This window comes from Symphalangus syndactylus, chromosome 7 (genome assembly GCF_028878055.3).
Source record: "Symphalangus syndactylus isolate Jambi chromosome 7, NHGRI_mSymSyn1-v2.1_pri, whole genome shotgun sequence".
Lineage (NCBI taxonomy): Eukaryota > Metazoa > Chordata > Mammalia > Primates > Hylobatidae > Symphalangus > Symphalangus syndactylus.
The window spans coordinates 35,036,201-35,153,674 of record NC_072429.2 but is presented as its reverse complement, the minus strand read 5'-3'; the positions used below and the strand labels follow the sequence as shown (position 1 = coordinate 35,153,674).

At 43.4% G+C, this 117,474-nt stretch overlaps 2 protein-coding genes and 2 pseudogenes across 12 annotated transcripts; 1 reads left to right on the top strand and 3 right to left on the bottom strand.

The window, feature by feature from the left end:
* Window positions 1-8,381: 8,381 nt before the first annotated feature.
* On the bottom strand, window positions 8,382-8,453 carry LOC129487136 (uncharacterized; annotated as a pseudogene).
* Window positions 8,454-11,338: 2,885 nt separating this feature from the next.
* Window positions 11,339-69,504, bottom strand: ATOX1 (antioxidant 1 copper chaperone). Of its 4 annotated transcripts, none has more exons than XM_063643161.1 (4): window positions 69,409-69,493; window positions 62,892-62,967; window positions 56,835-57,005; window positions 11,339-11,575 (listed from the first exon to the last, which is right to left on the bottom strand). In XM_063643161.1, exons 1-3 carry the CDS (start codon window positions 69,412-69,414, stop codon window positions 56,881-56,883), a joined length of 207 nt encoding a protein of 68 aa, XP_063499231.1. In that variant the 5' UTR covers window positions 69,415-69,493; the 3' UTR covers window positions 11,339-11,575; window positions 56,835-56,880. The 4 variants fall into 4 exon arrangements, with proteins under 4 accessions (XP_063499231.1, XP_063499232.1, XP_063499230.1 ...); XM_063643162.1 differs by lacking the exon at window positions 11,339-11,575 and adding an exon at window positions 39,438-40,408 and having other exon boundaries at window positions 69,409-69,504; XM_063643160.1 differs by lacking the exon at window positions 11,339-11,575 and adding an exon at window positions 39,438-40,508.
* Window positions 69,505-76,436: 6,932 nt separating this feature from the next.
* Window positions 76,437-79,857, bottom strand: LOC129486134 (large ribosomal subunit protein P1-like; annotated as a pseudogene).
* A 2,014-nt stretch (window positions 79,858-81,871) lies between these two features.
* Window positions 81,872-116,551, top strand: G3BP1 (G3BP stress granule assembly factor 1). 8 transcript variants are annotated; one of them, XM_055285556.2, is made up of 12 exons: window positions 81,872-82,074; window positions 96,604-96,716; window positions 100,917-100,998; window positions 101,471-101,644; window positions 104,768-104,858; window positions 106,077-106,173; window positions 107,806-108,007; window positions 109,788-109,889; window positions 110,468-110,579; window positions 110,796-110,924; window positions 111,342-111,451; window positions 115,087-116,551. In XM_055285556.2, exons 2-12 carry the CDS (start codon window positions 96,622-96,624, stop codon window positions 115,291-115,293), a joined length of 1,401 nt encoding a protein of 466 aa, XP_055141531.1. In that variant the 5' UTR covers window positions 81,872-82,074; window positions 96,604-96,621; the 3' UTR covers window positions 115,294-116,551. The 8 variants fall into 8 exon arrangements, 7 of the variants coding, with proteins under 7 accessions (XP_055141531.1, XP_055141530.1, XP_055141533.1 ...); XM_055285555.2 differs by having other exon boundaries at window positions 81,908-82,074; window positions 96,573-96,716; XM_055285558.2 differs by having other exon boundaries at window positions 81,948-82,070; window positions 96,573-96,716.
* Window positions 116,552-117,474: the final 923 nt, after the last annotated feature.

The window sequence follows — 117,474 nt, the reverse complement described above, 5'->3', positions numbered from 1 at the left end:
GTCTCGAACTCCTGACCACAAGTGATCCGCCCGCCTTGGCCTCTCAAAGTGTTGGGATTACAAGTGTGAGCCACCATGCCCAGAATCTTTGCACTTGCTCTTATCTCTGCCAGAGACACCCTTCCACCTGATTTTCCTGTGCCTATTCTAATGTCACCTCCTTAGAGAGGCCCTCTCTGGCCACTCAATCTACTAGCCTCTCTCACAGGCACAGTTCATCGCCTTACACTGTTTTATTTCCTCCCCATCACCTGTCATTCTCAGAAACCATTTGTTTCCCCCACTAGACAGAAGCTTGGTGAGAGCAGGGACTTCACATGTCCGTTTACTGCTTTGTGCCCAGCATGTTGACCAGTGCCCCACACAAAGCTGGCTCGCAAAATTTTATTCAATAAATAAATGAACTTCCGCTTGCCCATCTGAAAAAAGAGAGGGTTGTCTTTTACTAGAGTTGCAGCCTGGAACAGTGCCCCACACCCAAGAGACCCTCAAACCACTAAAGTGGAATATAAAAGTTACGGTGTTTGGTCCTTTTGAGAACCTGAAGGAAGCCATGAACTTTCTCTGCAGAAAAATCCACAAACAACAAAGAAGGCATCTGCTCCAGATGACCCCCAAGGGCCGGGTGCAGTAGTATATTCCTGGAGTCCCAGCTACTCTGAGGCTGAAGCAGGAGGATTGCTTAAGGCCAGAAGCCTGAGACTAGCCTCGGTGACAGTGCAAGATGCTGTCTGTAATAATAAAAATAATAATAATAATAATAATAAGGCCAGGCATGGTGGCTCACGCCTGTAATTCCAGCACTTTGGGAGGCTGAGGCAGGTAGATCACCTGAGGTCAGGAGTTCGACACCAGCCTGGCCAACATTGCAAAACCCCGTCTCTACTAGAAATACAAAACAAATTAGTTGGGCATCATGGCATGTGCCTGTAATCCCAGCTACATGGAAGGCTGAGGCAGGAGAATCGCTTGAACCCAAGAGGCGGAGGTTGCAGTGAGCCAAGATGGCACCACTGCACTCTAGCCTTGGAGACAGAGAAAGACTCCATCTCTAAATAAATAAATAAAGACCCCCAAGGCCTCTCACCCTGGTTCAAAAGCCAAGAGCTTTTGGCTGCTGAATACATGGTGCTGGTGGGCTCTCCAGGTACCTGTTTTGCCATCTGGACAGATGTATATTTTATAGGATTGGTTGCTATAGCTCCCAGGCATTATGGGGACTAAAATTAGCAGAAGCTTTGTATTTTTATTCATAAACTAAAATGATGATTCTGATGAGGATGAACCAGTGGAACTCTTCCCAGTTTTTGGCTGGTGTCCCCATGTGGCTTTCAGTTCAGTAGGTGGAAGTCTGGTTGGGGCTGGGCTGAAGCTCTGGAACAGAGATCCCTCCTGAGGGCCACTTCCAGGTCTCTGTGGGGACACCCTGAGCCAGAATCACTCCCAGAAGGAAAACTTGGTAGGTTTTATACCTAAGGATAAGAGCATATGGCTGGGTGCGGTGGCTCACACCTGTAATCCCAACATTTGGGAGGCGGAGGTGGGTGGATCACCTGAGGTCAGGAGTTCAGCGACCAGCCTGACCAACATAGTGAAACCCCGTCTCTACTAAAAATACAAAATTAGCCAGGCGTGGTGGTTCATGCCTGTAATCCCAGCTACTTGGGAAGCTGAGGCAGAACTGCTTGAACTCAGGAGGTGGAGGTTGCAGTGAGCTGAGATCACACCATTGCACTCCAGCCTGGGCAACAAGAGTGAAACTCCGCCTCAAAAAGCAAAAAAAAAAAGCATCCTGGGGCAGCAGGAGCCTCTGAAGCAAGGATGACTCTGACTTAGAAAGGAAGACCACTAAGACTAAGGCTGATCTTCCTGCCACCTGCCAAGGGCTTTATAGGAAGGGAGAGAAGCACAATCCAGCCAGATATGATAGACCTGGGTGTGAGTCCTGCTCTGCTATGGAGTCACTGAGAGACTTTGGGCTCATCCCTGCCCCTCTCTGAACTACACCTTTTCTTTCTTTCTTTTTAATTGTGTTAATAGAGGCAAGGTCTTGCTAGGTTGCCCAGGCTGGTCTTGAACTCCTGGCCTCAAGCAATCCTCCTGCCTTGGCCTCCCAACGTGCTAGTATTACAAGCATGAGCCACTGTACCTGACCCTACACCTTTTCATTTATAAAATAGGTTGGACAGCAGAATAGTAGTAATAAGAGCCAGCATTTATTAAACACCTACTATGTGCCAAGCACCAGCTAAGCTCTTTGCATATATTGTCTGATTTAACTCTTATAAATCTGGAACTGCTATTGTTCCCATTTTATAAACGTGGAAAATGAAGTTCATATCAATAATTTGCTCAAGCTTATGCACCAAGTATATGGTAAATCAGAGATTCAAATCCAGGTTTAAGGGACACCAGAGCCCAAGTGCTTGACTACTGCACACTACTTCCCCCTCAATTCCTCTCCAGCTCTGACATATGTGGACTTCAGGCCATACAGCCCTCTCCTGAGTCAAGAATGTTGCTGATCCAACATTAGGCTGAGTCAGCTTTTCATCTTGTAAAGCAATCAGTCAGTATATTGGGGTCCCTGCTGCCTGCCCACTGCCCTCTCCAACCACTCTCCAGCTGTGCTCTTCTAGGCACTTCTCACTTCACCCTGATCCTGCCCTCCTGACCTAGCACCCCAGCCACAGCCTTAGAACTCAAGGGACTGCCTGGGAAATGTCCACATGTGCCTGCCATCCAGGCTCCCTACACCCCCAGTACATCAGCTACCTCGTTTATTCATTCAATCTTTATTGTGCTTTGCATCAGGCACTGGGGATATAGCAATAAATAGGATAGACAAGGCTCTGCCCCCTTGCACTTTACATTCCAATAGGTGAAGGCAGGCCGTAAGCTCATTTCAGGTGTGATCAGTTCTATGGAAGAAATAAGGAAGATGAAATGAAAAAGCAATGGAGGATGACTTTAGATAGGGTCATTAGCATAGGCATCTTGGAGGAGGCAAGATGAGAAAGATGTTGAAGGATGAGTCAATGAGAAGGGCTGAGAGAAGAGTACTCCAGGAGAGGGGAAAACAAGCACCAAAACCCTGATGTGAGGAGAGCTTGGCTTTTTCAAGTAACTGAAAGTGTGGCTAGAATTACCACTGGGGGAGATTTCCCTTCTCCTCCTGTTCTTCCTCATCCTTTTCTCCTCCATTTTCCTGTTGTTCATTCCTACCCTTTTTACACCCTTTTAGCCATTTCAACATACTTTCTTGTCCACTATCTCAGTGAATGCCACAGCAGTCCTGTGAAAGAGTTAGGGTAGGGATTAGAACCTACAGTGTAGATATGGAGAAACTGAGGTCTCTATCACTCAGGGAAACTGGAGCTCAAAACCAGGTCTCCTGACCCCTAGCTAAAAACTAGATTCTTAACCACATCAAGAACCTGTTTGTCTTTCTGCTCACTGACTCCAGAGACTCTGTCACTAGCTCTGAGACCAGCCTATGGACCACCTGATGAACCATCTCTGGGAGCTGGACTGGGGCCAGGTAAACTATTCCTACACAGGGACAGAAATACTTGTACAGGGAGCAAGAAGAGGTCTGAACTCTGGAAAAGATCAGTAAGGCTCTGTGGATTTGGCTTCTGGCAAGGAGGAAAGCAACCAAGCATAAAGTTAAACAAATAAAAGCAGGACAAAGAAACATCTCCTAAGGCCATGCATTAAAAACAGCATCAGGATCTCAGCAGTTCAGATCTCCAGGTCATAACTCCTGAGTGAGCCTTTCAGGTTAAAAAAACTCAACAAAACTTACATAGGAGAACTTGAGGGCCCATGAGGGACGAGGTTTCATTGGAGCAATTGTTACTAAACTGAGAAGACAGACAATCATATTCAATATTAGAAAGCAGACGGTGGGCTAAACACTTTATGTCCGTTATCTCATTTAACACAACAACACTTACACAGAATATTTGTTTTCTATCATTACTATAGTAAATTACCACAAATTTGATGACTTAAAAACCACACACATTTATTATCTTATAGTTTTGGAGGTCAGAAGTCCTAAAATCAAGGTGTCATTGGGTTCCTTCCGGAGGAAGGATGAATCCGTTGAGGAAAGAATCTGTTTTCTTACCTTTTTGTTGTTGTTGTTTTGTTTTGTTTTTTGAGACAGTTTCACTCTTGTTGCCCAGGCTGGAGTGCAACGTTGCAATCTCGCCTCACCGCCACCTCCATCTCCCGGGTTCAAGCGATTCTCCTGCCTCAGCCTCGCGAGCAGCTGGGATTACAGGCATGTGCCACCATATCTGGCTAATTTTGTATTTTTAGTAGAGACGGAGTTTCTCCATGTTGGTCAGGCTGGCCTCGAACTCCTGACCTCAGGTGATCCGCCTGCCTGGGCTTCCCAAAGTGCTGGGATTACAGGCGTGAGCCACTGTGCCCTGCCTATTTTCTTACCTTTTTCAGCTTCTAGAGGCCACCCTCATTCCTTGGCTTGTGAACCCTCACTCTGTCTTCTAAACACATCACTCCAACTCTGCTTCTGCCTTAACATCTTTTCCTGACTTTGACCCTCTGGCCTTCAACTTTTAAGAACACTTGTCATTACATTGGGCCCACCTAAATAATCTAAGATAATCTTCCCACCTTTAAATCCTTAAATTAATCTGCAAAGCCCCCTTTGCCATGTAAGACAGCCTATTTATAGGTTCTGAAGATTAGGGCACGTCCATCTTTAGAGGGGCCATTATTTTGTCTACCATAGGTGGGTACAATTACCATTCCCATTTTAAAGATGAGTAAAGAAAAGTTCTGAGAACTAAATCACTTGGTCAAGGTCCCACAGTGGAGAAGCCAGGAATACACACAGGTAACTCCACTCCAGAGCCCTCTCTCCATGACTTCCCCATGCACTCAACTGCCCATTCTGCCCTTCTGGCCATGGCTGCCTCCCTTCCTCCACTGGCCCCAAACCCAAACCCATTCATCCTTCAAGCTCAGATTGGATCTCTCCTATTTTTTCAAAGCTTAGAATAGGGCCCTTTAGCCCTATTCAATCCTAGATTTTCCGTGTGTGGCTGGGAATATTGAGGTTTAAAGAGCCCAAGGTTACAGTGTGGACAGCTAGGCCTGGGGCCTCTGTCTCCCAGGCTGAAGCCAGCTCTGGCCTGATCCAAATCTCTGGAGGGAGGGACTGGGCAGGCTGACCTCTTTGGGATGGGGATTATGTATCAGAACTCTCAAATATACCCTTTGTGTGGCTGGCTGAATGTCAAGGCTGCCAAGCTAAGAAGTTTCAAGCACACTGGAGGCTGACTCAGCCTGTTGCCTTGTTACTGTATCTTTCCCCAGGCAGGCCTTCCCATTGTCTGAAGGGCACAAAGAACCCATTGTCATCTGGTCCTGGGTCCCCGAAGCAGAGCATCCACCAACCAGGCCAAGGCCAAACAGAGGAAGATGAAATTTAACCTCAGCACCCTCCCTACTTGCAATACACCCACTGAGCAGTTGAAGGTTTCTCCTTTAGCTCTTTGTAGCTCACAAAGGACTTTTTTTTTCTGAGACAGAGTCTCGTTCTGTCATCCAGGCTGGAGTATAGTTGCACAATCTTGGCTCACTGCATCCTCCGCCTTTTGGGTTCAAGCAATTCTCCTGCCTCAGCCTCCTGAGTAGCTAGGATTACAGGCGTGTGCCACCACACCTGGCTAATTTTTTGTATTTTTTAGTAGAGGCAGGGTTTTAACCAAGTTAGCCAGGCTGGTCTTGAACTCCTGACCTAGTGATCTGCCCACCTCAGCCTCCCAAAGTGCTGGAATTACAGGCATGAGCTACCGCGTCTGGCCCACAACGGACTTTTGTCACCCTAATCTTATTGAGTGGCACATTTAGTCTACAAAGTAGAAAGGTCAGGATTCACTAAGCCCATTTTGGGCTTGGGCAGACAGACTTGCCCAAAGTCACACAGTTGGCCCATGGTGGGGTTAAATTGAAAGCTCTCAAACTCTTAACAGTCAAGACTCTTTCCACTGCACCCACTGCCTCCACCCAGGGTCCCGGTAAGAGTTTGCCAAGGCACCTCCTTCTCACAGAGGCTCCCTCTCCACTGAGGTGACAAATGTTAACAATGCGTTGGCTGCACCTTTTCATGTTGACATGTTGACACAAACCCACTGGTCTTAGTCTGTTTTTGTGTTGTTATAACAGAATACCTGGAACTGGGTGATTTATAATAAACAGAAATTTAATGGCTCATGATTCTGGAGCTGGGAAGCCCAAGATTGAGGACTAGCATCTGGCAAAGGTCTTCATGCTGTGTCATGCCATGGTGGAAGGGCAAAGAGAGGGCAAGAAAGAGAGCAAGAGATAGAACTTGCAACCTCAAACCCTAATTGATGTTAATCAACTTGTAAGGGCAGAGCCCTCATGACCTAAGCATCTCCCAATAGGCCCCACCTCCCAACACTGCTGCATTGAGGATTAAGTTTTCAACACATGCTTTTAGGGGTACATGTTCCAACCATAGCATCACCCAAGGAGAAAGAAGCACTCATTTGAGTTCTGATTTGGGTTCTTCCCTTAGTAGGACCTGTGCCCTGAGGCCCTGCTTATACTCTGACCTTAAGCAGCTCACTTTTCCTTTCCAAACCTGAGTGTTCTTATCTGTAAAATGAGCATGATTAAAATATTTCACTCTCCTGGGTACAAAGTCAGTGTAAGATTCAAGTGAACATAGATTTTAGGGAGTCAGTAAATATAAGAGGATGCTAGGAGGCCTAGTTTTTGAGTCAGATCTCTGGGCTTGGGTCCTGGGTCAAAGTTATTTAACTCTAGAAGACTTGAGGCATGTTATCAACCTCCAGCCTCAGCTTCCTCAAGTGTAAAGTTCTTGTGAGGTGCTTGTGATGATTAAATGAGATCATATATGTGACGCATTTGGCCCACTGCTGCATGAACGAAGCACTTCATAAATGTCAGCTATCTTATAAGTAGATTATCTAATTCAACATTTTCCAAAGTGTGTTTCACAAAATATTAGTCCTATAACATATTCCAGAAAGATAGGGGGACCCTGGGTTCAAGTACGTTTGCGAAATGCAGCACTCACTACCTTCCTTGTGGATATTCCTGGGGCACCTTTAAACCTTAAAAGCTCTGAAAATGTCTGCTGAAAAGAAACCTGTTGAACTCGGTTAAAGCTATCACAGAGTACTCTTTTTCATGAATTTTTAATGCATTCCACAGAACTTCGTTTCCTAACAAACTCTTTGGGGGAATGTGTATTATTTCCAACACCCTCGTTTGAAGAAGAAACTGAGGTTCAGAAAGGTAAAGTGAGCTGGCCTGGGTCTCCCGGCCAATAAATAGCAGAGCTGGGGCTTGACTCAAGCTAACTAACTCTTCGACCTATTGTTCTTCTTATTAAACCACACTGAGAAAACATCTTCGGCTGTTGATGTGGCCAATCACTCTCCAAAGGTTAAAGATTTGTATTATTGGTTTCACAGCCCTTCAGCCTTTTTCCTGGGCTCTGTATCCATGACTTTGACGGTGCAGGGCTCCCTGCTGCTCTGGGGAGGGTCGGAGGAGCTCGGCAGCAGATTGGCTCAGTCTGCCCCAACCCCCGGGTCTGTAATATTGCCGCTGCTGGTCCAGGTCCAGGGAACACTCACACACAGGCATCAGTTTTCTTCTGAAAGCCCACATGCCTGGAAATCTTCTCTGAAGGAGGGGAAAAGCCCAATAACCCAGCCCTGACAACGTGGCAGCTCTTAAACGTTCCTTGACGTGGCCCACAAACCAAACCTTTCTTCAGTTTAGCTGCAGTGAGGCCAGGAATAATGACGGCCCCGCCAGCCCAGAGACGTGGCAGCCTATGCTGCATGACTCAGCCAGCCTGAGAGGCAGCCTGAACACTGCGTCCTCTGGGGTCTCTGGGCTGGGGCAGATGGCTGACGAGGAAGGGCGATCTAGACTAAGCAGCTCAGCCCCATCCCCTTCCCCCACCCCTGTCTCTTCTCCACTGCCTGAGACAAGGCGACCCTCACTGTCATCTGAGGCTGATCCAGCACTGCGGCTTCATGTCATCTCACCCCACTCCTGGCTCTTGTACCTTTCCTCAGACAGGAGCTTCTTGTCATGATTCTTCGAGATTTCCCATGTCAGTTTCCGACTGCATTCTGTGGAGCTCTGGGAGTTCCATGCAGCAGTCTTAAGAGGACAGAAAGAAGGCCAAGGAGGCGGATCTTCAGACCCCTTGTCCGTCCTTGCCTCAACCACAGCAGAACTGCTTTTGTCTGTTTGAAGTATTGGGCTTTTGTCTAAAATTTCATTTCTTTTTTATTTTTATTTGTACTTTGTTTTTATTTTTTAATTTTTAATAAAATTTTAATTTACGTTTCAGAGAAACTTCTCTAGTAACAAACTATAGAAATAATCCCTGAAAGTAGAGTCTTGTAAGATTTAATTTCCAAAAGTGGTTTCAGTAATTAAAAAAAAAACTTTGGAATGCACCGATTTATTTTTCAGCCCACTGGCTCTCCGGGTGAAGAAAAATGAATGCTGGACAGAGGGGGTGATATATCCAAAGACCCAGAGCATGGCAAGCTCTCCAGGGCTCTGTGGGAAGGGGGGGAGTTCCAAGATCCAAGCAGAAGCCACCGAAGACTCAAGCCTGCTGCTGGAAGCTTTTGGTTTGGTCACTCTGGGCAGGCAGGCAGCTGGTAGTCCCTATGTCCACCCCGAAGCTAGAGGAAGAGACTCCATCTATTAGCCCGGCATCTTCCCGAAAGGAAAAACCAGAGGCCAGGTGCAGTGGCTCATGCCTGTAATCTGAGCACTTTGCGAGGCCAAGGCAGGCAGATCACTTGAGCCCAGGAGTTCAAGACCAGCCTGGGCAACACAGGGAGGCTTGGCTCTACAAAAAAATACAAAAATTAGCCTGGTGTGGCGTGGGCCTGAGATCCCAGCTAGTCAGGAGGGTGAGGTGGCAGGATCACTTGAGCCCAAGGAGGTCAAGGCTGCAGTGAGGTGTGATCCTGCCACTGCACTCTAGCCTGGGCAACAAAGTGAAACCCTATTTGAAAGAAAAAAAAATGCCAGGCGCGGTGGCTCATGCCTGTAATCCCAGCACTTTGGGAGGCCAAGGCAGAGGGATCACCTGAGGTCAGGAGTTCAAGACCAGCCTGGCCAACATGGTGAAACCCCTTCTCTACTAAAAATACAAAATTAGCCAGATATGGTGGTGCATGCCTGTAATCCCAGCTACTTGAGAGGCTGAGGAATGAGAATCACTTGAACCCGGGAGGTGGAGGTTGCAGTGAGATGAGATCATGCCACTGCACTCCAGCCTGGGCAACAGAGCGAGACCCTGTCTCAAAAATAAATAAATAAATAAATAGATAAATAAATAAACAAAATGACGCCGGACAAGGATTCGAGAGACCTGGGCTCCTCACCCAATCATTAAGTGATATGGGCAAATCCTTTTCTCGTTCTGGGCCTTACTTTGCTCGTTTTTTTTTTTTTTTTTTGAGATGGACTGTCACTCAGTTGCCCAGGCTGAAGTGCAATGGTATGATCTCGGCTCACTGCAACCTCTGCCTCCCGGGTTCAAGCAATTCTCCTGTCTCAGCTTCCCGGGTAGCTGGGATTACAGGCACCCGCCACCATGCCCAGTTAATTTTTGTATTTGTAGTAGAGACGGGGTTTCACCATGTTGGCCAGACTGGTCTCGAACTCCTGACCTCAAGTGATCCACCTGCCCCAGCCTCCCAAAGTGCTGGGATTACAGACGTGAGCCACTGTGCCCAGCCATTTTGCTCATTTGTAAAATGAGGCTATTGGGTTAAGTCATAGTTTCCCGGCAGTGGGTGATGAGAACCAAGATGATGGGGTTCAGATCCTCCTGAGAACCCCTTAGAGGCAGCTGTTGTTTTGCTATGTTAATTGTAAACAAGGATTCTGCAGCTAATAAAATGCTTGAAACTCACTAGGCCATGTAACTTAAAGACCTTTTGACCATTAAATTCAGTGTTTTCCTCCTCTTTCTGTCTCCTGCTTCTCTTCCTCCCCTGAATTCCTTACTCAAATCCCTGAGTTTGCTGGCAAAGACTTCATGATTCTTCAGGGTTGCAGCCCTAAGCCTATCTTGCTATCTCTCTAGAGGCTGGACTCTGCCCTTTCACTTGCAGCATGGAAGAAGAATTGTTTCTTTCCTAAGATCGCAGAACAATGAGGGAGACCCAAGGGTCAGGACAAATCATAGCCAGCCACCCCATCTGGCCCAACGCTGAGCTCTCCAGCTCCCCCATCTCCCACTGAAAGGCTCGCTTCCCAGCCCCATCCCAAGTTAGGTTATTCTCCTGATTCAGACATTTTTGTGGTGTGAAATCATCTCCGCCCAGCCAGCCGAAGCTGGGAGCTCACTCCAGCCCACTGCAGCTTGCTGGCCCTCCCTTTCCCTGCCACGTCCCCACACCCTCAGCTCCTCTCCTCCCAGCACTCAGAACTTCTATTTGATTTCCTTTCAATTCTGCAAAGAAACAAAGAGTGTCAAGGGCATGTTGAATTCAGCTCTGTCCTCTCCCTGTAGCTCCTGATGCATGTCCTGGCTCATGATCAACCCCTAAGGGAAAGTGATTAAAATAAGTTTGTTAAATCAAGACAGAGAAAGGAGACAAAGGAAGACAGACAGAGTCAGACAGTGGAAGGGAGAGTCAGACACGGGGAGTCTGCCATGATTAAGAGAGGGACAGAGGCCAGGCATGGTGGTTCATGCCTGTAATCCTAGCACTTGGGGAGGCCAAGGAGGGTGGATCACCTGAGGTCAGGAGTTTCAGACAAGCCAGGCCAACATGTCGAAACCCCATCTCTACTAAAAATATAAAAATTAGCTGGGTGTGGTGGCACGTGCCTGTAATCCCAGCAACTCGAGAGGCTAAGGCATGAGAATCACTTTAACCTGAGGGCCGGAGGTTTCAGTGAGCCGAGACCACGCCACTGTACTCCAGCCTGGGTGAAAGAGCCAGACTCCATCTCAAAAAAAAAAAAAAGAATGGCCGGGCGCAGTGGCTCACGCACTTTGGGAGGCTGAGGTGGGCAGATCACGAGGTCAAGAGACCGAGACTATCCTGGCCAACATGGTGAAATCCCATCTCTACTAAAAATACAAAAAAAAAAAAATCTAGCTGGGCGTGGTGGTGCATGCCTGTAGCCCCAGCTACTCGGGAGGCTGAGGCAGGAGAATCACTTGAACCCAGGAGGTGGAGGTCGCAGTGAGTGGAGATCCCGCCACTGCACTCCAGTCTGGCAACAGAGTGAGACTCCGTCTCAAAAAAAAAGAGAGAGACAGAGGTGAGAGACAGAGAGACAGAGAGATGAGACAGACACAGAAACAAATGCAAAGAAAACTTACCTGAAACTTAGCAACAAAGCAAAAGGGTGACTGCATGTCCTCTCAGTGTTAGACTGGAACATGGTCTGACAAGTCCATCCAGGAATCATCTTCTCTAGGGGATATGCTACTTACTATTGATGAGGGCTCTGACTTTGAAGTTACATGTTAACTTGCAAGTTTCTGCCCATTAGAAAAAAAAAAATAATAAGAACCCCAGAGGTGATAGTGCAATTGCCTTGCAGGGCATTAACCAGTTTTGTATATTACCCAGCAGTCTTTTTCCAGCATTCTTTCAATGCAGTAGCTGTATAATCTCTTTTTGAATTCTCTCTGAACCAACTTTACCATGCTGCTTATTCCCTCATTAATGGGTTAAAAAAAATCATTAACATGTGCTCATTTTTTATTCATTTTTATTCATTTTTTATGAGTCATGTTTTTAACTATTAAAAACTGTATTCTGATAAGAGAGGCAGAAATAGAATGAGACAGAGATGAAAAACGAGAGAGAGTGAGAGGTAGAGGCAGAGATAGAAAGGGAAGGAGACATAGGGACACTGAGAGAGGCCAGAGAAAGAGACACACAGAGAAACAGAAGAAACAAAGGTTAGAGGGACTGAGACCCAGTGAACCCATGCACAGAGTCAGAGAGAGAGAGAGAGACAGAAAGGATAGCAGCAGAGATCAAGAGCAGCCATGCATGCACAAAACACCAGAAGTAATGTTAGCCTCTGGGGAAGGGATACATTGGAGTGAAAATGGAGGTGAAGGGGAGGGACTTTTATATTTATTTATTTATTTATACTTCTATCTTGAATTTCTTTCTTTTCTTTTCATTTTTATTTAGAGACAGAGTTTCTCTATGTTGCCCAGGTTGGTCTTGAACTCCTGGGCTGAAGTGATGCTCTTGAACTCCTGGGCTGAAGTGATGCTCTTGCTGCGACCTCCCACAGTGCTGGGATTATAGGCGTGAGCCACTGTGCAGGCACTTTAGTTTCTTATGAGAATATAATCATGTGTTATTTTATACTTTTATTTTTTATTTTAATTTTTATCTTTTTGAGACAGTCTCACTCTGTCGCCCAGGCTAGAGAGCAGTGGTGCGATCATGGCTCACTGCAGCCTTGACTTCACAGGCTCAAAAGATCCTCCTTCCTCAGCCTCCAGAATAGCTGGGACTACAGATGCACGCCACTAGGCCCAGCTATTTTTTTACTTTTATAGAGATGCGGGGGAGGGGGTCTCACTATGTTGTGTAGGCTGCTCTTTAACTCCTGGGCTCAAGCAATCCTCCCATCTCCGTCCCCCAAAGTGCTGGGATTACAGGTGTGAGCCACCATGCCCAGCCCATTTTACATTTTTAAAATAGGCATAGAGGGAAAGGCAAAGAGAGACTGTGAAAGAAGCAAAACCACTAGACAGAGAAAACGTCAAGAAAGCACGGACAGGTACACTGGCTGGTACCTGTAATCCAAGAGCTGTGGGAGTCAGTAAAATTCTTAAAAATTAACTGTAACATTATTTCTTAAACTTTCTAATTTTTGTAACTATTAAGGCTGATTTTTAAAATTATGGTAAAACAAATATAAAATTCATATGGTGAGTTATTGATAATGGAAACATCATCACTGTGAAACAAATGCAGGCATTGTGTGAGGCACAAGGGCTACAGTGGTGACAAAGACAGACTAGGTCCCTGCTTTCATGGCACTTACATTCTGGGGAGAAGGCAATAGAGAACAGGCCCATAAATACACACACAAGACAATTTTATTTTTTCTCAGATGGAGTCTCGCTCTGTCGCCCAGGCTGGAGTCCAGTGGCACGATCTTGGCTCACCGCAACCTCCACCTCCCGGGTTCAAGCTATTCTCCTGCCTCAGCCTCCCGAGTAGCCAGGATTACAGGGGAGTGCCACCATGCTCAGCTAATTTTTTTTTGTATTTTTAGTAGAGACAGGGTTTCACCATGTTGGCCAGGCTGGGCTCGAACTCCTTACCTCGTGATCTGCCTGCCTGAGCCTCCCAAAGTGCTGGGATTACAGGCGTGAGCCACTGCACTTGAATCTCTGAGATCATTCTTAGCCCCTCAGGCTATGACTGGCTTGTGAGGGCCAAGTGCAGCTTGGACTGAATCCAGGCCTGGGATTTTTTACCCCTTAAGGTCCTTTTCAGTTTCCAGCCCAGAGTTTTGGCCCCAAAGGCAGGCAGCATCTAGCTTCCCTCAGCTGCTCAGCTGGCCAAAAAATAAGAAAGCCACCTTGTGCTCATGGGAGGGCAGCCACGGGAGTGGGTCTGGGTGGGGCCCAGTGCCGTGGGATGCCCAGGAGTATATAGATCCATTTCAGAGGCTCGCCAACCCCTTCACCCAAGGACTCTTCTGGGCCTCTCCTGTACTTTCCAATTAAAAATATCATTTCTGTAATGTTTCTCAGAGGCTCTCAAAGGGCCACGAGAAAGGCAGCCAGGGAGGGGGTCGGAGGGAGGGGAGGCCAACATCTAAAATAGAAGGAGTAGTGGTCCAGAGCAGGACTTCTGAGACTTCAGTCATCTGGTACCATCTTCACCTTTGTTGCCATATCCTCATAACACCTACAGAATTATTTACTTTATTTCAACTTATTTTTTTAATCTAAATAAATTTAACTTAAAGAAAACCTTATATCATAACACTGAAAAAAGAGTATAATTTGCCAGGTGTGTCCACCTATCCCCTCAGATCCACTCTCTGCCCCTCTCCATCTGCCCTCTAGGCCAGAGGGGCTGACCTTATGGCCCACACCCATGAGCTCCCGTGGCCTCTGTTTCCATCTGGGATTGGCCAGTGGGGAGCATCCGTAGGCGACTGGGAAGAGGGAGAAACAAGAGTGAGGTTAGAATCTTTCTTTCCCCATCCCCTTCCCTAGGGGATCACAGCAGACTGGCTGTGTTCTTCAACCCAAGGGCTGAGCTCCTGTTCCTTGGCCCTCTCTCTGGTTCTAGTACCCATTCTCCCTTATCCCTCAGGCACCTTGCTGCAGCTGTCCCTAGAGGACTGCACTGTCCTTGTGATTTACATACACAGGGCCCACATCTTTATAAATAGTACCTTGATGAAATTCTCAGATTACCCATTTTGAAAGTGCCATCTGTTTTCTGCCAGTAACTTGGCTGATACACTTGTCATAAAGAGAAAGTAATTGACAGTGATAATACAATTATGCTATTACATTCTAACCAAATGTAAAAAGAGATGAATAATTTTTATAGAATGCTATAGAATGAGCTTCAGGGAATATTAGTAAAAAGTGAACAAACCATAAAAAACAAAGTGCAGAGCAATGTTTAGACTGCAAGGGAGAGAAAGATAAAAACATGTACATGTGCATTTGCTCACATACCCAAAAAGAAGCAACTGAAAGGTAAAACTAAAAATTAATAGAGATGGTTACCTTAGGGAGAGAGAAACTATTGTTGATAAAAAGCTAGAGTTCTCTGATTACTTTGTTATATAGTTTTAACTTTGGAACTATTAAGTGTTTTATATAATTAAATTTACATTAAAATAACATAAGCTATTGATTGGCTATACAACATTCTTTTGCACCACAAATTCCAGGAACAGAAAGATAATGGGTAAAGGTCACATAGTGCAACTTATGGTAACAGTTTAGGTTATTTATCAACTAGTCTGGAAAGCTTTGGTGAAGGAAAGAAAGAAAAAAAATGCCTTTAAACAATTGTCCCTGGAAAATGGGAGTGGAAGGGGTGGGTGTCAAGACTGTCTCATACTCATGTCTGTTGGGGCCTGATAAATTTTGCATACTTCACATTCTTTGGAGAGCTCTGAGCTACTTTTCTTTCTCAAGGGGAAGTTCTTCCTGAAAACATTGAGGAAGCATTGTTAGAAATTGAAGATCAACATTTTGCAGCCCCTAATAGTAATGGGTCAAAGTAACGATTAAGGAATGAGAGGTCAATAAGGAACCATGTAATGGATGGGCCAGGACAACAGTACTTGAACCAATTCAATAATCTTGATAGCTTGTTTGGAGGTTCTAGCAGGGGAGTGCAGCTGTTTGTACACCCTTGATTGAAGACCAGTCCTGCTCTGGGATGGTCATCCTCTCAGACCTAGCACTCAGCTTCAGAGGGACGTGCATGGAGCGGTGAGGAAGGACAAGGACACCTGCCTAGCCAGCCAGAGCAGCCAAATCAACCCTGGTAGTCAATGAGGTGACACATATCGTAGCCAGATCATCCTCACATCCGAATTCAATAATCTTAACATCACTAAGAGTGGGACAAAGAGACATCTTGTTCTTCACGGTGTGATGTAATAAAATGTGCACACCATGACATAGGAAGTACTTATGGCAAAAGAAATTAACCTGAGTGTAACTACCAGTTTATGGGAAATACAAAGGAATAGAGAAATGTGTCTAAAAACACAAGAATTAAACCAGCCAAACCAGAATATGGTGAATTTTGCAAGGCAAATAATATGATTTCTTCAATGAACGAATGGCATGACAAAAGGTGGGGAGTGGAGGGAGGAACTCTAATAGATTAAATGAGCCATAAGAATAAAGTGTAGGCCGGGCGCAGTGGCTCAAGCCTGTAATCCCAGCACTTTGGGAGCACTTCAGCTGGATCACCTGAGGTCAGGAGTTCAAGACCAGCCATACCAACATGGTGAAACCCCGTCTCTACTAAAAAATACAAAAATTAGCTGTGTGTGGTGGCTGGCACCTATAATCCCAGCTACTAGGGAGGCTGAGGCAGGAGAATCCCTTGAACCCAGGAGGCAGAGGTTGCAGTGAGCCGAGATTGCGCCATTGCACTCCAGCCCTGGCAACAAGAGTGAAACTCTGTCTCAAAAAAAAAAAAAAAAAAAAAAATGAATAAAGTGTAAAGCACAAGCTTCTTTGTAGCCTGATTCAAAGCAATTAAATTTAAATAGGCATTTTTCAGAAAACCGAAAATTTGAACACAGACTGAGTATTGAATGATATTAGGGGATTACTTTTTTCCTCTATTTTTTTTAGAGACCTTGCGTGCAATGTCGCCCAGGCTGACCTCAAACTCTTGGGCTCAAGCAATCCTCCGATCTCAGCCTTCCATAGCTAGGACTACAGGTGCGCAGCACCACAGATGGCTAATTAAGGAATTACTTTAATTTTGTTAGATGAGATGAGGGCGATGTGGCTATGTTGAAAAGGAAGACCTTATCTGTTAGCTATAGATACTGAAATATTTATGGGTATCATGATATAATATATGAGATTTGTTTTGAATTACTCCTGGGAAAAAGTATGTGATGGGGGTGGGTATGTAAAATAGACTGATAGAAGGTTGATAGTAATTCAAGCTAGGTGATGGTACATGGAAGCTTAATTATGTTATTCTCTTTGGGGTGTGCTTGAAAATATTCATAAAACAATATAACAATATCAAATTAAATTAATGCTATTAGGGCCAGTCATGGTGGCTTATGCCTGTAATCCTAGCACTTTGGGAGGCTGAGGCGGGCAGATCACTTGAGGTCAGGAGTTCGAGACTAGCCTGGCCAACATAGCAAAACCCCATCTCTACTAAAAATACAAAAAATTAGCTGGGCGTGGTGATGGGTGACTGTAATCCCAGCTACTCGGGAGGCTGAGACAGGAGAATTCCTGGAATCTGGGAGATGGAGGTTGCGGTGAGCTGAGATCACACCCACTGCACTCCAGCCTGGGCAAAAGAACAAGATTCCATCTAAAATAAATAAATAAATAAATAAAATAAAATTAATTAATGCTGTTATTTGTGACGGCTCTAGGAAAGATTAGCAAGTGCTAGAAAGGTGTTAGCAACTTATTAGCTCCAAACTAAGACTTCCTCCTCGTTACGATCAGAGGCTTTGGAAAAGACTATTCTTTATTCTTTTTTTTTTTTTTAAGACTAGTCAAGTGCAAGTGTAGGCCAGGCATGGTGGCTCACCCGTCTAATCCTAGCACTTTGGGAGGCCAAGGCAGGAGGATTGCTTGATCTCAGGAGTTCAAGACCAGCCTGAGCAACACAGTGAGACCCTGTCTCTGCAAAAAAATAAGAAAATTAGCGAAGTCTGGTGGTGCGCACCTGTAGTCCCAGCTACTGTAGAGGATTTGGTAGGAGAATCCCTTAAGCTCAGGAGTTGGAGGCTGCAATGAGCCATTCAATGCACTCCAGCCTGGGTGACAGAGCAAGACCTTGTCTAAAAAAAAAAAAAAGACTTGGGCAGGCGCAGTGGCTCATGCCTGTAATCCTAACACTTTGGGAGGCTGAGAGACATGGATCACAAGGTCAGGAGTTCAAGACCAGCCTGGCCAACATGGTGAAACCCCGTCTCTACTAAAAATACAAAAATTAGCTGGGCATGGTGGTGGGCATCTGTAATCCCAGCTACTTGGGAGGCTGTGGCAGAGAATTGCTTCAACCTGGGAGGCGGAGGTTGCAGTGAGCCGAGATCGTGCCACTGCACTCCAGCCTGGGTGACAGAGTGAGACTCTGTCTCAAAAAAAAACAAAAAAAAAAAAGAAAGAAAAAGACTTTGAAAGGAAACAATTTGCTCACTATGTGGATTCAGTGTTATTTAATGCTGAAATAATCTTCACAACAAAAATATGCCAGGCATTCTACCTTGGGAAGCCTAGTATTGTAAAGTAAACCCAGGGATTGAGGAGGGGAGACATGGAATTTAATTCTCACTCAGTTATGATCTCACTAGGAGTCACCTTGCCCTGGTTCCTTCTTCTGTAAAGTGGGAGAAGTTAGACTAAAAGACCTCTAGGTCCCCCTCTCTGAAGCTGTGATTCAGTAAATAATGAATAAGTGTCCGATTCATTCAATTATCCAACAATCATTTTTGAAACACCTACCATTTACTGTACTGGGTGCTGGGATGCAGCTGGACAACCTCCCTGCCTACACAGAGCTTATGGTCTAGCTATAAATGTACCATTTCTTTTTCTTTTTTTTTTTTTTTGAGATGGAGTCTCACTCTGTTGCCTGGCTAGAGTGCAGTGGCACGATCTCGGCTCACTGCAACCTTCGCCTCCCAGGTTCAAGCAATTCTCCTGCCTCAGCCTCCCAAGTAGCTGGGACTACAGTCATGCGCCACCACACCCAGCTAATTTTTGTATTTTTAGTAGAAACAGGGTTTCACCATGTTGGCCAGGATGGTCTTGAACCCCTGACCTCAAGTGATCCACTCACCTCAGCTTCCCAAAGTGCTGGGATTACAATAAATGTACCATTTCTAAGAGAATGTTAGCTATTCAGAAAAATAGATACTGGCCTAGTAGCACATTTTGGAAAAAATATGGAGCTGTTTTCTCCCAGATCTCCTGCCTATTTAGTTGTCCTGACTCTTCCTCCACAGGCCATCTGTGTTTTAGAATAGCTGGGAGGAACAGCTGTTGCCTCCCTGGGACAGAGAATGCAATGCACGAACTGTCCAGGCTGCAGGACATTCTTATCCCTGAAGCTGGGGGTAGAGTCATTTGAGACAAACACAGGCCCTGAGCGTGGGAGGAGTTGTCCCGCAGAGGGAAACCCAGGTGCTGTTACTGGAGGAAGGATCAATGGATGCCAAGGGACAAAAGGCACCAGCCCACTACCTTTCTTATCTCACTATCTCACTGCAAGTGTGTACTAGAATAAAGATACCAAACTTTCTCATTTCCTCTGAGGAGAGAGAACATTAAAAATCCAAGTATACTTTTCAATTCATCCCATCAACAGGAATCAGTTCAAAGAACAGATGGTTTTAACTTCTCTATCCCAGTTTTCTCCTTCTTAGAATGGGCACAATGGTGCCTATACTTATACAGTAGTGAGAAGATTCAGGAAGAGAAATTCCTATAAAAGGTTTAGCACATGCCTGGCACATAAAAAAGCCTCAATAAATACCAGTGATTTTATTACCTCTTGTTCACTCAACCCAATTAAGCAACTTCCTGGCTTGCCCAGGCATCCTGGCGTGTGACCTTCCTGTTGATTCTCTGTGGCTCCTGCTTTTATCCTCCCCATAGAACCCAGCAAACCCAACCTTGTCCCTGGTCATTTAGCTTATGGCCTATGAGTCATTCTCTGGGTTGAATGGCCCATGCTTGGGGCTTGCTTGGGGCTCCCAAGAAACCAATTAAATTCTTGTTTATGAATGTTCTTTGGAATACTAATGACCACTAAAAAAACAAACAACAACAAAAAAACACAGCCAACGTGCTAGAATGGATCTAACCCATAGTTTTTCTTGAAGACTTTCCCAAATTCCCTTGGCAGACACACCCACTACTTCTCTCCATTAATACTAACCATAGGGCATACTTACCTGCCTTGTTTTAACCTGCCCTAGTTCTCCTAATCTCATCTAGAACAAATTATTTTACCTTTGGTTTTAAAGAGGCACTTCCTAGAACCTCCCTAACAATTCTAAATCCTTTACAATTCAACATTCAGTGGTTTCCCATTCCCCATGGTGTCAAAGACAGAATTCTCAGCTCACTTCCAAGACCCTCTAACATCTGACCTCAACTTCCGCCATGATCAGCCTGTACTTGATTCTCACTTCAGAGATTATTCCCTACAAGAGCACGTAGCCACCTTGGTTTTTTTCAAGTTAACAAATACTTGTTGGGCTTTAGACAAGTTTTCTTCCTCTCCGTATAATTTGATAGAAATTTCAGCAATCTCCAGGGATCAGGCAGATGTTAATGACATAGGAGTTAAGAATAAATTATTTTAAGCAGATAGCGAGAGTATGGAAGTCCTCCTCATCCTTTTAATGAAAAGCAGCCCCCAAATCATTTTCTTTTCTAACAAACAGCAGCCTATAAAATCGAGCTGCAGACGTTCAAAGGCAAGCTAGTAGCTTGCATGAATGAATGCCAGCAGTTGTGCCAGCAGGAAAGGGCTACCTGGGGACTAGGCATGTTCAAAATGACAGCTCCATCTTTCCTTTTACTTGCCAACCACGTGTGCGGTAAGGAGCAGGCAACATGGCGCCACCAAGTGGCAAGCTCATTTGCATAATAAGCAAGATTAGGGTCGGGTGGACAGCTTCCTGGAGCTATGTAAACGTCACACTGAATCCAACCAATCTGTGGGCAATATGTAAATCAGGCATTGCCTCCTGAAGCCAGTCTATAAAATCTGGTGCACCCCGCGCAGCTAAAGTCCCACTGGGGCACCTCTCTCCTTCACAGGATAGAGAGCTATTCTCCTTTCTCTTACTTTTGCCCATTACATCTCAGCTCCTAAACCTACTTCTTGTGTGTCCATGTACTCAATTTCCTTGGTGTGAGACGATGAACCTCAGGTGTTTACCCCAGACAAACAATGCCACTTCATTAAGATTTGGTAATGTAACCCAGTTTAACACAAGAGGATGGGGAAGACAGACACCAGAGACTAGGAAGAGTTGGGGTGGTGGGTGGTGGGTGGTGGGGGGTGGGGAATAAATCGAGATTGGTTCTGGGTGCAAACTGAGTTAGATGGAAGAGACAAGTTATAATGTTTGACAGCAGAGTAGGGTGACTATACTTCTATACTTGGCAACAATATTATGTATATTTCAAAGGAACTAGAAGAAAGGACTTGAAATAATACCAACACATAAAAATGATAAACACACAAGGTGATGAGACCCCAATTACCCTGAGTTGATCATTACACATTCTTTGCATGTAAGAAACACTCACATGTACCTCACAAATATGGAAATTATTATGTATCAACAAATGGGAAAGAACAAAAAGGGTAAAGTAGAGCCTGTGGTAAACTGAAGAGTAGCAGCCCTGTCTACAGACATTCAAATTCAGAATGTTTAACAATAAAGTGATATCCAAACAAAACACATCTATTAGTCTGGGACCTGAAGAAGATCACAGCTATCAAACTCTTTAATAATAGTTCCCCAATTCCAAATGAAATTATACACAGAATCCCATTTTTAAAACTAGTCCTATTTTATCAATTTAAATTTATTTTGTTATGTTTATATGCTTTCTAAAATATTATTTTTTGTGTTTTAAAATTTACTTAAAATGTATGTAAGTGTATATATGTTTATATTGCCATCCGAAAGACCACCAGGACAGCAAAATAGTAGAAAGGAGAGGTTTTTTTAATTGTCAATTTTTTTGGTACATAGTAGGTGTATATACTTATGGGTTACATGAAATATTTTGATACAGGTACACAATACATAATAATCACATCAGGGTACCTGGGGTATCTGTCACCTTAAACATTTATCCTTTGTGTTACAACAATCCAATTATACTCTTTTAGCCATTTTCAAATGTATGATTACATTATTTTTTACTGTAGTCACCCTGTTGTGCTAGCAGATATGCCTTACTCATTCATTCTTTTTTTTTTTAAACCTATTAACCATCTCCACTTCCCCCTAATTCCCTCACTACCCTTCCCAGCTTCTGGTAACCATCCTTCTCTATCTCAGTGAGTTCAGTTGTTTTAATTTTTAGCTCCCACAAATAAGTAACAACATGCAAAGTTTGTCTTTCTGTGCTTTGCTTATTTCACATAACATAATGACCTTCAGTTCCATCTGTGTTGCTGCAAATGACAGGATCTCATTCTTTGTTATAGATGAATAGTACTCCATTGTGTATATGTACCACACTTTTAAATATCCACATGTCTGTTGATGGGCACTTAGATTGCTTCCAAATCTTGACTATTGTGAATAGTGTTGCAGTAAACATGGGAGTGCAGATATCTCCTCCATATACTAATGTCCTTTCTTTTGGGTATATACCTAGGAGTAGGATTGCCGAATCTTATGGTAGTTCTAGTTTTAATTTTTTGAGGAGCTTCCAAACTGTTCTCCATAGTGGTTGTATTAATTTACATTTCCTTCAACACTATATGAGGGCTCCCTTTTCTCCGTATCCTCACCAGCATTTATTATCGTCTGTCTTTTGGATGAAAGTCATTTTAACTGGGGTGAGATGATATCTCGTTGTGGTTTTGATTTGCATTTCTCTGATGCGCAGTGATGCTGAGCCCCTTTTCATGTACCTGTTTGCCATTTGTATGTCATCTTTTGAGAAATGTCTATTCAGATCTTTTATTTTTTTATTTTTTATTTTTTGTCTTTTTGAGACGGAGTCTCGCCCTGTCGCCCAGGCTGGAGTGTAGTGGAACGATCTTGGCTCACCACAACCTCCGCCTCCCATGTTCAAGCGATTCTCCTGCCTCAGCCTCCCGAGTAGCTGTGATTACAGGCACCTGCCACCACGCCCAGCTAATTTTTTTGTATTTTTAGTAGAGATGGGGTTTCACCATGTTGGTCAGGCTGATCTCAAACTCCTGACCTCATGATCCGCCCACCTTGGCCTCTCAATATTTTCTTGTAGTAGTTTCATAGTTTGAGGTCTTAAATTTAAGTGTTTAATCTATTTAGATTTGACTTTTGTATAATGTGTGAGATAGGGGTCTAGTTTCACTTTTCTGCATATGGATATCCAGTTTTCCCAGCACCATTTATTGAAGAGACTGTCTTTTCTCAATGTATGTTTTTGGTACCTTTGTTGAAAATGAATTTGCTGTAGATGTATGGATTTATTTCTGGATTCTTCGTTTTATTCCATTGGTCTGTATGTCTATTTTGATGCCATTACTATGCCATTTTGGTAACTATAGCTCTATAGTATAATTTAAAGTCAGTTTGAAGTATACTATAGAGTTATAGTTATACTATAATTATACTGTAGAGCTCCATTTTGTTCTTTTTCTTAGGATAGCTTTGGCTATCCTGGGTCTTTTGTAGTTGCATATAAATTTTAGGACTTTTTTTTTCTATTTCTGTGAAGAATATCATTGGTATTTTGATAGGAATTGCATTAAATCTCTAGATTGCTTTGCATAGTATGGACATCTTAACAATATTGATTCTCCTAATCCATGAACATGGAATATCTTTCAGTTTTTTTGGTGTCCTCTTCAATTTCTTGGATCAGTGTTTTATAGTTTTCATTGTAGAGATTTTTCACTTTATTGGTTAATTCCTAGGTATTTTATTTTATTTGTAGCTACTGTAACTGTCATTACTTTATTGATTTCTTTTCAGATTGTTCACTGCTGGCATATAGAAATGCTGCTGACTTTTGTATGTTGATTTTGTGTCCTGCATCTTTATTGAATTTGTTTATCAGCTTTAATAGTTTTTTTGTGGAGTCTTTATGTTTTTCCAAATACAAGATCATATCATCTGCAAACAAGGATAATTTGACTTCTTCCTTTCCAATTTGGATACCCCTTCTTTCTTTTGTCTGATTGCTCTAGCTAGGACTTCCAGTACTATGTTGAATAACAGTAGTGACAGTGGGCATCCTTGTCGCGTCCCAAATCTTACAGAAAAAGCTTTCAGTTTTTCCCCATTCAGTATATTAGTTGTGGGTCTGTCATATATGGCTTTTGTTATTTTTAGGTTTGTTCCTTCTATACCCAGTTTTTTGAGGGTGTTTATCACGAAGAAATGTTGAAACTTATAAAATGATTATATTGTTTTTGTCCTTCATTTTGTTGATATAATGTATCACATTGATTGATTTGCATATACTGAACCATCCTTGCATCCCTGGGATAAATCTCACTGGGTCATAATGAATGATCGTTTTAATGTGTTGTTGAATTTAGTTCGCTAGTATTTTGTTGAGGATTTTTGCATTAATATTCATCAGGAATATTGGGCCCTACTTTTCTTTTTTGCTATGTCTTTGTCTGGTTTTGCTATTAGGATCACACTGTCCTCAGAATGAGTTTGGAAGTATTCCCTCCTCTCCGATTTTTTGGAATAGTTTGAGTAGGATTGTTGTTAGTTCTTTAAAGGTCGGTAGAATTCAGCAGTGAAGTCTTCAGATCTTGGGCTTTTCTTTATGGGGAGACATTTTATTATGGCATTGATCTCGTTACTTGTTATTGGTCTATTCAGGTTTTGGATTTCTTCATGGTTCAATATTGGTAAGTTGTATGTGTCTATGAATTTATCCATTTCTTCTAGATTTTCCAATTTATTGGTGAATTGTTGCTCATAGAAACCACTAATGATCCCTTGAATTTCTGTAGTAATAATTGTAATGTAACCTTTTTCATCTTTGATTTTATTTATTTGAGTCTTCTCTTTTCTTTTCTTAGTCTGGCTAAAGGTTTATCAATTTTGTTTATCTTTTCAAAAAGCCAGCTTTTTGTTTTGTTGATCGTTTGTATTGTTTTCTTCATTTCAATTTTATTTACTTATGTTCTGATCTTTATTATTTCTCTTCTTCTACTAATTTTGGATTTGGTTTGCCCTTGCTTTTCTAGTTTTTTGTTTTTGTTTTTGAGGGAGAGTCTCACTCTGTCACCCAGACTGGAGTGCAGTGGTGTGATCTCTGCTCACTGCAAACTCTGCCTCCCAGGTTCAAGTGATTCTCCTGCCTCAGCCTCTCAAATAGCTGGGATTACAGGGGTGCGCTACCATACCGGGCTAATTTTTGTATATTTTAGTAGAGACGGGGTTTCACCATGTTGGCCAGCCTGGTTTCAAACTCCTCCCCTCAAGTGATCCTCCCACCTTGGGGTCCCAACATCCTTAGATTACAGGCGTGAGCCACTGCACCTGGCCAAAAACATGTGATTTTATATATTTTTTAAAACCAGTCAATAAGAAGAATGATCACAAAAACTTGAATTGAAACCAGAGTTTGGATGACAATTATAGCTTGAATCAGCCTCAGCAGCCAATTTATCGCACAACAATTATTTTATTAGATGATACTGAGAAAATACCAACTTATAGATATGCAGTTGTAGATGGCCACTGTTTATAAATAGCTCACCTTGCAACACAGCATGTTGCGTTTAAACAGAGAATAAAAGAGAAGCTTTATTCCAAGATCTGCACAAACATGTGTTAACCTGATAGCACAAAGATGACAGAGTAGTTGACCCCTAACCTCTCACATTTTATACACCTTTCTTTCCCAGCAATAGAAATCCTGATTTTTAATTGGGTACATGAAAAACATAATTTTAAAATAGCATTCCTCAATCTGCTTTGCAGTTAGGTATGGTCATTTAACTAAGTCTGGCCAAAAGAATATAAGCAGTAGTGTTATATGCAATTTCCGGGAAATGTCCTGCTGACAGAATGCAACTGAGATGGTTGGAATTTGAATAGCCATTTGGAACATGAGGTTTAAACCCCATGTTGAATGTGGCAGAGCCACAAAATATAATCAGTCTAGGTCTCTCGTGAACCCAGAACCACAATCTCAGCCCTTGATTATTTGCATCCAAATTTTATATGTGTGACGCCAAAACAAATTTCTGTATTGTTGAAGACATTGCTGTTTTGTTGTCTGTCACTTACAGCTGAACCTGACTGACAGAAAAGCTAAACCGATGAAGCCTTCAGATACGTTTTTTTTTAAAGAGTCTCACTCTGTTGCCCACGCTGGAGTGCAGTGGTGATCACAGCTCACTGCAGCCTCGAACTCCTGAGCTCAAGTGATCCTCTTGCTTCACCCTCTTGAGTAGCTGGGACTACAGGCTTGTGTCACCACACCTACTATTTTTTATTTTTTATGGAGACAGGCTCTCACTATTTTGATCAGACTTGTCTTGAACTTCTGGCACGAAGCAATTCTCCCGCCTTGGCCTCCCAAAGTGCTGGGATTACAAGCATGAGCCACCTCGTCTAACCAAGTATGTTAAAATTTGATATGTAACATTTATAAGTGTGTCTGTTGCTCCTTATTTAAGATTTCCAAGCAAACCTCATATCTAAAACAGTAGTTCTTAAACTTTTGGTCTCAGGGTCCCTTTATTTCCTTAAAAGTTATTATTAATTCCAATAAACTTTCATTTAGTAGTTTTTAATCCGTCAATATTTAATACATTGGCAATTAAACAGAGAATAAGTCTAGGAGCAGTGGCTCACATCTGTATTCTCAGCACTTTGGGAGGCCGAGGTGGGAGGATCACGAGGTCAGGAGATCGAGACCATCCTGGCCAACACAGTAAAACCCCATCTCTACTAAAAATACAAAAATTAGCCAGGCATGGTGGCGCACGCCTGTAGTCCCAGCCACTTGGAAAGCTGAGGCAGGAGAGTCGCTTGAACCCGGGAGGTGGAGGTTGCAGTGAGCCGAGATTGCACCACTGCATTCCAGCCTGGGCAACAGAGTGAGACCCCATCTCAAAACAAAAACAAGGCTGGGCACAATGGCTCACGCTTGTAATCCCAGCACTTCCGGAGGCCGAGGCGGGTGGATCACCTGAGGTTGGGTGTTCAAGACCAGCCTGGCCAACCTGGTGAAACCCTGTCTCTACTAAAAATACAAAAACATTAGCTGGGCATGGTGGCAGGCACCTGTAATCCCAGCTACTTGGGAGGCTGAGACAGGAGAATCGCTGGAACCGGGGAGGTGGAGGTTGCAGTGGGCCGAGATCGTGCCATTGCATTCCAGCCTGGGCAACAAGAATGAAACTATATCACAAAAAACAACAACAACAACAAAAAACATTATTTTAACCAAATGTTTAGGGAAGCTCTGACACACTTTCAGTTATTTAAACATCTCTTAATAGGATGATGTCTAAGATTCTGCAGTAGATGTTTGTTTATGATTTATTGGGTTTGATTTGGGGCCACCAGCATCCATTTCCCCTTCTCAGGAACTGTGCCTTGATTTTCCTCTTGGGCAATACCCTCTTCTACACTCTTAGCCCCACTTAGAAAAAGGGCATGTGACTAGGCTACGCCATGCCATTCCCCAGGGCCACAGTAACTCTTTCAGGGATGGACATGAGATGGGATATAGGACTGCAACAGAGAATCTGGCCTTCTCCTGGGCTTGACTAGGAATGCATGTGAGATCCTGAGTGGCAGGAGCCTCCCTGAGACCACAGGGGGAGGCTGCATAAACATGAAGCCACCAGGAAAGAGACTAGGGCGGAGAGACAGACAGACAGACAGACAGAGAGAAACAGAGACAGCAGAGAAACAGAAAAAGAGAGAGAGAAAGAGACAGAGAAACAGAGACAGCAGAGAAACAGAAAAAGAGAGAGAGAAAGAGACAGAGAAACAGAGAGAGAAACAGGGCCAGACAGAAAAGGGCAGACAGACAAAGAGAGACAGAGAAAGAGAGACTAAGAGAGAGAGAGAGAAAGAAAGACAAAGACAGAGACAGAGACACAGAAAGATACTCATGGGACACTGGTCCAAGCCCCTATGGGGCTCAGTGGACACTGGTCCATTCTCCTCTTCTGCCTAATCAACAGACCCTCAATTCGGCTTAGGGAGCTCTGTGTCCATCTCAAAATACTAATCTTTCTAGACTCCTTTGCAGTGCAGAGAGGCCATGGGACATGATTCTCACCAATGAACTTGTAAGCAGAAATCAGTGCATGGAGCTTCTGGGGAAGCTTGTGAAAGAGGGAGACTTTGCTTTTTGTCCCTCTTCTTCCCTCTTGGATGGCATATGTAAGACAAAGTGGAGCCACAGGAGAATGGAATCCACAAGGAAAGGCTGACAGAAGGAACTGCAGCCTGATGATGGCATGGACCCAGCGTCATTCTCAGATGGCCAGATTGCTTGCAAAGTGGGATAAAAGCTGGGGCAATCAGGTTTGTGTGACGCACAGCAGAGTGCAATCCTGTGTAATATACAGCCCTGCTCCTGGACTTTTCCTTTCCATGAGCCAATACATCCCCTTTTTGCTGATACTGGTTTGGGTTGGGTTTTCTATCACTGTCAACAGAAGAAATCCATTTCTGACTCGGAGGAGACATCCTGTTTACTCAACAGGTAAATGTTTCACATCTATGAGACAAGGTGAACAATAATTGTCCCTTTAAGAGAAAGAAGATGATATTCCTTACGTGTGGCCATGGGGGAATATCAAAGCAGGAGGTGGAGAGAGGAAAGGAATGTAATGGGGTGAAGAGGAGCCTTACGGGGAGCAGAAAGTTTCTTCTGGCTTCAGAACGGAGCTGATGCAGTGTCTGGGGCTGCTGTCTGGGTCACAAAAATAATTTTGATGACTCTATGGCCAAACTATGTAGGGGAAGCTCCTCCAACTTTTAGCAAACTGTAGTTGGCCCTTACTCTTTTGAGGCATGTGAAGAACTACATTCTTCTGGGGGCTGGGCCTCTTCAAGACTTTCTCTTTCCTGGAGAGGGCCAGGGAGGCGAGTGGGGGAAAGATTAAGGATCAATGTGAGCATGAGCAAATTCTGGAGTCAGTAAGATCTCAGTTTTTTTTGTTTTTTCAGACAATCTTGCTCTATCACCTAGGCTGGAATGCAGTGGCACAATCATAGCTCACTATAACTTTGAACTCCTGGGCTTAAGTAATCGTCCCACCTCAGCCTCCCAAGTAGGTGGGACTACAGGCACATGTCACCATGCTCAGCTAGTTTTTAAATTTTTTGTAGAGACAGGGTCTCACTATCTTGCCAGGGCTGGTTTTTTTTTTTTTTTGAGAAGGAGTCTCACTCTTTCACCCAGGCTGGAGTGCAGTGGCGCGATCTCGGCTCACTGCAGGCTCCGCCCCCTGGGGTTCACGCCATTCTCCTGCCTCAGCCTCCCGCGTAGCTGGGACTATAGGAGCCGGCCACCTCGCCCGGCTAATTTTTTGTATTTTTAGTAGAGACGGGGTTTCACTGTATTGGCCAGGATGGTCTTGATCTCCTGACCTCGTGATCCGCCCGCCTCGGCCTCCCAAAGTGCTGGGATTACAGGCGTGAGCCACCGCACCCGGCCCAGGCCTGGTTTTGAACTCTTGGTCACAAGCCATCCTCCTGCCTTGGCCTCCCAAAGTGCTGAGATTACGGACATGAACCAGTGTCTGGTCAAAATGGAGTTTTTTGTTTTGTTTTTGAGACAGGGGTCTCGTTCTGTTGCCCAGGCTGAAGTGCAGTGGCAGGAACATGGCTCACTGCAGCCTCAACCTCCCAGGGTCAAGTGATTCTTCCACCTCAGCTTCCCCTAGTAGCTGGGACTATAGGTGTGCACCACCATGCCAGCTAATTTTTAAATTTTTTTAATAGAGCCTGTTGCCCAGGCTGGTCTCTAACTCCTGGGCTCAAGCAATCCTCCTGCCTTTGCCTCCCAAACTGCTAGGATTATAGGCGTGAACCACTACGCCCAGCCTGAAATGGAGTTTTCTATGAATTATTAATTAGATCCCTTTTAATACTCTTAGAGATATAAAAATGAAGATTGTAGCATTTTTAAATGATTTGTAGCTGTAACACTTTGTTTTCTTCAATGTGGCTCTTCACAGACTGGGCCATGTGAAGCTTTGGGATTTCCCAGGGTCATGTTCTTTACAGAGGCAGGAGGTCAGCTCTACTGGTTCCCTCACACTGTTTCAACTTCCCTGCCCTCTAAACAGGCTGCACAGCATCCTCCAGCCCCAACTGTCCTCTCAGAAGAGTTGTCGGAATAAGGACAAAAACAACACCCTCTGTCTCTAGGTCCTTCTGGAATGTCTTCTAAGATACCAAGTCTTCTCTCAGGCCCATTAGCTCATCCCACCCTCCCTCCACCTCTGGCTGGATTAAAAGCCTTCTGTGCTGGAAGACAAGGAGAATCTTGAAGAGTCAACTAGCTGAACTGCTAGAGTTGCTCCAGTGATTCTCCAAAGTGCCTCTCATCCTCAGACTTTCCTGTTGTCCATGAGGCCCAGTGGATGTTTCCCCAGCCCCTTCGCCTAGGGAAAAGTAAGTGATAGCAGGCAGGAAGGCCTTGCTGCTGTAATGCCACTGTGCACAACCTAGAAAGCTGCAGCAAAGAGAGACTTGTTGTAGGTTGCTAGGGCAGCTCCCAGAGATGGCACTGCTTTTCAGGGAAGTTGTGTCTCAGGTAGTGACTATCTGGGGCCGGTGCTATGAGGGTAGTAAAAAGAATTTACCAAGACAGTTGTAGGTCAGCAAAGCAGATTTGTTAGAGGAAGTATGAAAGTATGTTGCAAGGGTGCAATGGGCAAGTCAGCAAGAGAGGAGCTGACTGCAAGGAGACAAAGGCTTGCTGGGGATTTTTTAGGATGGTGCTTGTGCTGTGTGCTGAAGAGGGCTTTGTACAGTACAGATGACGCCAAGGTTGCAGTGAGCTAATGTACATTATTCTATCAGCCGAGATGTCTGGTGATAGTTGGGCACAGGAAGATTGTGAGTTATTTGCACAGGAGGGTTATGTGTCCTGGACCATGAAGAAAGGCAGATGTAGAGCTTATCTGCTTTTTCTTTTTTCTTTCCCCTGCTCCCACCAGCCTGACTCCTTTTCCCTAATTAGGACTCCACAGGTTGTGGTCCCCACTACCTAGGGTCATAATCTTTGCAGATTTTGAAGCTCCGTCTGATCAGTTTGCCGTGTTGGGGGACTGCTGCACAAAGAAAGATGCTCCTGGAAAATACCAACATGTCCCATCCCCCTCATCTGGAGGATGAGCTTTTGCACTAGCAGAAAGTTTGTTTCTACACCTAGAGGTATATTATTCCCTATGCCAAGGTGTTGAATTAGACATCAAGAGGTTGATGAAGCAGTACAGAATTGGAGCAAAGGGTGATCTGAAGGGATATGACATCTAAGTGGTGTGATGAAGTGTTCCTGCTCCCATAGTAAAGTCTGTCCTCACACAATGGGAGGCAGTAGTTCTTAGTATAGAGGCTAAAGTGTAGTCTCTGCTGTGCATTGTATGCATTCAAACTCTGATCCATTCTGAGTAACAATGTGGCTCTGGGCAAGCTACCTTTCTAGGTTGCAGTTTCATCTGTAAAATGACAAAAAAGAAAGTATCGGAACAAGTTAGTACTAGGCCCCGTCCTACTATAAGTTGCTGGTCACATCAAGTAAATCTCTCAGCCACTCTGGATCCATGCTTCCTCCTCTGAAAAATGAAAAGAGTTGAATCAAGGGTAGACTCTTCTACTACAACAATCTCTGAAACTGTGGAGGGAAAGTCTGAGCCACTCCCCACTAAGAAGCTGTTACTGCTTGGATGCCTGAGTTTTCAATGCCTCAGTAAACTATACCACCTCTGGGGAACTCCCAGCCCAAGGGGGAAGACTGCTGAATGACAGAGCGCTTTTCATGATACTTGGCTAGGGCTATGCTAACTTAAACAATGAGCACAGTTCTCGGTCCTGAAGGTAACAAGAACACCCCTGCCAATCTCCAGAGAGAAAACCCTCTGTAAGCTTATATATGTGGGCAGGACTTCCACAGAATTCTGGAATGTCAAAGCTGGAAAAGCTCTCAGGGAGTTTCTAGTTCAGGGGTTTTTAAGTCACATTCTGTACTTCTGCAGTTCCACAAACTATTAATATTCACCTTATTTTGTATACCAGAAACTGCATTTAAAATTGTGGCTGAAAAACAACAAAGACACCTAAATCAGTCATCTGCCAAATGTGAACACATCAGAGACCAAAATTCATTTATACATTTTGGCAGATTCTGCTAGTGGTCCCTTTTTCGTTTGTTGTAGAAACTACACTTGAGTGGGGCCATAGTGCCCTGATTAAACTACATCTCCCAGCCTTCCTTGCAGATAGGTAAGGCAGTGCATTTAAGCCTTAGTCAATGGGATGTACGCAAAGGTTGTGAGTGTGACTTCTGGGAGTTTTCTTCAAGTGAATGGGAATGCTCTTCTCATCCCTCTTCTAGCTAGCTCTAATATGGACATGATGGTGGAACTCAATCAGTCATCTTGGACTTTGAATTGACAGAGAGAAGGAGGCTTGGTCCTGATGATCACTGAGTTACCTTGCTGACTCACTTTCTTATAGTGAGTGCCCTGGACTGCTCACCTCCAGATTTCATTTACATAAAAGAGACATACAATTCTGTCTTATTGAGGCCACTTCTGTTTGGGGTTTTCTGCCTTTTGCAGCTAAATCTAATGGACACATTTGTGTTCTCAGTAATTGACTTTATAATGCATTCGTAATATAAATATAAAAATAGCTTACTGAATAACCCTAAGGAAAACCACTCAGGTCAAGGAAACCACTCAGGTCAAAAAATAACATTTTGCAGCCACCCCAGAAGCTCTCTGTGTGCCCTGTCCCAATCACAACTACCTCCTTGTTTCTAAAAGCAACCTCTGTCCCAATTTGTAGAGTAAACATATCCTGTTATACAGTAATGACATAACATTTCCTTAAAAACATTTTGGTCAGAGACTACTTTTGTCTGTTTTATTTGAGATGCTCTTTCAGACTTTGCTTGACAGAAGGCTTCTTCTAATAAAAATGTTGGCCAATAACTGAAATAGTCTGACCCCTTCATTTTACAGAGGAAGAACATGAAATCAGAGAGGGGAAAGAACTTTCTTGTTTTAAAACTGACAAATAAAAATTGTATATACGTATGGTGTACAACATGATGTTTTGATGTATGTATATATGCAAAAGGACTTTCTAATGTCAACCAGCAAATTAGAGGTAGAGTGGACTAGAACTCATGTTCTCTCTGACTTTTTAACATTTTATTTTCCAATCCATTTCAGGGGACGCAATCCTAGATACAAGGTACCAGCCTTGTGCAATGGCTCAAGGATGGGAAAGACTTGCAAATACAGTCTCTAGTACAGGACATTTTATCTTCAACAAACACAAAACCTGCCTCTTTCCACCCAAATCTCAGGGGAAGGATGCTACCAAGGATTCTGACAATGGTTCTTCCCAAATGGCTTTGCTTTGCATTTTAACACAAACACATCAGCAAAGATGGGGTCAGACACAGAGTGACACAGTGGGGATGCCGATTGGATGAAGTGTTCTTTGCAGGCCTCCTCAGAACCCTGCACCAGGGCATCTCCCCCATAGGTACTGTGTGCACTGAGCCTGACACACAGAGGCCCTTGGAGATCAGTGTGGCCAAGGGTGATGCTGAGTCTCGAGATCAGAGGTATGAAATGCAGAGATGCAGGTGAGCCCCAGCTCTCTTTGCCATCTTTGCTAGACTGTTCTGACCGGCATGCAGCTGCGCCTAACTCAATTTCTGGAGAATCCTTCATGCTCATGAAAGTCAATTATTTATTTATTTTTAAGACAGAGTCTCGCTCTACTGCCCAGGCTGGAGTGCAGTGGCACAATCTCGGCTCACTGTAACCTCCACCTCCCAGGTTCAAGCGATTCTTCCACTTCAGCCTCTGAGTAGCTGAGACTATAAGCACCTGCCACCATGCCTGGCTAATTTTTTTGTATTTTTAGTGGAGATAGGGTTTGGCCATATTGGCTAGGCTGGTCTCAAACTCCTGACCTCAAGTGATCCACCCCCTTAGGCCTCCTAAAGTTCTGGGATTACAGGCATGAGCCACCGCACCCGGCCAAAAGTCAATTATTTTATATTTTATATTATGACAGATGCTCGTCATGCTTTTGTGTAGGACATGGCAGTGTCCAAGATAGCTCACTGGCCAGATTCCATAGCCTTCTTTGTCTGAGATTCTTGGAAGATTTTGGGTCAGGCCTATTGGCTTCTTCCTTTTCCTATAGGTTAGGATTAGCAGACAACATTAGCAAAGATGTGACTGTGTGTTCTGTGGGGGAGAAAAAGGAGTTCCAGGGACTAAAAGTTTGGGAAACAGGTTCATACTTTATCTCCTTTTTGAAAAGTCTCAATTACAGTATTAGTACGTTGAAGGATCTGCAAATTTCTACAGTAAATTATTTTGCTTGATTTTGATGGGCCTGGCATTTTTCAAACTTTTTTGGCTTTGAGACCTCATGTTTCACTAATAGCATTCTGCACGAAACAGTTTGGCAAATGATACTAGCCGCCTCTTTGATGGATAAAGGATGTATTAATACACATAGGATAGACAACACGGCTGGAAAATCACCTTTCTGGCCCAGGTAGCCATCCCTCTGGAAAAGTACTGCATTGTTTCCAACTCTGTAAAAATCCATTTCTAATAGCCCCAAGAAGCCACTGCAGAAATGATCTAAACCAGTCTGGGGTGGGTTCCCCAGGGAGAGCTGGCTGGGCCCCGCAGCCTGGCACCAGACTTATTGTACCAAGAGCCCTGGCCAGCCGGCAGCCACCCAGTGTGTGTCTTGACTTGTTTTTCCTTCCTTTCTCTCCTCCTTTTAGAACACAGCTGAATGGTTCCAGTCTCTCAGTCCTGCTCCTGGCCAACACTGGACCTCTCAAAGTCTGCCCAACTCCTCTTCCAGCGCCTTGACAAACAACCCCCTCATGCTGGGAACCACAGCAGTGGGCTGTTTTTCTCCTTCATGCACCCCAGAAAGCCTCTCCTCTTTGCCTGGGCTTTCTTCCCAGGGCCTTGGCTGCCAACCCATTTTACACCCATGCGAAGCCCAGTCAGTCACCTGAAGAAAAGGAGACTCACAGAAGGCCCAAGATGAAAGACTCTTTAATCCTGTGGCTTTTTGAGTTTTGTTTTTAGCAGGAAGACCTTATTTTCAAAACAAATTGTTACACAGAATTTGCCAGTTTACAGAACAGATGAATAAAGATATTTATGGCAGACTTGTTTATTGTAGCACAACACTGGAAAGACACGAAAAGTCCATCAGTAAGGAACAGGTTTAATAAGATGATGGTGAAGTCATACAATGGAATACTATTCTGCTGTCTAAAAGCATGAGGCATCTCCCAACAATAATAATAGCACAAGTTCTGAGAAAATCTTTATATGGACAGTATTGGGTTAACAGTTCCATTTTAGGGCGAAGACCAAGATTACTACTCGTTTTGTTAAAATGTGCCACCTCCTATTCAAACTTGTCTGATGTTTATTTGGAACTTAATATGGTGACCAAATATCCCAGTTTGCTTAGAACTGAAGGGTTTCCTGGGATATAGGACTGTAAGTGCTAAAACAGAAAATTCCAGGCAAAGGAATGAGTTGGTCACCCTACACTTAACAGAAGTCAACACGTTATTTTAGAAAGAATGGGTAGATTATTATTACTAATTTTAGCCCATGTTAATAAGCCAATATATTCACAAATAAAACAACCAGTATTTGTACTTTATTTATTTATTTTTATTTAATTTTTTTGAAACAGAGTCACACTCTGTTGCCCAGGCTGGAGTGCAATGGTGGGATCTCGGCTTACTGCAACCTCCGCCTCCCGGGTTCAGGCGATTCTTCTGCCTCAGCCTCCCGAGTAGCTGGGATTACAGGCGTGTGCCACCAGGCCCAGCTAATTTTTATATTTTTAGTAGAGATGGGGTTTCACCATGTTGGTCAGGCTGGTCTCCAGCTCCTGACCTCATGATCTGCCTGCCTCAGCCTCCCAAAGTGCTGGGATTACAGGCATGAGCTACCACACCTGGCCAGTATTTGTACTGTAAATATGAGGGCAAAACCATATGAACTGATACAAAACATGAAACTATCTCAAGGTGCAGTAAAAAGCAGGGGAAAAAGGCAAGTACAGAACAGTGAACTGAGTGTGCTCTCATTTTTTAAGTTCTTTTCTCTCTCTTTCCCCCACCCCCAAAGGTCAGAGCAGGGGGTGATTTGTCCACATAATAAAATGAAGTTTGTGATTTGTCTATTTGTGTACTCCATCATAAGAAAATAGCTGGGCTGGTTTTCACCAAACTTTGAGGATATACTTGGGGCGGTCTGACTTAAATACAGATTGTTTGGCATATGAAAATTGATCCTACTAACCCTTCCTCCTGGAGAGGAAACTTGAAGAGATAAGCAGCCACTCCCCAAAGCTGACACTAGTTTAACAGACGAGGCCTATGAGATCACCAGTCAGAAAAGACTAACCAGGCCGGACGTGGTGGCTCATGCCTGTAATGCTAGTACTTTGGGAGGCCGAGGCGGGCAGATCACCTGAGGTCAGGAGTTCGAGACCAGTCTGGCTAACATGGTGAAACCCCGTCACTACAAAAAAAAAAAATTAGCCAAGCATGGTGGCAGGCACCTGAAATCCCAGCTATTTGGGAGGCTTGAACCCAGGAGGTAGAGGTTGCAGTGAGCCGAGATCGCACCACTGCACTCAAGCCTGAGTGACAGAGCGAGACTCCATCTCAAACAAGAAAAGAAAAGAAAAGAAAAGAAAAGAAAAGAAAAGAAAAGAAAAGAAAAGAAAAGACTAACCAGATAGCTTCAGGTCCATTGACAGGGAAAACAAAGACTGGTTTCCAGTGAGTCTCCAAAATAAAAGCTCACAAAGTGGACTCTCCAAATGGAAGGCCTCAGTCTACAGGCTGCCTCCCACATGGGTGGGTGCAGTCAGATGTCCATGTGTCTAAAGATGGCTCATGGTTTTTCTGAATTAGCTGGGCATGGTATGTACCTGTAGTCCCAAATACGCAGGAGGCTGAGGTGGGAGGATTGCTTGAGCCCAGGAGTTTGAGGCTGCAGTGAGCTATGATTGTATCACTGCACCTAGGCAATGGAGCAAGTCCCGAAAAATGAAAAATGTTTTAAAGTGGTTATTCTGAGAGGAGCAGCTCTTTTGGGTATTAAGTCTTTCATTTGCATAGACAATTCATGAAAGATGCATATGAAATGGGTAATAATCAGTGTCTCTGAGGAGGAGAACCACGGGTCTGAAATGAACAGAATGTATTTTTTATTATGCATCCTCTTGAGTTGGCAATATTTTCCGTGTTTATATATCAAGTCCTTTTTTAAAAATTATAAAATATGTTAAACATACAAAGAAACTGTAGAGATAACAAAGTTAACACCTCCTGGCTTTGACAAATCTTAACATTTTGCAATAAATAGTTCATACAGACCTCTGTTAATAAACAAAATGTGTGTGTGTGTATGTATGTATGTGTATATATATATATATATATATATAATTGAATCATATGTATAATTGAAACCCAGTCCTATTCCTCATTCTCCTATACAAAAAGAAGTAAACAATACCTTACATTTGAAGTTTATCATTCCTATACATATTTTTGTACTTTTAACACATATGTATGCCTCCCCTGAATGATAGATTTAGATTTTAATTTCTGACTGCTATATTGCCTGATGTATAAATATAGTGTGATATAATTACCGCTTTTATCTTTTCAGTCTCCTTTGGATGGATATTTGGGTTTGTTTTTTTTTTTTTACAATTTTATATATATGACTTTTTCTCTTTTTTTTTTTTTTTTTGAGACAGAGGCTTACTGTGTCACCCAGGCTGGAGTGCAATGGTACAGTCTTGGCTCACTGCAGCCTCTGCCTGCCAGGTTCAAGAGATTCTTGTGCCTCAGCCTCTCGAGTAGCTGGGATTACAGGTGTGTGCCACCACACCCAGCTAATTTTTGTAGTTTTAGTAGAGATGGGGTTTCACCATGTTGACCAGGCTGGTCTCAAACTTCTGGCCTCAAGTGATTCACCCGTCTCAGCCTCCCAAAGTGCTGGGATTACAGGCGTGAGTCACCATGCTCAGCCTACATATATGACTTTTGTGATTAAAAAAATAGTGGGTGCAACAATAATCATCAATGTCTGCTAAAATCATGAGTTGAAGAGCTGATGGGGAGTTTATAATGGATGAGCTAGGCTGACAACATCTGAATCCATCCATCCATCTTGATATTACACACAGAAAGACAAGCAGATATTATGTGCTGCCTGATATGATATAAGAGGATTTCACAGCACCATCTATGAAAGATTGTCAGCAAAAAATCAAAGGTGGTTCTGATGAAGTATAAACCTAACCACCATTTTACAGGAACTTGTGGGGACTAAGGAACACATTGCACTATGGGGTGCACTCAGTAAAATCTGGAATTACAGAAGACCCTCCTGCACAGAAGACCCAACTTCCTCAACAGATAATTTGCAAGGAGAAAAACAAAAAAGGGCAGGAGTAGGGTTGCTGCAGACTAAAAGACTTAAGAAACATCAACCAAATACAATGTATGGACTTTGTTTGCATCCTGATTTGAACAAACCAAAGGCTTAAGAAAAGAATAAATAAATAACAATAGAGGAAATTTGAACACTGGATATTTTATGATATTAAGAAATTTGTATTAACTTTTAGGTGTCACGACGGATAGGTTTTTTTTTTTTAATCCTATCTCTTAGAAGAAATACAATAATACAAAAATTAGCCGGGTGTGGTGGTGCGCGCTGGTAGCCTCAGCTACTCAGGAGGTTGAGGCAGGAGAATTGCTTGAACCCAGCAGGCAGAGGTTGCAGTCAGCCAAGATTGCACCACTGCACTCCAGCCTGAGCAACAGAGCAAGACTCCATCTCAAAAAAAAAAAAAAAAAAAAAGAAAAGAAACAAGAAATACAATAATAAAATGAAATGATGCTGGTGTTTGTTTCAGAATAACCCTGTGCGGGGTGGGGGCAGGCAGTGGAAGATGCACCAAAACCGGCTATGACTTGGTAATTCTTGAAGCTGGGAGATGAGTGTATGGGGTTCATGATATTATTCGCTTTACTTTCAGATATTTTTGGAAACTTCCATAACAAAATGTTTAAATAAAATCCAGCTAGTTAATTTCTTTTTTTTTTTTTTTTTTTTGAGACAGAGTTTCACTCTTTGTTGCCCAGGCTGGAGTGCAGTGGTGTGATCTTGGCTCACTGCATCCTCTGCCTCCCGAGTTCAAGCTATTCTCCTGTCTCAGCCTCTGGAGTAGCTGGGATTATAGGCACACACCACCACGCCCAGCTAATTTTTGTATTTTTAGTAGAGATGGGGTTTCACCATGTTGGCCAGGCTGGTCTCGAATTCTTGACCTCAGGTGATCCGCCGCCTCGGCCTCCCAAAATGCTGGGATTATAGGCATGAGCCACTGTGCCTGGCCTCAGCTAGTTAATTTCAACAAACAAGAGGTGTAGTCTTGGTAGGAAGATGCCAGGGGTTGGAGCCCCACTCTCAGTTCCTCCCTTTTCCCTGAGGTAACTTCACAGAGCCTTAGGTCTCTGGAGAACAGTTTGAAATCACTGATCAAGACCATGGATTATTGGGGGAACCAGCCCCCAATATTTCAATGTATGTTCTTTATATTTTCCCTAAGTGTCAGCCAGTCTGAGAAATAAAGAGAAAGAGTACAAAGAAATTTTACAGCTGGGCCTCCGGGGGGGTGTCATCACATATTGGTAGGACTGTGATGGCGACCCTGAGCTGCAAAACCAGCAAGTTTTTATTAGGGATTTTAGAAAGGGAGGGGATGTACGAACAGGGAGTAGGTCACAAGGATCACATGCTTCAAAGGGCAATAAAAGATCACAAGGCAAGGGCAAAATTAGAATTAATTACTGATGAGAGTCCATGTTCCACTGTGCACGCACTGTCTTGATAAACATCTTAACAGGAAACAGGGTTCGAGAGTAGACAACTAGTCTGACTAGAATTCACCAGGCTGGAATTTCCCAATCCTAGCAAGCCTGAGGGCACTGCAGGAGACCAGGGCATAATTCAGTCCTTATCTCAACCACATAAGATAGACATTCCCAGAGCGGCCGTTCATAGACCTACCCCCAGGAATGCATTCCCTCCCCAGGGCTATCAATTATTAACATTCCTTGCTGGGAAAGGAATTCAGCGATATTTCTCCTACTTGCACATCCATCTATAGGCTTTCTGCAAGAAGAAAAATATGGCTCTATTCTGCCCGACCCCGCAGGCAGTCAAACCTTATGGTTATCTCCCTTGTTCCCTGAAAATCGCTGTTATTCTGTTCTTTTTCAGGGTGCACTGATTTCATATTGTTCAAACACATTTTACAAACAATTTATACAGTTAACGCAATCATCACAGGGTCCGGAGCTGACATACATCCTCAGCTTACAGAGATGATGGGATTAAGAGATTAAAGACAGGCATAAGAAATTATAAGAGTATTGATTGGGGAAGTGATAAATGTCCATGAAATCTTCACAATTTATGTTCAGAGCCTGCAGTAAAGACAGGCATAAGAAATTATAAAAGTATTAATTTGGGAACTGATAAATGTCCATTAAATCTTCACAATTTATGTTCTGCTGCAGCTTCAGCTGGTCTCTCCGTTCGGGGTCCATGACTTCCTGCAACAATGGATAGACAATTTTCTTCTGAAAAGGGCAAAATAGTAAACATTCCAGGCTATGTGGGCCATATGGTCTTCATTGCCATTCTCCAACTCAGCTGTTATAGTGTGGAAGCAGCCATAGATAATACATAAATGAATATGACTATGTTTCAATAAAACTTTATTTACAAAAACAGATGGTGGCTTGATTTGGCCTGCAGGTTGTCGTGTGCCAATCTTTGATCTAGACCAACCCCTTCCTTTTATTTGTTTTATTATTATTATTATTATTGAGACAAGGTCTCACTCTGTCACCCAGGCTGAGTGCAGTGGTGTGATCATAGTTTCCTGCAGCCTCAGTCTCCTGGGTTCAAGCAATCCTCTCACCTCAGCCTCCTGAGTAGCTAGGACTACAGGCAAGTGCCACCACCTGGCTAACTTTTAAAATTTTTTTAGAGTTGGGGTCTCACTATGCTGCCCAGGCTGGTCTTGAACTCCTGGCCTCAAGCAATCCTTCTGCCTTGGCCTCCCGAAGTGTTGGGATTACAGGCATCAGCCATCATGTCCAGCCTAGCCCCTTCCTTTTAAAGTTGTGGAAACTGAGACCCAGGGGGTTAAAGTGGCTCAAGATCACACACACAAACACACACACATACATACACACACACACACACTCACACACACACACCCCCAAAAAACAGGACCTTGTGAAAACAACTGCTGCAGATCCCAGTCTTGACTTCAGGCCTGCGTATCTTGGTATTATGGGCAAATGAAAGCAAGCATATGGCAGGTGGGTGGAAGAAATCAGGGAAGCACAAGCTTATGTATCAGTTAGTGTTAGGTTCAGCTGTATGTATATACCAGTAAGCTCAAAATAACAGTAGCTGTAACAAAAATGAAGATTATTTCATTCTCACATAGAAACAAAATCTGGAAATAGTTTGAGGCTCATGTATAGAATCCATCATCTTCTAGCTAAGCGCCATGGTGCATACCTGTAGTCTCAGCTACTCTAAAGGCTGAGGCAAGAGGATCGCTTGAGCCCAAGAGTTTGAGGTTGCAGTGAGCTATGCCCTCAGCACTGCACTTTGGCCTGGGCAGCAGAGTGAGACCCCCATCTCTAAAAAATAATAAATTAATAATAATAATAATAATCTTTGGAGACCCAGGTACTATCCTTAGCCCATGGCTGCAAGTGCTAAGGAAGGTGACATCATGGTCCGATATGGCTACTAGATTACATCCTTCTTTCAGGCAGGAGGAAGAATAAAGAATGGTGAGGGCCTTCTAATTGCATCAGCTCATTTTCAGGAGTCTTTCTGGAATCTCTTTGCATCTTTTAGCCAGAACTTAGTTATATGTCACACTTAGGAGCAAAGGAACCTAGGGAATGTCATCTTTATTTTAGGTTGCAATGTGCCCAGCCATAAATTACTAAGGAAAAGGGGATGAAAGGCTTTCTTTTTCTTTCTTTCTTTCTTTCTTTCTTTCTTTCTTTCTTTCTTTCTTTCTTTCTTTCTCTTTCTCTTTCTTTTTCTTTCTTTCTCTCTTTCTTTCTTTCTCTTTCTTTCTTTCTCTTTCTTTCTTTCTTTCTTTCTTTCTTTCTTTCTCTTTCTTTCTCTCTCTCTCTTCCTTCCTTCCTTTCTTTCTTTCTCTTTCTTTCTTTCCTTCCTTCTTCTTCCTTTCTCTTTCTTTTTTTCTTTCTTTCTTTCTTTCTTTCTTTCTTTCTTTCTTTCTTTCTTTCTTCTTTCTTTCTTTCCTTCCTTCCTTCTTTTTTCTTTCTTTCTTTCTTCTTTTTTGAGATGGAGTCTCGCTCTTGTTGCCCAGGCTGGAGTGCAATGGCGCGATCTTGGCTCACTACAACCTCCACCTCCCAGGTTCAAGCGATTCTCCTGCCTTACCTCCCAAGTAGCAGGGATTATAGGCATGCACCACCACACCCAGCTAATTTTGTATTTTTAGTAGAGACAGGGTTTCTCCATGTTGGTCAGGCTGGTCTTGAACTCCCGACCTCAGGTGATCCGCCCACCTCGGCCTCCCGAAGTGCTGGGATTACAGGCATAAGCCACCGTGCCCGGCCAAAAGACTTTTGAATAGAAAATTAGCAGTCTCTGTCACAAGTTATTTGAATAAATGTGAGTTGGTCCTTTTCACCTGAAAAACTCCAGACCTGTGGTGTTTAATGACCATGACAAAGCAGCATCAATTAATGGAAAGAGCACCCCAAGCTGCTCCCATTTCCCTGTGTGAACTCAGACAAGTACCTGCACTTCTCTGTTGCTTCACTTTAGCCATATGCACAGTGAAAGGGCTCTAACAGTTCCACTTGTAGGATTTTATTCCTAGGAAATACTGAGTTACCGATACCAGACCATATACACTTTAATAAGTTCTGGAAACAACCTATTAATAGATCATTCTATCCATCTATTAATAGATCATTCTATACAGAGTGAGAATCCATCTCAAACAAAACAAAAAACAATGTGCCAAGGAGCTTTGGTACCAATGTACCAATTAGACCTTAGTTTTGACAAATATGGCATAGTTATATAACACATTAACATCAGAGGAAGCTGAGTTCAGTTGTGGGGCACAGGCACCACCTGAGCTCAGAAAGGGACTTCCTCAGGTGCTTACAAAATGACTGGAAGGGCTGGAGGAAGGGGCTGAGGCTGAGCTTCCAGCATTATGATTCTCAGAGCAGTGCAGGTGAACTGGCTACCAGAGGGGCAGCCACACTGCCCCATCAGGAGGGCAGGGAAGCAGAGGGTGGCTGCTGGACTATGAAGTTCAAGTAGGCACTGCCATGGCTGTGATCCAAGGGGTCAGGAAGCCACAGCCACCAGCACCTCTCAACACCTACGAAACTAGTGACTAGACACGGGAACACTGCTGCCAAATAACCAATGTCTCCATGCTGGGCTGGAACAGCCAAAATCTGTGGGACAATGGCTCTTCCTGATTTCCACTTCCAAATCTAGCAGGAGTGAACCTAATCAATGAAACCTAATTTTTTTTTTTTTTTGAGATGGAGTTCCACTCTGTCACCCAGGCTGGAATGCAGTGGTGCGATCTCGGCTCACTGCAATCTCTGTCTCCTGGGTTCAAGCGATTCTCCTGTCTCAGCTTCCCGAGTAGCTGGGATTACAGGCTTATGCCCACATGCCCAGCTGATTTTTTGTATTTTAGTAAAGACAGGATTTCACCGTGTTGCCCGGGCTAGTCTCAAACTCCTGAACTCAGGCAATCCACCTGCCTCGGCCTCCCAAAGTGCTAGGATTACAGGCGTGAACCACTGCGCCCGGCCAGTGAAACCTAATTCTCAATGAGAAACTTAACTACCAGGAAATTAGGTTCACGTGGGGTTTGGCCTTCCAGCCTCACATGTGGGAAAGCACACAGGAAAGAGGTTGGAATTGACGTGTAGTGCCGGTGAACTATATGCATGCACCACTCTGTATAAATTAGCTAAACAAATTAAGGTGCATTTGCACAGTGGAATGCTTTCCAGCCACTAAAATCAGTACTTTTTTAGCTAATAAATACTTTCCAGTCACTTAAATGGACAAGAAGGGACAAATCTTCTTAGAATTCCAGACAACATATTTCTCCCTCCAGGGAGTGGTGTTTATTTCCATACACACCCTTGAATATGGCTGGACTTAGTGACTTGCTTCCTGAGAATAGAGAGTGAAAAGGGAAAAATGGTAAGTTTCTGGACACAGATCCAATCCAGTGTACCACATCGGGTTTAGTCATCAGGTCTTCTTAATCTTCTCTGATCTTTGAGAGTTTTCCAGGAACCTCATGGCCAGGAGTTTGCCAGGAACCCTAACATCATCAGTAATAGATCATGTCAGTATCTATGCGCCCCCCGAGACAATGAAATAAGATGGGGAGTTTACCTCTGTGTATATTCCTCCCCCAACTCCAGTTTAATCATAAACAACACGCCAGACAAACCAAATTAGAGGGACAGGCTATATAATACTTGGCCAATAGTCTTCATAACTATTAAAGTCATGAAAAACAAGAAATGATTGCTAAACTCTCAAAGATCAGAGGAGATGAAGGAGACCTGACGACTAAAGGCAATGTGGTACCCTGGATTGGATCTGTGTCCAGAAAGAGAGCATTTATGAGAAAGCTGGTAAAATCCAAATAACATCTGGAGTCCAGTTAACACTGTACCGGCCAAGCAGTGGCTCACGCCTGTCATCCCAGCACTTTAGGAGGCCGAGATGGGCGGATCACCTGAGGTCAGGAGTTCGATTCCAGCCTGGCCAACATGGCAAAGCCTCATCTCTACTAAAAATACAAAAATTAGGTTGGGTGCGGTGGCTCATGCCTGTAATCCTAGCACTTTGGGAGGCCGAGGTGGGCGGATCACAAGGTCAGGAGATCAAGACCATCCTGGCCAACATGGTGAAACCCTGTCCCTACTAAAAATACAAAAATTAGCTGAGCGTGGTGGTGTGTGCCTATAATCTCATCTACTCGGGAGGCTAAGGCAGGAGAATAGCCTGAACCAGGGAGGCGGAAGTTGCAGTGAGCCGAGATAGTGCCACTGCACTGCAGCCTGGTGACAGAGCAAGACTCCGTCTTAAAAAAAAAAAAAAAAAAAAATTAGCCAGGCAGGCTGAGGCAGGAGAATTGCTTGTACCTGGGAGGCAGAGGTTGCAGTTGAGCCAAGATCACTCTACTGCATTCCAGCCTGGGCAACAGAGTGAGACTCCATCTCAAACACAACAAAAAATAATGTGCCAAGGAGCTTTGGTACCAATGTACCAATTAGATCTTAGGTTTGACAAATATGGCATAGTTATATAACACACTAACATCAGAGGAAGCTAAGTGAAGGATCTATGGAAACTCTGTACTATCTTTCCAAGTTTTCTGTAAATCTAATATTATTCCAAAATAAAATTTGCTGAGTGCAGGGGCTCACACCTATAATCCCAGCACTTTGGGAGGACATGGTGGGAGAATTGCCTGAGCCCAGGAGTTCAAGACTGGCCTGGGTAACATGGTGAGACCCCTCATCTCTACAAAAAAAAAAAAAAATTATTAAAAGTTATTTTTTTAAAAAGAGGGGATCAATGTTGCTCTGAAATGAAACAAAATTTAATATGCAAATGTGTCCATTAACTATTCAGTTAGTGAAAGAAGTAGGTAATAAAACATCAATACTAATAAAATGGTTAGTTAGCACTTATTGAGTGCTTACAGTATGCTACCCTCCGTGCAAAATGATTTCCCTGGATTAGCTCATTTAATTCTGAGAAATACCCTATGATGTAAATGCTATTATCCTCAATTTACTGTTAAGAAAACAATGGGCTACACGGGTTACATAACTTGTTAATAAAATATGGAGCTAGTCTAACTCTGGAAACTGAGTTATATGAAACACTACCACATATCACCATTTAGCTTTACTTATATTGTATATATTTACAGAAGCCTACAAAGGATATACTCCAAACTGTAAGAGAGAATTTTCTTTGTCATATGGAGACGATGGGGGAGGGTGTCACACAAGTAAAATTATTTTAATTTTTTACAGTTATCCTGTAATATCGTAGTAAATTAGGTATTTGCATTAATAACAACAAAAAAATGAGGCAGTAGGACTTTTGATTTCAAAAGGACTGTCCAGTTCTAACACTCTGGAATTCCCAAGGCCCCTGACATCTCTGGAGGTTTGGTCTGAGGCAGAGGCAGAGGCTCGAGGTGGCAGTAGGAGGGTTTCTCAGCTGTCAGGGTAGTGGGTGGTAGGGCGTGGTGAATTTGAGCTTTTGGAGACTCTGGGCTGTTCTTCTAGCCTTAACCTTCCACCTCCAGCCCTCCTTGCCATCTCAATGGCTTTAGTGGCCTCTCTAATTAGTAGGAACATAGGGAGAGGCACAGCTTCTGTTTTGGTAAAAGAGAAGTCATATACCCACAAACCAGTGCTTCAGTGAGGGTTGTCACCAAATTGGACTCCGGAAGGGGCAGTGACTGAGGAAAGCGTAGGGGCCAGGCTTGATGTTGGAAGTAGCCTGTCCTAGCAGGCTCAGTCCTTTTACAAAGTTGTAAGATCCAGGGACACATTCTCAAAGGTGTAAAATGGAGAAGCCAGGCCAGGTGCGGTGACTGACGCCTGTAATCCTAGCACTTTGAGAAGCTGAGGTGGGAGGATTGCTTGAGCCCAGGAGTTTGAGACCAGCCCGGATAACATAAGTAAGACCCCATCTCCATAAAAAAAATTTAAAATTAGCCAGGTGTGATGGCATGCACCTATGGTCCCAGCTATTTGGGAGGTTGAGATAGGAAGATCACTTGAGCCCAGGAGGTAAAGGATGTAATGAGTGAGCCATGATCACACCACTGCACTGCAGCCTGGGTGACGGGGTGGGACCCTGTCTCAAAACAAAAACACAACAGAGAAGACAGGCTTTGTTGAGCTCCTACCATGCTGGGTGCTTTATTTGCATTACTTCCAATGTAGGTACCATCCAGAGCCACATTCTCCAGATAAGAACAGAGGGAGTAGCCCACCTAGGTTCCCTCTGTGTGATTCCAGGCTGTGCTCCCAGCCTTAACCTTTCACCTCCAGCCATCCTTCAGTAACTTCCAGCAGTAAGCTCTCTCCTTACTGAGTCAGGAACCCTGTGAGCTGGCATAGGATCAGCGGAGGCCCAGAATGGTTTGGCTTTTCCATGTTTTCTCAGCTTCCACTCTCAAAAAGGCACCAACAAAGGGACTGGTGACCAGATGGTCATGCTCATTCAAAAGTCTGTCTCCAAGGAATGGCTGAGGGAGGGGATTTGGGATCTGCCTTGGGAGGTAGAGCAGAAAGGGAGTAGTAGGGAGGACAAAGGGAAAGACCTGCCTCTGAGGAACCACCATAGGGAAGGGCTAGGCTGATGCCCCACATATCAAGACAAACCCAGCCCCAGTCCAGAGAACTGCCAGGGAGATAAATAAGGGTGGGTTCAACATCAGAACTTCCCCTGGCAGAGCTGTAGAGCCAGCAGCTCGCAGTGCTCCCTTTCAGGGGCAGGGCTGCTGTGCAGGTGAAGGAAGGCTCACGGACCACCCATCAGAAGGAGGGCATTGGGACATCTGTTCCTGAGATCCTACAATGATAATAATGATAATAACAATAGCGAAACTGAGCACCTTCTATGTGCACGTGTCATCTCACTTCACCCTAAGAAGGTTACTCTCACCTTACAGGTGTGAAAACCGAGGTCCTGGACAGTTCTATTTATTTATTTTTCAGAGATGGTGTCTTGCTTTGTCACACAGGCTGGAGTGCAGTGGTGTGATCATACTTCACTGCAGCCGTGACCTCCTGTGCTCAAGTGATCCTCCTGCCTCGGCCTCCCTAGCAGCTGAGACTATAGGCACCTACCACCATGCCCAGCTAATTTGTCCTGTACAGTTAAGCTATTTGTTCAAGCTCACACATCTGGTAAACAGTCTGTTTATCTGCAGAGCCAGCATTCTTATCCAACATACAGCCTGCTTCTAGGCATCCGGGGATTTATGATTCTAAAAGGATTAAGATCCTTGGAGCCCACGATAAACAGACAAATGGGAGGTGACATCCTTATTTTTAGAGGCTTTGATTTTATTGCAAGGCCCTAGTCAGTAGTCATGAGATTTACCTAGGGACATGAAGACTTTCGAAATTCTCCGAAGAAGCAGATTAGAAAACTTGTCTTCTTAAACTAAGTGGCCACAGCCCTTAAAGACATAGAAATCTAAAAGAAGCTCTGATGGGCACTCCCAAGAAATTACAGACTTGGGTCTTTTAGAGACTGGCACTAATTAAAGGCGAATGTCATGGAGAGGGCGGTGACCTGAACAACCATTCACCTCCCACACGGCACAATCTTGAGGTTCCATTTTACTTTTCTTAATCTGCCAGAGTTGAAAGAATCTAGATCTGAAATTTTTCAGACTTCAGTTTCCAAACTTCAAGTCATGTAATTGTGAAAATTTTTGGCCAAACAGAAAGTTTTATTTGTGGAATGTCATTATCAAGAATGAGGCACATGAAGATCTTTAATTCTCACAATGGTTAGAGTATTGTTATGACCTCCATTTTCCAGATAAGGAAACTGGGTTGCACAAAAGAATCAGGAACTTTCCCAAGGTCACACAGTTTTTAAGTGGTGAAGGAATTTAAATCTGGATCTGCTGAAGTCCAGAATGTGGCTTAGTACCACTGGGGCTATAGGAGGAAGCCCAGTAGATAAAATTGTGAGTTGGGCCAGGCACAGTGGTCACGTCTGTAATCCCAGCTCTTTGGGAGGCCAAGGCGGGATGATCACTTGAACCCAGGAGTTCAAGGCTGCAGTGAGCTGTAATTGCACCACTGCATTCCAGCCTGGGCCACAGAGCAAGGCCCCATCTCTGAAAAATAAAAATAAATTAAAAGATACAAATAAGGGCCGGGCGCGGTGGCTCATGCCTGTAATCCCAGCACTTCAGGAGGCCGGGGCAGGCGGATCACGAGGTCAGGAGATCGAGATCATCCTGGCTATCACGGAGAAACCCCGTGTCTACTAAAAATACAAAAAATTAGCCGGGCGTGGTGGCGGGCGCCTGTAGTTCCAGCTACTCCGGAGGCTGAGGCAGGAGAATGGCGCCACTGCACACCAGCCTGGGCGACAGAGCGAGACTCCGTCTCAAAATAAATAAATAAATAAAAATAAATAAATAAATAAAAGATGCAAATAAAATTGAGTTAAGCGGCCTTGGTTTGGGTTTGGGTGTGTTGGTTTGGAAGAGGCCAGCTCACTGAGACTTCCCCTTGTGCCCTGTAGGGCCCTTGGAAAGCTTGATAGCACCAGAGCAGTTTAAAAAACTGGAAACAAATGTCCTTCAACAGAGGAATGAATCACACCTTCTAGTATATTCATTCAACGGAATACTTACTACTCAGTGATAAAAAGATAACATTTCAAAATAATTGTGCTGAATGAAAAAGCTAGACAAAAATGAGAGCACACTGTGTGATTGCATTTATATAAAACTCCAGAAAATGCAAACTAATCAATAGTGACAGTAAACAGATCAGTGGTTACTTGGGGGCAAGGAGAGGGTGGGAGGGATTACCAAGAGGTGCCAGGAAACTTTTTAGGTAATTAATACCGTCACTATCTTGATTGTGGTGATGGTTTCATGAGTGTGTGTGTGTGTGTTAGATATATATGTATCTTAATTATACACTTTATTCTTTAGGTAGGAGATAGCAAAAAAAAAAAGTTTACACTTTAAATATGTGCAGTTTATTGAATGAAATTATACCTCAAAAAAGCAGTTAAAAACAAACTTCGGCTGGGTGTGGTGGCTCATGCCTGTAATCCCAACACTTTGGGAGGCTGAGGTGGGCAGATCGCTTGAGCCCAGGAGTTCGAGACCAGCCTGGGCAACATGGTGAAACCTCGTCTCTAAAAAATATATATATATAAATTAGTTGGGCATGGTGGTGTGTGCCTGTGGTCCCAGCTACTTGGGAGGCTAAGGTGGGAGGATTGCTTGAGCCCGAGAGGTGGAGGTTGCAGTGAATGGAGATTGTGCCACTGCACTCCAGCCTGAGTAACAGAGATCCTGTCTCAGAAAAAGAAAAACAACAACAACAACAACATACACACACACACACAACTTCAACATTCAAAAGATTTGCTTAAGCTCAGTCAGCACGCTGATGGGGAGCCAGGCCAGGCCAGAGCTCCCCCTGTGGCTCACACCACTGTGAGGAAGGGAGCCTCCCCCAAATACAGCCCCCAGGCTTCACCCTGCACAGAGGGCCAGGGTGGTTTCTCTCCAGTCATGGTAATGTGGGTGCTGGACAAGCCCAGGCTCTGGCCACCAGGCAAATGGCTAGGTCCCTAAGGCAAAGTTGGTGGGAGCTTCACCCCATCAAGCCCAGAAACAAGGGCTGGTTACTGGGAACACCCTAGGGGAGGTTGTACTCACAGCCAGGAATCTTTGACAAAAATATAAACCTGCTAGAAAGATTAGAAGAGACAATCTCTTCCTTTGTCAAATTATCTGGGCCAACACCTACGGAGCATCTACCATGTGTGAGGGTCTGTCCTAGCTCACTATCTTATGGAATCTAGGTAAGGATGGAATGAGATAAATGCAAGGGCATGACACACTAAATAGGCATCCCCCAAATGGTAGCCATTACTCATCTATCAAATATCCCCTGAGTGCTTGCTCTGTGTGCAGAGGGAACAGATACTTGGGCTGATCCTCGAGGCCAGGAAAGATACGTGGACAGAAAGCTTTGCCACAACACTGAAGTTTGCGAGATAAATGCTTTGAGGGCCAAGAGGAGAAATAAATACTTCCAGCTGTGGAGAGGTTTCATGGAGGCTGTGGTATGTAAGGGAGGGAAAGGAATTCATATATGGAGACAAGGGAGGCTGGTGGAGGAGATCATTCCACTTACAGGGGGCAGCATGAACAAAAGCAAGGCACCTGAGGAGTGGGCTGGCTGGCTGCAGCGAGGAGTGAGAAAGCCTGCAAGGGTGGTCTGGGGCCAAGTGCACGGGGAAGCCCCAGAGAAATATGTGGTCACATCTGCTCCCCACCCCAACTCCTGCAGAAGCCTGAGCTCCGCTGTGTGATTCATTCATTCCGTGGACAGCCAGCTGGGCTGATGGCAGGCGTGGGAGCTTCCCTAATGCCTCTGTGGCCTTGGAAGAACAGAGGCAAGTGCCTCAGCTGGAAACTTGGATTTCAGCTAGGGGTGGTAGTGTAGAGAGAACTCAAAGGAAATGAACCCCTCTGAGAAGCACTCTAAGAGACACCAGTGTCTCAACTCTTGGGCGTTCCCAGTGGGCCAGCCAGACCTCCTAGGGCAATTGAAAATGGAAAAAATCCTCAAGTTTGTTCTCTCAGAGCCCAGAGAAACTTTTTTTAAAAAGAAACTGTCTTAAACATCTCTGTGGATGGTCAAGTCCAGGAGACACTGCCATCTGGTGGTCACGAAACACATTTACCTGGTGGGCTGGGAAGGAGTCCCTGTACCCGCGAGGGGCCATGAAGGCAGAAACGGCCCTGAGATTTGTTTAGTACTTTCATAATGGGATGGAAAGGGATGGAAATTATGCTTGCAACCAGTTTAGAGTTGAAATAAAGTGTTATTTCTGGCTACACAGTTCCCGAGGTGCAGGCATCATGCATTGCGCAGATGAGGAAATTGCCCATGAGATAGATGAGGCGGCTGCTTCCATGTCTGAGTTGATCAAGTGCACAGCCAGGTCTTATTCCAGTCTCCCGCAGCCCTGGGTCCCCAGTAAGTGCCCAACAAATGGCTAAAGTGATGATTCTCAACATGTGACCCCCAAGAGCCTTTCAGAAGGCACATGAAGTTAAATTTAAAACCTTCTGTAAGATGCCTTTTCCTCCTTAACAATTGTACGGTAAAGTTTTCTAGAGTCTAAATGAATGCAGTTACTTCATCTAGTCCTAATGACTAATGGGATGTGTGCCTGGGTATTTTTGTTTTAAAAATTCCTGTTTTAATTTCTAATGTAGTATAACCCACATAACCAAAACTGTTTGATAATAATTTTTTAATTTTTTTTGAGACGGAGTTTCACTCTTTCGCCCAGGCTGCGGTGAAGTGGTGCAATCTTGGCTCACTGCAACCTCCACTCCCTGGGTTCAAACGATTCTCCTGCCTCGGCCTCCTGAGTACATGGGATTACAGGCATGTGCCACATGCCCGACTAATTTTTGTATTTTTAGTAGAGACGGGGTTCACCATGTTGGCCAGGCTGGTCCCAAACTCTTGACTTCAGGTAATCTACCCGCCTCAGCCTCCCAAAGTGCTAGGATTACAGTGAGCCACTGCATCCGGCCGAGATCCTCAATAATTTTTAAGAGTATATAAGATCTACTCAGGAGGCTGAAGCAGGAGGATTACTTGATCCCGGAAGTTAGAGGTTACAGTGAGCTATGATCATGCCATTGCACTCCAACCTGACTAGTCTCAGCCTGTCTCAGCCTGACTGGAATTCAAATGGCCATTTTGACAGATTTTTGACTAATGAAATATTTTAAAAAGGAGTGGCAGCCAGGTGCAGTGGCTCATGCCTGTAATCCCAGCACTTTGGGAGGCTGAGGCGGGTGGATCACCTGAGGGCAGGAGTTCAAGGCCACTTTGGGAGGCTGAGGCAGGAGGATTGCTTGAGCTCAGGAGTTCAAGACCAACCTGGGCAACATAGCAAAACCCCATTTCTAGAAAAAAACTGAAAAAAAAAAAAAAAGTTAACTGGGCATGATGACATGTGCCTGTAGTGCCAGCTACTTGGGAGGCTAAGGTGGGAGTATCGCTTGAGCCCGGGAGGTCAAAGCTGCAGTGAGCCCTGATTGCGCCACTGCACTCCAGCCTGGGTGACAAGAGTGAAACCCCATCTCAAAACAAACAAACGAAAAGCCAAAAATGAATCACTAATATTTTCTGAGTGATTTTTAACCAGCAATCACTGCTCTAATTAATTTACATGTTTCATTTCATTTAATCCCCACAACCACCATTTGCAGTAGATGCTATCATCGCATTTTGTCTGTGGACACTGAGAGGTTAAGTGGCCCAGCTGGGAGGTACTGGAGCTTGAACTCTATCCCAGGCAGTTTGTCTCCACAGCCTCTTCCCACTATTCCACTTGCCTTAACATTTGATAATCTTTTGTGCAATTCACTTGATAGACAAAAGTTTTTCAAAATATGGAGTCTACGAAACTGGTGAAAAGAAAGGGGATCACTGTTCTGAGTCAATGCCTCCACTTTATAGGTGAGGAAAAAATGAGGCCCAGAGAGGGGAAGTGATTTGCTAAAGATCACACAGCAAAGAATCAGAATCTACAGGGTGTCTGACTCCCAGGTGGGAACTCTCAAAACTCCAACCCAAGTAAGCATAACCACATACATGTGAGCAAGCAACACCAAGACCAGGCAAGACAACGTCTCCAACAAAAGCAGCTTGATTTTATTGCAGGGAAGCTAGGAAGGAATAGGACAACTGAGGGTCTCCGCAGGAACACCATCGCCTAGCATGACTGCCAAGTCCCAGGTCTGTCTGGAAGCCAGGGGGAGGATCAGCAGCCTAGGAAAGATGGAAAGTTAGGTGGAACGAAGGCGCCCTCTGGTGTGGACATAGAGATATTGCAAAGGCAATAAATGCACTAAGAGACAGGGGTGACGCAGGGGTGCACTAAGAGTCTTGCACTAGAAGGCAAGGGTGAGGTGGAAAACGCAGGGTGCAGATGGAGGAGCAGGACTAGAGCCCCAGTGTCCAGCCCTGCACACTGCTCCCATGAAGTCTGTTATACTCAGGTTGGCTGGAACGCATTAACCTTGCTAAGCCAATCACTGCCAAAGCCCTCTTCTTGGGAATTTCCAGGGCTGCCAGGACACCCAGTCAACAGCACTCTCTATCCTGTTACAGTTTATGTTGGAAAGGCAATGAACAAAATCATGGCACATAAATCTGCCAAGAGTCAGATGATCAAGGTGACTTCAAAACCAATAAACACTCTATCTTTGAGGCTCCCAAGCCTGGCTTCAAATCGGTCACTGAGGAGCCTCTTAAAACAGACTTCAAAGACATGCTACCTGAGCATGTGGACTAAAGCTGGCTTATTGGGTGATTCTTACTGAGTACTGTGCATCTGAATTTCCAGAAGCCTTTCCAAACAATACATGGTTACTGAAATATGTACAGATAGGATTGCATGATGTCTAGAATTTGCTTCAAAATAATCTGGGCAGGAGGGAGTGGGCATGATGTCTAGAATTTGCTTCAAAATAATCTGGGTGTTTCATCACCCAGATGAAACAATGAGGACAGTGGAGTTTCTAATCCAAGATGTGTGCATTAGGGCTCCCCTACATGGATACAGATAGCTCCGGAAGAGTTTTTTTCCTTCTCTTCCTTCATTCCTTCTTGTCACAGAGCACTTTTATCAAAAAACAACAGGCCTTGGTGAAATAAATACTAATTGTTGGATCTGAGTGACGGGTACTTGGTGATTCATTCTATTACTCTACTTACATATGTTTGAAACTTCCTATCATAAAAAATCTAAAACAGATTAAAAGTACCATGAAAATTATTAAGCCATAGGAAGGAATGATTTGCAACACATGCTATGACTTGAATGAATCTTGAAAACATTATGCTGCATGGAAAAAGGCAGACACAAAAAGGTCACATATAATGTAATTCTTTTTATATGACATGTCCAGGGTAGGCAAATGCAGAGTAGCAGAAAGCAAATTAGTGGCTGCCAGGGGATGGAGAGATGGGTAGTGGGGAGTGACTTCTTAATGGATATAGGGTGTGTTTCTGAGATGATGAAAAAATTTTGAAACTAGAGAGAGATGGTGGTCATACAACATTGTGAATGCACCAAATGCCACTAAATGATAGACTTTAACCCATTTATGCCTAGTGTTCCATTACTGGAACGCTAAGCTTGCAGGAGTTATTTATATCCTACTGTTCAAGGTCATCACCAAGGTTTGATTTTTCACATAAAAAACTTTGCAATATTCAGCATAAATGGGTTGAAATAGTTATTATGTCTTGTGAATTTCATCTCAATAAAATAACATGAAGAAAACATGTTTTCTATGAGAAAAACACATTAAGCTACACATGGTTTACGTCCAACAGATATTACTTTTTTAGTTAAAAAAATTCATATGCCCAGGCCTGGAGTTTCTAATCCAAGATGTGTACATTAGGGGTCCCCCATGTATATAGCTAGTTTTTTTTTTCATTCTCTGCCTCCATTCCTTCTTGTTACAGAGCATTTTTATAAAATACAATCTTACAGGAAGCCCAATATGACACAGGACTGTTTGGGAGCTATGGAGGGTCCAAAGCCCCATCCACTCACCCTCCCTACAAAACCCTAGGGGTGGAGTAATGATGTAAGAAACACTGTTCTTCAACATGCTGGAAACCGCTGATGTTTCACTTCCCTAGAGGATAAGCCTTCATATGTGGAGAGATTGCACAGCAGTCCTCACAAGGCAAGAAAGCAGGTTGGAGGTTTTAGCCCCATTTTACCGATGGGAAGACCAAATCTCTGTATTGTAAAAAGTCCCCAAAGTCAGTGTGAAATGAGATTTGGAATTAGAATCCTAGATTCCTCATTATTCATCCTGGGTTCATTCCTGAATATGGGTTCTATCTATGGATGGAAAGTGCATGACGAAAACAGATGCATCTGACATCTTGTGACTTGCATGTGATGTTACCACATACATAGAACACTGCTATGGCTCAGGTTCCAAATGTATGCCTATGGGAAGGAGGCTATCCTCAAAGAGGACCTACCAGTCAGTTGTGGCTAGCCTCTGTCGGCGGGGTCTCTGTGGGCCCATTCACAGGGACAATGTCACCAGTAACAGTTACAGAAGTCCGATTCAGGATATCTGACTTTCTTCCTGCCTCTGTTACTCACCAGGGTGGGACTTTGGTTGAATCACTTCCCCTCTCTTGGCCTCATTTTTCTCAGTCACAGTCAGGGCACCAAACCACATTAGGGGTATGGCAATCATTGTAATTCACGAGTCAAATGTACTACATGGGCAGTGGCAGCCAGCAGTGCCCTGCTGAGACTGTGGCTGGATCAATGAGTAAGGTCTGCCTGGTTCCAGAGCGACGAGTGCTGGCACAGTGCCCCTTACTGCATCACTGGATTACATAAAAGTGAAGGGAACATCTAGCTCAAACATGCTATTGTTTTTGTACCAGTCTGGACAGAGGGCACGCTCAGGAAGCTGACAACAGTTTCAAGTGGAGAGAGCAGCACAGTCTGAATTAACTCACTTGGTCTGGGCACAGGAGAACAAGGCCCAAGGCATAAGTGTCAACTCTGATGAGACAGTCAGTTTATCAAAGCCAGAGCCATGTGTGGTGATATGTGCCTATAGTTCCAGTTACTTAGAAGGCTGAGGCAGGATGATCACTTGAGCCCAGGAGTTAAAGGCTATAGTGCACTATGATCACACCTATGAAGAGTTACTACCCTCCAGCCTGGGCCACATAGTGAAGCACTGTCTCAAACAAATGAACAAATAAAGAAGTCAAAGGTGCGCTGCTTAGGGTCATATACTGTAAACTTAAACCCTGCTAACCATGAACTGCAACCCTCAAGTCCGAAAGAGGACTCTGGGAGACATTACACAGTGCTCTGTCCACTCACAGGGGCTGTAAGAATTCCCTGAACTTGTGATTTGCATTAGACAATAATAAAATATTTGTAACCACTCCAAAGAAGGTGGACAGTGGATTGAAAAGAACCCAGAGGGCTCTCCCGCTCCACTCAAGCTCTCAAAGGCCAAGGTGTTCGCTCTGATGAGAGGTGTGAGCTGTAGGTTTGTTCAGCAAGTGCTGGGGCCTTACTCACCTGCCCACTTTGGTCCATCCTGTGGGCTGTGGGGACCAGGCCCCTGCTACTCGAGGCCAAGGTAGGAAACAGTCTTTCCTGTTTTCTTCAGGGTTGCAAGCAGAGTGTCCACGCTGTGCTCAGATTCAATGCAGACCTTCTTGTTGGGCAGGTCAATGTCATACTTAACTCCTGCAGGAAGAGGAAGAGGGGAGAGGAAGCACAGACCCTCCCAGTTACAGCAAGAAAGACTTCAGGCTCTAAATTACTACTCACAACCACCCTTGCCCTTTCCTCTAGAGCAGGGATTGGCAAATTTCTTCTGTAATGGGCCAGAAAGTAAATGTTTTAGGCATTGTGGGCCACATATAGACTCTGCTGTATATTCTGTGTATTTTTTTATAACTCTATTCCTGAACATACAAAAACAGGCTGTGAGCAGGATTTGGCCCATGTGCTGATCTCTGTTCTATACTAGGGCTTTCTGAGACAGAGACTCACTCTGTTGCCCAGGCTGGAGTGCAGTGGCATGATCTCAGCTCACTGCAACCTCTACCTCCTGGGTTCAAGTGATTCTCATGCCTCAGCTTCTGGAGCAGCTGGGATTACAGGTGTACACCACCACACCTGGTTAATTTTTGTATTTTTAGTAGAGACAGGGTTTTGTCATGTTGCCCAGGCTGGTCTCAAACTCCTAATCTCAAGTGATCTGCCCGCCTTGGCCTCCCAAAAGTGCTGGGATTATAGGCATGAGCCACTGTGCCTAGCCACCTTTTTTTTTTTTTAATTGCAAAAGTAATATAGACACTTTTTTTTTTTTTTTTTTTTTTTTCAAAAAAGCAAACATTTCTAAATAAAAGTAGAAGCAGTAAGGCCCCCTACTGGTCCTACCCCTAGAGATCACTGTGAACAGTCTGGCTTCTATCTAGACTTTGTCCCAGATAGACAAATGAAAAAAAATTCCTCCAAATCGCATCACACTATATAAACAGGTCTTGCTAATATTTTACTTTTTATTTATTCATTTTTATTTATTTATTTATTTATTTTTTGTTCGTTTGTTTTCTTTTTTTTTTTTTTGAGACGGAGTCTCGCTCTGTCGCCCAGGCTGGAGTGCAGTGGCGCGATCTCGGCTCACTGCAAGCTCCGCCTCCCGGGTTCACGCCATTCTCCTGCCTCAGCCTCTCCGAGTAGCTGGGACTACAGGCGCCCGCCACCACGCCCGGCTAATTTTTTGTATTTTTAGTAGAGACGGGGTTTCACCGTGGTCTCGATCTCCTGACCTCGTGATCCGCCCGCCTCAGCCTCCCAAAGTGCTGGGATTACAAGTGTGAGCCACCGCGCCCGGCCTATTTATTTATTTTAGAGACAGGGTCTCACACGTGTTATACAGGCTGGAGTGCAGTGGCACAATCACAAATCACTATATCCTTGAATACCCGGGCTCAGGTGATGCTCCTGTCTCAGCCTCCCAAGTTGTTGTGACTACGGGCACATGCCACTATGCCTGGTTAAGTTTTGTATTTTATGTAGAGACAGGGTTTTGCATATTGCCCAGGCTGGTCTTGAACTTCTGGGCTCAAGCGATCCGCCTGCCTTGGCTTCCCAAAGTGCTGGGACTACAGGTGTGAGCCACTGCACCCGGCCCATTCTTTTTTTTTTTTTTTTTTTTGACACAGTCTCGCTCTGTCGCCCAGGCTGGAGTGCAGTGGCACAATCTCAGCTCACTGTAGCCTCTGCCTCCTGGGTTCAAGCGATTCTTCTGCCTCAGCCTCCTGAGTAGCTGGGATTACAGGCATGAGCCACCACACTGAGCTAATTTTTGTATTTTTAGTAGAGATGGGGTTTCGCCATGTTGGCCAGGTTGGTCTCGAATTCCTGACCTCAGGTGATCCACCTGCCTCGGCCTCCCAAAGTGTTGGGACTACAGGCATGAGCCACAGTGCCCGGAACTATTCGTTTTTTAAAAGCTACAATCTTCCACAGTGTGGACGTACCACACATCCACTTAATTAATCCACTGTTAAAGGTCATTGAGGATGCTTCTAATTTTTCACCACTATCACAATGTTATAGTAAACATATTTGAACTTGTCTTAAAACACTCATAAAAATATTGTTATACCATGAATTCACAGAATGGAAGTTGTGGGGCAACAGATATTTGGCACATTTTGAATGTTTAATAGACATTGCAAAATTGCCCTCCTAAATGGCTATGCCAATTTACAGCTCCCCAGCAGCACATGGGAGGACCCAGAGTTTTATTCTGACAAAAGAGCGCAAAAAGAAAGGAAAACTCTTGATAGGTTTTAGGACTGGCCTCACCATTGACTTGCTGGGTGACCATGGGCGGGGAGTCGGTGGGAGGAGGGTCCTGCTTCTCACAGGCCTCAGCTACCTCATCTGTACATGAAGGAGTCAGGGCTGGCCAGCTCCTGTGGCCTTTCCAGCTCAAGGATGCCATTAGTCTGTGATGCCTCAGCCCTACCACTGTTCTTTTAGGGCCATAAGCAACTCAAAAAACCCTCCTGACCCTTCTCAAGAGGCCACCCAAGTAGGGACAGTAGGAAAAGATGGGGAGAAACCTGCCGAAGCTCAAAGGCAGATCTTCCAGCAAGGGGCCTTAAAAATCACATGGTTGGCCAGGCGTGGTGGCTCATGCCTGTAATCCCAGCACTTTGGGAGGGTGAGGCGAGTGGATCACTTGAGGTCAGGAGTTCAAGACCAGCCTGGCTAACATGGCAAAACCCCATCTCTACTAAAAATACAAAAATTAGCTCAGTGTGGTGGCATGTGCCTGTAATCCCAGCTTCTCGGGAGGCTGGGGCAGGAGAATCACTTGAACCTGGGAGGCAGAGGTTGCAGTGAGCCAAGATCACACCACTGCACTCCAGCCTGGGAGACAGAGTAAGACTCCCTCTCAAAACAAACAAACAAACAAACAAACAAACAAAACATATGGTTTCCCAGCCTGCGTAACAAAGCGAGACCCTGTCTCTACAAAAAACAAAAACGAAAACAAAAACAAAATAGCTGGGTGTGGTCCTGTAGTCCCAGCTACTCAGGAGGCTGAGGTGGGAAGATGCTTGAGTGTGGGAAGTTGAGGCTGCAGTGAGCCAAGACCGCGCCACTGCACTCCAGTCTGGATGAAGTTCCTGGGATGGGTAGGTGTCCTTGAGCTGTCAAACGAAATTAGGCCCGTCCCCACTTCATCCAGAGCCTGCTGCTTTGATTTGAGGAGCTCCTGTGCAGTTTCATTTTTAAAGCATCAACAGGCTGGGCACGGTGGCTCATGCCTGTAATCCCAGCACTTTGGGGGACCAAGGTGGGCGGGTCACCTAAGGTCAGGAGTTTGAGACCAGCCTGGCAAGACGGAGAAACCCCGTCTCTACTAAAAATACAAAATTAGCCGGGCATGGTGGCCGGCACCTGTAATCCCAGCTACTCAGGAGGCTGAGGCAAGAGAATCACTTGAACCCGGGAGGTGGAGGTTGCGGTGGGCTGAGATCACGCCATTGCACTCTAGCCTGGGCAACAAGAGCGAAACTCTGTCTCAGAAAAAAACAAAAACAAACAAAAAAAAACTAGCCAGGCGTGGTGGCGGGCACCTATTTTCCCAGCTACTCGGGAGGCTGAGGCAGGAGAATCGCTTGAACCCGGGGCGGAGTGCAGCAGGTTGCAGTGAGCAGAGATCATGCCACTTTACTCCACTCCAGCCTGGGCGAAAGAGCAAAACTCCATCTCCAAAAAAAAAAAAAAAAAAGTATCAACAGCAAAAGCTGATACAGACATACAAGATATACACATTCCCATACCACAGCTGGGGAAACCCAGGCCCAAGAAAGAAGGGCCCACAGTCACATGACAAGTCAGCAGCTAGGTTCTTTCCACTGTTTCAGTTTCTTTCAGATTCAGATCCCAGCTTACAGGGCTAGAGGCCAGCCACTGACTTTCTGCGGGACTTTGGGCAAGTCACTTAACCTCCTGGACACTGGCAAACATCCCCATTCCAAAGGTGGAAAGTACAGCTCAGAGGACTGCTAATGAGATCACGTCCATGTGGAAGCCATTTGAAAACTTAATGTCGGCCGGGCGCGGTGGCTCAAGCCTGTAATCCCAGCACTTTGGGAGGCCGAGGCGGGCGGATCACGAGGTCAGGAGATCGAGACCATCCTGGCTAACACGGTGAAACCCTGTCTCTACTAAAAATACAAAAAACTAGCCGGGCGTGTTGGCGGGCGCCTGTAGTCCCAGCTCCTCGGGAGGCTGAGGCAGGAGAATGGCCTGAACCCGGGAGGCGGAGCTTGCAGTGAGCCGAGATCGCGCCACTGCACTCCAGCCTGGGTGACACAGCAAGACTCTGTCTCAAAAAAAAAAAAAAAAAAGAAAACTTAATGTCATTATTATTTAGGGTTTTAAAAAAGAAAATTTTAGAAGATTGTGTGACAGTTCACGTGGAAGAAAAAGAAAAAATCTTAGAAGGCTGACTGAGCACTGGCATTGCCAAAACTCTGATCACAACTCAGTTATTACCTCACTCAGTCCCAGGACCAGATCCCAGTCCTCTCTGGGCCTCAGTTTCCCCAGCTGTGAAATGACAAGGCTGGATGAGACTGACTGTTCAAAAGAGGTGCTTTAAGAATATCTGCATGTGGCCAGGTGCGGTGGCTCATGCCTGTAACCCTAGCACTTTTGGAGGCCAAGGCAGGCGGATTACTTGAGGTCAAGAGTTCAAGACCAGCCTGGCCAACATGGTGAAACCCCGTCTCTATGAAAAGTACAAAAATTCGCCAGAAATCACCTGAACCCAGGAGGCAGAGGCTGCAACAAGCTGAGATCATGCCACTGCACTCCAGCCTGGGCAACAAACAGAGTGAGACGTCATCTCAAAAAAAAAAAAAAACCTGCATGTGAGTGATTCAAAATTAATTTAAAAAAATGTTTTTGAAGTAAAGAAACAGAAAAAGACAAAATTTTAAAAATTGTTACCTTTTTTAAAAATCTTTCCTTGTTTTCTTTTTCTTATTTATTTATTTATTTATTTTTTTAGAGACAGGGTCTTGCTCTGTTGCCCCACTGCAGTGCAGTGGCACGATCTAGGCTCACTGCAGCCACAACCTCCCAGGCTCAAGCGATCTTCCCACCTCAGCCCCCCAAATTAGCTGGGAGTACAGGCATGTAACACCATGCCTGGCTAACTTTTTTGGTATTTTTTGTAGAGATGGGGTTTTACCATGTTACCCAGGCTGGTCTCGGGAACTCCTGAGCTCAGGCAATCCACCCGCCTCAGCCTTCCAAAATGCTGGGATCACAGGTGTGAGCCACCCTGCCCAGCCCCATTTAAAAAATCTTAATAGAGGCTGGGTAGAGTGGCTCGCACCTGTAACCCCAGCACTTTGGGAGGCCAAGGCGGGCAGATCACCTGAGGTCAAGGGTTCGAGACCAGCCTGACCGACATGGAGAAACCCCATCTGTACTAAAATATAAAATAAGCCAGGTGTGGTGGTGCATGCCTGTAATCCCAGCTACTTGGGAGGCTCAGGCAAGAGAATTGCTTGAACCTGGGAGGCGGAGGTTGCGATGAGCTGAGATTGCACCATTGCACTCCAGGCTAAGCAAGAAGAGCGAAACTCTGTCTCAAAAAAAAAAAAAATTCAATAGAAAATGACACTCAGATGTGTCATGCAGTACACACTGGAGATGACCAACATATTAACTAGTACTGCCATGGCTCCAGAGCTACTCCTGGCAGTACTAGTTAATTTGGCTAAATCCCAGCTCTGCCATTTACTGACCATGTGATCCCAGATAAGTTACTTAATGTCTCTGAACTTCAGCTGTCTCCTGTTTAACATGGAGCTAGTCAAAAAAACTATCTGAAATGGCTGTGGTGAGGATTAAATGATGTGATCCACATAAGCCACTAAGAAAATAACAAGAGTAGTTGGCACATGCTAAGTACTCAATATATTTTAGTTTTACTGTTATGATCAGCTTAACTCTAAGTCCCTCCTGCAACATCTGCATGCATCTGAGCATGGCATAAGTGCACCCAACTCAGGGCCACTCACTCACCTCCAAGCTTATTGAGGACCCGAGAGACAGCTTCAGCACAGCCTCCACAGGTCATGTCCACGGAGAACTCGTGCTTCTGAAACAAACAAAGGGGGACCATGACCCGAGCCCTGTAGAGTGACCCCCACACAGTGCCAGCAGACAGGCCCACTCAGGGTTAAGACAGAAGGCAGAGAGACTGGGCAGGACCTGGTTGGCATCAGACTCATCAGGAGCCTGTTTCTGTGCCTGTCTCTTCAACTATAGAGTAGCTAAGAGTTTCTGCCTCACAGGTTGTATTCAGTGGAATCATCCCTATAAATCCTTTAGCAGTGTCTGGCATATAGTGAATAGAATCACCTGGAGATCTAGTTTAAAATGCTTTTTCTCAGTCCTACCTTCAAAACACTGATTCTTGAGCTATGAGCTTTGTCTCAGGGCCACCAATAACTCTGACAGGGATGGGCCCCCATACTGTAAGCAATGCTGATCTGGTGGGCCCACTTATGAACCAGAAAATTATTTTCTGCATTAGAGTCACCTGCAGCTTGCAAAAACTACAGGTTCTGGTAAGCAGGTCTGGGCTGGGGAATCTGTTATGTCCACTCATTATCCCAGGTGATTCTGCTTTCATCCAAGGGCCGCATTCTCAGAGGCAGCATCTGGGTCCAGGGAAGAGAAAGGATTGCCTGGGTTCCCCAGTGGGTTGGAGGCAAGGCAGGAAGGGATCCCCGGCTCCTAGTCTTCATGTAAGCTCTACATTCTACAGTCTCTAGGATATCTAACAGATCAAGGGTCTGAAGGTAAGCTCCCAGAAGACAGAAGTTTTGTTCAGTTCACTACTGGATTCCTAATACTTGGAACAATGCCTGGACAGAGTAGGTGCTTAAAACATATTTTTGAGTCAATGGATAATTGGCATGGCTGGTTTGAACTTCTGGGTCTTTTGCTTTGCTTTCACACAAGGATTACTTATACCAATACTTTATTTTAAAATCTCTGGAAATGAGACCATCTGAAATCAGATAAATATGGCTTCAGATACCAGCTCTGGCACTACTAGTTGCATGATCATCAATAAGTTACTTCTCTATGCCTTAGTTTCCACATCTGAAAATTGAGGGTAAGAGTCCCTCTCTAGATTTGTGAATGGGATGAACACAGGATTTTAAGTGCGGTAGCCAGCATCCAAGATGACCTCAATGATCTCTGCCTCTGGTATTTATGCCCTTGAGTAATCCCATTCCAAATATCTCAGGTTGGTCTGTGTGTCTTATAGAATATGGCTTGAAGTGAGGTTATGTGGCTTCTGAAGCTATCACAATGTCATAAAAGACACTGTGACTTCTGTCTTGCTCCATTTCTGGGTTCACTTGCACTAGAGGAAGTCAGTTACTAAATTACAAAGATATTCAAGCAACCATAAGGAGAGGTCCACAAAGTGAGAGACTGAACCCTCCAGCTAACAAGCATGTGAGTGAGCCATCTTGGAAGTGGATTCTCCAGCTCCAGTCAAGCCTTCAGATGAATGCAGCTCCAGCCAACATCTCACTGCAACTTTATGAGAGCCTCTGAGCTGCAGCCACTAGGCCAAGCTGTTCCCAAATTCCTGACTCAGAAACTGTGTGAGTTACTATAAATATATTTGTTGTTTTATACTACAAAGTTTTGGGATAATTACTAAGGAGCAATAGATAACTAATACATTAAGGAAGTTTGAGCCTAGTACTAGGTTCCCTTGGGTAAAAGGTTAGCTATTGGATTATTAATTTCTTCCATTTGTCTCTCCTGTTTCCCTTCAAAAATCAATGGCTACATTTTTCATGGAGCACTTCAAAATATTTCAAGTCTATTACCTCAATTGGAATCCTGGGCGTAGTGATATATCTTGCTAGAAAACCACAGGCAAAATCTCTGCTCCAGAAGGGCTCCAGTTACCTAATCTATACCAAAAGGGTATTAGCTAACTCAATTTTTTTCAACTTCAGTGTGCATAGGAAGAATCTGGGGACCTTGTGGAAAGTGCAGCTCCCAGACATCTGCCTCAACTGACTCTGTGGATGTGGAGCGGGCCCTGCCACTCCCCATTTTTAACCTACTGGGGAGAGACTGGGAGGCAAAACTACAAACCTGAAAATAAAGTGGCTAAGTGGCTTCTCAAACGCTTTCCAAATCTCTAACCACCACTGAGTCTGGATTGTCACTGTGCTCTACAGAGGAAACCAAGACCAAGAGTTAAGCAGCTTGATTTTCCAGTGTAGACTGCTTGACCTTTGTGCCTAGTACCACTCCTTTTATTAAGGCCAAATCTGCAAAATCTGCCTTAAAGAAAATAGTCAGTCTTTCCTTTCTTCTAAACATCTCTGATTTTTTCATCTTGTTTCATAACTATTCAAAGACAGCAACAATAACAAATTCTGGAAAGAAGGATTTGTAGTAGGTATTACAAAATCTTGTCTTTAAAATGTGGTCCTCAGCCCAACAATATGAGCATCACCTGAGAGCCTGTCAGAAATGCAGAATCTCAAGTCCCTTCCCAGAAGTCCGGAATCAGAATCCTCATTTTAACAAGACACCCAAGTCATTCCTGCCCACATTACAGTCTGAGATGATGCTCTCCTCTATTAAAAAATTTTTTTAGGCTGGGCAATGTGGCTCATGCCTATAATCTCAACACTTTGGGAGGCTGAGACAGGCGGATCACCTGAGGTCAGGAGCTCGAGATCAGTCTGGCCAACATGGCAAAACCTGTTTCTCTACTAAAAATAGAAAAAAAATTAGCCAGGCATGGTGGCAGGTGCCTGTAATCCCAGCTACTTGGGAGGCTGAGGCAGGAAAATCGCTTGAACCCGGCGGAGGTTGCAGTGAGCCAAGATCGTGCCACTGCACTCCAGCCTGGGCAACAGAGCAGGACTGTTTCAAAAATAAATAAATAAATAAATAAATTTTTAAAAGGCTGGGTGCAGTGGCTCGCACCTGTAATCCCAACACTTTGGGAAGCTGAAATGGGAGGATCACTTGAACCCAGGAGTTTGAGACTAGCCTGGGCAATACAGTGAGATCATGGCTCCATTTAATTTAAAAGAAAACAATTGTTTTGGAAAAAAAAATGATGATGCTCTGGAACATGGATTGGCACACTACAAGCTACCTGTTTTACAAAGAGTTTTGTTAAAACATAGCCAAAATTGGGCCAAGTGTGGTGGCTCATGCCTGTAATCCCAGCACTTTGGGAGGCCGAGGGGGGAGGATCACGAGGTCAAGAGATCGAGACCATTCTGGCCAACATGGTGAAACCCCATCTCTACTAAAAATACAAAAATTAGCTGTGGTGTAGTGATGGCGTGTGCCTGTAGTCCCAGCTACTCAGGAGGCTGAGGCAGGAGAATCGCTTGACCCGGTAGGCGGAGGTTGCAGTGAGCCAAGACCATGCCATTGCACTCCAGCCTGGTGAGAGAGCGAGACTCCGTCTCAAAAAAAAAAAAGAAAAAGAAACAAAAACAAAAAACCATAGCCAAACTCGTTTGTTTACTTCTGCACTATAATGGCAGAGTTGAGTAGTTGTACCAGAGACCCTATGGTTTGTGAAGACTAAAATGTTTACTATCTGGGCCTTGTAAAAATTTGCTGAGTCTTGCTCTAGGATAACCAGCAGAAAATCAATTCATTAATGGTTTGTACTTACATACTGAGCCAAAGATTTGAAGGGTTTGCAAGATCAACATAAGAGCTAAATCTACTGACTGTCTATTATATGTCAAATTCTCTTTATACAGTATCTAGTTAGTCCTCACTGAGCCTGGAAAGAGAGCTATTTATCTTATTTCACTCAGGAGGAAAGTGAAGTTCCCAAGAGTTCACTAGGTAGCCTGCAGTCATGTGGCAAATAACTACTGAGTATGGAATATGAACCTAGGCTTTCTTTGCTCCAGGGAAATCTTGCCGGATTCTTTTTTTTTTTGAGACTGAGTCTCGCAGTGTCGCCCAGGCTGGAGTGCAGTGGCATGATCTCGGCTCACTGCAACCTCCGCCTCCTGGGTTCAAGTGATTCTCCTGCCTCAGCCTCCCGAGTAGCTGGGACTACAGGCATCCGCCACCATGCCCGGCTAATTTTTTTGTATTTTTAGTAGAGACAGGGTTTCAACATGTTGGCCAGGCTGGTCCCGAAGTCCTGACTTCGTGATCTGCCTGCCTCAGCCTCCCAAAGTGCTGGGATTACAGGCATTAGCCACCGTGCCCGGCCTATTATTATCCCTTCTTGACAAATGAGGAAACTGAGGTTTAGGGGTTAGTTCACACACTCACGGTGATTCGGCTGAGTAGGGCCTGAACTGAACATAGTCAGTCTCTAAAACCTCAATGCTTAACCACTGAGATCTTGTTAAAATGGGATTGAAAGCTGCCTGCCTATAGTTTTCTCTTCTCTTCTTTCTTTTCTTTCTCTCTCCTTCCTTCCTTCCCCCCCTTTTTTTTTTTCTTTTGAGACAGGGTTTCACTTTCACTCTGTCACCCAGGCTGGAATGCAGTGGCACGATCATGGCTCACTGCAACCTCAACCTCCCAGGCTCCAGCAATCCTCCCACCTCAGCATCCCAAGGAGCTGGGACTATAGGCATGGGCCACCACATCTGGCTAATTTTTTGTAGAGCCAGGGTTTCATCATGTTGCCAAAGTTGGTCTCAAGCTCCTGCATTAAAGTGATCTGCCCGCCTGGGCCTCCCAAAGTGCTGGGATTACAGGCGTGAGCCACCATGCCCGGCCTCACCTGCCTATAGCTCTAGCCCACTTGTCCTATGTCTACACATGAGCTACCATTTCTTGGGGACTAGATGTAACAGTGGCTAGGGGACATATTTTACTGGCATTCTTCCAATTAATACTAACAACCGTCCTGTGAGGTCAAAGTTTTTGTCCCTATCTTACAGATGAGGAAATCAAGGCAGTGAGATAAAGTAACTTGCCTGAGGTCACCCAGTTGGCAAGCTGGGGCACAGATTTTCAGAGGTTTCTGGGATTCCAAACCCTGTGCTCTAGGGCATTTGTCTGAGAAAACTCTCAGGTAACACACTCTTCCCCTTCCAGTATGTGTATATATGTATATATATTTTTTCTTCCCTTTCCAGTTTTGAGGAAGTCCTTTGACTAACACCCTCCTTCCTTCAGCTGTTCATCTTGTGGTACATGGTGCCAAGTGCCCCCCTCATTCCTATCATCTGCTCCAGAGGGTCTTTTGTCAAAATCCCCAGAAAGAAGATACAGAATACAGTGATGATCAAGCTGGCCTTTTCCTCATTGCCACCCCCCACAAAAAATCCTGGTGGTCTTCACTCTCCAAGCCCCAGGGCGATTAATACTGTCTTCTACCATTGCCACAGGCTGACTTGCTCAACTGGTAGGGCTGATTGTATCAGATTCCTTATCCATACTTTGTTGTTGAAGGATTTGTCTTAAGGCACCTGGCAAGACACACGGGAAATGACACCTGAGATGTTAGTGGCTCTGTCCAGGGGGCCTCAGGCTCACCTGCCAGCTCCCTAAAGACAGGATGCAAAGACATGGCATCTGTGGGATACCTCTGGGTATCCACCTGGCCCAGAGCCATGAATTAGGCACCCTGAAAAAAATGCTAAACACCACATTACCCTAACCAAGATGCAACTGAGATCAGAGCATCCTCCCAAGCCGGTGTGACTGCTTTTGCCTGGCACCTCCCATGTGGTCAGGCCTGGAGAGACGGGGAGCCTAGGGATAAGGAGCCGAATCCTGGCTCTGCCAACTTCAATACGACCTGGAATAAGTTACTGGGCTTTTTATATTTTTATCTGCCAAAGGCCTCAATTCTCTATATAAAAAACGAGGCCACGAGCAACAATATATGTGATAAGACTGAGTGATCTGCAAAGGCAGGCTAAGACTAACTTCCCAGACTCTGCCACTGAGCAACTGGTGACTTTGCGGGGGGTTCCTGAACCTCTCTGGGGCTTATGGGTTCAGGCTGAGAAAGTGTCTCCATTCAGTGTCGCCCAGAGTTGACCTGAAAAGTAGGCCAGAGTGGGCAGGGAAATGAAGAAAAGCATGAACCTCTGAAAACCTGCCCGGTCCGTGAGGGAATAACCGGGTCCACCCCCTTGTCCAGAGCCTCCCCACTGCCCTCCTTCAGGCCACCTCCGCGGGCAGGGCAGCCAGGAGGAAGGCTCAGGGACTAGGCGTCTCAGTTTCCGCTGGCCACCAACTCCCCCACCCCCTGCCACCTCTCTGGTTCTGTTTCTCCGTGTACGCAGGGAAGGTGTGGGCTTGTCGCCCCTGGAGGCCTTCCAGCTCCGACGTTTTGAAGCCTGGCTCCCAGATTAAACTCCCTTCGGATCCCATTTTCCGAAGGGTCGCAAAAGCTGGGGGCTGGGTGGGGTAAGCTGGGGGACAACAGAGGCTCCGGCCGCCGCCTGAGCCCTTCAAGATCGGCATCCGGTCAAGCGGCTGTGCAGCCGAGAAGCAACCCGGGACTGCAAGTCTGCGTGGCGGGGACGGCGCAACCACTCACCGGCATGACTGAGGCAGCGGCGGTGTGGCGGCGGTGGCAGCAGCAGCAGCGCCTCCCTGGGCTCGGAGGGCGGGTTAGACTGCACTTCCGAGAGTGCGCGCTAGAGGCCCCGTCCCGGAGGCCCCTCCCACTCCGGGCCGGGCCGCGAGGGAGGCCCCGCCCCTCCGGGCCTGATCTCTGCCGGCCGCGCCGCCTCCTTTCCGCGGGCAGGGCCCGTGGTCACCCGGCCTGGACGGAGAGAGGAGGTGAGAGGGGCGCTGCGTTGCCCTCCATCGACTGTCGGCCTTTTTCAGAACGCCTACTTCGGGTCAAGCTTCTGTTAGGGAATACCAGAGAAGGGCACCGCCTTGAACAGGACAGATCCATCCATCCCTAAAAGGACAGTTTCACTCATTTATTCACCGAGTCAATATTTATTGAGCGCCAGCCAACGAGGACGCAGCGGTGGAAAAGATGTAGCAGGAGCCTGCGAAGGACGCAGGCAGTGACAGCGCAGAGTTAGCAGAGCTGTCGTGGCAGAGGAGGAAGGGCCCTGACTGGAGTGGGGTGGGGGCGGTTGTGGAAGAGAGGCGGCCTGGGGAGGAGGCAATAATCTGGACCTCAGTTAGCCTTTATCGCCCTATCACAGGCTCTGTCTCCAAATGCAGTCGCATTGGGGGTTAGGGTGTCAACATAGGAATTTGGGGGGACGCAATTCATGTCCATGTCAGAGTTCAGTCCCTAGCAGAGCCATGCTGACTAGAGTTTTAATCTCAGCCCTATCATTTACCAGCCGTGTGACCCTGGGCAGATGAACTTACCTCTCTAAGCCTCAATATCCTCACGTATAAGATGGGGACAGTTAAGGTCACTATACAATTTTTTATCTAAACATTTTGCTAGAGAAAGGAGATGCTATTAATAATTTTGCCAGGACAACAGGTAAACGCCATGACTGTTTCAGGCAAACAAGGACACATGGTTCCCTCCAAGAAACCTACTTTGCAGTATTGTTGGAATACATGTAATGTATGCAAACTTCTTAGCACATTGCTTGGCACATGGTAGGCACCAAAAATATATAAGTATTCTCTAACTGCTAGGCCCTCTGTTGGCCTCCCTGGCACTGGGTCTTCCGCTGCTCACAAAATACCCCTTAACCATTCATCCCCTACCCAACCTGCCAGGAATTCCCTAAAGATGGAAGGGAAGGGGGCGAGGAGGAGAGGGAAAGAGGGTACTGGCACATTAGGTCCCGTACGGGCAAGGCTTAGCATCTTGGTAGTCCTGGGTGCAACTGTGCCCTGGGGCTAGGGATAGCTAGATTGCCATGAGGGAAGGAAATCCTTCCCAAAGGCAACAGTGCACAGGGTGAACCACCCATGGCATGTTTTAGAGAATTAGGGGTATGGGTTGGGGGGATGACTAAGCCTAGAGACAGCAATTTAAAGAGAAGACAGCTTTATAAAGATCTGTTAAAGATTACAAATAAAGACCTATTAAAGAGGAGAAGAAAATATGCCAGACTGTAGTTCCTGCATAAATATATACATACATTCCGTGTATTTACATTAAAATAAGCATGAAATGAACCACAGCCAGTGTTACTAGAAGTTATCTTGGATAAGTGTAGGATTTACTGGTGGAATCCCAATGTGCCTACTGTTTAATTTTCAAATAACAAAGTAGCATACAGTGAAAAGTAGGTCTCCCTCCTACCCTGACCTCTCCTTCTTAAACAAAAGGCATACTATACATAGTTTTGCATCCTGCTTTTCTCACGTTATAAAATATCTTAGAGATTATTCCTGGGCCAGATGCAGTGGCTTACACCTGTAATCCCATTGCTTTGAGAGACCTAAGTGGGAGGATCACTTGAGCCAGGAGTTTGAGACCAGACTAAGCAACATGGTGAAACCCCGGCTCTACAAAAAATACAAAAATTAGCCGGGTGTGGTGGCATATGCCTGTGGTCCCAGCTACTCAGGTGACTGAGGTGGGAGCATCACTTGAGCTCAGGAAGTCAAGGCTGCATTGAGCCATAAGTACACCACTGCACTCCAGCCTGGGTGACAGAATGTGACCCTGTATTTAAAAAAAAACAAAAAAGATTATTATTCCTTAATAGTACCTATCAATCCTTTTCTTTCTTTGCTTTTTTTTTTTTTTTTTTTTCTGAGATGGAGTCTTGCTCTGTCACCCAGGCAGGAGTGCAGTGACGCAATCTTGGCTCACTGCAATGTCCACCTCCTGGGTAGCCGGGATTATAGGCGCCCACCACCACACCTGGCTAATTTTTGTATTTTTAGTAGAGACAGGGTTTCACCATGTTGGCCAGGCTGGTCTCGAACTCCTGGCCTTGTGATCCGCCCACTTTGGCCTCCCAAAGTGCTGGGATCACCGGCAATGAGCCATCACTAAGCCAGTGAGCCTGGGAAATGGGCATATAGAATCCCTGCTTTCTGGGTGACAGTGTTGTTGCAAGGATAGGAATGTACACACTGTAGGCATGTATAGATGGTAGGTTCTTCCTGGTATAATCTACCTCTAGACCCAGCCTCCTGGGATGACCCTTTCTTTGACAGATGCTGGGGAGTTTAATTCTTTGTGAAGAAAGGTTTTGTAGCTGCTGCCTGCTCCCCGCTATCCCCACCGCAGGAAACCAAGTGTCTATTTTTTGTATCATAACACAGGTATACACTATTTGCCTCACTGCTTCATCCACCAAGGGACCCTTTATCTGGGACCAAAGATTCTGAGCTGAAAGGGCCCTCAGAGCAGCCAAGGCATGCATGAGAAGAGAAGGGCTATGAAGTGGAAGCTGAGGGAGCGTGGACTGCAGGCTTGGGAGAGGCAGCATGGTGTCCTGCAGAGCCTCATGCTGGCAGAACTGGGTCTACAGACACATTTTATTCAGTTCCTAAAGTATTCAAAATATTTTTTGATTAGTTGACAACAGTTAAGAACTCTGAGTATGCTTGTACAACATTGTGAATATACTTAATGCCACTGAATTATACACTTAAAAATGGTTAGAAAGAGGAATTTTACGTTCTGTATGTTTTACAATTAAAAATAGGGCATGGTGGCTCACGCCTGTAATCCCAACACTTTGGGAGTCCCAGGCAGGATAATTGCTTCAAGTCCAGCCCAGCAACATAGCGAGACTTCGTCTCTACAAAAAATTTAAAAATTAGCTGGACATGGTGTTGTGCGCCTGTAGTCCCATCTACTTGGGAGGCGGAGGTGGGAAGATCACTTGAGCCCAGGAGGTCAAGGCTGCACTGAGCCATGATCGTGCCACCACACTCCAGCCTGTGCGACAGAGCAAGACCCTGTCTCAAAATAAAAATAAATAAATTTATTTATTTCTAGACTGACATGTAAAATTAGTTGCTTTCTTATTTCAAGACTAGGAAAAGCATTTTTAAATATAAAAATTCTAAATAGTTTTTAACTTTTATTTTTTGAGACAGGGTCTTGCTGTGTCACCTAGGCTGGAGTGTAGTAGCGTGAACATGACACACTGCAGCTGTGACCTCCTGGGCTCAAGGGATCCCCCGACCTCAGCCTCCTGAGTAGCTGGGACCACAGGTGCATGCCACCACACCCAGCTAATTTTTTTTGTATTTTTGTAGAGATGGGGTCTTGGCATGTTGACCAGGTTGCTCTCATAAGCAATCCTCCTGCCTTGGCCTCTCAAAGTGTTGGGATTACAGGCGTGAGCCATCGCACCTGGCCTAAAGACGTTTTTAAAAAGGGTGATGGCCGGGTGTGGTGGCTCATGCCTGTAATCCCAGCACTTTGGGAGGCAGAGGCAGGTGGATCACTTGAGGTCAGGAGTTCAAGACCAGCCTGGCCAACATGGCGAAACCCCGTCTCTACTAAAAGTACAAAAGGTAGCTGGGCATTGTGGTGGGCACCTGTAATCCCAGCTACTCGGGAGGCTGAGGCAGGAGAATCGCTTGAACCCCAGAGGTGGAAGTTGCAGTGAGCCGAGATCACGCCACTGCACTCAAGCCTGGGCGACAGAGCGAGACTCTGTCTCAATAATAATAATAATAATAATAATAATGATAAAAAGGGTGAAACCTATTCAGCTAAAGTCCTCAGAATATTTCCATTGTATTTTTTAGACGAGACCAAAAAGTTTTTGTACTATTAGTAAATGTTTTAAAAAAAAGAACACTGAGTCACATAACCCAGAGTTTTAATATCTCCTGAAAAACTGAAAGATCTGGAAACATGTCTATAACTAACAGGATAGGCCAAGTAATATTGTAGTAACAAACAATCCCAAAGCCTCAATGGCTTAAAACAACAAAGATTTATTTCTCATGTGATATGCCCGTAACTGGCTGAATAGGTTGAAGTTGAAGGAGTGGCTCTGTGCAAATCACTTTTGCTCAAGGACCTGGTTTGAGGGAGAGTCACCATATAGAATGGCACTGATCTGAAAGTGCCCTGCCAAAATTCATATGTTGAAACCTAATTGCCAATGTGATAGTATTAGGAAGTGGGGCCTTTGGGAAGTGATTAACTAATGACGGAAGAACCCTCATGGATGGGATTAGAGAATTTATAAAAGATGTTGAAGGGAGTACCGTAAGCCCTTTTTGCCCTTCTGCCATGTGAGGGGACAGTGATCATCTTAGAAGCCATCATAGTCCACAGCACTCTTCAGTGGACTCCCAACATAGCAGCCAATGGTCAGGGAACATTTGCCATGCTGTCCTCTTCCTCCTTTGTTTTCTGTACCCCTGGGGCTTCAGGTTTCTAAAGATGTGTTTAATGAGACAACCCAGACAAACCTGCGTTCAGTTCCTCACTGTTTCAGGCATTTAATCTCTCTGACCCTGTCTCTTCTCTTGTAAAATAAAGATAATAATTAGACGTAGCTCATCGTGCTGTGGTGAGCAATAAGACAACACTCAAAATATTCAGCTCGGTGGCTAGTGCACAGTAAGCACCCAGAATCTATTCTTAGGGTTATGACAAGTTAGTTTTTAAAATAACCTATGAAAACTTTCTTTTTTTTTTTTTTTTTGAGATGGAGTTTTGCTCTGTCGCCCAGGCTGGAGTGTAGTGGCATGATCTTGGCTCACTACAACCACCATCTCCTGAGTTCAAGTTATTCTCCTGCCTCAGCGTCCTGAGAAGCTGAGATTACAGGCATGCATCACCAGGCCCAGCTAATTTTTTTTTTGTATTTTTAGTAGAGATGGGGTTTCACCATGGTGGTCAGGCTGGTCTCAAACTCCTGCCTCAAATGATCCACCCACTTTGGCCTCCCAAAGTGCTGGGATTACAGGTGTGAGCTACCACATCTGGGAGAAATTTCTTAATGTAAAAAACTTTCAAAACAATACACATAAAATGAAAATCTCTTTAAAACCCTTGTATCATTCTCTTCTGCAGAAGTAGCAACTACTATCAGATTGCTGTATATCCATCCTGACTTTTTAAATGCATTCACAAACATTAATAAACATACATGAATGTATAGTTGGTGTGTGTGTATATATATATATATATATATATATATTTTTTTTTTTTTTTTTTTTTTGAGATGGAGTTTTGCTCTGTTGCCCAAGCTGGAATGCAGTGGTGTGATCTTGGCTCACTGCAACCTCTGCCTCCCGGGTTCAAGCAATTCTCCTGCCTCAGCCTCCTGAGTAGCTGGGATTACAGGCATGTACCACCACGGCCGGCTAATTTTTGTATTTTTAGTAGAAATGGGGCTTCACCATGTTGGCCAGGCTGGTCTTGAACTCCTGACCTTGTGATCCACCCACCTCAGCCTCCCAAAGTGCTGGGATTACAGGCATGAGCCACTGCACCTGGCTAGTTGTTGGTATTTTTAAAGCATATATGATATACTATACATAATTTGCAAGACACTTTTTAAAATTATCAATCTGCTTTGGAAATTTGTGTTTTTTATATAAATATTTTTAAAATATTTGAATGTAAACACGCACATATATGAACTAGCTCAATCTTTTAAATTGCTACAAAAATTTTTCTAGTATGGATATATTAAATTTAGCTATTCCATAAAAAAGACTATTTTGCCATATTATAAACAGTGCTATAATAACATTTGTGCTCTCTGTATACACGTGGGAGTGTTTCTTCAAAGTAGATACCAAAAAGTAGAATTTCTGCATCATAGGGTGTGTGGATTTTAAATTTTACTAGATGATAGCAAACTGCCCTCAGAAAGCCTATGCTAATTTATATTTTGTACTAGCAGTATATGAGAGTAATTATTTCTCACACCCTTGCCAACTTTTTTTTTTCATCACTGAATGTCTATCTATTAAATGCTGATGGAGGTAAGGATAAGACTCATTCATATGCCAAGTGCCTGGCACGTAATAGCTACTCTGAACACACAATACCCACAGTTTATTATATAAATCCAAGCCTGAAAAGTCAAAATTTCCATTCATTCTATTATTAATTGGCAAACAAAAAAGCTCTTAGTTTTTGGAACACAGGTTTGAATCTTGTTTTATCCACTTTGTGCAACTGGGGACCTTAATGGTTTAGTTTCTGCACTCCTTCAGTGTTATTGTAAAACTCCCAAGCATTTGTTGAGACATTACACAGCTAGGTCTTGTTGCTTTACAACCTTGGGATGTAGCAGTCAACATTCAGCATAGATCAAAATTCTTAGGCAGGATTGTATAGGTTAATTACCCAGGAGGCTTCTAAAGCTGAAGTCTGTATTACCCTCCACCCCCCAGTGTAGTCTATCAGTATAAAGAATGTAGTTTATCACTTATTATAAACTTGATATAAATATTATAACCTGGACAAAGCATCTGCTCTGATCCTTCCTCCTGCCACCCCAGTGCAGCTTTCAACACTGTACCAGAGGTGCCTTCTTGTTAGCATCAGGATTGTCTAAGATCGCACATCAAGCAATGGTGGCAGGCAAAATCCAGCCTGTGTCATGGCAGAATAGGTTAAAAGCCAACATCACAAAACTGAGACCATTTTTGCAGAGCACATTCCCAAACTATGGGCAAGATCAACAGCAGTAAAGTTCAGCTTTTTATTGAACACATTATAAAAGAGGTTTAGTCAAAAAGACCAAAGCCCATGTCATCATCAGACTCCTCAGATTCTTCTTTCTTTGCTTCCATTATCTTCTCCTCAGCCGAAACAGCAGCAGTGGAGGGGGCAGGACCTCCTGCTGGTGCAGCACCAGCTGCTAGAGCAGGTCCACCAGCCCCTACATTGCAGATGAGGCTTCCAATGTTGACGTTGGCCAGGGCCTTTGCAAACAAGCCAGGCCAAAATGTTCAACATTTACACTGGCTGCTTTAATGAGGGTATTGATCTTAACCTCCATGACGGTCACCTCATCATCGTGCAGAATGAGGGCCAAGTAGACGCAGGCAAGCTCGGAGATGGAGGCCATGGCGCAGGCGAGTGTGGGGCTGGCATTGCCAGAGGCAGTGCTAGTAGCTGGATGAAGTGACAGCCTCACCCCAACGCGGCCTTAGCTTCCTCGGAAGGACCAAGCACCTTGGTGGCAGCTGAGGAAAGGGCAAAGTATCATTTTTCACAACGTCATGATTGAACAATTATTTAACTTCTTTTTGCTTTGGTTTCCCTATCTGTCGAAATGAGCTGCTTGTAGTTTTTTTTTTTTTTTTTTAGACAGAGTCTCATTCACTCTGTCACCCAGGGCTGGAGCGCAGCGGCACAATCTCAGCTCACTGCCACCTTCACCCCCTGGGTTAAAGCGATTCTCCTGCCCCAGCCTCCTGAGTAGCTGGGATTACAGGCATGCATCACCACACCCGGCTATTTTTTGTATTTTTAGTACAGACAGGGTTTTACCATGTTGGCCAGGCTGGTGTCGAACTCCTGGCCTCAAGTGATCTGCCCAACTCGGCCTCCCGAAGTGCTGGGATTACAGGCCCGAGCCACTGGGCCTGGCCTTAGATGAGGTCTAACGTATATTTTATTCTTGTTTCTTTTTTCCTTATTGGCCTTTGAATTTCAAGTGCTATAAACCTGAGTCTGATTCTGAGCTCTGCCCCTTTCCAGCTATGGGCCAGTCATTTAGCCTTTCTGAGCCATAGTTTCTACATCTGTAAAAGAGTTAATACTTCATAGAGTTTTTGTAAGGATGACTTGAAAAACTGTAACTGTCACATAATAGGTGCTTGATATATATGCTATGTTATTTATTCCTCTTCTAAGCCACAGGAAGTGAGGACTTCTAGTATGTGGTACCAGAGTGTGCACCAAAGAACCTTTTGCAAAGAGCTTTGGCTGCAGATGATCAAGATTTGCCATGGACTTCAGAACTCTCAAATCACCTGGAAGTTTGTCTATGCAGCATTATCTGGTGTCATGCCTGAGATATTGAAGGAAAAGCCCCAGCCTTTCAGGGGTTTCTGAGAAGACTATGCCCCTTTTCTGTATTCATAACTGTATCTTCGTTCTCTGGGCAGTATCGAGAGTGGGTAAAAGAACATGGACTTGAAGTCGGACAGTCCTAGCTTCTAGCCCTAGCTATGTGACCAAGGGCAAATTGTTTACCTCTCTGAGCCTGTTTTTGTACTTGAGAAATAGGAAATAGGAATGTTGTGAATATTAAATGAGATTGTTCTTGGAAAGAATATTTGCAAGGTACCTGGTGCATGGTCAGTGCTCACAGAGTCTGAGGAAGTGACGTATTTGCCAAGAGACAATGCCAAAGAATGGAGGAATGCAATTAGGCATGTCTTTCTAAGCCAGTAAAGGGCCTCTTTGGATCTTTGCATGATTTTATTTTATTTTATTTTTTTGAGGCGGAGTCTTGCTCTGTTGCCCAGGCTGGAGTGCAGTGGTGCGATCTTGGCTCACTGTAACCTCTGCCTCCTGGGTTCTAGTGATTCTCCTGCCTCAGCCTCCCGAGTAGCTGCAACTGATTACAGGCACCTGGCTAATTTTTGTAGAGGTGGGGTTTCACCATGTTGGGTAGGCTGGTCTCAAACTCCTGGCCTCAAGTGATCCATCCACGTCAGCCTCGCAAAGTGCTGGGATTACAGGCGTGAGCCACCACACTTGGCCTGGATCTTTGTATGATCTTTGCATGGTAAGGAACAAAAGGCAAAGAGGTTAGCAGTTTTCGGGGAGGTGAATTAAAACATGGATGCCTCATTTTCAAAACCTCTTGTAAGGCTGGGTGAAGTGGCTCATGCCTGTAATCCCAGCACTTTGGGAGGCTGGGGTGGGAGGACTGCTTGAGCCCAGGAGTTCAAGACCAGTCTGGGCAACACAGTGATACCTTATCGCTACAAAAATTAAAAAAAAAATTAGCTGGGCTTGGTGATACATACCTATGGTCCCGGGTATTTGAGAAGCTGAGGTAGGAGGATCACTTGAACCCAGGAGGTTGAGACTGAAGTAAGCTGTGATCTTGCTAGTGCACTTCAGCCTGGGTGACAGAGTGAGACCTTGTCTCAAAAACAAGAAAACCCCCCGCAAAACACCCATCTCATATACCTATCTACAAGGGCTAATGTATTACATCCCTTTTGTTTTAAAGATCAAAGTTTCTATATTATAGTCCCTCATATCACTATTAAAATCTATACCTAACACTAATTAAAATAATAATACAGGCTTTTTTTTTTTTTTTTTTTTTAAATCACACAGCCAGGCATGGTGGCTCACACCTGTAATCCCAGCACTTTGGGAGACTGAGGAAGGAGCACTACTTGAGGCCAGGAGTTTGACATCAACTTGGGCAACAAACTGAGACCCTGTCTCTACAAAAAAAATTTAGCTATGTACAATGATGCATGCCTGTAGCTACTGGGGAGGCTGAAGCAAGATAATTGCTTGAGCCCAGCAGTTCGGGGTCACAGTGAGCTATGATTGTGCCACTGAACTCCTGCTGGGTGACAGAGTGAGACCTTGTCTCAAAAAAAAAAAAAAATCACATAGTACTAAAGGGTACACAGTGAAAACTAAGACTCTGCTGCCCTAGACAAAGTTCGTCTCCCTTAGCAATCATTAATATTCATTAACATTTTCTTATGACTCCTTCCAGACATAACCTGCGCATGTATAACAGCAAAAACATATGGGAACAAATGTGTAGTGCAGATAACTAAAGCAATACGTATGTCTTAATGAACATAATCACCCCATGCTATCCCTCTTCCTTTATTATACAAACCCAGGAAGACTTTTCCCATTATTCTGCACTTTGCTGCCTTCATTTACTGATACCTCTTGGCGACTGCTCTATAACTATACAAGTAGATCTACCCCATTTTCTGTATGGCTGCATGATAGTCTACTGTAAGTATACTGTTTTGTAGTACTCTAACCAGTATCATACAGCCAGATATTTCGGTTGTTTTCTGCCTCTTTCTACTACAAACAATTCTGCAATCACTATTAGTAACTCTTTGTTTGCAGGTTTTTTTTTTTTTAAAGAAGACTTTTTTTTTTTTTTTTGAGACAGTCTTACTTTGGTGCCCAAGCTGAAGTGCAGATCTCCACTCGCCGCAACCTCTGCCTTCTGAGTTCAAGTGATTTTCCCACCTCAGCCTCCCAAAGTGCTGGGATTACAGGCGTGTGCCACCACGTCCGGCTAGTTTTTGAATTTTTTTTTGTGGAGACGGGGTTTCGCATGTTGCTCAGGCTGGTCGCGCAAACTCCTGACCTCAGGTGATCCACCCACCGAGATCACGTCATTGCACTCCAGCCAGGGCAACAGAGCGAGGCTCCGCCTCAAAAAAAAAGAAATTGCTTGGCAAAAAGATCTGTATCACTTAAAACTCCCCACAAAAGTGAAGGGTAGCCATATCCCTCATCGCGGGTCACCTGGGTGAAATTACTAATTTGTAAATGTTAAATTTCGTCAATCTTCTCTTATTAAAGTGTTTCAATTCGGAGAGTCATGTTGTGAAATGCCAATCTCTTAGTCCACCTTTTAAAAAACTTTGCAGGGGTTCTCCAAGGCCCTCAGAATAAAGTCCAGATTCCTTTGCAGAGCTAACAGGATCCTGGGGATGCCCTGCTCCAGGAAACTTCCAGGGGCTTCTCTCCTGGGGCCTGTTCCCTGGTTTTGGGAGCGCTCGGGCAACCGCGAGCCGGGGCAGCGTCTCGCTCATCTCGGACCCAGGCCTGGGGCTCCACTGACGCCGACGGAGCCGGGCTGCTGCGGGAGTGGAGTCCTGGGGGACCAGAAGGGGCTTTCACTTCGCTCCTGGGCCTCCCGAGTTCCAGGCTCGGACTAGCCCCGCGCAGGGAGGCGAGCAGGCCCGGATCCCCAGAGGCTGAGGCAGGCGCCCGTGCTCTTTCAGCGCAGCCTCTCTCCCCCGACATAGGCGCTCCACGTGCTTCGTTTCCAAAATTCTCAGCAAAACTCCGCGGGAGACCCTCCCGCCTGGTCACATGCCTGGAACGAGAACAAACCGGGGCGTGTCTGTGCCTGACGGCTGGGAACCAAAGCTATTTCCATAGAAATAGGGCCGGCCGGCCAGCCGTGAGTTGTAGCCCCGCCAGTGCCTGAAACGCCAGGAGGAGGGGACGAGTTGCCTTTTAAACGCGTAGCGACGATTATAAGCCCCCACCCGCGGCAATTCGAGGCTGAACAATAGTGGCGCGGCTCGGGACGTGGTGCGAGGGCCCACACTCCACTGGAGCACGCGCGGACCACCGTTCCTCAGCCGCCACAAAGGGACCCTCGCCACACGCCCGCGGCCGCCTCGCAGCGCCCGCCCAGAAGCGCCTGGCGGAAGGGCGCGCTCTCAGGCGCTTCCACCGGCGACCTTCCGGCGGGAACCCGCGGGCGGCGCAGGAACGACTCTCCTTCCCCTGCCCCGCAGCAGTGCTGAGTAATGGTGAGAGCAGCAAGGCCCTTGGCCGCCGCACGTAAGAAAAAAGTTGTAATAAAAAGAAAACAACCCGGGAAACTTTACTACTTGGTTCGCCAGGTACCAATCTGCGGAAAAGGCGGGGTACGGGCCTCGGAGGCCGGATCCAACAAATCAGGGAAAGAAAGAGGGCAGAAGTCGCAGCCTGCACAGCCTCACAACCGCCCAGAGGGCACGGCGGCCCTGGGGCTCTCTCTTCCGAGCAGAGCAACCTCCGTGTCTATCAGCTCCTTCCGGCGTTGCGATTGGCCACAGGCTGTCTTGGCCTCTCGGGCGCCCGCCTCCTAGTTGCTAGGGGTTTACTTCCCCAAAGTACACGGGCCCCACCTTGTGGCGCAACCGCTCCTGCATGGAAAACGGATCTCCGCCCAGGGGAAGACGTGTTAACGAATAAGAGCAGCCCCACACATTTATTGGCTACTTTGAGTATCAGTCAAAGAACTGCTCACCGGCCTTTCTATTGTACTTTTCGGTTATTGGCCTCTCTTAGTGCCGATCTGTTACTAGGGAAGTGAGATCCTCACAGTCTCATAGGCATGAGTCAAAGCCAATCAAGAGCCACGCCTTCATCCCCGAGTCAGTGCCCAATTGCTGTTCGAAGAGCCCGGAGGACGCGGTCGGGATTGGTCATCCCGTCGCCCGACCTGGCCGCAATAAGTTAGGGTGAGTGGCAGTTATATAGACCGGCGGCGGAGCACGCGTGTGTGCGGACGCAGTTGCGTGAGGGGTTTCTGCCATCCTCGGTTCTGTGGAGCAGAGCTAGTTCCTCTCCAGCTCAGCCGCGTAGGTACGCCGGGGTGTGGGCGGGGCAGGGAGGCCAGAGGACTAAGCCGAGCCGCAGCAGTTGTGAGAGGGAGTAGTCTGAGTGGCGCTCGCGGAGGCCGCGCCAGGCGCGTCCCCCACCCCCACCCCAACGGCCGCAGGCGCGCGCGGCGGACGGACGGGCGCGCGTCGGCTCCCCGCTCCCCCTCCCCTCCCGGCTGGGGCGCGTGGCCGTGTCCGCCGCGTGCGCGTGCAGAGTCCAACGGCCTCGCGGGGCGGGAGTGAGCCGCGGCCGCCGCCCGGGCCCCAGGGCGGTCTCGAGGGCGAGGGGCCCCGCACCCAGCGTTTCCCGCCCGCCACTCTCTCCGCCACGCGCCCACGGCGTCTTTTCCTCCCCTGGCCAAGGGATCCAGTCGGTTCGGACCAGAAGGAGGCTTTCGTTTAGGAGTGGGGGCAGCACTAAAGTCTGATTGGAGTCTTGCGGTCCGCGCGTCGCAGAAGTGCCTTCGGTTTTGCTGGGAGTAAAGGGAGCAGCGAGTGCACGGAGTGGTAGTAACAAGCAATGTTCTTTCCACGCCCTCGCTGTGTGCCCGGCACTGTGCGGAGCCACTTTTCTGCCTTTCATTTGATTCTTGCAGTGAGCTGGCGAGGTGGGTACGGCCATTCTCCTTCCGTAGCGGCCCAAGGCACGGGTCTGGAGAGCGGGGTCACAGGCACGCACGGGGAGGGCGGGGATTTGCTGACGCCGGGCCCTGTGACTCCGAGCCCCCCGCTTCCCTCGGGGCAGCATCAGCCTCAAAAGGCCACCTGCCGAGAAGGCTGCGGCGGCATTTGTACTTGGGCTAGTTCTGGGCTTCCAGAGAGACAAGGGTTGGAAGTGGGAATGTGACAAAGGAAAAGGGTTTGGGCTTCCTTTCTACGTGTATTTGTACAGGCCCTGGGTAGATGTGCCGCCACCGTAGCTTCTGGAAAAAAGTAGGGAAAACGATGAGTAAGTGCAAATGAACATGGACTGTGTTCCTCATCGGGTTTGAAACTCAGATTGCTAATGGGAAATTCCCGCCAGCGGGAAGTTAGGCTCCGGTTTTAGACGTTGAATTGTTTTTTTCTCTACTTTTTTTTAATTGGAGGAGACTTGGAGAAAGACCTTGAGAAGATTCACTTTATGGTTGAAGGAAATGAGGTGCAAAGCGACGAGTTTAAGATCTCACTAGCATCTGTGGGTTAAAATATGGAATTGGAATAGAAAGGATGGCGCCCAGTTACAGTATACATTTGACCTCTGTGGAGCATGTCACGCTGGATGAATTACTGGTGTTGGAGATGTGTTGGAAAAAACAACTGTGACAGTCGAGATCTGTGGATGAAAGTTTGTGTACACTCCGTTTATTTAGCATTTACTCTGCTGGGTTCCTGTGTATATGCAGAAACAAGATGCTTTTCTTCAGGGACTAGAGCTTATATTTTTCTAGTAGAGTTACCATCTTTTAGATTATTTAAAAGCCAACATACTCCTTGGCTTAGTGAAATAAATCTTCCTATGTTATAGAAACACTTCTATAAACATAAACATTTCTATAAACATGTTCTAGAAGCCGTTTCTATAAACATGTTTCTGTAACAGCATTATAATAAAACAATGTTCCAAGTAACATTTACTTGGAACTTTACTGGTGTGGCAATTCCGGTTACCTGCCGTTACAGACTGGTTAACTGGAATTAGCATTTTAATTTAAGACTTAAAGATGAGCAATTTAAGTTGTCAAATGGAAAAACACTAGAATGACCTACATTTAAACTGTTTAAGCTTGAGTTCAGCTAATTTTGTTACTGCTTGAGGCAAAATAGAATGAAATTACGCATTATTGAGGGAAAATTTTGTTAGTTTCTACTTAAAATATTAAAAAAATACAGTTCTTGGCCTCAGGCAAATGGTTATCACTTGGGCAGGAATATGAAAATTACGTGATTATTTCACAAACTGGTGCTCTGATTACTTGTGCATTCCTTTATCAGAAACAAGTGAATTGAAGCAAATTGTGGTAATGTAAGGCTTGGCAAGGCCGCCCTACATCCCTACCAAGTCATAGGTCAGTTTTGTTGGAGCTGCTTACCGGTAGAAAAGTCTAAGCTTTTGTACCTCTTACAGGTAGAAAAGTAGACAGTTCTTTGTTTAACTCAGTTTGCTGTTCCTGAGCTGACAGTCCACCAGGGGAACATTAGGAGATTTTGGTAATGTTTGTTTGTGACCTACTTAGAGTAGTTTTTCTTTTGTAACTTAATGGTTTTTCTTTTTTTCCCACTCGTTCTAGTATTTTGCATAGAAAGTGAACGGCAGAAGGCAGTTTTAAGTTTTTGTAAAAGTTTGTGACTTTTATATCGTCCTTAGGACTGATGGGGCTAGTGTTAAAAGATAAAATTTAACATAAAGCTTACATTTGTGACTAAAGCCAATTTTATATTTTTTTCTTTATTTTTGTCAGTCTGATAAAACTGCCCACTTGGTCTTTTAACATTTTGCAAATTGATTTTTTTTTTTTTACTTTCAGAATTTAAATAGGCATTGTATGTTTGTTAATTATATTGTGCTTTGGCTTCCTTGGACGAAACTATTACTGACTTTACAAAGAAGAATGGATAATTGTGGAAGTAGGTAGGGTCAAAAAAAAAAAAAAAAAAAAAAAAAGGAAGGCCTCGCCCGCCCCCCAGTGATTTGTCAAAAGCAAGTGGGAAAAATCTCTGGTAGTGCAGTACTGCCCTTCCAGTACTCCAGTACAAGCCCTGGAGTTAAATTTAGATTCAGCAACTGTTATCTTACATGTAGTTGGTTATCACAATGTGGTGGCACACTAGGTTTATAATTTTATATCTCAGAAATCAGCTATTTATTTTTTTTAAAGTATTCTTGGACATCCTGTCTGTCTTTAGTTGGGAAGGCCACACTGCAAGCCAGGTGATAGGGTTAAGAGTAGGAATAATTCACACACACGAATAGTGTCTTAATATTCTGTCTTAAAAGGTGGAAAGCAATTTCAAAAAAATTGCCCTCCCAGCCTGTAGCTTAGTAAATAAGGTCTTTAGGCGACATTGTGATAGAGTACCTCTTCTGTCAGGTGGCCAGTCATGTAGTAAGTTTTTGGTATGTGTGTTGTATCTTAGGTATTTAATCAAAAGTAAAGATTAAAGATGATTGACAGAAATTTGGCTTCCTGGGTGGTATACACATCTACTTTGTAGGGATGTAATCTTTGGTGGCTATTAACTTCACTGGCTATATAAAGCATCATTATGTATTTGTGTAACCCTTTGCATATTTAGAAAGTGCTTTCACACATCTTTGGTATTACCATACTTTTACTAAAAAGTGAATTGGAGCTCTGAAACCGAATCGTCAAAACTATTTTGAAAAGCATGTGGTACCTAATAGGGTACTATAGCCAGCTTATTTCCTTAATTAAAAAATCTTAGAGGGATTTTGAATCTGGAATGTATGAATGTGACACCTACCTGCCCTTGCAGGCTTCTCCCATATGCTGTTTATGCAAAGCCATAGGCTGTGCCTTAACTACACCCTTGTTTCTGCACTGAGGTTGCCTAGATTTCCCTGGAGTGTATCCACCTGTCTTAATATCTGTTTAAGAATTTTGCGGATGAGCATTAGTATTAACTGTAACATATCTTTTCACTTGATGAGAAAGAACGAAGATTTTTCTTTAATTATGAACCTGAGTAGGTTTTAACTTTGGAGTGGGGAAGGGATACACTAAGATAAAAGATAGTTGTTAAGTATTCTGATTCCTGAAGTTTTTTTTCTTTCAGGAAAGCAGTATTTTTGAGATAAAATAAGATTTGTGGAAGAGTTGCAATAGAGAGGTTTTGTATACCCATTATCCAGTGTTAACATTTTATGTGATCAAAGTACATTTAACAGAACTGAGAAATTAACATGGATAAAATACTGTTAATGAACGACTTTATTTGGATTTCCTTAGTTTTTCTACTAATGTCCTTTTTCTGTTCTAGGATCCAGTCCAAGGTGCCACATTGTATGTAGTCTCCTGATCTGTGTCAGTTTCTGCCTTTCCTTTTGTCTTTCTTGACCATGACACTTGATCTCATTTGGATTTGATGTTAATGATTAGACTGAAGTTACGGATTTTTGGGGGAAGAATACCACAGAAATTACCCTTATCACATCATATTGGGGGTCCATAATATATAACTGGTTGAATTTAACCTGATGATTTGGTTAAGGTGGTATCTGTCAGGTTAGTATTTTTTCCCCTTTACATACTATTCCTTAGATGCTAGTCACCAAGTCCAGCTCACATTCAAGGAGAGAGGGGGAATTAAGGCTCTACTTTCTAGAGGGAGGAGAATGTGAATTTGTGGACGTATATTAAAGCTACTGTTATTATTTTGGGGGAGTTGCTTCCATGCCATGCAAATAAAGTTCCCCTCCTTAATTTTAGCATTTTAATGGATCTTGTCTGCAGCTGTTATTACTGTGGGGTTCTAATGGTGATTTTTTTTTTTTTATTTCCCTCATTCCTTCTACAGTATAAATTTTCTGTGAGGAAGATTTGTGTATTCTTCATTTTTTTTTTTTTTTCATTTATATCACTATAGACCATGGATATTAATTTTATTCTTTGGGTTGTAATCCACAATTATCCTTGCTGATGTTTACTTATTTTTATTATTTATTTTATATTTTTCTAAAATATCATCCAGGCTGTCTCACACTCCTGGGCTCAAGCAATCCTCTTGTCTTGGCCTCTCAAAGTGCTGGGATTACAGGTGTGAGCCACCGTGCTGGCCACAGATTATTTTGTTGTTCATGTTGCTCCAGCTTTTTTTTTTGGCTCCTTTGTCCTTTTGACACTTTCCTGTCTTTTCTGTTTTTTAAAAGCATGTTTTTTCTTTAATGATTTACCAGGTATTTCAGGCTCATATTGTATTTTGCCTGTCTCAGGTCCAGAATCAACCATTTCTTCAAGGAGCCGTCAGGAAGAATTTTGAAGGGAGGTGACAGGTGGTAAATGCGAAGAGTTTGGAAAAATAGATTGACATTAAGCCCAGTGATGTTGATACTTCTCTTGCTCTAAGCACAGACATTGGCTTCTGTATTCAAGTTACTCCGGTTTTGGGAAAAGATTTTGTTTCTAGATTCCTACAATTTAGAGAACCAGATATCAAATGTTTGAATACATAGCATAATCCTGAAACAAAATTTACAAAAATTTAATATATGCTCAAGTTAGTACACACAAACACTTGCTGTTTTTCCTTGGTGTTTTTGACACCTTTATTAAAGTAAAAAGACCACTTAAATACTATTGTACTCAGAATTAACATTTGACATTTTGCATTGCCCTTTAAGACTCCTTTTTTTCTATACGGGTTTCCATTCCCTTCCTTCCAGGGATCTTTTTCACATCTTTCCAGGCTGTTTTATTGATGGGGAATTTTTAAAAATAGCTTTATTGAGGTATAATTGACAATAAACTGCATGTTTTTAAAATATACTGCCTGATAATTTCAGACACCTTTTGTAATCCCAGCTTCTCAAAAGACTGAGGCAGCAGAGAGGATTACTTGAGCCCAGATGTTTGAGTCTGCAATGACCTATGGTCATGCTACTGCACTCCAGCCTGGGTGACACAGGAGACTCTTAAAAAAAGGTATACCCATGAAACCATCACCACAATCAAGATTGTGAACATATCCATTACCCCCAAAAGTTTTCTCATGTCACTTTTCCCTCTTGCTTGTTCCTCCCACCCTTCTCCCTGCAGGAAATCCTTGATCTTTTTATCACTGTAGATTACTTTGCATTTTTTAGAATTTTTTTGTAAATACATTGTGTTCTTTTTTTAATTGCTCAGTGCTAGTCTGTTGTGTAGGCATATCACAATTTATTGGTTTACCTGTTGGTGGGCATTGAAGCACAAAAGCTGTGTGTTTCCAGCTTTTTGACTGTTACAAATAAAGCTTCTGAACTTTGTGTATAAGTCTTTGTATGGGTATATGCCTTTATTTCTCTTGGGTAAATGCTTAATAGGGGAATGTTCAGATCATGTAGTAGATGTATGCCTAACTTTTAAAGAAACTTCCTGTTTTCCAAAGTGGTTGTACCATTTTACATTGCCACCAGCGATGTTTGGAGGGTTCCAGTTCTGCCAGTATGTTGGCTAACAGTGTGTATGGTCAGTCCTTTTAATTTTAGTCATTGTGACAGGTGTTTAGTGGTACCTCACAGGTTTTAATTTGCATTTCTGTAATTGCTAGTGATCAGCATTTTTCATTTGGCATTCATATAATTTCTTTGGTGAGATATCTTTGTCTTTTGCTCATATTTTATGGGATTGGTTAATTATTATTAATTTTTTTTTTGAGACAGAGTTTTGCTCTTGTTGCCCGGGCTGGAGTGCAATGGCGCCATCTCTGCTCACTGCAACCTCTGCCTCCTGGGTTCAAGTGATTCTCCCGTCTCAGCCCTCCTGAGTAGCTGGGATTACAGGCATACACCACCACACACCAGGCTAGTCTTGAACTACTGACTTCAGGTGATCTGCCCTCCTCGGCCTCCCAAAGTGCTGGGATTACAGGCATGAGAGTACTTTATATATTCTGGATAGAGGTATTTTAAAAATTAGAGATATGAAAACATCATTCTCAGTAAACTATCGCAAGGACAAAAAACCAAACACCGCATGTTCTCACTCATAGGTGGGAATTGAACAATGAGAACTCATGAACACAGGAAGGGGAACATCACACTCTGGGGACTGTTGTGGGGTGGGGGGAGGGGGGAGGGACAGCATTAGGAGATATACCTAATGCTAAATGACGAGTTAATGGGTGCAGGAAATCAACATGGCACATGGATACATATGTAACAAACCTGCACATTGTGCACATGTACCCTAAAACCTAAAGTATAATGAAAAAAATAAATAAATAAATAAAAGACATAGAAAGGGGAAAGAGAGAAGAATGGGAAAAGATATACCTGAAAAAAATGAACCAAATAAAGCTGGGTTAACAGTTAAAAAAAAAATAAAATAAAAATAAATAAAATGACGAAAAAAAAAATTAGAGATATGGGTTGGGCGTGGTGGCTCACACCTGTAATCCCAGCACTTTGGGAGGCCGAGGCAGGTGGATTACTTGAGGCCAGGGGTTCGAGACCAGCCTGGGCAACATGATGAAACCTCATCTCTACTAAAAATACAAAAATTAGTCGGGCGTGGTGGTGCCTGCTTGTAATCCCAGCAGCTTGAGAAACTGAGGCATGAGAATTGCTTGAACCTGGGAGGTGGAGGTTGCTGTGAGCGCCACTGCACTCCAGCCTGGGCGACAGTGGAAGATTCCCTCTAAAAAAAAAAAAAAAAAAATCAATCAATCAGATAAATGCTTTGCAAATATTTACTCCTAATCTGCGGCTTGCCTGCTTGCCTTTTCATTCTTTTGATGGTGTCTTTGCAGAGCAGATGGTTTTAATTTTGAGGCAGTGATTGATCAATTTGCTTTCTTTTTCATTTGCTTTTGATGTGTCTAAAATCTTTGCTTAGTGTCATGCAAGTTTTCCTTAGAAGTTTAGTTTTGGGTTTTACACTTTGATTACACTGAAGCATTTTGAGTTAAATTTTGTATGTGGTATGAGACATGAATTGAGGTTCTGGTTTTTGTTTTTGTTTTTTCCATATGATATCTAATTGTTTCAGTACCAGTTGTTGAAAAGAGTATACTTTTTCCACAGAATTGTCTTTGCACTTTTCTTGGAAATATAGTTGTCCGTGTGGATATGTTAGTGAACTCCATTCTGTTTCGTGGATCCATTTGTCTCTTTATGTCCAGCCTGTGTATCTATGTATGATATCTGGTATTTGTGTATACTAAAAACACTTTTAAATATATGTAATGTTATCACACAGTACATATTTGGCAACTGATTTTTCTTTTTAATAATGTTTTTGAGTTATGTGCTCGCTTTCTTGCAGGCATAAATAGGGTGACATACATCTTGGTTTGCCAGGGACAGTCCTGATTCACTTCAGTTAACCTGACACAATTAATAGTAGTTGTTTTCAATCTTAAAAGTGCTCTCATATGGTTGTTTTAGGTATAGAGGTTTCCCTAATGCGAATAAACCGCAACTTAATATCCATTCCTTATTTGATGGACATGTAGATTGTTACCAATGTTGTACTTTAGAAATAAGGTGGCAGTTATTTGTTTTGTCTTGTGTGAGTTTGTTTTGTCTTGGGTGAGTTTCTTTTGTATATGTACCTAGAAGAGAACTGCTAGATTTTCATCAGAGTGTTTTTGATTTTATTAGGTAACTGCAAAATTGTTCTCCACTGTGCTTGTACCAGTTGAGGCTTCAGAACTTCAGCAGTCCTGTAGGCTCTTTTTTTACTTGGTTGCCAATGTTTGGTGTTGACTGAGATTTTAATACTTTGGTGCATCTCTTGTAAGGTTATCTCCCGTGAGAAGTGAGAGATTTTATTAATTGCATTTTCCTGGTTACTTACTCTGTTTTGTTTGCTGTCCATTTAGTACTTCCCTGAGAGTTGGCTGCTCCATTTCACTTGCCTGTTTTTCTCTTGGGTTACTCTTTTAGTGATTTGTATGCAGTTTTATATACATTCTAGATACTAATCTTTTATTATATGATATTATATTTTCTTATTATAAAACTGGCACTGAAAATGGGCTATGAAGGCATTTGGCTACTTTTTATTTTGTTAGAGTGAGCTTTGCCATTAAAAACGCAGGTGGAGTATGGTCTGCCTTCATGTTTCCCTGCTCATCTGTCTGTTAAAAATTGAAAGATAATGCTCATAGTTCTTTCCCCCTCCGCCGCCAGCAGATGGAGTCTTTCTCATTCGCCTAGGCTGGGGTGCAGTGGTGGGATCTTGGCTCATTGCAAGAGCTCCGCCTCCTGGGTTCACTCTGTTCTCCTGCCTCAGCCTCCTGAGTTGCTGGGACTGTAGGATGGCCGCCACCATGCCTGGCCAGTTTTTTTGTATTTTTGGTAGAGACGGGGTTTCACCATGTTAGCCAGGATGGCCTCATGATCGCCCGCCTTGGCCTCCTAAAGTGCTGGGATTACAGGTGTGAGCCACCGCGCCCGGCTGATAATGCTCATAGTTCTTTAGACCCTTAACATTTTTCTGTTAACTTCAGCACAATTATTGATGGGGAGTTTCTTTGAAGTTGCTTTGCAATCTGGAAGCTTGGGATCAAGTGGAAAATTTGAAAGTTATGTAGTACAGTTGAACCGTGAACAAACATGGGTATGAACTGCTCAGGTCCACTTGAGCAGATTTTTTTCGATGAATATATTGGAAAAATATTTTTTGGAGATTTGTAACAATTTGAAAAAGCTCACAAACTGAATAGCCTAGAAATAATAAAAAAATTAAGAAAAAGATACGTCATGAATGCATAAAATATATGTGGATACTGTTATTTACTACTGTAAAATATACACAAGTCTATTACAGATCTATTACAGAGTTAAAATTTATCAAAATGAACCCACACAAACACTTGGAGACCATTCAGGGCACCATTTGCAGTCAAGAGAAATGTAAACAATGTAAAGATACAGTATTAAGTTATAACTGCATAAAACTAACCTTAGTATATACTGTACTATAATTTTTTCCTAGCCACCTCCTGTAAATATTGCAATGTGCTTGTGCTGCAAGTATCTGCTTACAACACTGTGTGATGCTAATCATCTTTATGTGAGCAGTTCTTCTCTCCAGTAAATTTGAATGCAGTAAAAAGTGATTTCTCTTCACTGAGTATTTTTCATCATGTTTAGTACAATACTGAAAGCCTTGAATAACACCATGGGATCCATACGAAGTATCACTAATGATGCTGAAAGCACTCCCAAGAAACAGAAAAGTTACGACATTACAAGGAAATATTAAATTGCTTGATCTGTACCATAGGTTGAGGTCTGCAGCTGTGGTTACCTGTCATTTCAGAGACGATTTGTCTTTTAAACAGACAGCATAAACATATACAGTACTGTAAATGTATTTTGCAAATGATTTTCTTATTTTCTTCAGCTTTATTGTAAGAATAGAGTATATAATATAACCTACAAATAGTTAAATGATTGGTTATATTATTGGTAAAGCTTCTGGTCACCAGTGTGCTATTAGTAGTTAAAATTTTGAGGAGTCAAGTTATACACAGATTTTCAACTCTGGGCTATCCATGCCCCTAATTCTCACCTTGTTGAAGGATCAACTGTAGTTCACCCAAAAGGTAGATACAGTTTTATGTTAAATGCTTGGGATTTTTTTTTAAACTCCTTTAGGAAATTCTCCATTTTAATCTCTAGGAAAATAAGGAAAATATCCATCCAGGTGACAGAAGAGAGTGGGATGTAGAAATGGTTTTCTTCATTATAGTTAATAATTTTGATACTGATAGTAATAATAGCCAACATTTATTTCTTGCTTACTGTTAGGCACTTAGTTGTTATAATTCTGATTTTAATTTTACAGATGGAAGAATTGAGGTGAGAGAGATTAAGTTACTAGCTCAAGGTCACAGCAAGTGAATGGTGTTGGAGAATTTTCCCTAGTGAGAATTGGTTAAATAAATTTTGGGGGTTTCTTTTTGTTGTCTTTGAAATGTTTATTCACTATTTAAAGATAACACTCAGTTTCAAAGTTCATTTGTCATATTTTACTCATGTTAAAGGTAGCCTTTGACAGCTCTTAAACTTTGTCTTAAAATCGGATGGTTCAGTTAGAACTGGTAAACTCAAGGTCATGTTTAATAATATGATCTTCTAGATCTTACTGGTATCAGTGTATATCATTCTTAAGAATATTTATGTTTCAACATCCATTAGTGTATGCTGTTATATTAGGAACAGCCAAAGTCCTTAGTTGTAGAAATTTTCAAAACCTCTTTAGAAAAGGACTTAGTGTGCTGAGAGTGTTTATAAATGAGGGAGAATCTTGGAAATTTTTAGCATATATTTTCTTTTTTTTCCCCTCTGATATTAGCATGTGTTTTCAATGATAATGCATACATTTTTTAAAAAAATTATTCCCCCCCCCAGAGGTAATTCACAGATTTCATAAAATATCTGTCACAGTGGATTAGTAACTGGCAAAACATTCTTTTCTGTGACTAATCTTTTTTTTTTTTTTTTTTTTTGAGATGGAGTCTTGCTCTGTTGCCCAGGCTGGAGTGCAGTGGAGTGATCTTGGCTCACTGCAACCTCCGTCTGCTAGGTTCAAGCGATTCTTCTGCCTCAGCCTCCTGAGTAGCTGGGATTACAGGCGCACGCCACCATGCTTGGCTAATTTTTTGTATTTTTATTAGAGGCGGGGTTTTGCCATGTTAGTCAGGCTGGTGTCAAACTCCTGACCTGGTGATCTGCCTGCCTGCTTTGGCCTCCCAAAGTGCTAGGGTTACAAGCGTGAGCCACCACACCCAGCCTTTCTGTGACTAATCTGTTTAAATTTGCTTACTTTAATTATTTTTAGATTTGATAGAATTGAGAGTTGATGAACAAGAGTGAGAATTCTTTCTCAAGAGGTATTGTGTTCACATTTCTCATAGCTTGTGTTTTATTTTTGGGCCAGAAAAGATGAAGATTTCAGAGAGATGACAATTTTTTAGGCTTTATTACACTATATAGATTCAAATTGCCAAAATTTACGTTTTCTTTTTTTTTTTTTTGCTGTGAATGATCAAATAAACAGATTTTTTTTTTTTTTTTTTTGTAAGGCAGAGTCTTGCTCTGTCACCCACGGTGGAGTGCAGTGGTGTAATCTTGGCTCACTGCAACCTCTGCCTCCCAGGTTCAAGTGATTCTCGTGCTTCAGCCTCCTGAGTTTGCCACCATGCCTGGCTAATTTTTTGTATTTTTAGGGGAGACAGGGTTTCACCATGTTGGCCAGGCTCATCTCCAACTCCTGGCCTCAAGTGATCTGTCCCTGTTGGCCTCCCAAAGTGCTGGGATTACAGGCGCCAGCCCAGATTTTTTTTTTTTAACTGAGAATAACAAAATTATTCACTAAACTTTCAGTGTGTGGTCTTTGATCAGTTTCTAAGCATTCTTTTTTTTTTGGAGATGGAGTCACGCTCTGTCGCACAGGCTGGAGTGCAATAGTGCGATCTCAGCTCACTGCACCCTCCGCCTCCCAGGTTCAAGCAGTTCTCCTGCCTCAGCCTCCCGAATAGCTGGGATTACAGGCGCATGCCACCACGGCCAGCTAATTTTTGTATATTTAGTAGAAATGGGGCTTCACATTTTGGCCAGGATGGTCTCGATCTCTTGATTCCGTGATCCGCTCACCTCGGCCTCCGAAAGTGCCGGAATTACAGGCGTAAGCCACCGCACCCAGCCAACATTCTTTTATTTATTTATATTTATTCTTATGCTTTTTTTTTTTTTTTTGAGATGGGGTCTTGCTCTGGCACCCAGGCCAAAGTGCAGTGGCATGATGATAGCTCACTGCGGCCTCAAACTTCTGGGCCCTAGCATTCCTCCTGCCCCAGCCACCTGAGTAGCTGAGACTTTCAGGAATGTGCCACTACACTTAGCTAATTTTTTTTTCTTCATTTTTTCAGAGATAGGGTCTTGCTTTGTTGTTGCCCAGACTAATCTCAAACATTTTTAAATAATTAAACAGTGTTATGCCTGCTATCTTAATCTAAATGCTGGAAAACCTGCTAAGTCAGTTTTGATAGTTAGATGGTCAGAAATCAACTCTACTAGTATAAAATTGTAACCTCTTCCCTTTGTGTGAGAAGGTTGAATAAAATTGTGTCTGTTATGTGTCAGACATTAAGTTTTGGGACTAAAAAGTTGGGTAAGAAATGGTCTCTGCTCTTAACAAACTTAATATTTGGGAAAAAGCTTGTATTCTTTATTCAATATGTTTTATCTGACCATGACTAATGTTGAATTGGTGAAGCCTTTGATTATTTTAATTTAGGACTTAGATTTTTATTAAGTAGTGAAGCAATATGCTTTCATTTTTTTTGCTAAAAGGAAATACATATTTAGTCATGTGGTTTGAGTAACAGCTGTTGCATGTTTCTGAAGTTGACAGTCTCTACTCAAAGTAGAATCTGTTTGGAAAATTAAATGCTAATTGAGACCCTAATTTGCAAAATGATGTAAACTCTTAAAATGTTAAAACTAATGACGAAATGATCCACCTGCCTCAGCCTCCCAAGGTGCTGGGATTACAGGCGTGAGCCACCGTGACCAGCCAACTTTTAAAGTACATTAGTCTAAGACTTAGGATCTAGATTGTTACTGATACCCTCAATACACATGCCTGAAGGCAAAATACTCCTAGTATGACTGGGAAGCTTCTTCATACTGATCTTCGTGGCTGTAGTTTTGGGGACAATAACAGGCATTGGTGAAATAAATACTAATTGGGGTAGATATTCAAGAATAATGCAAAGATGGAACTAGATGAGACTAAATATATCTTCACAAATTGCCTGTTTAGAAATGGATCAACCAAAATCAATCTATTTTGTCTACCCCTGTTTAAAAAAAAACAGCTAAAATTTTTCTTTCTTTTCTGTGGTAATTAAATCTGTACATATTCTCTGTTTGCCTGTATGTTTAAGTTTGGGATAATTTTATCTCTTCCCCCGTGAATGAAATGCTAGGATGAGCTCATTGCAGGTTTTTTATTCAGAAAGTGTTTTTTGGTAATAGCTGACGGTAATTGGACTTCTTATGGGACAGGTGCCTTTAAAAGATGCTATACTAAAAGTTTATCTGATTTAGATGGGCCAGAAAATGTGATAGTTTGTCCCTGGATGTCAAAGCTATGTTGTTTAAGATTATTGCCTTTGAATCTAATATTGCCTCAAATAAGAATGTGCTTGTAACTTTACAACTGGAACACTCTTAATTGGGTTTAATAACTTAAGAAAATTGCCAGATGCTGTGGCTCACGCCTGTAATCCCAGCACTTTGGGAGGCTGAGGCGGGCAGATCATGAGGTCAGGAGTTTGAGACCAGCCTGGCTAACATAGTGAAATCCTGTCTCTACTAAAAATACAAAAATTAGCCGGGCATGGTGGCGCGTGCCTGTAGTCCCAGCTACTAGGGAGGCTGAGGCAGGAGAATCGCTTGAACCTGGGAGGTGGAGGTTGTGGTGAGCCGAGATCGCGCCACTGCACTCTAGCCTGGGCAACAGAGTGAGACTCTGTCTCAAAAACAAAACAAGAAAATTATGGTGGGAGGTATGTTGGAAATACATAACTTTGAGGTTCTTATGTCTTGAATATTGGGGATAATGATGAATTCTTCATAATGATTTCCCCCTTTTGTATTCATATGATTGCAATACATTTGTGTAAAATCTCAACTGGTCTGTATGGGCTCTGTTTGTTTTTATGATGTTTGTTCATGTTTTAAACGACTTGCTGAAATGATCTTGTCTCTGAGTTGGTTTCAGCTAAATGATTCAGTCTTTTCCCCTGTGTTTGATCCTTCAGGTTTGGACATATTTGACTCTTTTCCCCCCAGGTTGAATTTACCAAAGCAATGGTGATGGAGAAGCCTAGTCCCCTGCTGGTCGGGCGGGAATTTGTGAGACAGTATTACACACTGCTGAACCAGGCCCCGGACATGCTGCATAGGTAAGACATTTTTCTCCTGCATCATCTAATGCTGTCTATTAGTATGTGGTACTTATCTTTGAGATTCTCCCACTCATCATCTTATGCTTTTGTAGGGTTGTTGCATAATACTTATTTACATATAAATATCCCCCAATTTTTTTTTGAGACAGAGTCTCGCTCTGTTGTCCAGACTGGAGAGCAGTGGTGCGATCTCGACTGACTGCAACCTTCACCTCCCCAGTTTAAGTGATTCTTCGGCCCCAGCCTCCTGAGTAGCTGGGACCACAGGTGCCCACAACCACGCCCGGCTAATTTTTGTATTTTTTTTTTTTTTTTTTAGTAGAGATGGGGTTTCACCATGTTGGCCAGGCTGGTCTTCAACTCCTAACCTCGGGTGATTGAGCTGCCTTGGCCTCCCAAAGTCCTGGGATTACAGGCATGAGCCACTGCACCTAGCCCCAAAAAATAATTTTTGAAAGTTAAACTGTTATCCAAACTTGTACATTATTGGAAAATAACAATTGAAATGTAAAAGTATAGTCATGCATTATTTATTAAGAATGTATTAAAGATTGCTGGAGCTGAGGTGGATGTAAAAAATAAGAATGTATTGAAGACAATCCATGACTGTTTCTGTAATACCATACTTCTGTGTTGATGCGCTTTAAAAAATTAGAGTGTCTTTAGTAGAAATGATGCATGCTTATTGAAAATTAAAACACATAAATTATGAAAGTAGTAAAACCGCAAAACAATTTTTCTGTATATATAGAAACATGTTTTAATATACTGTCTTAACTTTCTTACTTGATAATCTGGAGTCATCTTTCAGGGTAATACTTGTAACCTATTAATTTTAGTGGCTACACAGTTTTGTATAGAGATGTAGTGTACTTTAATCTCCTAATGATGGATCTATAGATTGCTTCTATTATTTTCTCTTACAATGTCGCTTTATACAAAACTATTTACGTGGACTTGTTAGAATAATTTCATGGAAGTTTCAAAATGTGTATTTGCTGGACCAGAACTATTTTTTCCCTTACACATTGACCAGCTTGCATATTGGATACCACATGATTATCAGGTATAAAATAAAATTTATGAATGTTTTCTTTTTTTTTTTTTTTTTTGAGACAGAGTCTCGCTCTGTTGCCCAGGCTGGAGTGCAGTGGCGCAATCTTGGCTCACTGCAAGCTCCGCCTCCCGGGTTCACGCCATTCTCCTGCCTCAGCCTCTCCGAGTATCTGGGACTACAGGCGCCTGCCACCACGCCCGGCTAATTTTTTGTATTTTTAGTAGAGACGGGGTTTCACCGTGGTCTCGATCTCCTGACCTCGTGATCTGCCCGCCTCGGCCTCCCAAAGTGCTGGGATTACAAGCGTGAGCCACTGCGCCCGGCCATGAATGTTTTCAATACTGGTTTTGACATTGCTCTGACAATGGAATATATCTCGTGTGTGTGTGCATGTGCGTGTGTGTGTTTGTGTGTGTGTGTGTGTGTGGAGAGAGAGAGAGACAGACAGAGAAAGAGTCAGTCTCAGCTGTCTCCCGGGCTGGAGTGCCAGTGGCAAGGTCACAGCTGACTGTAGCCTTGAACTCTTGGGCTCAGACGATCCTCCCACCTCAGCCTCCTGAGTAGCTGGGACTGAGGTGCAATCCACCATGCTCAGCTAATTTTTTGTAGACACAGTTATACATATTGCCCAGGCTGATCTCGAACTCCTGGGCTCAAGCAATTTGCCTGCTTCAGCCTTCCAAAATACTGAGATTACAGGTGTAATTGGGTTTTTTTTTAAGGCTTTAAAATTTCCAGAACATTTTTTCTCATTTCCTCCTGATCATTACAAAAATCTTTAGTGAAAGGTAAGGCATTGTAAGAGAGTTAACTTCATTTTGCAGATACACTCAGAGGGGTTAAAAATTTGCTGGTACAATGCACATGACTATTAAGTGATAGAACAAGTCTCTAAGCTGTTTTTACCGTTTCTTTCTTCTTCTTTTTTTTTGAGACAGTCTTACTCTGTTGCCCAGGCTGGAGTGCAGTGGTGAGATCATAGCTTACTACAGCCTTGACCTCCTGGGCTCAAGTGATCCTTCTGCCTCAGCTTCCTACATAGCTAGGACTACAGGCATGCACTACCATGCCCAGCTAAGCGTGTGTGTGTGTGTGTGTGTGTGTGTGTGTGTGTGTGTGTATTATTTATTTATTTATTTTTAGTAGATGGAGTCTCGCTCTGTCACCCAGCCTGGAATGCAGTGGTGAGATCTCAGCTCACGGCAACCTCTGCTTCCCAGGTTCCAGTGATCCTCCTGCCTCAGCCTCCCAAGTAGCTGGGACTATGGGTGCACACCACCACTGTGCCTGGCTCTTTTTTTTTGTTTTTTTTTTTTTTTGTTTTTGAGACAGAGTTTTGCTCTTGTTGACCAGGCTGGAGTGCAGTGGTGCTATCTCGGCTCACCACAACCTCTGTCTCCCAGGTTCAAGCGGTTTTCCTGCCTTAGCCTCCCGAGTAGCTGGGATTACAGGCATGCACCACCATGCCTGGCTAATTTTGTGTTTTTGGTGGAGACGGTTTCCCTATGTTGGTCAGGCTGGTCTCGAACTTCCAACTTCAGGTGATGCGCCCACCTTGGCCTCCCAAAGTGTTGGGATTACAGGCGTGAGCCACCGTGCCCGGCCTTTTTTTGTATTTTTGTATTTGGTTAATTTCTTTTTACCCCATAGAATAAAACTGACATAAAACATGACAAAAAGAAAAAAGCGCCGGGCGCGGTGGCTCACGCCTGTAATCCCAGCACTTTGGGAGGCCGAGGCGGGTGGATCACGAGGTCAGGAGATCAAGACCGCGGTGAAACCCCGTCTCTACTAAAAATACAAAAAATTAGCCGGGCGTGGTGGCGGGCGCCTGTAGTCCCAGCTACTCGGAGAGGCTGAGGCAGGAGAATGGCGTGAACCCGGGAGGCGGAGCTTGCGGTGAGCCGAGATTGCGCCACTGCACTCCAGCCTGGGTGACAGAGCGAGACTCCGTCTCAAAAAATAAAAAAAAAGAAAAAAGCATAGGCCAGGCATGGTGGCTTATGCCTGTAATCCCAGCACTTTGAGAGGCTGAAGTGGGCGGATCACTTGAGGTCAGGAGTTCAAGACCAGCCTGGCCAATATGGCGATACCTCTCTATACTGAAAATACAAAAAAAGGCGGAGGTCGCAGTGAGCTAAGATTACGCCATGGCACTCCAGCCTGAGCGGCAGCATGAGACTCTATCTTTAAAAAAAAAAAAGGGTATTTATCTGGAAGACAAATGTCAAATCTTAATAGTGGTTATCCCTGGATTAGAGCATTTTGGTGTGTTGCTTTCCTGATGGAATACTGTTTTAATGAAAATGGATCAAAGGAGGACATAGATGGGTGAAAACTATGAGGAACTGACTGGCATTCTTAATTGCATCAGCAGAAATGGTTAAAAAGTACTTCTAAAACCACTTGCATAGCTAGGTGTTTAAGGGTAACTGCTCACGCTTATTCTCAGATACATTAATAAAAGGACACTTGAAGTCTATGGAGAATATAGCTGTTCCAGCCCTACCGCACATTTTCTTCCCGAGTGAAAATAGGAACTTATGTATTGGTGGCCATCTTGACATGAAACTACAAGATCCTTCCCAACAGTATCATCCTACACTGAAACCGGGAACCAAATCCATTCCCATTCAGCAAATGTTGATCAAGTGGCATGTAGGGGATAGAGAGATAGATGATTGCATACAAATATGAAAAAGAAAACATTTCTGCCAGGGCCAGGCGCGGTGCCTCACACCTATAATTCCAGCACTTTGGGAGGCCAAGGCAGGTAGGATTGCTTGAGTTTGTGAGTTTGAGACCAGCCTGGGCAACATAGTTGACCTTATCTCTACTTAAATAAAAATAATCAGCCAGGCATGGTGGCATGTGACTGTAGTTCCAGCTACTTTGGGAAGCTGAGGCACCATTGCACTCCAGCCTGGTCAGCAAGAGCAAAAAAAAAAAAAAAAATGTGCACATCGAAGATCATAGCCCTGGCACATCGAAGCTGCAATGAGCTATGATTGCATCACTGCACTCCAGCCTGGGTGACAGAATGAGACCCCATCGCAAAAAAAAAAAAAGTTTGCCAGTATCAGACGTGAAAAATAAACTTAAGATACTTGAAGATGACAAATCATCTTCCCATTTTACAGATTTTATGGAAAGAACTCTTCTTACGTCCATGGGGGATTGGATTCAAATGGAAAGCCAGCAGATGCAGTCTACGGACAGAAAGTAAGCATTTCAAGCCTTATTTAGGCTGTTAAGCAGGTAGAAAATAACTCATAAAATTGAAGTGGATCATACTTAATAGATTTGCTGATAAAGATCAAATTTCTCAACTTTATAGTAGAAGTTGATATGTTTTATTACTATTTGATTAATATATTTGTTGAAATACTTATGTGATATCAGATTTGTTAATTTTGTATGATATATTCTAAAGTTTTTGTGTGTTGGAAGATAATTGGCTTTAGCATGGGGATCATCTTTTCTAAACTTTGAAAAGTGTTAATTCAGGACAGTTATTTGAAAAACTCGTGTGGTCACTGGGAATAGAGTATACAAAGAAACATCAAAATTCAGTCTGCATATCCTGTAATTTAAATATGCACATTCTCTTTACCTGTGTTGTGTTGGAAGTTTTTTTTTAGTTGGAGGTTATTTAAATTTTAAGGCATTCACAGTTTATTATTATTTTTTTAAGGAAATCCACAGGAAAGTGATGTCACAAAACTTCACCAACTGCCACACCAAGATTCGCCATGTTGATGCTCATGCCACGCTAAACGATGGTGTGGTAGTCCAGGTGATGGGGCTTCTCTCTAACAACAACCAGGCTTTGAGGAGATTCATGCAAACGTTTGTCCTTGCTCCTGAGGTATGTGTAGGAATGATTATTTTGTAGTGATCCAATACATGAAAAAAGAAACAACGGTTGTGCATATCTTTAAAAACACTTGAAATTTCAGACTTACAGAAAACTTGGAATAATAGTACAATAACTCCTATATACTCCTTACCTAGAGCAGCTGTCACCACTTGCCCACATGTGTATAATTCTTTCTCTAAAATACTTTAGTGGGCATTTCCTAAGAATAAAGAATTCTCTTCCATTCTGTAGTACAGTTATCAAATTCAGGAAATGTTGATGCAATATAATGTATAATCCATATTTAAAATTTGGAAATTATCTCAATAATGTCCTACAGTAATTTTTTTTCCTTGTCTAACCTGGAATCTATAATTACACATTGCATTTAGCTATCATGTCTCTAGTCTCTTCTAATCTGCATTTGTTCCTTAATCTTTTTTTTTTTTTTATTGCATTGACATTTTTGAAGAGCACACTTTTTGTAGGTTGCTTTATGTCTGTCATTCAGTGCTTCACATTAGAGAGGCACATTATGTCATTTAGTTGTGATATGAATTTTCCACTTCATACAGTTAGGTTTTGCCACCGTAAAGTTAAATATCTTTTCTCTATCTCTCATTTTTTTGAGATGGAGTCTCGCTCTATCATCCAGGTTGGAGTGCAATGGCTCCATCTCTGCCCGCTGCAACCTCTGCCTCCCGGGTTCAGGCTATTCTCCTGCCTCAGCCTCCCGAGGAGCTGGGACTATAGGCGTGTGCCACCACACACGGCTGATTTTAGTATTTGTAGTAGTGTTGGGGTTTCACCATGTTTGTCAGGCTGGTCTCTAACTCCTGACCTCAAGTGATCTGCCTGCCTCAGCCTCCAAAAGTGCTGGGATTAACAGGTGTGAGCCACCATGCCCAGCCTTATTTTTTCTCTTTTTGGTTTGTAAATAAAGGATGGGAGATTCTCTATCTTTTTATCTTTCTTGAACACTTATGGCATAAGATGTTCCAGGTTCATCTTGCACTGTTCCTGGCCCAGTCCCTATTCTTGAATCAGCTGTTCCTTCAAGGAGGCCTGGTTCTTTTTAGTTATACTTACGAAAGGACGACAAATTTATGTTGAATGATTGCATTTGTGTTTTCTTCCGGATTGGTCTAGACTGAACAAGGTTAGGAATCCTGTCTGCTTAAGCATGCATATAGAAATGGCACAGTAAGAACTTGTTGATTAAATCATTGTTTCCTCTAGCATTAATCTTAATGTTTTAATCTTAAGTTTTCTTTTTAGGATAGCAAATCTAAAACGGCTAAAATCTTTTAACCTTTGAATATGAGATAACTTTTTGTCTGTGCAAAATTACATGAAGCCATTATAGTCATAATTTTTAGAGGAAGGCTTAGATTAAAATGTAAAGATGTGGTAGACTTTTAAATATGCAAAGAATCACATGGAGTATGATTGTCAATTATAGGTTTAATTACTTTTTTTTCTTTTAAAGGAAGTATCTAACTTCTTAGTATAATACACTATTATATAAACTGTCTCATTTAATACGAAGAGTATTGAGGTATATGTTGGTATCTTTCTTTTTTGTTCTTTGAGATAAGAGTCTGCCTGTGTTACCTAGGCTGGAGTGCAGTGGTAGGATCATGACTTACTGCAGTCTTGACTGCCTGGGCTGAAATGATAATCCCACCTGAGCCTCCCAAGTAGCTGGGACCGCAAGTGCAGGCCACCATTCCTGGCTGATTTTTGTTTCTGCTTTTGTAGAGACTCACTCTACAAAAAACTGACTATGTTGCCCAGGCTAGTCTCAAAGTCCTGGGCTTAAGCAGTTCTCCTACCTCAGCCCTTCAAAGTGTTGAGATTTCAGGAGTGAGCCACTATGCCTAGCTGGTACCTCTCTTTTACAGAGGAGTAACAGCCTTAGAAAGTGAATAACTCATAAATTATATAATTGGATCTGCACTCAGGTATGTCTTACACCTAGCACGAGCAATCTTTTTCAGGCTACACTACCCTTGAATGTTTATATCAATATTTTTGGATACAGACTTGGGGAATTTTAAATATCTGCTAAAGTTAGGAATATGATTGCCTTTTTTTTTTTGAGACAAGGTCTCGCTCTGTTGCCCAGGCTGGAGTGCAGAGGTGCAGTCTGGGCTCACTGCACCCTCCACCTCCCGGGTTCAAGCGATCCTCCCGCCTCAGCCTCCCTAGCAGCTGGGATTACAGGCGTGGGCCATTATGCCTGTTTCATTTTTGTATTTTTAGTAGAGATGGGGTTTCACCATATTGGCCAGGCTGGTCTTGAACTCTTGACCTTAGGTGATCTGCCTGCCTCGGCCTCCCAAAGTGCTGGGATTACAGGCATGAGCCACTGTGCCTATCTGGGATATGATTGCCTTATAACGATTTGAGGTGTGGGCTGTGGCATCTTACATACTTAGAGCTTTGTCAGTTTTTGGATATTTATCTTGCGGTGAGGTAAAGTGTTCTGAGCAAACAAAATATATGTGAGTGTAGTCTTTTTACTAGCTATTGTAGAGTGGGCATTTTCAGTCTTGGCACTGTTGACATTTTGGATCAACTAATTCTTTGTTGTGGGAGCCTGTCCTGTGCATTGTAGGAATTTAGCAGCATCCCTAACCTTCTAAGTTATCACTAGCATTCCATGTAGCGAATACTGAAATGTCAGCAGGGCATGCTGGCTCATACCCATAATTCAGAACTTTGGGATGCTGAGGCAGGAGGACCACTTGAGCCCAGGAATTAAGACCAATCTGGGCAATATAACAAGATCCCGTCTCTACTCAAAAAAAAAAAAAAAAAAAAGAAAAGAGAAATTAGCCTTGCCTGGTGGTGCGCCCCTGTAGTCCTAGCTACTTAGGAGGCTGAGGCAGGAGGATTGATTGAGCCTGGGATGTCAAGGCTGCAGTGAGCTGTGATGGCCCCACTGCATTCCCACCTGGGTTACAGCAAGACCCTGTCTCAGAACCCCACAACAACAAAAACTGAAATGTCTCCAGACATTGCCAGATGTCTCATGGAGGCAGACTTGTCCCAGTCACCAATGATGTAGAGTGATTTGACTTACTAAAAGTTTGTTGAATAAATTAAAACTTTCTGTTGGCGTTGCAGGGGTCTGTTGCAAATAAATTCTATGTTCACAATGATATCTTCAGATACCAAGATGAGGTCTTTGGTGGGTTTGTCACTGAGCCTCAGGAGGGTAAGTAGTGAAATACTTTAAATTACTTGTCTAAATTTTTTTTAATGGCATCAGATTGCCCTTAAGAGACTATGGGTTTCTTTACTGTTTTCATTACACTCTGTTCTTCATTAATAACTAATTATCATGGTATATGAAGAGTCTGAGGTTTTACCCTACTTGAAGCTGCTAACAGGTTAGCTTGTATCATGGATGTTAGTAGAAGACATAAGACTCTTAGGTCAGAAGGAGACAGGCTAACTCACAGCAACGGTAGTAGTATTTTTGCTACATATACCAACAGGATGTCATGAAGAAGGCTAGGTGATACTTCTACCCCAGTGGGTTGTGTTAAAGGCATGGGACACTGAGTTTAGGGAACCCAGATCTATTACAACTGGCAGTAAACATGCCTACTCTTTGTGCTGGAGGGAGATACTCTTTCAAAGCTGTTTGCTATATAAATGTTCTTGAAAGACAGTCTAGAAGAAAGGGTAGGCATGGAAGATGTGTAGGCACAGAGACTCATGGAAAATTTTCTCCAAAATAATAGAATTGAGTGTTGTTTATATGGCTGAGAGTATATTTATTTTGTAATATAGTTTTACAGATAAGCAATCATTTGCCTAGTAAAGTGGTAGAGCCTGCATTAGATAACTGCCTAATGTAATTTGGCTAATGTCACGTAGCCTAAGGTGACAGAGCCTGCATTAGGCTCCATGCTCTTAAAAACCAAGACACTACAGTAGCTTTAAAGTCTATCCTTAAAGCCGGGCGTGGTGGCTCATGCCTGTAATCCCAGCACTTTGGGAGGCCGAGGCGGGCAGATCACGAGGTCAGGAGATCGAGACCATCCTGGCTAACACAGTGAAACCGCATCTCTACTAAAAATACAAAAAATTAGCCAGGCGTGGTGGCAGGCACCTGTAGTCCTAGCTATTCGGGAGACTGAGGCAGGAGAATGGCGTGAACCCGGGAGGCGGGGCTTTCAATGAGCCGAGATCGCACCACTGCACTCTCTAGCCTGGGCGACAGAGTGAGACTCCGTCTCAAAAAAACAAAAAAAAAGTCTATTATTAAAAGCCTTAGTTCTGTCCTTAAAGTCAATGCCATGATTTTACCAAATTGTCGTACTTTATATATGTTTTTCTTCACTGTTGTTATGTGAACATTGCGAAAGTGAATGTGTATGTGAATTCAGTAAGTACAAATTACTTTAAATATCTTTTTCTCACTTAGAGTCTGAAGAAGAAGTAGAGGAACCTGAAGAAAGACAGCAAACACCTGAGGTGGTACCTGATGATTCTGGAACTTTCTATGATCAGGCAGTTGTCAGGTAAGAAGATTTTGTTCACATGTCCGGGGCTGCATAAGAACTTGCATTGTCTAGTCTTTCCGTTTGTTGGAGGGCATTTACATATTCTGAGAATTACCTCAAAATAATGATTTCTCAGAAGAATGGTTTTGTTTCTGGTAATTTTGACTAAACAAAAATATGTAACTTGTTTGTTAATAGTAAATTGTACTATGAAGGTAATCTACTATTGCTTAGTTTAAATAGTATCAGTTTCTTTTTGGTTTAGTTTTTTCTTGGTGAAAAAACTTGCATATTGTTTATCAAGAGTTGAATATATTGAGGTAGTAAATGCTTTGAGGGAATATGAAGTGGACAGAGACCTATTAGAGATCGGGCATAAGTTGATATAAATATCAATATGTGAGTTAAGTAGCAATAAAGAGTTTCATTACCTTAGTAAGTGCATCATTATACTTTTGGGTTTTTTTCTCCCTTGTGATTGGAACAGAAATGTGTTTGATAGCAGTAGACATCCATATTTACTTGTTACCATGTGACACTGAATGTTAATACTCAGTGCCTGAAGGGTGTTTTCAAGTGTTTCTCAAGGTGTGATGAACTAATCAGGTTACTTACTTGGGTTGCTGGTTGAAAATGAAGATTCATGGTCCCACTGCAAACCTACTGAATTAGACTTTGAGGAGGCAAAACATCTGCAGTTTTGTTTTTGTTCTTTTGAGACAGAGTCTCGCTCTATTACCCAGGCTGGAGTGCAGTGGCGCGATCTTGGCTGACTGCAACCTCCGCTTCCTGGGTTCAAGCAATCCCCCTGCCTCAGCCTCCTGAGTAGCTGGGACTACAGGCGCACGCCACCATGCCCGGCTAAGTTTTGTTTTTGTAGAGATGGGGTTTCACCATATTGGCTAGGCAGGTCTGGAACTCCTAACCTCAGGTGATCTGCCCACCTTAGCCTCGCAAAGTGCTGGGATTACAGGTGTGTGCCCAGCCCCCTCTGCAGTTTTAACAGCATTTCTGGTTGATTTATGTGGAATTTTAAGAATTGTATTGTGAATCATAACTAATATATTTTCTCCCCCAAATTCCTTATGTGCTTGAAAGAGTTTTTGTGTGTTTGTGTTAAAAGCCACATATCATAAAATCTGCCATCTTAACCTTTTTTTATCTTAACCATTTTTAAGTATAAAGTACAGTAGTGTTAACTGTATAGATGTGGTTGTATGACAGATCTCTAGGACTTTTCACTTTACAAATTTTATTGAAGATAACTTTATATACCTTACAAACACTATCCCCATTGAACAGCAACTTTCTTTTCCCTCCTCCCCCAGCCTATTTTGAGAGTTTTTCTGATGTTGTATGCTGAATGAATTGTAATAGTTGTGGGATTCCAGCCATAAAGTGGTTTGGTTCATTTTGATGTCCTGATTCATTGGCTTATCAGAATTTACCAAACAAATGGATTCCAGTTAAGTTATTGAGTGGCATTTTTAAAATTACTTTTAAAAAACTCAGATACACAATTCTTAGATTTTTTTTTTTTGGATAGAAGGAGCTAACTGTGTGTTCTGGTTTCTGATTAATAAATGATGAGGGAATTTTTTGCGAAATAAATGGTGGCAGAATGATATTTCTCAAATTTTCCTGTCAAAGTAATGACATGGAAGAACATTTAGAGGAGCCTGTTGCTGAACCAGAGCCTGATCCTGAACCAGAACCAGAACAAGAACCTGTATCTGAAATCCAAGAGGAAAAGCCTGAGCCAGTATTAGAAGAAACTGCCCCTGAGGATGCTCAGAAGAGTTCTTCTCCAGCACCTGCAGACATAGGTCAGACAGTACAGGAAGACTTGAGGGTATGAAACGTGTCTTCATTTTTATTCTATTTCTAGTTTTTTTTTTTTTTTAATTTCTGTTCTTTTATATTGCTGGTTGGTTGACTTGTAGATACATTTTCATATTGGTGGTTCATTTCAGGGAAATTTCTTAGATATTGAGCCATGCCTTTGATAAGAGAGAGGTAAGATGTGTATTAGTTTATTTCATCAAAAGAAACCACTCCTTTCCCCTAGGTAACTTGAATGCCTGTCAGACCAGAAATTTTAGGTGCCACTGTAGCACCATATCAGTGATTGCTTATCTATTTAATATTTAATCTTTTACACTATAAATTATTACATGCTTGTTACTACAAGTGCAAACATCTTTTTAAGAAAAATAACATGGCAGAATATACTTTTTCTATGAAATTTTATTGAAGATAACTTTATAGTGGAAGTAGAAATGAACTACTGAAGTAAAACTTCATTTCTAATTGGCATACCTGATTTCAGAAGTTTTCAGTTTGTCCTCCTGAGTCTCATCAGGGTGATTGTTAACTGAACTACGTTGGAACCTTTGCATTTGGTGCTCTGGGAAGGAATATAATTTTTAGTGCTGTATTTATAGGCCCAGGGTTATGTCATTTGTTTGTTCAACAATTCAAATTCCTGCTGTGTGTTAGGCATTGTTCAAAGTGTAGGTATTATATTGGCAAAACAGATAGGGCTTCTTGTTCTCTGGCAGCTAATAGGTGAGTAGGAAAGAGCAATGTTGAAATGACTTTAGCTTGCAAGTGGAAAAAATTAGCTGGGCGTGGTGGTGCCTATGTGTGGTCCCAGCTGCTTGGGAGGCTGAGGTAGGAGGATCGCTTAGCCTGGGAAGTCAAGGCTGCAATGAGCTATGATTATGCCACTGCATTCCAGCCTGGGTAATAGAGTAAGACCTTGTCACAAGAATAAAACCATAAGAAGCAAGTGGAAAAGTAGGTTGGCTGGACCAGCTGATCACTTAGTTGGTTATTACAGTAACCCTAGTGAGAGAGAATGATGGCTTGAATTAGAGTTGTGGCAGTGGAAATGGAAAAGAAATAATTAGGTAGAATAACAGGTTCTGGCGATTTTTAAATGTGTGAGAAAGGTGTTTATGATGATTCTACAATTGATGTAATTGAGTCGATGTTTGTACAGTGGATTGGATTGAATCACAGTAGGAAGAGCTGAGCTGATTTTGGAGGAGAGGGAATTTTGTTTGATTCACAAATTTGAATGAAAGTAGCTTTCCTTGGGCCAGTCGTTGTGGCTTACGCATTTAATCCCAGTAATTTGGGAGGCTGAGGCCAGGAGGATTGCTTGAGTTCAGGAGTTCAAGACCAGCCTGTTCAATATAGTGAGACTTCATCTCTACTAAAAAGAAAAAATAGCTGGACATGGTGGCACATGCCTGTAGTTTCAGCTGCTTGGGAAACAGGTGGGAGGATCACTTGAGCACAGGAGGTGGAGGCTGCAGTGAGCTGTGTATATGCCACTGCATTCCAGCCTGGGCAACAGAGCAAGATTCTGTCTCAAAAAAAAAAAAAAAAAGTAGTTTCTTGAACCTAAGCCTCTCAGATTTGCTAGGTACTTGATCATCAGTCCCAAGGAATTTCAGTACTAAATTTTGAATAGCTGAAAGAGATGAATCTTAATATATGTATAAACTCCATCCTGCCTTTGAGAATGTGTTACCATTTGTTATGTACAGGAAATCAAGAGTTAGTAGCTTTTATGTTGTTTTGATACATGGTATAATTATGTAATGTTGGTATTGCTCCCTTAGACATTTTCTTGGGCATCTGTGACCAGTAAGAATCTTCCACCCAGTGGAGCTGTTCCAGTTACTGGGATACCACCTCATGTTGTTAAAGTACCAGCTTCACAGGTAAGGTCCTAATAAAACTTGTACATTAGGCAAATTTACTTCTATTTTGGTAATTTGATTCAACAGAGGTTTAGAGAATGTGAAAACTGGTCAGGTGCAGTGTGGCTCATGCCTGTAATCCCAGCACTTTAGGAGGCTGAAGCCAGCTGATCACTGGAGCCTAGAAGTTTGAAACCAGTCTGGGCAACATAGTGAGACCCTGTCTCTACAAAAAATAAGAAATTAGCTGGGCCTTGTGGCATGCATCTGTAGTCCTAGCTACTTAGGAAGCTGAGGTGGGAGGATTGCTTGAGTCCGGGAGGTTGAGGCTGCAGTGAGTCATGATTGTGCCACTGCACTGCATCATGGGCGACACAGTGAGACTCTGGCTCAAAAAAAAAAAAACACCAACCCAAATCAATGTAGAAACAGAACTGACATATAGGACGGAAGAGAAGCGTATAAGATGGTTTTTAATGATTTTTCTTGTGAGGGAATTGTCCATTTTCTAGTTTAAAACTTGTTAGCCAAGAAACTTTATTAAAAAAAAGGATAAGCCTGCTTTGTTTTAACACAAAATTTAACTTAAAATTTTTCAGCCCCGTCCAGAGTCTAAGCCTGAATCTCAGATTCCACCACAGAGACCTCAAAGGGATCAAAGAGTGCGAGAACAACGAATAAATATTCCTCCCCAAAGGGGACCCAGACCAAGTAAGAGCTCAGAAGGGCGATTTCTCATTTGGGGGATTTTGAGGTGAGAGCTTATTTTGGGAGGGCAGTTGATATTTATATACTTTAAAATAAAAATATCGTAGGGTTGATGAATTACCTGTTTTTAGTGTAGAGGGAAAACTATTGAATGTGAGCAATCACTGAAAGATGTCTTCTTTCTCTTGTCTTTCATTGATGTTTTTGTCTCCTTTTAAGTCCGTGAGGCTGGTGAGCAAGGTGACATTGAACCCCGAAGAATGGTGAGACACCCTGACAGTCACCAACTCTTCATTGGCAACCTGCCTCATGAAGTGGACAAATCAGAGCTTAAAGATTTCTTTCAAAGTAGGTTATTGAGTTTTGAACACTAAATTCATCTAGTGTCTCTCTAGCACTGTACAGTAGAAATAGGAAATGAGCCACATATGTGATTATAAATTTTCTAGTAGTCATGGTAAAAAAAAAAAAAAGATGAAAAGAAACTGGATAATTTTAATAACATTTAACTTAAGGCATTGTCATTTCAACATGTAAGAATATTGTGAGAGATATTTTACACTTTCATAATAAATCTTTGAAATCCAAATGTGCCTCCCATAATTTTACACTTATGAGAGGCACATCTCAATTCAGACTAGCTATATTTATAATTCAAGTGCTCAATAGTCACATGCATGTAGTGGCTACTGTATTGGACTGTGTATATGTAATGTTTAAAGGGAATGGTCTAAGTAATTATCTGAGAATGTGTTTCACTTGCAGGTTATGGGAACGTGGTGGAGTTGCGCATTAACAGTGGTGGGAAATTACCCAATTTTGGTTTTGTTGTGTTTGATGATTCTGAGCCTGTTCAGAAAGTCCTTAGCAACAGGGTAAGCAGCTTTTTGTCTTGATTTTTTTGTTTTTTTAAAAGGGTTTTGGTTCTTTAGAATATATTTATCTTTACAACTGGGTCTTTATGTAAAGTGCAGTTTATTCCAACATGTTCAGGTAATTTATTCCATTATTTTCAACCATTATTCAAAGACTTGCCTGGGGGTTTAGGAAAACAAAACTTATGTTTAAGTAACTTAGTTTTTGAAAACATGAATTATGAGAATGAGAAAATGAATAGTTATCAGTGCACTGAGATTTACGTAACTACCTTTCCTTGGTGGTGGCTTTTGGTGTACAGGAGATGAAATACAAACCTACTTTTAACTATTAACTAAGATAAGAGTCAGTTTGCCCAGGGCAGTTTTGGTATACTGCTGTTTTTAGAGAATAACTGTTAAGAGCTTCTCCTTTAAATTAATAAATTGGATTTGGAAGATATATAGTCAACCTACTTGGAACCATCCTTACTTACAGTACTCTTACCCTGTACATTCTAATAATAGAAGAATTTGTAGAGTGGAAATCTTACTGTGGGACCCCCAAAGAAAGCTTCCCCTCCCCTAGCCAAAAACTACTTTTTGTAGTAGTAGAGAAGAACAAGGGTATAAGTAATATTAATTTACTAAGCTATACTTTTTTATTGAGGTGAAGTTTACATAACAAAATTAACCATTTAAAAATGTACAGCCTAATTGCATTCAGAACACATTATTGTGCAACCATTACCTTTAATTCCAAAAGTTTTTTACTGAAAGCCGTAAGCTCTTTACTCACTAAGCAGTCATTCCTTGTACCTGTCTCCCCAACCCCTGGCAGCCACTAATCTGCTTTCTGTCCCTATAAATTAAAAATGTGTACTTTAAACCATATAATAGAAATATTGCAGATCAGTGATATTCTCCAGAATGTTAATGGGCATACTGCAAAGTTTTTTTTTTTTTTTTTTTTGAGACAGAGTCTTGCTCTGCCACCCAGGCTGGAGTGTGCAATGGTGTGATCTTGCCTCACTGCAACCTCCACATCCCGGGTTCAAGCAGTTCTCCTACCTCAACTTCCTGAGTAGGTGGGATTACAGGCGCCTGCCACCATGCCCAGCTGATTTTTTTGTATTTTTAGTAGACACAGGGCTTCCCCACGTTGGCCAGGCTGGTCTCGAACTCCTGACCTCAGGTGATCTGCCGACCTTGGCCTCCCAAAGTGCTGGGATTATAGGTGCGAGCCAGCGCACCTGGCCATACTGCATAGTTTAATGTTGTGGTCATAACATTATGTCAACCTGAGTATGCAAATATACATTATCTTTCAAATTATTTGACCATTTATTTTTGTGAGGCATCTGCAAAATACTCTGAGAAATGAGGGAACAGTGGTTTATCTCACCAAAGCCACTGAAGAACCCAGAAATGTCCAGTAGGCTTTGTAGATAAATCCGTCATTCAGCATGTATTAGGCCTAGTGGCCACCCTTCATTTCATGGTATTGATAGAAGTCTACTGCGCTCCCTTCACTAATTTTTTGTGTGGGCAGAAATAGCTTATGTAAGACTGATTGCCCTGGTGTATGACATACTGTAGTGTAGCCTACTGGTTCCAAGCTTATTTTTCCTAGTCTGGAGGCCTTGGTTTATATTCTCCTTTCGTCACTCATTCGTGTTGTGACCCATGGAACAAGTTACTTAACCTCCCCAGCCCTTAGTTTGCTAGTCCTTAAAGTAGGTATCTACCATCAGAGGGTTGTTGTTAAGTGAGCTAATAAATTTGAATAGACCCGGGCGCGGTGGCTCATGCCTGTAATCCCAGCACTTGGGGAGGCCGAGGTGGGCAGATCACGAGGTCAGGAGATCGAGACCATCCTGGCTAACACGGTGAAAACCCATTTCTACTAAAAATACAAAAAAATTAGCCGGGTGTGGTGGCGGACGCCTGTAGTCCCAGCTACTCAGGAGACTGAGGTAGGAGAATGACGTGAACCCGGGAGGCGGAGCTTTCAGTGAGCCGAGATTGCACCACTGTGCTCCAGCCTGGGCAACAGAGCGAGACTCCATCTCAAAATAAATAAATAAATAAATAAATAAATAAATAAATAAATAAATAAATAAATAAATTTGAATAGAAGACTTCCGTGACACATAGTAAGTACTTTTAGATACTCGTTTTAAGAAATTAGTAAATTATATTGCTGGTGAAGAGCATAAATTGAATATATTGAAATGTTTCATAGCCCATTAACTACTTTGGCTCTGTTAGGAGGAAACGAAGGCCAAGACTGTCCAAAATTCTCAGGAGGTGTTAAAGAGCAAATTAAAATTTATGTCAAATTAATGAAGTTTTTATTTTAACTGTATATGTACTTTGCATAAATAAGTACAGTACCATCTTTTCACATTGGCGATGATGAGGTTTTATTCTAAGCCTCCAAATCTATGGAGAAGGTGGCAGTTCTTTTTTTTTTTTTTTTTGGGACGGTGTCTCACTCTGTCGCCCAGGCTAGAGTGCAGTGGCACGATCTTGGCTCACCGCAACTTCCGCCACCTGGGTTCAAGTGATTCTCCTGCCTCAGCCTCCCAAGTAGCTGGGATTACAGGCGCCTGCCACCGCGCCCAGCTAATATTTGTAGTTTTAGTAGAGATGGGGTTTTACCATCTTGGCCAGGCTGGTCTTGAACTCATGACCTCCTGATCCACCCTCATCGGCTTCCCAAAGTGCCGGGATTACAGGCGTGAGCCACTGCCCCCGGCAAGAAGGTGGCAATTCTTTATTCAATTTACATAATTCTATGAGAAAATAAGTACGATGAGAGTTAACTGGTGCTGCTATGCTATTTAAAATGGCTTTTTAAAACTGGCCTGCCTACCTAATCACCTTTCCATGTATTTGTTAGTGGAAAATTGTATGTTCTGAGTTAAACAAAAAATGAACTGTTGTAATCCTAGCACTTTGGGAGGCCGAGGTGGGCGGATCACCTGAGGTCAGGAGTTTGAGAACAGCCTAGCCAACATGGCAAAGCCCTGTCTCTACTAAAAATACAAAAATTAGCTGGGCGTGGTGGCGGGCGCCTCTATTCCCAGCTACCCTGGAGCCTGGGGCAGGGAAAATCCCTTGAACCCGGGAGGCAGAAGTTGCGGTGAGCCAAGATGGTGCCATTGCACTCCAGTTTGGGTGATGAGTGAAACTCGTCTCATTAAAAAAACAAACAAAAATCTGAACTGTGAGAACTTAGCTGATTTATAATCTGCTGGTTCTTTTTTTTTTTTTTTCTGAGTCGGAATCTCACTCTTTTTCCCATGCTGGAGTACAATGGTGCGATCTTGGCTCACTGCAACCTCCGCCTTCCGGGTTCAAGCAATTCTCCTGCCTCAGCCTCCTTGAATAGCTGAGACTACAGGCGTGTGCCACCATGCCTGGCTAATTTTTGTATTTTTTTAGTAGAGACGGGGTTTCACCATGTTGGTCAGGCTGTTCTTGAACTCCTGATCTCGTGATCCACCCGCCTTGGCCTCCCAAAGTGCTGGGATTACAGGCATGAGTCACCGTGCCCCGCCTCTGCTGGTTCATTATTTTAGCTTTCTTTATCTTTGACAGTGATAGCTAGCTCATCAGTACTCTAAGTCTGGTCACCTTGATTCTTACAGCCCATCATGTTCAGAGGTGAGGTCCGTCTGAATGTTGAAGAGAAGAAGACTCGAGCTGCCAGGGAAGGCGACCGACGAGATAATCGCCTTCGGGGACCTGGAGGCCCTCGAGGTGGGCTGGGTGGTGGAATGAGAGGCCCTCCCCGTGGAGGCATGGTGCAGAAACCAGGATTTGGAGTGGGAAGGGGGCTTGCGCCACGGCAGTGAATCTTCATGGATCTTCACGAAGCCATACAAACCCTAGCTCCAACAGAATGGTGAATTTCTTCGACCAGACTTTGGTATCTTGGAGTATGACCCCAGTCTGTTATAAACTGCTTAAGTTTGTATAATTTTACTTTTTTTGTGTGTTAATGGTGTGTGCTCCCTCTCCCTCTCTTCCCTTTCCTGACCTTTAGTCTTTCACTTCCAGTTTTGTGGAATGATATTTTAGGAATAACGGACTTTTAAAGAAGAAAAAAAAAAGACTGAATTTCCTTGCTTACTTTGCATATACAGACTGGATTTTTTTTTTTTTTTACAGCCATTTCCCCAAAGGAATGTCTTGCATATTACTGACATTTGGTATGTTTCATTCATTGGAATATTTCTTATTTTCTACGTGTTTGAAAAGCCTGTAAGAAATACAGGATTTGATAATATTTTGAAGGCAGGAAAAACCCAAATTGTTCCTTCTTTGAGAGTCATGACTACCTTCTGGTGTGGAGAAATTGCCATTGGAAAATTTGACAATTTTGATTCTCACTGGTATGTTTAAAAACTGAATAAAAGGAATAGAATTTTTTTTTGATAAAGGATCACAAAACAATTCTAAAACCTATTGTTTTTACCATTGAAATTTAAATTGTAATAGGTTTTAAATGTCTAGAATGCAACTGATAGGCTTTTCTTGAACTGTTAGTTTTTTTGAAGTAGTTTTTTCATGTTTAATTTGTATTTGTAAAAAAACAAAAAGCAAAAAAATTCCCAAAACCCAGATAACAACCAGAGCAAAACTGTTGTGCCTTCTATTTATCTTTGATTTCAGTCTTGGCAATTGTGTAAAAGAAAATCTAGATTTGTTTTATTAGGTTCAGAGTATGTGGGGAATTATAGAATCCCTCTTTCATCACTTTGTGTATGTCTTTTGTTAACATATTTGTTATGCCTTATTCTAAAATTGAGTCTCAAACTGGAATGCCTGTGAAGACAGATGCTTCTATACAGGTTCTTTGACCTAAATAGTTCAGCATTTGTATTTTTATTCTGGTATCTAATCAGATTCCTAATCATAGCCCGTAAGAAGGAATGTTACTTTAATATTGGACTTTGCTCATGTGCTCGTGTCCACATTTTTTTTTCTTAAAATCATAGCCATATGGTAAATTTTCTATTTTGTTATGGTTCTCTTTTATTGATGGGCATGCAGTGGGTGTTACTTGGAAATGGCCAATTTTTATTAAAATATTTCTGGAAGAAAATTTAATCTGGCAATATAGACTAATACTCGTTTCACATACGTGTTATTTGTTGAGTGCTGTGTGTGAGATGGGTGAAGGTTTTGTTTACACATGTGAAACAAACTTTTGTGTGATTGTCGTTACTAATTGAAGGGCAACCAGGTTGTAAAATTCAGCGTATTTATTTTCTTAACAGTATTCATCTTTAGGACTGTCGTTTGAGGATGGCATAGGAATATTTGGTTTACATTACTGAGAAACTCTAGGTTTGCTGTGATGGTTAAGACCACAGTGAAGTTGGTATTACCAGTTTGGTTCCAGTTCCTCAAATATTTGAAAATTGGCAGCCTCTCCTTTACATAAACCTAATGTAACTGAATCACATGGCTTTTTTGTAGGGTTAAAGTAACTTTGGTAACCACTTTTGGCCCCGATCACTGATAATAGGAAGAAATACAACTTATACTTTTGTAGCTTATATTAAGCATGTGGTGGGTGGAAAGAAAAGTTTAGTCTGAGTCACTTTGGAAAAAAAAATTACTTTGTGGTAACTTCAAGGTCATAAATTATGGATAGCCTAGAAATTGTCCTTCACAAGTGAATACTAAATTATACATTTCAAAACAGAAGTTCTTCCTACTTGGAGACTTAAGGGCATTAACTAGATGCAGCAATCCTCTGCTTGGCATTATCACATCCTAGAGGACATTTGGAAATGTGTGAAATTTGGAAGGGTTGTTGGAGAGACATGCATCTGGCATTTATTGGGTGGGGTCTAAGGATACCAAATGTGTAAAAATGAAGCACCCCCATTGAGAACACTGATAGTCCCTATTCCTGTGGGTGGGTGGAGCTGTGGGATTAGGAAAACTGGAATGAAGACTCATTCTTTTGAAACTCAGCCTCAGATAAATAACAAACTAGGAAATGGAAATCTGTTTCAAGAATT

Excerpts from the sequence above, each read along its gene's own strand:
- ATOX1 (XM_063643162.1), bottom strand. Across the intron at positions 57,006-62,891 it reads GGTCCTCAATAAGCTTGGAG|GAGTTAAGTATGACATTGAC; the intron begins GTGAGTGAGTGG and ends CTCTTCCTGCAG.
- G3BP1 (XM_055285556.2), top strand. The coding sequence starts at position 96,622 with ATGGTGATGGAGAAGCCTAGTCCCCTGCTGGTCGGGCGGGAATTTGTG. Across the intron at positions 96,717-100,916 it reads GCCCCGGACATGCTGCATAG|ATTTTATGGAAAGAACTCTT; the intron begins GTAAGACATTTT and ends CCCATTTTACAG. Across the intron at positions 104,859-106,076 it reads TGTCACTGAGCCTCAGGAGG|AGTCTGAAGAAGAAGTAGAG; the intron begins GTAAGTAGTGAA and ends TTTCTCACTTAG.